This window comes from Sus scrofa, chromosome 6, assembly GCF_000003025.6.
Source record: "Sus scrofa isolate TJ Tabasco breed Duroc chromosome 6, Sscrofa11.1, whole genome shotgun sequence".
Lineage (NCBI taxonomy): Eukaryota > Metazoa > Chordata > Mammalia > Artiodactyla > Suidae > Sus > Sus scrofa.
In genome coordinates this window covers 43917726-44036187 of record NC_010448.4, presented here as the reverse complement: position 1 = coordinate 44036187, position 118462 = coordinate 43917726, and the positions used below count along the sequence as shown (strand labels likewise).

The 118462-nt window shown below is 44.9% G+C and overlaps 1 protein-coding gene across 5 annotated transcripts; it reads right to left on the bottom strand.

Moving 5' to 3' along the window:
* KIAA0355 (KIAA0355 ortholog) lies at nucleotides 5525-102484 on the bottom strand. Of its 5 annotated transcripts, XM_021094325.1 has the most exons (16): nucleotides 102382-102410; nucleotides 78859-78927; nucleotides 77853-77907; nucleotides 61730-63008; nucleotides 34451-34672; nucleotides 29481-29621; nucleotides 29197-29292; nucleotides 28913-29074; nucleotides 27823-27981; nucleotides 24494-24591; nucleotides 17033-17158; nucleotides 14952-15985; nucleotides 10503-10668; nucleotides 9452-9589; nucleotides 8965-9043; nucleotides 5525-8205 (listed from the first exon to the last, which is right to left on the bottom strand). In XM_021094325.1, the coding sequence occupies exons 4-16, from the start codon at nucleotides 62222-62224 to the stop codon at nucleotides 7897-7899; spliced, it is 3225 nt and encodes a 1074-aa protein (XP_020949984.1). In that variant the 5' UTR covers nucleotides 62225-63008; nucleotides 77853-77907; nucleotides 78859-78927; nucleotides 102382-102410; the 3' UTR covers nucleotides 5525-7896. The 5 variants fall into 5 exon arrangements, with proteins under 5 accessions (XP_020949984.1, XP_020949981.1, XP_020949980.1 ...); XM_021094322.1 differs by lacking the exon at nucleotides 78859-78927 and having other exon boundaries at nucleotides 102382-102433; XM_021094321.1 differs by lacking the exons at nucleotides 77853-77907; nucleotides 78859-78927 and having other exon boundaries at nucleotides 102382-102484.

Sequence of the window (118462 nt, the reverse complement as noted above, 5' to 3'; positions counted from 1 at the left end):
CTGGCCCATCTCCCAGCTCCACACAGTCACTGCCACCTCTGGCCTCTGCAAGTGCCTATTCTCTCTCTGCCCAGAATTATTTGAGTTTTTAAAGATAAAGAAGGAGGAGTTCCATGGTGGTTCAGTGGGTTAAGTATCCAGCATTGTCACTGCTGTGGCCTGGGTCACTGCTGTGGTGCAGGTTTGATCCTTGGCTCTGGAATTTCTGCATGCTGTGGGTGCGGCAATTAAAAAAAAAAAAAAAAAAAAGAGTTCCTGTCAAGGCACAGCGGAAACGAATCTGACTAGTATCCACTAGGATTCGGGTTTGATCCCTGGCCTTGCTCAGTGTGGTGTAGGTTGCAGATGCGGCTCAGATCCCCAGTTGCTGTGGCTGTGGTGTAGGCCGGCAGCTGTAGCTCCGATTTGACCCCTAGACCGGGAACTTCCATATGCCAAGGGTACGGCCCTAAAAATAAAAAAAATAAAATAATTTTTTATTCTTCTTCTTCTTTTTTTTTTTTAGGGCTGCACCCTTGGCATATGGAGGTTCCCAGGCTAGGGGTCTAATTGGAGCTACAGCTGCCGGCCTACACCACAGCTCACACAATGCCAGATCCTTCACACACTAAGTGAGGCCGGGAATCGAACCTGCAACCTCATGGTTCCTAGTTGGATTCATTTCCGCTGTGCCACAAAGAGAACTCCAAATACAATAATTTTAAAAAGAAGAAGGGAAAAAAAGAGGGGCCAAAGACTGAAGAAATGAATGGTTACAGGATTTTGCAGGGAACAGTCCTGTCCACATGGCCCTTATTTACCCAGAGCTTTGATCCTCTTCACCTCTGAGATTTAACTGGGTTTCCCAGACCTGGCACAATCATGACTTGTGCTAAACAGCATCTGTTCTTACTAGAGTTCCTGGGAAGCACTCCAACCAGAGTCTCCCATCCAAGCAAGTTACCTGTCTGCCCAGAACAGCATTCTCACACCCTCAATCCTGTGTTTCAGAACAAACTTCATCCAATAAGGAAGCCAGTCTGAGCAGCCACTGTCCCATCATCCACTTGCCCCATGAGTCCTCCCATGACTCTAGCCCAAGAGTAGCCACTATCTCCCTTTTTCTAGCAGGCTCTTTTTGGTTACCGCAGGGATGTCTCTTTGTCTGTTGTCTTTGTCCAAAACCAGTGCCTCCCAGTCTTGGCTTTCCTCCTCTGCTTCTATGATTGCATCAGAGATGAACACATGACCTAAGCCAGCCAAATGAAGTCCTTTCCTGGGACCTGATGCCAGCAGGAAAAACTCAGATCCTTTAAGCCACTGAGCGAGGCCAGGGATTGAACCCTGGTCCTCATGGATCCTAGTCGGGTTCGTTATCGCTGAGCCATGAAGGGAACCCCATGAGGGTTTCATCTTCTTTTTAACATTCAGTTAAAAAGTACACCTCCAGTGGTTTGACCTCTGTGATTCGCAGCAGATTCAGTTACTCCAGATTTTCCCCGATAATCCCAGATCGCCCCAATATTTTAAGTTTAACATTGTATTTTGAAACTCCAAAGTTACGTGGATTTTTTTTTTTTTTTTTGGTCTTTTGAGGGCCATACCCGTGGCACATGGAGGCTCCCAGGCTAGGGGGTCAAATCGGAGCTGCAGCTGCCAGCCTACACCACAGCCACAGCAACGTGAGATCCGAGCCGTGTCTGTGACCCACACCACAGCTCGCAGAAACGCTGGATCCTTGACCCCCCTGAGAGAGGCCATGGATCGAACCAGTGTCCTCATGGATGCTAGTCAGATTTGTTTCTGCGGAGCCAGGATGGGAACTCCTGGATTTTTTCATATTAGCAGAAAACTAGATTCCTCTCTGGAGGGCCACAACTCACAGTAGCTATGGAGAGAAAATGCAAGAAGGGGTAGCACAAAGAAGGACTGTTATTAATTGAAAGCCATTCATCATCCAACTACTAAGAAAGTAACCATTACTTTAACACCATTACTCCTGCCAAATGACTGTGTGTAGAGCCTTATGCTAAATTCTCTCCCTCACAACCCTCCTAGCAGCCCCGGGAGGGACATCCTCTTGTCCTCCCCATTTGACAGACAGGTTAAGAAATCCGAAAATAGCCACTTTGCTACTAAGTAGAGAATCACCTGAGGATTTTTCTTTTTAATGGCCGCATGGGGGTGTTCCTGGCCCAGGGATCGAATTTAAGCTGAGGCTGCGGCAATACTGGATCCTTTAACTCACAGCACCGGGGCTGGGGATCGAACCCACTCCGCAGCGACCCCAGCCACTGCAGTTGGATTTGGATTTTGGATTTGGGGGGGGGGGGTGTCGGTGAACCTGCGACACATGTAAATTCCCAGGCTAGGGGTCAAATCAGAGCTGCTGGCCTATGCCACAGCCATTGCCATTGCCACATCAGATCCAAGCTATATCTGTGACCGGGCAACACCTGATCCTTAACCACTGAGTGGGGGCCAGGATTGAACCCGAGTCCTCATGGATACTAGTCGGGTGTGTTACCGCCGAACCACAACAGGAACTCCCTTGAGCCTTGTTCTTAATCACAACCCTGTCCTGCCTGCCACTTTCTGACTCTTCAGCTTTAGGAAAAATGTGCAGCAAAGTGTGGGCAGTCCCTCCTTTCCCTCCCCACCATCCCAGCCCTGTTTTAACATCAATTGGGCCTTAATGATATTGCATCTGATGTTTGGGTAGAATTTTACAAGTGGAATTGGCCAAGAATGGCACCTCTAACAGGACAGCAGCAAGGGCAAAGGCAGAGGCAGGAGAATTCAACCACGGGATTAACACTGGCGTCCTTGACTAGATCTAAGGATCTATGTAGGGCAGTGGGGAGGAAGCCACCAGGAAAGGTGCACTGGTGGCAGTGTGATCGGACATTGGAGTATGGGGTGTGTGTGGGGTCTGTGGTTTGGAAAAATATTAAGGTAATTTTATATTCTGACAAAAGCTACACCTGTATTTCTACCACCATCACCATACTCAGCACCATATGCTATATCAAGCCCTGCGTGCAAACCGCACATTTTAGGGGTCATAATCCGAGGGAAGGGAAGCTTGGAGGCTTCAAGAGGCTGACAACCACAATCAAAAATAAATCTGGCTCAGAAAATTCAAGAGACTGCTCCAGTGGCAGGCACCTTCAAGTGCCTCATTAAGATGGCATCACCTGGGAGAGAGAAATGGATCGAAGGGTAAACTTAAGTCAGGGCTTAAATCGGGGCGGCTGGACAGGGGTTAGGCAGGACCTGGAGACTAAGGGATAACACCGGGACAAGGGCAAAGGAGGTTCAGGGACAGGGCGGCAGAAGTTCTGAGGCCCAAATTTGAAGGAGGTTATGTGTGGGGCGATACACGCTGACGGATTTTCGCGAGCTGTTCCAGGGAGGCGCACCCACAGAGGGTGCTGAGTCAGAGTTACCAGGAAAGCGCGAAGAATCGCGGTTCGCGAGAACTCCGCGGATCTTCCGGCGCTGTCCCCTGCTCTCCCGAGGGGCGGCGCGCACGTGTCTACGCAGGGAAGGCGGGATCCTAACAGGTAGTGGGGGGAAGGGGGTGCGCACGCGTGTGCGTGCGGGCTTGCACGTCCAAGGGCGCACGTATGCGCATGTCTCCGCGCCGGGAGGGGCGAGGGCAGCTGACCGGAGACTAGCAGACGCCTTTACCCGCACGTCTGGGATGGACGTGTGCGCGCATGTGCGCATAGTCCGGGTGGGGCGGTCTGCGCGTGCGCGGGCGAGGAGCACCGGGGACGAGGAAGCGAGCGCCCCCTGGAGGCTCGCAGCGCGTACTGCGTCGTAGTATTTGTCTGCTCAAACAAATGGGAGCCTGACAAGTCACATTGTTCACATACATGGCTTTTTGGCAGTCGAGGAGCTGGCCTTTGGAAGGGTATGTTTCTTCTTTGTCTCCAGATCAGGAAGTAGATCACAAGAGGGGTCACACAGTTCACAGAGGGCCATCCTTTCACAGCACCACGGTTGGGATGCAGTGTTTCAGCTAGTCCGAGAGCTGGAAACCCCACTGTCCCAGGATCCCCCAGGTGGAAAAGTAAGGTCAGCGGCTTAATAAGGACCTCCCCTGCCTGTGTGTTCTGCTTTATTTCTCAGCTAAGCCAAAGCCCCCAAGGACTCTCCTGAGGTTCAGGTGAACATCTGTCCTGCTTCCATCCCCACCCACCTGGCATGGAGCTGAGGCTATGGGACTTCTCTTCTGTCCCCACCACTGTGGTGAATCAGAAATTGGTGAAGAACCATCATGTACTAGTTTTTTTTATTTGTTTTTGTCTTTTTGCCATTTCTTGGGCCGCTCCCGCGGCACATGGAGGTTCCTAGGCTAGGGGTCGAATCGGGGCTGTAGCCGCCGGCCTACCCCAGAGCCACAGCAACATGGGATCCGAGCCGCGTCTGCAACCTACACCACAGCTCACGGCAACGCCGGATCGTTAACCCACTGAGCAAAGGCAGGGACCGAACCTGCAACCTCATGATTCCTAGTCGGATTCGTTAACCACTGCGCCACGACGGGAACTCCTTTTTTTTTTTTTTTTAAGGTACTAGTTTTAAATAGTTTGAATAAAATGTATTTTTCTGTCTAGAATGTTAGTTTTTATTTAAAAAATCTTTTTTTGGCCGCACCTGCAGCATGTGGAAGTTTCCAGGACAAGGACTGAACCAGTGCCACAGCAGTGACATTGCGGGATCCTTAACCAACTGTGCCACCTGGAAACTCCTCTGTGAGCATTTTAATATGAACTTCCAGCGTATTCCTTAGCATACTCATGCAACACGGCTTTACTAAGCAGCCTTGTCCTGAGGTGTACTAAGAAGGCTCTGGGACTTAGTCCTTATAGTCGGCTTCTGGGCATCTCAGCAGAAAGAAGCCTGCGTGGTACTTATACTGGTAGGTTATATATTAATGCCTCCTTACTCCATTTGCCTAAGTTCATGAAAAAAGTTTCAATCCAATGCTTCTTGCTGTAAATGAAAATATGGTGAAAAACTCCTGCAACCCACCCCGCCTTGTGGGTCCTATGTTACAATCTTTCCTTCTCCATAGTAGGACGGCATCACCTAGTGAGACTAGTCCTTCTTGTCCCTGAGACTGGGTCCCTGGCAGAGATGGGGGAAACCACATCCCTGGGTCTGCTCCTGGGAAGGGCTGGCTGGGCACAAGCACCCGGGCTTGGTGGGCTGTGCACACTGGCAGACCACAACCCAGGGAGAGAGCTTTCCTCCTTCCAGGCAGCCTCCTTCACCATGACATCAGCTCTGTCCACAGAGGCCTCCTCTCGTTGTGGCCTTAGGGAAGCCAACAGGAGAGGTACGGTAGTTGTCCTGCTTTCTGCCCACCCACCTCAGCTCATCCTAATACCCCCAGTGCCACTACCCTTGCAAGGGCTCAGACTCAGAACAGGCTGACCTGAAAACCAACTTGGATGCAGCTCTTCAAAGTAATGAATCAGACAGGGCTTCTGATATGGCATCTACTGTTGTTCATTTTAAACAGAGATACAAATAAGTATTAAATGTATATTTTTAATAAAGCCAATAGTTATTTTACTTATAGGAGCTTTAAAAGTAAGATACAAAATGTAGCGTTCCAGTTTGGAAGCGTTGTAACTAATCACACGATGTCCTGCTGATGCCCGAGCAAGGCAGCCACGCCCAGCTACGCAAAGGACACACACACTCACACACGCACACACATGCGCTTTGGCGAGACCCCTCTGCCGAGCGCAGCACCTGGAATTACCAGTGTTCAGAGCAAGGCGGTGCTGAGAACACAGCACCTACAAGGAGCCCACACAAACAGCTGCACACGGTCTCACAGCCCATGGAAATGCCATTATAAAATGTCTTTCCTTATCGAGAAAAACAGACTGGGAAGTGACGGCTAGCAATGTCGATGTCACCTGCGCTGGAGCATCAAGGACTGACCTCTGTCCGGGATGAGGTCTTTAGGGAGGCACTATTAAAACAAGAGTACTTCAGTATAACAGAACTCGAAATACGGCGTACTGTAGACACATTACTGAAGGAAATAGAAAAACCATCTTACAAGTAAAACAGCCACGGGCAACGTCAACAGAGATTAGTGCACACACTGTGACAGCTAACACAGACGAGAGCCACGCAGGGTTGGTGCAAAGCACGTGCCTGAAGAAGTCTATGTACAAAATAGTTCTCTGTAAACATGGTGAGGTGAATGTTCAGAACCCACGGTGAGAGGATCATGAATACAGGCAGCACTGGCGTCCCCACACAGCACAAAAGACAACGCCCGAGGCCTGGCGACAGCCTGGCAACACAGTACTAAAAACTCTGATGGCTGGGCTCAGACACCCGAGGGGGCCTCTAGAATTAGTGTGTATACATACATACATATACATATATATGTGTGTGTGTGTATATATATATACACACACACACACACACACACATATATATATTCTTTTTGGTATTTTAAATATAAATTTACTTATATCCATAGAAAAATGAGAACATAACTGTTATTACAATCTTTGCTGGAAAAGCTTACATGGAGTTAGAAAGAATAAACCATTTATTAGTACTTAACATATATTAAAATGGTTTAATGATTTAAGAAAATATAAAAAAAATATTAATACTGTCAAACTTTCATACCAGAAAATATTATGGATTTTTCTCAATTAGACTTTTTTCAAAGATGAAATATGAAAAATTTAAATAAGTTTTATATAAAGAACTTCTGTAACCTCAATTAATATACAGTGGGGATATGTCTAGTCTATATAGATATATTTATTATTTCTCAATTTAAGCACCATTCAATTCTTCTGGATCCATTCTGGCTGGAAAATATCCCTAAATCCACAGGATGTTATCTATTTAATAGCACATGTTAAACTGAAAATGAGGTGGTTTCTCGTTTTTGTTTTTAAAGAACAAACTTTTAAATTAATCCCTATCTACATCTTAATTGGTTTGTCTGGAGCCAGCTCACAAAGTTACTGCAATTTCAAGTGCAGGTGTCTCTTTGCAGCCCCTTACCACACCCTCATGCTTCAAGACTGTCGAAGCCTCTGGCCATGGGCGGAAGGATCTGAGGGTGGAAGGTATAGCTTTATCCTGCACACGGACAGCAGCCAGCTGGCTCATCTCCACACACCATCAGGATTATGCTCCAACATCAGTTTTATCATCCTGCTTTTGTAAATCCAGTAAAGGCTGCACCCCTTGGGTGCTGCTGGGGTGGTGAGGGGCTGTCCACCCACAGAAAACCCAGGTGACTGCATCTGATCACAAATAATCTATTCTTCGCTCAGTTTGTATAAGCTTAAATAAAAATAGTGTTGAACAAACCTCCAGCTGCTATATTTGTTATCTTAAAATATTCAATGCATTTTAGGCAGGAGATGTTTTAACTAAAAACCTATATGAAAAATATCTGTAAGATACAGTGATTGGTGTGGTCATCACTCAACATGTTAAGGAGGGGTCAGGGGAAGGTTTCTGAAGAATGGTCAGTTTTGCTCTCAGCCTTCAGGCCTGATGCCTTTCCCACACACAGTGGGACTACAAACTTGAGAGCTGTGTTTCTCAAAGTGTGGCCTGCGACCCACTTGCATCGGAATCACTGGAGGTGCTTATGAAGCTTGAAGATCCCCCAGCATCTTCCTGAGGAGGATCAGAAAACGCTGTCTTCAGCAGGCCCTCCAGGGATCTGATGCCTCTGCAGTTTTGAGAGGCCAGGCCTTAAAGGCTTGGAGCTGCCAAGCACCTCCATCCCAAGGATCCCTTGGACAGGGGTGCACTGGTCCTCTGGGGGGCTGGTGCCAGCTAGTCAGCCCTAAGGTGGGGACGTTGGCCTCAACAGCTCTGGGCAAGTGGGCCGGCCAGCCTGGGTTAGTACTGGGGCAAGTAGGCCGGCCTGCGCTCAGCCTTCCCGGGGAAGGCCTTGAAGCCCTTGGGTGCTGCCTTGTGTGCTGGTGGGGGCGGGGGCTGCGGCGGGGTCTGCACGTAGGTGAAGGAGGCGGCGCTGCAGTCGCTGGTGGCGGCCCACACTGGGGACTGCAGCATCTGCATGGTGTCGTTCCACTGGCTGCCAGGGCTGGCGACCCCATAGAGTGGTGCGCTTGGGCCAGGCAGGGTGCTTGGCAGCGGGGAAGGGTGTTGCCAGGGGGCTTTGGGTGGCCACGTTTTGGTTTTGTTATCCTGAGAGACAGAAGAGGGTTCTTAGTGGCATTTATGACAATGTACCATCTTTTCCCACCTCCTCGGGTCTCTGGTCCTTATTCCCACTGAGGAAACAGGGTGAGAGCCCCAGTCCTCTCCACAGTCTTGGAGCTGCTCCAGCCAATAGAATTTGCAGGGATGGAAATGTTCTCTAGCTGCCCTGCCCAGTGCAGCTGCCACTCGCTGTGTGTGGCTAGTGCAACTGAGGACCTCAAACTTTATTTCCACTTAATTAATTTCAAGTTAAGTAGCTACAAGTGGCAAATGGTTGTCCTATTGGACAGCACAGCCCCTGAGCTTCCTCTACATGTGGCTTTGAGTCAGCTGAGATGGCTAATCATTCAGACAAAATCATAGGAAAAAAGTTGTTCACTACAAAAAAACCCCTCATTGCTTTGAGGCCCTCTTTTTTTTCGTCTTTTTAGGGCCACACTCTCAGCATATGGAGGTTCCCAGGCTAGGGGTTGCATTGGAGCTGCAGCTGCTGGCCTAGGCCACAGCCACAGCAAGGCGGGATCTGAGCCATGTCTGTGACCTTCACCACAGCTCACGGCAACACCAGATCCTTAACCCACTGAGCGAGGCCAGGGATTGAACCTGTGTCCTCATTTATGCTAGTCAGGTTCATTACCACTGGGCCACAATAGGAACTCCCAGGCCCTCTTAAAAGTTAAGCTTTGGAACCTTGCTCATGGTCCGTAAAGCCAGCCCCCGAGGTCAGAGCAGGGCCTGCAATACCTGGTTCACATCCTCCACTGTGGTCAGAAGGGGCGGTGAGGGCAGCGTGCTGGTCTCCTGCTCTCCACTGCTGTGCTTCCTGAAAGAACAAGAGCTCAGGGCAGTGGCTGCCTGGGTTCCTGCCTAGCTTCCCTCCAGGGGACATGCTAGCCGCCTGCCTCAGTGTCTCCAGGCACTGATTCTAGGTGGGGAGGCCTTGGGTCTGCTGCGTGAAGGCAGCTAAGGCGGTCGCCATGGAACCCCAGGGTGAGGGTGGCGGGCATGAGGCGAGGAGCTGGTTGTTCCAGCTGTTCTCTGAGTCCACCAGCTCTGGCCTTTTGTTAATTTACTCAACAGACGCAGACTAGATGACAGTGGTGGAAGAGGCCTGCTGCCTGTCTCGTACACGCTTGACCGGGAGCGACGGGGCTCCTGAGCTTTCAGGGGAATAAGCTATGGATCACATTCATGTGCCCCTCTGTCCTTTGGTTAAAAAATGTCTTCATACCTTCTCTGCTTCACAGCAGCAACGAGGTCAGGCCCTGAAAACATGGAGAACAGGCTATCTCCGTTGGCGGAGGACGTCTCGTCACTTGAGCTGGCGGAGTCTCCCTGGGCACCCGACCAGCCGCTGTGCAGGCCATCCCTGAAAGCCAAAGAGAGGCGCTGGTCTCGGGCCCCCTGCCTGAACACTGGCTGGACAGCCCAAGGCCAGCCCCCACCCCCATGCTAACGCTAAAAGAGCTGTCTTTACCCTGCACTCGTCTCATGACCCAGCAGTGGTCTCCCGTCCCTCTCTTTCCTCTAAAAACTCCTCATAAGCCTGTGGTTTATATGTGAAATTCTTTTCTTTACTTCTTTATTTTTTAATGGCTGCACCCATGGTATATGGTTCCCGGGCCAGGGACTGATTCTGAGCAATCGTTGTGACCTATGCTGCAGCTGTGGCAACGCTGGATCCTTCAACCCACCACCTGGGCTGGAGATCGAACCCGAACCTCTGCAGCGACCCATGCGGCTGCAGTCAGATTCTCAACCCATGGAGCCACAGCAGGAAGTCCCTACATTCATTCTAGAGCTGTCTGGGTTTATTCGCTAGGGAGCAATAGGGGATATAAAAGAAGCACTCCCCAGCTTCCGTTATGATGAAAATGCACAGCGCTCTCAGTACACTGGGATCTGAAGTATATACCTTTGCTTCAATACGAAATGATCACATTTCCTAAGTCATACAGGTTTCATAGCCATGCTCATTTCAACATAAAGACCGCGTTCATCATGTGATTACTTTATAAACAGCCTCAAATAAGATCCTGTCTACTAGGGTAGAACAGTCTGTCTCAGAAGTCTTCAATTTATACCAGTGCTGTGTTCACAAGGACACAACATGCCACTCGGCACCCTACAGTCAGTTACAAAACTGACTCCCTGAAGATCTGACCGTGTGCCCCCTTCTCACATGGGGGCTTAGAAATGAACTGCCTGATGACAGTGCACAAAGGCCCCTTTGGGAACACCTGGGTCCCAAACTCAGCCTCCCTCCCACACTCAGCACTCACCCTTCTGCGAAGAACTCTGGGAAAGGCCAGGTCCGATGGGTATCATCCATGGGTGGCCAGTGGCCCCGGGGGTTGCCTGGGCGACGACCGTGTTGAACTTGTCGCTTCTGCTGCATTGCCTGGCTCACTCCTGCCACATAGCGTGCAAATTCAGGGTCTGAACCCACTGTGTTAAGACAAAGGTATAAGGAGGGTTTAGAGCCAGACTGGCTTCTTGTTTCTTTCCCTACTTTCTGAGGATGTGCTGGTGACACACACAATGAAAAGAGGTGAGTTCCCTGGTGGTCGAACAGTTAGGATCCACAGATTGTCACTGTGTGGCGTGGGTTTGATCCCTGGCCTGGGAACTTCTGTATGCTTCAGGTGTGGCCAGAAAGAAAGAAAGAAAGGAAGGAAGGAAAGGGTGTGCCAAGCTTGTGGCCCAGAGTGGGCCACGGGGTTTACTCAGCAGCTGTATGTGGTGAGATGGGGCTTTCGGCACAGGGTTCTGTACGCCACAGCCACACTTTTTTTTTTTTTTTTTTTTGCTTTTTAGGGCAATACCCGTGGCATTTGGAGGTTCCCAGGCTGGGGGGTGAATTGGAGCTATAGCTGCCAGCCTACACCACAGCCACAGCAATGTGGGATCCGAGCCATGTCTGCGACCTACACCACAGCTCACAGCAACGCAGGATCCTTAACTCAATAAGCAAGGCCAGGGAGCGAACCTGCATACTCATGGATCCTAGCTGGGTTTGTTAACTGCTGAAGGGAACTCCCCACTTGTCATATTCTTAACCTGCTGAGCCACAGTGGGAACTCCAAAACACAGCATTTTAAAGACCAGTTACTTTAAAATTTTCCAATGTCTGGTGCTACATACTTAATAACTTAGAAAACCAGATGATTTTCCAAGTGATAACCTGGAAGTTATGAAAGCATCAAGGTCAGCCATATAGAGAATACACGCTCTTCCCCCTGGGGCTCAGTTCTGATCCAGTATTTTCCTGGTTACCGATGGCAGACTTGCTCATTCAATTTGAAGATAGTAAGACTGTAATGAATAAGATGAAATTTAAGAATGCATTAAGGAGGAGTTCCCGGGTGGCTCAGTAGGTTAAGGATCTGGTGTTGTCATTGGTGTGGTGTGGGTTTGATCCCTGGCCTGGGAACTTCTACATGCCTCAGTCATGCCCCCCACCGCCCTGCTCCGTCGCCGCCCCAAAATGCATTACAAAGGGGATGGACACATGCTGGATAGAACGAAGTAAGGACAGGCAGGGCAGTACAAGTAGGAGAAAAAAACAACTCAGGAGGCATTTCGAGAAAGAGTGGAACAAAAAGAGTGGAAAGAAAATATCTACAGGTCACAAGCTGAATATGACCCAGCAGTTATGCTTTTCAGCTTTACGTTGGGGAAGATAACAGGGCTCAATCCCACTCTTGGCTTGTTCTCCCGGGCACTGCCTCCAGAGAGCTGCGCTGCGTGAGACTGAGCCGTTTGTGCACTGCACAAAGACGTCCACATGGGGGAGAGCACGGGCTGTGTGCCTGTCCAGAGGGGGCCCTCTGCGGGCCGGCCCTGCCTGAGAGGGTGCCTTCTGGAGTTCACCCGTCTGAAATGCCCTACCTTAATTTGCAAAAAGGGCTATGTACACCTTATGCCCTTGGGGTGACATCTGCAGAAAGCTACATTAAGGCCTCGAAGGTCAGAAAGCAATATCCAGAAAGAAACACTACATAAACTCCTACATAAAGGCTATTTGGGCCTTGATAGAGATCAAAGATGATAAAATTCTTCCAAACACCATTTATACTCTGGATTTAATTTCAGGACTGTCGGAAAGTGTAGAGACTGTTTACTAGCAATTGAGAAAATGTGCCGCGTCCACCTCAGCTGGTGTCGGCCAGGTGGGCTTGCTCTTCCACCGCCGGGTGAAACTGTTTGCCTTCCCCACATCACCAGGGGTCCCCACACCACGCCCCGCAAGGAGAGCAAGAACAAGGGAGCATGTATGAGGAATTCTGAGAAGACATACAAAACCACTTCTTTCCTTTAATAGTTAATGCTTGTTCATTTAGTAGAGAATTTCCTCTTCTGGTGGTTATTTATAGAAATATTTGCTATATTTATTTCCAATATTTCACAGCCCTTGTGAATGAAACATATTTCCCACTTATGTATATCATTTGCTAAATTAGAAGGAAAAAGGTAATCCATTTCTACCACCTATGAGGTTCCCTTACTAATTCTAGATTTTTTTTTTTATTGCTTTTTTAGGGCCACACCTGAGGCATATGGAAGTTCCCAGGCTAGGAGTCAAATTGGAGGTACAGTTGCCAGCCTACACCACAGCCACAGCAACGTGGGATCTGAGCTGCATCTGCTACCCACACCGCAGCTCACAATAATGCCAGATTCTTAACTCACTAAGCGAGGCCAGGGATTGAACCTACAACCTCAGGGTTCCTAGTCGGATTCATTTCCACTGCGCCATAACGGGAACTCCTTATTTTATTTTTTCCTTTGTTTTTGTCTTGTTGCACTTGCTGGTATGTTCAAGACAATGTTACATGCTATTGGTAGTAGCAACTGCCACACTGCCTGGGTCTTGATTTTAACTGGAATGACTTTGCTATTGGCTTTTGGTAGATAAGAATTTTTTTTTTTTTTTTTGAAATTCAAGACATTTCTTTCTGGAGTTCCCATTGTGGCTCAGTGGTTAACAAATCTGACTAGGAACCATGAGGTTTCGGGTTCGATCCCTGGCCTTGCTCAGTGGGTTAAGGATCTGGCGTTGCCATTGCTGTGAGCTGTGGTGTAGGTTGCAGATGAGGCTTGGATCCTGCGTTGCTGTGGCTCTGGTGTAGGCCGGCAGCTACCGCTCCAATTAGACCCCTAGCCTGGGAACCTCCATGTGCTGCGGGTGCGGCCCCAGAAAAGACAAAAAGACAAAAAAAAAAAAAAAAAAAAAAAAAAAAAAAGACATTTCTTTCTACTAGTGTTTTACTTTGAGGGGTTTACTTAAGAATTGCTGATGTCTTTTACCAACTGTCTTTATAACATCTATTGCTGTAGGACTTGTCCTCACTTATTGGTGAAATGACAGATTACTATACAGTAGCAGAGCTCCTTATGCCGAACTACCTTACACTACTGAAGTAATGAACGAGATCCAACTCCTTCTATACACTGCTGTTTTCTCGCATCTATCAACACTCATAAAAAGTTTTCATGGTAAAATCACATTGTCTTCATAATTCCCTTTCCAATCTCTTCTCCTAGAATATATCTGGGCAGGTTTTCCAAGTCTTGATGCAATTTTGGTAATGTATGCTTTATTAGAAAAGAATCCACATTTTCTCTCTTTTTTTAAAGGTTTTTTTTTTTTTTTCTTTCTTCCTTTTTCTTTTTAGGGTCGCACCTGTGGCATATAGCAGTTCCCAGGCTAGGGGTTGAATCAGAGCCATAGCTGCCAGCCTACACCACAGCCAGAGCAACGTGGGATCCTTAACCTACTTAGCAGGGCCAGGGATCAAACCGGCATCCTCACAGATACCATGTCAGGTTCTTAACGCACTGAGCCACACCAGGAACACCAAAGAATCCATTTTTCATTCAGTCTTCAAATATGCTGTCATCACATAATATGTGGTACTATCTAACTTTAAAATATTTAATCTTTCCTATACCTGTAGTTATGTCTTCTCTTTCCTAATCTTGTTTCTCTTTGCTCTCTTTTAATCAGGATCACGATACATTGGTTTCTCTATTTTATTGGTCTTCTAAAGACCCTTCTTTCAGACTTCTTTATTGAGACTTACAGTAGACATTGTAATGTCTACTATAGTTTTACATTTAATTAATTTCATCATTTAAAAAAACTGTAGTTGATTTAAAATATTATGTTAGTTTCAGGTGTACAACAACTCGTTCTTAATTGCCCCTCCTAGTTTATTTTTGTTTTGTTTCTACATTTTTCTAATTTCCTAAGATGACTCTGGTGTATTTTCATAGTCTGTAGGCCAGGAGAAGGTATATTCCTGAAGGCAGGAGGGTGACTTACCACTTTCACAGGTTCTAGAGTTTAGGCAAAAAAGAATCATAGAACAGGTTACGTAAGCAGGAAAATAGCAGCGTACAAAGGGCTTCCAACACTGGGAGGGCCTAGATTGGAGCCCTCTTGAACAATGGGACTTTGAGCCAGTCAGCTTCTCTCAGCCTCAATCCTATCCTCTGTAGAGTGAGAAAATTAGTTCCACTTACCTTCTCAGACTCACTCTCACTACTGTTTCCTTCCTCTGTGGAGCTGCCCCATACTTGCCAACAGAGAGTGAGAAAGGATCTCTAAAGGCGGATTAAGTCAAGGCCTCCCAGTGACTTACCCTGCTACAGCAGAGGGCCCTATGAGGTCCTCAGTGCGAATATTTATATTAAAACCCCAAGGTAGGGAGGTGGGGCTCACATACCTGCTGGATCAAAAGGCAGAATCTCTCCCAACATCCCAAAGACTCCGTCGCTTTGGTCACGGTTTGGCCAGGTGTTATTTCTAGGTCCCTGTGGCTTCTGCCCCAAAACTTCTGACATCACATTATCCATATAGCTGCTCACTAGACCCAAACTGTACAAGTCGGAACTGAGATCAGTTATGCCAGGCCACTGGCCAAGGGGAGACAGACCTGCTCCAACAGGCTGTGCTGGCTGCTGGGCTGAGCCGTGCACCCATTTTCCAGGGGCCCGAGACTGGGGTGGGGGCTGCTGCGGTCCCACGGGCTGGAGCAGGTGTTGATAGTACAGGACCTGGGGTTGTTGTTGCTTTGGGGACTGCTGCTGAGGTGCCAGGCCCGGCTGGGGTGTCAGAGGTGTGTGTGCCCCAGCCTGGGGTGGCCGTGATGGAGCGGGCACCGGCAGTGATGGCTGCTGTGGCTGCATGGCTCCTGCCTTCTGCTCAGTCACCATGGCTGTGGCAGCAGAGTTACGTCTTGTCACCAATGGGGAGCCCTGATGTGACTGGCCCATGTTAAAACCCGAGAGAAAATCTATCACTTCCTGCATTTCCTGATCGGTTGGTAAGTTCATACCCTTCTCGTCCTTGCCATCATCCCCTTGCAGGAAGCTGTCACGTCTCTCCATGAGAAAACCATTGGCCATTTGATTACCAGAATTATGAGCTGACTGTGAAGGGTCTGCAGTCCTAGGGAAATTACCAATGTTCAAGATGCTTTGTAACCTTGAATCAATATTACTGGGCATTTTGGCCTTCTCTTCTGAACACCCAGCTATGAAGATATTTTTGGAAGGAGTATTTGGAATGGAATAATTTGTGCTGCTGCTAGAGCTGGTACATGAAGCTTTCTTGGTGAACCGGGATGTCAGTTTGGAGAACGTCTTCTGCAGGCCACCTGAAGATTTGTTTCCATTTCCAGAAGGCAAGTCAGTCTGATTTCCAAAATCACAGATCTCCCTTTGAAGCTGGATTTGTATGCAGGGTAAAGCTTGTTCCCTATTTAAAAAGAAATGCATTAAAGAAAAAAAAAGACAAATATACAAATTATACAACTAAATGGATCTCCTTGGTATTTAAGAAAGACTTTAAGAATAAAAAGACCTCTCTGTTTGGTATCAGGTTCATTTATTTTTATAGATAAATAAAAAACACCCAAGAGTTTTAAAGAGTACATAATTTAAGCACTTACTATCTACATTTATTATTATTTTATTTTTACCATGTCTAACACCTAAATTACATTAGGATTCTGGCCTAAGGAGTTTGAATAAAACCTTCTGACTGTAGCACAGGAGAGTAGATCATGGCTAGAGTGGGAGAGGCAGTAGGCCACCTCTGCACCTGGACGATGGGACTGGGGGCCTGGCAGATACAGCAGAGGGTCAATGGACAAACCCACACAGCAGAGAGGGGTGAGCGGCCAGGCCTCAGGGATACTATGCAGCACTGTCATCCTTGGAAGTAATTTACAGACAGTGTCAAAAAGAGGTGGTTTTTACTTCCAAAGTTTTCCGAATACTTCTTTCCAGCACTGAAAGAAGGCCCTAGAGATAGAAAGGGCATGTCTGGGCCTCTGTGTGCTCATGAGGGATCTGTGGAGGGCCCATGGCTAGATAGTTATGGTCCCTACTAGTTCGAAAGTTAATTCACAAAGAAGTAATCTGACAGCTGTCAACTATTTTCAGATATAAATAAAGTTCATGCAAGGTATAAGTTCATTTTAAAAACATTTTCCTTCTTTTACTTCATAAGGAGAATGTGAGTTGGGTTAAAATCCTCTTGACAGACTTAACTCTGAAATGATAAAACAAACTGGGGGATCTGCATAAAGGGCAGAAAGCGATTCTTTGTATCATTCCTGTAATTTTTCTGTTAAGTGTGAAATTATTCCAAAATGAAAGACTGCCAAAAAAGCTCCCTTTCGTACCTTGTATATTCACGTACTATCAGTGACACGAGCTCATAGGACCCTGTGTTGGTCACACTGTCCCTAGGGGAGGAACTGAACATAAACTAATTCAAGCGACAGGCGGGGACACCAACCTCCCTGCCCTCCAGCGGGTGAGGTCCAGCACAGCTGTGTAGAGCACGTCCACCAGGCCCAGGGTCTTCTCGGGATCAAGGCTTCTCTGCAGCAGGGACATAGTAGCAGGGTCTTCTTTCAGGCACCTAGGCATGAACCGGGCCTTGTGAGTCTGGGCTGCACTTCTCTGCAAAGGGGTTTCGAGCAGGTCTTACAAAGAAGGCCTCAACTTTTACGTACTTTGGCACCAAAGAAAAATTCAGTAATTGTGGCTCTGCAAAACCCAGAAGAAGCAATAGCATCTGGGGTCTCCATGGATTTCTAACTGTCTGGAGTCTGCTTGGGAGGAAAGAAGTTCAGGGCAGAGGGTGCCTTCCAGGGGCCCTAGTGCCCTCTCACGGCCCAACACCAGCTTCCACCCTGACATTCCCCTCTACCCTGCTGAGACTCCGTGGCCTGGCATAGCACCTCCTTCTTTGCAAACTTTTCCCCTAACGCCCCACCCCTCCCTTCCTCTACAGCATTTCATACTGGTACCTGAGAAACCAAAGGTCAGTGGAAGGAAAAAAAAAAAAAAAAAATCTCAGCCTGCCAACCAGGACTCACTACAAATTTCAGGTAAGTAACAAACATGGTCTTTCTGTAAATTAAATTCTTCCCTTTCCAGGATGACTATTTCACACACACCCTGCCCCTGCAAAGCTCTGCTATGCCTACCATCTCCCCTTCTTTCCTCTCTCAACTCTTAACTGAGAAAACACAGACACAGATGAGATCTGTTTCAACTACCCTGACCACAAATCCCCCCCAGGTGGCCAGTGTCTGTGCACACAACCTGCCTGGCCCTGCTGTCAGAGCCAGAGTCATACCCTGCTCTTGCCATGGGCTGACCCTCCACCTGAGCACTGCATGCCACGTACCCTCTTGCTTTCCCAAGGATCTCACTCAAGTAATCATCCTATTCCCCCCGGGATATTCCCTCTGGCAAATAAAGCAGTCTCACCAAAGACCTCCTAACCCCACATTCGACTCCAGATACTACCCTACTTCTCTGCTCTTTTTTTTTTTTTTTTTTTTTTTATGTTTGCACCTACAACACAGCAAAATTCCTGAGCCAGAGATTGAATCTGAGCCAGCAGCTGCAAACTGTGCTGCAGATGTGGCAACGCCAGATCCTTTAATCCACTGCACCAGGTTGGGGATTGAACCTGTGCCCTCCATGGTGACCTGAGCTGCTGCAGTCGGATTCTTAGCCCACTGAGCCACAGGGGGAGCTCCTCCCCCACCTTTTTTTTTTTTTTTTTTTTGGCCATGCTGTGGCATGCAAAAGTTCCTGGGCCGGAGACTGAACTTGAGCCACAGCTGTAACCAGACACACAGCAGTGGCAGTGCTGGATCCTTAACATGCTGAGCCACAAGGGAACTCCTCTGTTCCCCATTTTAACAAAAACACAGTCTCCTCTTCCTTACCTCCTATTCTCCCCTCATCCCATTCTGACTGAGCATTCATCCCCATAACTCCACTAAAATAGCTTTTATTAGACAACTTAGACCATGCCAAAGTCATGGGTCAGTTACCCGTCCCCACTTTACTCAGTCTCTCAGCAGTATTGAGCAATATCTCTTTCCTTCTCGATTACAGCCTTCTGCAGTCTTGGTGACTCCAAATCTGCTCAATTTTCTTCCTACCTGGCTGGCAGCTCCTTCTTGGTGTCCTCCTGCTTCTCCTTCCCCTACCTCTGCATGGTGGTGCATTCCAGGCTTCGTCCTCTCTTCCTGGAGGACTTCCCGGGGCTTACAGACCCTGCCTGCGCTGAAGACTCTCAAACGTCTTCATCAGTGTAGACCTTCCTCCACTTTTCCACCCTCATCCCACTGCGTGCTTGACAGTCCTTACACACCTACCAGGCAGCTCAAAGACAGCCTGGTCAAGGAGTTCCCTTCGTGGCTCAGTGGCTAATGAACCCGACTAGGATCCGTGAGGATGCGGGTTCAATCCCTTGCCTTGTTCAGTGGGTTAAGGATCCAGCATTGCCGTGAGCTGCGGTGTAGGTCGCAGACGGCTCAGATCTGGCATTGCTATGTGGTGTAGGCTGGCAGCTGTAGCTCCAAATCAACCCCTAGCCTGGGAACTTCCACATGCTTCGGGTGCAGCCCTAAAAAGCAAAGAAAAAAAAAAAAAAAAAAGAGAGAGAGAGAGAGAGAGAGCCTGGTCAGCACAATTTTTGATCCCTCTCTTACTGCAAAACCCACTCCAATTCCTATGCCCTCCTCTGCAAGTAAACAACACGAGTCATCTCTAGCTCCCTAACTTTCTACATCCAATCTATCAGCAAATCCTGATAGCTCTTCCTCTAAAACAATCTGAATCCAGGCACCTCCACTACCTCTCTCATTACTGTTCTACTCTAAAACACCACCAGCACATGGGTCTCAGGACTGGCTCCATTCAGTCTCCCTTTTTTCACTCCTATCCCTCCAAGGCCCATCCTCCACATATCAGCAGAGTGAGCCTTCTGTAGCACAAATCAGAACACACCACTCCCCTGTCCAAAATTCTCCAGTGGCAAAAAAAAAAAAAAAAAAAAGAAAAGAAAGAAAGAAAGAAAAAGAAAAGCCAAAAAAAAGAGTTCCCTGGTGGCTCAGCAGGTTAAGGATCTGGCATTGTCACTGCTTGGGTATGGGTTCAATCCCTGGCCTGGGAACTTCCATATGCTGCAGGCATGGCCGAAAACAAAAATAAAATGCCTCAAGTGGCATCCTGTCGCGACTGAAATAAAACCCCTCACCACAGCCCTTAAAGGCTCTTTGTGGCCTGGCCCTCCTGTTCTCTGGTCACACCTCTCTGTGCCGTCACCTTATTCCAGCTTCGAGGCCTTCTCACACGTGCTGAATATGTTGGGCCCACCCACATCTCAGGACCTTAGCTCTCGTCACCTTTGCCCAGACTACTCCCCACTGAGCTGCTTCCTACCATTCGGGTCTCCACTGCCCATCCAGGGCACCTCCACCAAGAGGCCTTTTCTGAGAGGGGGAACCTGGCAGAGAGTTAAATGGTGAAACTGATACTTGTAAAGCCTTCCTAAGGAGGCAGCAAGCCCTCGCAACATGATTTTGGCTGGTGAAGAAAGAGAGCCATGAGAATGTGAGGTGGCCAACCTCAGAAACACTGGAAAAAGTGAGCAACAAGGCAAGCTCTGGAGGAAGTGGGAAGGACAGGGAGTGTGGGGTTGGTAGATGCAAACTATTACACTTAGCATGGATAAGCAGTGAGGTCCTACTGCATAACACAGGGAACTATAGCCAATCTCTTGGGGCAGAACATGATGGAAGACAGGATGGGAAAAACAATGTATATATATGTATGACTGGGTCACTATGCTGTACAGCAGAAATTGTCACAACACTATAAGTCAACTTACTCTAATAAAAAAAAAAGCTTGCTTATAAAAACCAACCAAACAAACAAACAAACAAAACATATGGGTAACCAGAACCTACTATATAGCACAGGGTAATCTACTCAATACTGGATGATAACCCATGTGGGAAAAGAATCTGAAAAAGAATGATTTACTTTGCTGTACACCTGAAACTAACACAATTTTCTAAGTCAACTATACTCAAATGAAATTTATTTAAAAACAAACAAACAAACAAGGTAAGCTCTGCCAGTGCCCAACCAGACCCTGGTCACCTGTGAGGGACTCCTGGCCAGCGGACCTGGCCGAGGTTCATGCACCCAATTCTCTCAACCTGGAATCAACGGTCACCTGGACACACTTGCTATATGTTCCCAACTCAACTTCTGTTTGTGATCTGGCTGGTTACAGGTTTGCCCACTAGGAGAGCATCTTCTGGTCATGCAGAAAGGAGTACTATAATTCCTGGCAATCATTTTTCTTTCTAAAAATCAACAAATCGGCATTTTTATTTTATTCATCAGTCTTGAGAGTTGATCAATAAAATCCCCTTAAGAGACTAAATCCCTTCTTTTGACAAATCGCCGGGACTGGTTTGAAAGCCTTTATCCTTTCTTAGATAAAAGCCAAGTCCCTCAGGGACACTGCAAGTCCCAGCTTCTCTTTCAGTCTCCACCACCACCTAGTGTATCTCCAGCCATGCGGCTTTACTCCGCAGGCCTTTGCATTTGCTGTTCCTTCTACCTGGAATGCTTTGGGGAAAGCACCTGCTCTCTGCATGGCTGGCTCCTCTCAAATGTCACATCGTCAAAGAGACCCTTCGTGACTGACCTCCTCATCCAAAATAGCCTCCTCCTGCCAGCTCTACCCCAGTTATTCTCTATCACATGATGTCATTCTACTCTCACTCCCCTCAGCCGCTTGCCAGTGTTTGAACTTAACTCATATAGCTTATCAGCTGTCCCCTCCCCGACCCCCATGCCATTGTGAAGCCAGCTCTGTTAGGGACAGGGACCCTGTCTGTCCTACTCATGGTTAAATTCCCAGAGCCTAGAACTGTGCCTGCCACATAGTAGGTACTCAGTAAATATTTGCTGAAAGAAAGAATGGGTAAACAGCTTAAATACGACAGGTAAAAAAAAAAAAAAAAAAAAATCTAGATAAAGTATTACTCTCTTTGGGGAAAAAAATAAAACATCTGGGAATTCCTTCATGGCTCAGTGGGTTAAGGATCTGGCATTATCACTGCTGTGGCTCTGGTTACAGCTGTGGCTGTGGCGCAGGTTCTGGTTACAGCTGTGGCTGTGGTGCAGGTTCAATCCCTGGTCCAGGAACTTCTGCATGCCATGAGTGTGGCCAAAAAAGAAACCAAAAAACAAAAAACATCTGGCAGCTAGTCACTTCATTTTATTAAAAGCAAAGCATATAATAAATTCTTGACTAGCTTTGCTAATAATTTCATTTTTTCCAAAATGGAGTAAAGCAATCATTTCTTTTTGAGTTCTTCTCAATAAGCACATATTTTGTAATGTGAAACATAAAACATGAAAACTTTGTATTTTTTATCAAAAGTAGCCAGCAGAGGGAGCCACTCCAAGTAATCACAGTCTATGAAGTCTTTTCAAGGAGGTGCAAGAAATGACAAAGGAAATCAATCACATAGGGAGAGTTTCGGAAGTCTGCAGTGTTAACCGTTTAGAACTAGCTGTTTATAGTCACTCAGTTATCCAAGAGTTCAAAATATCATCTTTAAAATGAGAATCCTGGTTAAGTTGAATACTTTTCAATAAGAACCTGAATTAGAAAACAAATGAAGAACTGAGGAACACGGAGTTCCCATTGTGGTTCAGTGGTAACAACCCCAGATAGTATCCATGAGGATGTGGGTTCAATCCTTGGCCTGGATCAGTGGGTTAAGGATCCGGTGTTGCCGTGAGCTGTGGTGTAGGTCACAGATGCGGCTCGGATCCCACGTTGCTGTGGCTGTGGTGTATAGACTGGCAGCTGTAGCTCTGATTGGACCCCTAGCCTGGGAACCTCCATATATCTCAGGAGCGGCCCTAAAAAAATAAAAAAATAAAAATAAAAACAGAATTCAGTAACACAAAAGTCTTACCAAAAAAAGAAAGCTTTTAATCTACTGTTTGATAGGAATGAAGATATGTATATAAATTAACATTGTACCACACCAATAATCCAAAAAATTTGTGGAGGAAACTCATAGAAGGGAGATCTTGGGACGTGAACTACTGACCTTTACTTGATATATCAACAAATTCTAACAGTTTTGGCAGACTCTCCATTGGACCATCACCTTTCAAAAAGAAGTGGTTTAAACACAATTTGAGGAGTTTCCTTGTGGTTCAGTGGATTAAGGACCTGGTGTTGTCACTGCGGTGGCTCAGATCACTGCTCTGGCATGGATTTGATCCCTGGCCCAAGAACTGCCATGTGCCTCAGGTGCGGCCAACCTCCCCCCACCAAAAAAACAAAAAACCCCTCCAGTCCCTCAAAATTGGAATGTATTACCTAGCTACCACTTTAGTTACTATCTCTATCTCTTCCTACTCAATGCTTTAAACCTTTTCTATATAGTTAAATATTCACTCTGTTCATAATTTTAACCACGAAAGTCTTCCAATAAATGCTTAATTTTTGCTGTTTACTCATAAAGCTGCGCTGCTGATCCTTCAGCTGAGTCTGTGTGCACATCACAAGCATAAATCCCTAGGGGTGGAACTGCTGAGGTCAGAGCCCTTATTTTAGGCTTCTGACAAATGAAACTGCCCTCCAGAAAGGCTGTGTGATTTATTCAACAGCGTCTGTGCCTGTTTTTGTACAGTCTGGCCCAAACCTAGTACTGTTATTCTATAACAATTTAACAACATGATGAGCAAAATGACATTTTTTTTTTCTTTTTAGGGCTGCGCCTGTGGCACATGGAAGTTCCCAGGCTAGGGGTCAATTCGGAGCTATAGCTGCCGGCCTATGCCACAGCTACAGCGACGCGGGATCTGAGCCACGTCTGTGATCTACACCACAGTTCACGGCAATGCTGGATTCCCGACCCACTGAGCGAGGCCAAGGATTGAACCCATATCTTCATGGATACTGGTCGGATTTGGTTCTGCTGTGCCCAAATGGGAACTCCTGTGTTGTTCTCCTACTTCGCCTGCCTTTTTTCATTAGGGGAGGTCACACGTGTTCTTCATCTCTTTGTTGACCATGTCTCTTCTGGTTTTCCTGTCATGTACCTTGCCCATTTCTTATTGATTTGTAAGAGCAGCTTTTTTTTTTTAATAAATAAGAAAAACACTAAGTTTATAAATATAATCAAATAATTAAAAACAGAAATGGCTCAGTCTGCCTCCAGATTCGAAATGACACTGGCTATGTGGTAATATGAGCTCCGGGTCAGGGTTGCTGTTGGACAAAAGGAAAGAAGGAATTCTATGTTCTGTGCTCAGCTTTAGAGAAATGCTGGGGACTTAGAGAAAATGATACAACCTGTCAAAAGCTGTAGACTTGGTAACAAAAGAAGATAATATGGGAGTTCCCACTGTGGCTCAGCAGGTTACGAACCTGACTAGTACTCATGAGGATGCAGGTTCGATCTCTGGCCCTGATCAGTGAGTTAAGGATCTGGCTTTGCCGTGAGCTGTAGTGTCGGTCGAAGATGTGGCTCAGATTCTGAGTTGCTAAGGCTGTGGTGTAGGACAGCAGCTGAAGCTCCAATTCAACCCCTAGCCCGGGAATTTCCATATGCTGCAGGTGCAGCCCTAAAAAGCATAAAAAGATAATATGACCCATGAGTATATAACATTTTAAATACATTATTGGTCAATAAGACTATTTCTTCAGACATCTTGGCTTCTCTTACTCTGTACTGACAATCATGACACATGGCACTGACATACCACCACCGACCATAAAACTGCAGAGGTAGTAAGACCTGCCATGGCACTAGTGTGGCGCTAGTCCAAAACAATACAATCCTTTCAAAGATGTGCAAACCTCAGTCAGAGCTTAGGCTTGTGTTAACATAAGACTTCACGTTACCATGTGGACGGGACTTGAACCACGATTCTGGAGCCTTCTAAACTGATCTGGGGGGCATAGGCTTCTTTATTTTCAATTTGTGCCGTGTCAACTACCACCTAAGAGAGAAACAAAAACAACAATTGGCTTTCAGAGAAGGAAAATGGATCATGAACAAATCCAATCCTCGAGCCTATCAATGCTGAGTGACTCTGGTTAAGAACTAGTCCCCCAGCAAGGTGGTTATACAGAGGCCGGTCGGGACCCCCATGGGGACAACAGCAAGTAAGAAAGATAACTGAAATCAGTAATACGTCAATGCACAGAAACCAAATTCAAGGTGCAGGAGGTACTGAACTTGGCACTCATTGTCAGTACTTCTTCCAAACTGGAAATAGGTTCATCAGGAATTGCTTTGTTCTCCTTATCTTAGTATCTCTATATATTTTTTTTGGCTGTGCCTGCAGCATGTGGAAGTTCCTGGGCCACACCACAGCAGTGACCCAAGCTGTGTAGTGGCAACATCGGATCTTTAACCCACTGAGCCACGAGGGAACTCCTTAGTATTTTTTTTTTAACTTTATGCACTTGAAAGAAGTTAAAATATCATTAAAAATCACCAGGAGTTCCTGTCAGTGGCTCAGTGGTTAACAAATCCGACTAGGAACCATGAGGTTGTGGGTTCGATCCCTGGCCTAGCTCAGTGGGTTAAGGATCCAGTGTTGCCGTGAGCTGTGGTGTAGGTCGCAGACGCGGCTAGGACTCAAGTTGCTGTGGCTGTGGTGCAGTCCGGTGGCTACCGCTCCCATTAGACTCTTAGCCTGGGAACCTCCATATGCTGTGGGTGCGGCCCTAGGAAAGACAAAAAAAAAAAAAAAAAAAAATCAAACCAATGCTGGAGTTTCCTGGTGGTGCAGTAGGTTAAGGATCTGGTGTTGTCAGTGCAGTGGCTCATGTGGCTGCTATGTCTCTGGTTTGATCCCTGGCCTGGGAACTTCTATATGCTGCAGGCACAGCCAAAAAAAAAAAAAAAAAAAAAAGAAAAGAAAGAAAAAAAAATCAAACCAATACTTTGGAAAAATCTATCTGTACTGAGTGAGATACAAGCCATAAGTGGATGAAGCTTTTCCTAAAGATTATTTTATCCTCAACCATCAATAAAAAGATAACGACTTCAGGAAAAATGAAGAAACAACCCTTTTCTCAATGATTTCTTAACTAGGGGAGTCTTTAATACTACACAGATGATATAAAAAGATCTGTAATTTAAATAAAAAGTTTGACAAAACGATGAATATATTTTAAATAACTAAATTTTTTTTTTTTTTTTTGCTATTTTAGGGCCGCACCTGCGGCATATGGAAGTTTTCAGGCTAGGGGATGAATTGGAGCTGCAGCTGCCAATCTACTCCACGGCTCACAGCAACGCTGGATCCTTAACCCACTGAGCAACGTCAGGGATTAAATCCACATCCTTATGGATCCTAATCAGGTTCGTAACCTGCTGAGCCACAATGGGAAGTCACTAAATAACTAAAAAAAAGTTTTAAGAAAATAATCATAAAACACTTTAGGAGTTCCTGCAGTGGCACAGTGGGTTAATGATCCATGTGGTCCCTGTGGCATTGCTGGTTTGATCCCTGGCCCAGCACAGAGGGTTGAGGATCCAGCGTTGCTACAGCCATGCCGTGGTCACAGATGTGGCTCAGATTCGATCCCTGGCCCAGGAACTTCCATATGCCACGTGTGCAGCTGAAAAAGAAAAACAAAAAAACAACTTTAAAAACCAAAATCTGCAACATTTCATCAGAGACAAAGCCGTGCAGAGCTGTTTATTACGACTGCAAATTCAGGCTCTAATGGAGCTGATTTCCCTGGCTGTAAAGAGAGTTCCCACAGCTGGTCCGAAATGTCCTTTGGAAAAGACTTCCTGTCCAAGTAATCGCCATTGTTGGGACAGGCAGGTGTTTCCTCTCTCCTCCCACCCTCAGAACAATCATCTAAAGGTTCTCCGTCAGTCACACACAAAGGTGCCCCGGGAACAAGGGGTAGGGAACTGGGAAGAGGTTTCTGCTCTCTGAATAACATGCGACTGTTTTAAAAAACGGATGTTTTCTCGAAACGGCCTTTGGGTCCTCCTGCTTCATTTTACCACTCCTTTCTGGAGAATATATTTGCCATGATTCTCCTGGTTTCAGCTAAAATGGTCTTCGGGAAGATGGATCAGTCTCCTCAAGGCAGTGGGTGCCTCCACATTTCAGGAGGGGGTCTCCAGTTTACCCTTTTTCTTAGGGGTTCCTATACTAAGGGACAGATCAAGGGTAAGTCACCACTGTGGCCAGGCCCCCACCTGGCCCTCTAGAAGGCAGCACCACCCTGAGCTGCATCACCTGAGCCCTTCCTCATACCAAACAAAAGGACAGCATCCTCCCAAAAGCTCCCTTTATGAATAAAGCAGGAATTAAAGAAGCAGTTCTTCAGTTTTCTTAATCTCTGATTAGCTTCCCATAATCTCAAAAATGCTACAACTTTTCAAAAAGCAGTCATTTAATCTCAAAAGTGGGATCAAGTACATAAGGTTACACAGATCAAAAAGCTAGATGTTGATTTCCTGACCCCACTCAACTTTGGCAAAAGTTATTCCTCTCACAAAAGGCAAAAAAAAAAAAAAAAAAAAAAAACCTACTTCTGAGTTGATATTGTTATTTTATTGCATAAAAGGAGATATACAGAGAGCTGGGCCACAAAGTGATTAGATGGGAGCATTACTTATATCATGATATCTGGTGATACCACGGCCTGACATCGGGAAAACGAGGAGCTCAAAGGACGAGAGTATTCTCCAGTAAGAGGAGCATCATGGGCAAAAGCCTGAGACAGGACGAAGCTTGGTGTGTCAGACAGTGAAGACATTCACTGTAGCTCCAGAGTAGTCAGGCCAGGTGAAGGGGCCCTATCAAATCATTATTTCTGTAATGGTTTCCTTAAAATTAGGAAAGTTTTGAGTTCCCTTTTGGCACAGTGGGTTAAGGATCTGGCATTGTCACTGCAGTGGCGCTGGTTTGATCCCTGGCTTGGGAACGTCCATGTGCCACCAGTGCGGCCAAAAAAAATCAGGAAAGCCTGAGACATCATTTTGCAACTGGGTTTCCTGCAAAAACATATTATTAATCTATTGAAGGGAAAAAAAAGACTTTAAATGCTTCCTTTATTTACCTTTTCTATCTGGTCCAAACTCTGTAGCAACTAAAGTATTTTTAAAATTATCCAACATTTTCACATATGTGCCCACACCACATCCTCACGTTCCTCTCTCCTCTCTCTCCCACCCACCACACGTGTTCACGCACCAGGCCAGCTTGACCAAACAGCAGCTGCACGGCCGTCTTGCAGGCGCCCCGCCATGTGGACGGGCACACCTGGTTCAGGACTTCAGTCACCGGAAAGTCCTCCCTGGGTGTGATTCCATTATAGCAGCCTGCCTCCTTGATCAGCTGTAACATCGTATGCTACAGATGGAAAAAAGAGAGTTCACACCTCAAAATAAAGCCATACAAGGGTCTGCAATTCGTCGACATGCACTTACAGTTATACGGTCCTCAAGAGAAAAGCATTGTATGCACTCCCACATCATGTCATTTTAATTTCTTAAGTAATTATTATCAGATACCTTCAAGGATTTTCTCAGCCCTGAAGAGTGAAGGACTAGCTGTGGATACATGTGCATTAACACACATAAGTAATATCTATACCAGCACAAGATACGACATTATTTAGCAATCTGCTGCTGCAAACTGGATGAGGAATTTTGAAATTCTGAACCCCTCTGAATAAGGAAACAAAATCCTCTGGTAAAAGCAAATACCACTGAAAATCTCATCTTTATTTTGGATGACCAAGTGGTCAGGTATGCAGGGTCTGAAAACAGATTGCACACGCTCAGACTCTATCTAGTCCACAGCTTTCTAGCCGTGTGACCTAGGACTCAGTTCCTCTCTCTGTCAAGTGGAGAAAAGGGCAGCACCCACCTCGTGGGGGAGCATTAACTGAGACACTGCATGGGAAGCATTCGATATAATGCCTGGCTCACATGATGCTCCACAAATGGTCATAATACAGAATTAGGACCACACTTCTCTTACTTAATCTATGAAAGCCCACTGAAAATACTAACCATACACAGATTTTATAGTGTACTTTCAAAACTCTTTATGTTAAATATTTTGAACAAAATTATAAACAAAATTAACTTGGCAAATGTCTCATTAAAAAAGTCACTCTAATCTGCTTTTAGACGCCAGTTTACTGAGGAAGGTCAACGCCTCCTGCCTTCACTTTAGTTTTGCTTTTTAATCCAGATTCTTTACAAGCTCTCAGGTTTCCTTAAAAACCCTATATTCAGGTTCACACCCAGGTTGTTGGAACCCCATGGAAAGCTACCGTCTTAAGTTTCAGATTGTCGGCGGCGGACTCGTTGAAGGAGACGCCCTTCAGGAAGCTGGATCCAATCTGCACGGGGACGGTGGGAAGCTCGCACTGCATGGGCTGCGGGGGGGTCTGCCTCCGCCCTGTCTGCTGCGCTTCTGCCTCACTGCAGCAGCCCTGGAAAAGGGTTGGGAAGAGGGCAGGTGACCCACAGCTCGTCTCTTTAGACACCTGGCTCACGCGCTATGGCATAACTGCCACACCCTAGCTCCCAGGAGCCACCAGAAAGAAAATCGTACCTGCAAACTGGCTTCAATCGCCTTTGGATTCAGGTGGAAACCAGCTTTCATCGCGTATTCACAGTGACCTAAGCTTTCTAGAGCTATTTTATATGCCTGCAAAGAAATTGTTTTCAAGAATCAAGATCATAGAGCAGATTATAAACTGACAAGGTGCAATGGAAATAGAAATTTACAATGTCTATAGTTATTCAGAGACATGAGCTCAACTACTATCTTATTATTCCTTCCAACTGGTTCAACATCAACCTCAGATACTAATGTGCCGATTCTGAAAAACTCACTTGCAAAGCGCTGTCAATTTTTAAGTTCAGTTCTTTTAGCTGGTGCTCAGGAATCGTGGCACTTTGAGAACAGAAGAGCTGTTGAACTTCAATTCCTGCCAGGCGGCCATCACAGCCTCTTTCTCTTAGTCTAGATGTTGCCTGCAACAGAAATAGTGACTGGTAGGTAAAAGAAGATGTTACAGATACTAGCAGAACTAAAAAAGAAAGAAACAAACAAAAAACCCCAGCTAAACTAAAGCAAGAGACTAACCATTATATATAAACCAGACATCCTGGATTGTTTGTACAACAAAGCGAGTGGCCAGAAATTCTGAAAGATTAAATCAAGCACTGAAGAGAAAGCAAACCTGACACAGCGCTACCTTATTTAAGAAACTCTGGGAAAAGTACTTAAATACATGTATATAAAACATTCACATTTTAAAATTTCTCTGCTTTAAAAAGACAGATACCCTAGAATATTGGCACTCAAGAGTTTCCAGAGTTAAAAAAATACATATATGGCTGGGTGATCCTATATATCAAAGTGAAAAACCTCACCAATAGAGACAGAATAGGAAAAAAAAACATACGTTGGAGCATTAAAGGAAAAACAGAGCTTTTGAGATCCGCACAGAGAAACAAAATACTTATCGTTTAGTCAATAAATGTGTGCTTACGAAGAACACCTAAGACAGAAAAACAAGAAGAAACTATGTCTTGTTGCGACGAAATGCAAGTTATATATACGGTCAGGACTAGAGAATATAGAAAAATAGATATTTCTTTTTTTTTTTTGTCTTTTTGTCTTTTTTTGTTGTTGTTTTTGTTGTTGTTGTTTGCTATTTCTTGGGCCGCTCCCGCGGCATATGGAGGTTCCCAGGCTAGGGGTTGAATCAAGAGCTGTAGCCATTGGCCTAAGCCAGAGCCACAGCAACGCGGGATCCGAGCCGCGTCTGCAACCTACACCACAGCTCACGGCAACGCCGGATCGTTAACCCACTGAGCAAGGGCAGGGACCGAACCCGAAACCTCATGGTTCCTAGTCGGATTTGTTAACCACTGTGCCACGACGGGAACTCCAAAAATAGATATTTCTTAGAAGGAAAGAGGGATTCAGGATGAACTGTCTTTGTTTTTTCCTTTTTTTCTTTTTTATGCACCTGTGGCATATGGAAGTTCCTGGGCTATGGGTCCAATAGCTGCAGTCTAACCACAGCCACCAGCAACATGGGATCTGAGCCGAATCTGCAACCAGTGCTGCAGCTTGCAGCAATGCCGGATCTTTAACCCACTGTACCACAGTGGGAACTCCATAAATAACATTTTTTAATTTACCAAAATTGCAGGACTAACAGGAAAGTAATTTGCAGCTATGATGCTATACATTTCCAAAGCTTCACAAATACCAACCATTTCCTGAACCCTATCATCTCACAGTTTAAAACCATTTGGCTCTCTTTCTAAGAATCCTCCATTTAGTTCAATACTTAGGCCACAAGGTCTTATGTTAGGTGTCACTGGATAGACAGTGGAGCATAAATCCTGGTCCCTATCATCTTGGAGCTGACAGCCTCATGAGCTAAAAGGCAAACACAGAGTTCCCATTGTGGCTCAGTGGTAACAAACCTGAAAAGTATCCATGAGGATGTGGGTTCGATCCTTGGCCTTGCTCAGTGGGTTAAAGATCTGGCATTGCTGTGAGCTGTGGTGTAGGTCGAAGACATGACTCAGATCTGCCATTGTAGGCCGACAGCTGCAGCTAGGATTCAACCCCTGGGCCTGGGAACTTCCATATGCTGCAGGTGCGGCCGTAAAAAGCAAAAAAAGAAAAGGCAAACAAATGAAACAGTTGAAAAGTTAAAAATGGAAAAAAATTACCCCAAGGGAAGTAGAGAACTGTAACAGAGAGCACCCAAAGCACTAAGAAATCATCATTTAGGCTGAGAGTTTAAGGAAGAGGAGGAGGCAGGCAATGGAAGTGCAGGGTTGGGGTGGAGGTAGGAAAAGCAAAGATGTTGACAAATGAATCAGAACCCACTGAGTGGAGGAGAGTGGCCACAGATGAGGCCGGTGAGGAGGCAGGAGCCTATGTGGGACGAGGCAGGGCATGGGGACAGGTCCACAGTTTACCCTAGAGGAAATGGAGGGATAAAGGATGGCAAGACAGGAAGGAGAGAAGCAAGTCCAACTACTGCAGTCAGGGGAGAGGAATGATTCCCTGAACCAGGGTAGTGACAGTGGACACAGAAAGAAAGGGACAGACTTGCAATATCTGGAGGTGGGACCTGCAGGGCTTTCTTATGGATTGGATGTAGACGTGACAAAAAGACTGGAGGATAAATTTCGGGTTTCTTACATGAGGGACCCAGTGTGGGATGGCACCACTCGCTAGCCCCGGGGACGATCTGGGGAGGGACGGGTCTATGTGGAAAAGCTAAGGGCTGAGCCACCTGAAGAAGTGAGGAGGGCAGCAGCTGAACACTGCGGCCTGAGCCCACAGGGGAAGTGGACTCGGCACACACATTTGATGTCCCCAGCACACAAGCAGTTTTTAAAGTTCCAAGACTAGGAGTTCCCTCATGGTGCAGTGGGTTAAGGATCCAGCATTGTCACTGCAGTGGCTCTGGTTACTGGTGTGGTGTGGGTTTGATCCCTGGCCCAGGAACTCCCGCATGCCATGGGTGGGGCCAAATAAATACATAAAGTTCCAAGACTAGACGGAGATGCCCAAGGGAAAAGGGCACCTAGGACTGAGCCTTGAGAAATGGACATTCATAAGTTGTACTGAAGAGAAGCCAGCAAAGTGGATGAAGAGGAGAGCCTAAGAGGTAAGAGGGTAAGAACCGCATCCTCCACAAGGAGAGAGGGTTTCCAGGACCCGCAATGCTGCGAGGTGCTGGCTCCTTGGACTTCTGCCAAATTTTTTGGCAACATGGAAAGCACCAGTGACCTTGACAAGAGAAGGCATGTTCTTGTGTAGGAGTGGAAGCCATATTTTAATGAGCTGAAGGATGCCATTTACATAAACTCTCATGTTATGCAAAATAATACATTATTTATGGATATATGCATAGAGAATAAAAATATATAAACATGCATAGGAATCACAAACTCCAAAATCGAAAAGAGGTTATCTCTGGAGAGAAAGGAATAAGATAGTAGAGAGGTACAAAAGGAATTCAACTGCATTTGTAATAATGTTTTTCTGTTAAAAATAAACAGGTATGAAGCACATGCAGCAAAAAGGGAAGATTCATTTGACAAAGCTAAAAGGAAGACAGAGGGTATGTATTACATTTCCTATATGCTTGTAATGTTTCATAATAATAATAATCTCCTTCAGAGTGAATCAAAGGTGCCCCGAGCAAGTCTTTCTAGAAGTGGGCTATGAAAAGAGCACAGAAGCAGGGCAGGGCAGGGCAGGGCGGATTTTTGTCTGTAAGCTCATCTATGTACTGGTGGGAGCACACTGAGGAGGAGGGAGAGGAAGCAGAGTCCTACCAGAAGCCCTGAGGGTGGGGGCAGGGTGGGGGCAGCGCAGACCCCGCACAGGAGGAGAGGGGACTTCCTGTGCTGAAAGGAAGAGCACAAGGTCTGAATGGGGGAGGGCTGTCGTTCTGGAGGATGTGAAGCAGGGCTGCTGCCAGTGGGGTCTCTTTCCACAGTGAGTGGGGAGAAGGGTCACAGGTGAGAAGCAAAGTAAGGAAGGCAGGAAGGGCCAGGCAGACAGCAGTGGGTGAAGGAAAAGGTCAAGGTGCGGAGGTCAAGGGAGGGCAGGAGGCCTCACTTGAGCTGGATTCTCAGCATGAATGACGCCGAGAGGGGGCGTGGAGAAGACCCTGAGTCACGTAGGAAGGGTATGAATGTGAGCTGTGTGATCGGGAGCCTGCGGCCCGGCAGTCAGGAAGGCAGCAGGACTGTAGATCTTCTTCATGAGAAGATAAAGGTGAGCCCCGCTGCGCAGCCACCTGCTGTGAAGTCAACAGGTCCCAATCCCGCACTCAACCCCCAATTAGCCTTTCAGGGCTGCGGTGATAAACACTGGAAAGAGATGGAAACAAACAAGCAAACAGGAAAAAGAAATTCAAAAGAAATAACAACAATGCGGTAGAACAGCGTAAAATTGAAATAAGAAAATGAGAAAAGGTATAATGTTAAAATATTGAAAAAACATGTTTAAAAATCTGATTAAAGAGAGTTCCCTGGAGAGGGGCAGTGGGTTATGGATCTGGCATTGTGGCTGCTGTGGCTGGGGTCACTGACATGGCACAAGCTCGAGTCCTGGCTTGGGAACATCTGTATGCCGTGGGCGCAGCCCCCCAAGAATTGATGAAAAGAGATTTCTAAGACAAAATGAAACAGTTTGCCAATTTAATTAAGGAATGCTTCAAACTAAACTTACTATAATAAATCAATATACTACTCCTTAACTATAATTCTTTTTTACTCTGTAAAATGGAACAGTAAATCCTAGTTAAAGTCTTGACTTGAAAGGCTTTTCTCCTCGCCCTTGGAAACAAAGGAGTATTAAAATGCCAACAATAAATGTGTCGTCACCAACCACACCTCCCTCTGGCTGCCTGGCTGACCATTTACCCTCCGCAGCCTGGCTCTCCAGACAGGCTCCAGCCTCTTCTCCCTGGCCCCTCTTCCTAGAAGCTTTGCTGTCCTCTCTACATTGGAGGCAGGGCCCTTCCCCCGGGCTCCTGCACACCTTCATTACAACCCCTCAACCCTGTTTTTGTAAGCCTTTTCTCCTAGGAGGCTGTGAGCAGAGGCTGTCACCCCAGTGCCTGGCTTGTGCCTGTCACAAAACAGACATTTGCAGAGACATTCACTGTTAAATGAATGAACAAGCTGATGATAGCAGTTTAAAATTCACACTTCTAAAAAAATCTGGCTCTTTTAAGAACCAAAGGGCAAAGGCCACTTGGAACCTCTCCTATTTGAACAAAGGGCATCAATCTCTCCCAAGTCAGGGTTACCTCGGCAGCTCCCCGCCAGGAACGCACAGCTTCCTCTAGTTCTGGTGTGTGGCCCATGCCAGATAAGCTGCTGCTGCCACCGCCGCCACTGCTGCTGTTCTTTTTTTCTGGCACGACAACCTCGGCAAAGCAAGTGTGAGCCACCGGCTGGACCTTCTGTAACGCCTGGGTTAAGAACTGGAAGTGGACCTGCACCACTGTCAAGAAACATCGCCCCAACACCTGTGAAAACAAGAGAGCCATGGATTTTTAGGTTGAGGGTTGCTACTACCTTAGTGTAATAAATTCTCAACAATCAGTCTGAATAGAGGGGGAGTTACTGTCATGGCTCAGTGGAAACAAATCTGACTAGCATCCATGAGGATGCAGGTTTGATCCCTGGCCTTGCTCAGTGGGTTGGGAATCACCATTCCTGTGAGCTGTGGTGTAGGTTGCAGATGCGGCATGGATCCTGCATGGCTGTGGCTGTGGTGTAGGCCGGCAGCTGTAGCTCCGCTTCAATGCCTAGCCTGGGAACTTCCATATGCTGCGGGTGTGGCCATAAAAAGACCAAAAAAAAAATAAAAGGTGTACTGTGCGGTATACCTGAAACTAACACAACACCGTAAATCAGCTACACTTCAATAAAAAAAATTTTTGAGTAGAGCTAACAAATTAACTGGAAATCTGAAATCGTGTGAAGTGAAAAAGTCACCAAGCATTAGAAGGATCTTTGTTCTCATGTTTGGATCTGAGTGGCTACAAGTCAAAAAAGGTTTCAACTGAATAGCAAGCCTCAAGGTTCCAGTGGGTCCTCCCCACTTCCACCTAGCCTCTCTGGCCTCCCCTAGTCTGTTCTCCACTTCCTTCATCTGGACTCTGGCCCACACCAACCCCGGGTGAGCCCTGTCTTTGAGCTCCTGTTGAACCAGTGCAACTCGCGATTCCAATTATGTCCACACAGCATTCAGAAGGCAGGGTAAAAGCCACATGATTAAAAATCTGGAAGGTCAATCTGACTATAAAAAGACATTGCATTGGAAATAGAATCCAAACATACAGGTTATTTTGGTAACAGTGTTATTAACACAGTTATTAACATAGCTATATGTTCTGTTTCCAACCTTACAAAACAAAGCTGACAGACCTGTCTTCTAGGAGTCAACAGACATACTGGATAAGCCTATTTGTCAGAACAGTAGAAACCTATTCACCTGATACCTATTAGCTGGCTGGTTGATACAATAGTCTATTAAAGTAGAAAATTCATTTAAAAAATTACTATATACCTAGTAACACTGTCAATATATGCTATTAACATGTAATGTAATAATAGATATACACTGAAAAATACCACTTACCATAAACATTTTAGGATACAAACACGCCTTTACCTGGCATTGGCTAAAGCTGTTCTCTGACATTGTTGTTTCCCTTTCACTTTCTTGTGTTAATTCCAGCTACAGGGTGTTCTCTATGCTTTCCTAGTTCTTTTATTTATTTATTTATTTTGGTCTTTTTGCCTTTTCTACGGCCGCTCTTGCGGCATATGGAGATTCCCAGGCCAGGGGCTGAATCAGAGCTTCAGCTGCCGGCCTACACCAGAGCCACAGCAACACCAGATCCGAGCCGCGTCTGCGACCTACACCACAGCTCAAGGCAATGCCAGATCTTTAACCCACTGAGCGAGGCCAGGGATCGAACCCGCAATCTCATGGTTCCTAGTCGGATTTGTTAACCACTGAGCCACGACAGGAACTCCTCCTAGTTCTTTTTTCTTTAAAGGAGAGGGAGAATTTGCCACTTGCAAAGTAACTTGAGCAGAGACCTTTCAGATTATTTATTTTCCCCTAATCTTTTACAGTTGTTGTGTCCATACCAAATCTGACAATAGTAACAAAACCTTTTTGTAACTCTTTTATCATGTTCCATAACATTCAAAAAATTTCAGTGGAAGGTGTTTCATATTTCATTGGCTTACACAGTGGATGACTTATTCACAAAAAATTATTTATTGAGTTTGTAATTTATCCAACGGGTAGGAGCACAGCTAAGAGCGCCCGCAGTGCACTGCCTTGGGGAGGTGGTAAAGGTTTCCCCAGCCTTTTATAAGGAACTAAAGTCGGACCCCAGTGCCCACACTCTGGCACAATCCAGTCCTTTGTAGCAGCCAAAAGTAAGACTCCACCTTGGACCTCACACCCCCCAGCACACACTGCAGATGCCACCCTTTTCCGCCCACACTGAGCAGAGCTCTTCTTCCTGGAGACAGAGAGTCAGGCAAGTTCCCAGCGGTGACATGCACTCTCTCATTTATTTTCCCCTGTGGAAATCACCAGGACAAAACTAAAACAAACAAACTCACACAAATCTCATAACAAAGCATCCTCTCTCTAGAGTGAACAATCAGAATTACATGCTGACCACCCCCCACCCCGCCCCCTACAAACCTCCTGAGTTTCCACTTACACCGTTGGCAAAGCTCCTCCCCATCAATGATCTGGGCCAGATGGGGCAGAGTGAGCCACAAAGAGGAAGCAACCTAGCAACCTAGAGACTTGTGACATGAATAGAAAAAACAGTATTTATTTAGCACTAGTACACAAGAACAGCCTGACATGATGAAACGCTAAGCATGTTACATCACCTGTCTAAACATTTCACATGGATTATCTCATTTAACCCTGGGAACAACCGTATGATGTCACTCTCATTTCACAAACAGTAACACTGCGGCACAGAAAGGTGATGAAACTTTGTCAAAGGGATACAAACGGAAGGTGGCCAAGTGGTCACCTGACTCAAGGGTCTACGCCCTTAGCCAGTGTGCCCCACTGCCTTCAAGAGGCTCTACACACCCAGAGACAGCTGTGGCCTGCAGCACTGAGACCAGGTGCATGGCAGAAACTCAACCTTCACTGGCTTAGGCCAGAATGGTGTGGTGTCCCGAGGCTCCGCGCAGTGCAGACCCAGGAGGAGTGAAGCGGGATCCCTAGGCACACAAACTCTTTCTCTTTCTCCTTGAGCCTCTTGGCAGGCTTGGCAAAGAGGGAGGATAAGGGAGAAGAGCTACCACACACCATTTGCTCTGGGCTCACATTCTTACAGCTTCTGTCAGATACAACTGAGTCATTCATTCCTTCAATAAATGTGTAATGTGTGAATGCCTGATACATACAAAGCACAAAAAAAATGCCTGATACTACAAATAAGAAGTGAGCAACTCACTGTCTCATGAGGGTTACCTTCTGCTGGTGGGGAACAAACCAGTGAGCAGACATGCAGAATCAGAGGCTACTGGAGAAGGAGCACTAAGGGGCAACGTGAGAAGGAAAAGGCTCTTTGAGCAAAAGACCAAGGGAACAGAGGGAGCAAAGCCTCCCCCTTCTAAAGGACAATTCTGGGAAAGGCCTCTGAAGGGTTCTGGACCTAGAACAGGGCATTCTCGGATGATGCTGGTGGGCAGTAGGCTGGGGGTTGGGAGGGTCCTCTCGTTGTTGAGAGACAGAACGGGAAGGGTGCTGCTGCTGCTGCAGGAATAAATGGGGGAGAGAAGGTGGACATCTGGAAGGTTTTTTTCCCACCACTTATTACGTGCTTGACCTTGGATGAGTCATTTAATCTAAACTTCTTCCCTATACACAAGACATGAGAACAAGATCTCAGCATCTCCCTCCTCCCACCCATGATGTACAGGGCACGAATGATGGTCCTGACAAAATATGTGCTGTAAATGACTCCTCAAAAGTCAATCTTGGAGTTCCCGTCGTGGCGCAGTGGTTAACGAATCCGACTAGGAACCATGAGGTTGCGGGTTCGATCCCTGCCCTTGCTCAGTGGGTTAACGATCCGGCGTTGCCATGAGCTGTGGTGTAGGTTGCAGACGCGGCTCGGATCTCACGTTGCTGTGGCTCTGGCGTAGGCCGGTGGCTACAGCTCCGATTCAACCCCTAGCCTGGGAACCTCCATATGCCACAGGTGCGGCCCTAAAAAGACCAAAAAAAAAAAAAAAAAATCAATGGAGCTTACATTTCCAGGCCCACCAACAGCTACCATTTATTGAGTGCTGGACCCATACTACACACTTTACATGAAGTGACTCTGGGGTGAGAGCAATTCATCCATTTTACAGATGACAACACTGAGGCCTAGAGAGAGAAAGACACTTGCTCCAACGTCAAGCAGGTAATAAGTGATGCGGTAGAGATCTGGTGCCAAGTCTGTTTGACTCCAGAAACTGTTCTAACCACCAGGCTGCTCTATCTTCACGTGACGAGATCCAGGACGTAGTCACAGTGGTGACCAAGGATACCGAGAAGGAGAGAGGAGCCCTGTGCAGGTACCCATACAGTCAGGCCTGGGGTGGGAACGGAGACCGAGAGGCATGGCTCAGTTGTCTCTGACAGCAGGAAAAGAGACTGGGACAAGAGCAGTGCGTGCAGCAGCCTGAGGCACTTCAGTGTGGCATGAGCCTCAAAGCTTAGGATCTGCACAGCAGAGAGCAGCTGCTGAGGACGGCTGCAGCCAGCAATGATAACCTGGGAGAGGGCACACGGGGCCCGGGAAAAGGAGCAGCTTCTCTTACATCTTGAGGAATTACAACCCCCCAAACATCTGTTCTGGCCTTAAGCACATCAATCTCATTTAAGAATTATGAAGAAAGCAATCAGATTTAATTCAATCATTTCTTTCTTTTACCCTTAGCATTTGTATTAAAAAAAAATCCATCACCCCGAGGCATCTCAAGTTGATGGAGTCTGGGGCAATATGAGGCTGTTATCAGACTTTTGCATTAAGAGAAATTTTCTGGGAGTTCCCATCATGGCTCAGTGGAAATGAATCTGACTGGTATCTATGAGGATGTGGGTTCGATCCCTGGCCTTGCTCAGTGGGTTAAGGATCCAGCATTGCCGTGAGTTGTGGTGTAGTCACAGACACGGTTCAGATCCCGAGTTGCTGTGGCTGTGGTGTAGGCCAGTGGCTATAGCTCTGATTCAACCCCTAGCCTGGGAACCACTTCTGCCTCCAAATGTCTACAAAGCATTCTGGATTATAACAGTGGTGAAGTGAAACCTTGTTTTCTGGGAATCCCTGGCTTTGCCCCAGTAGAAGAAAAGGGTACATGTTCATTTTCCCATTCCCCTGTAAATGTACACGCGCTCTTAAGGATGTTATGTTCATGGATATAACCAGGAAACCTTTTCTTCGCAGTGATTTTTTTTTAATATTTTACTAATCAAGACAGATTTTAGTTGAAGGTCATCCTATTTTGAGCCCCCAAATGCCACCCTTTCTACCACCATAGTCAACTTTACCTTCCTCAAATATTTTCAAAACTTTAGTTATTCCTCTTCTAGGGCCAGGGCTTGACTCAGCCCTTACTATACCTGCACGTGTTGAAATTATGTGGGGCCCAAGTCCAACCCATCTCCCACACACCTTGTGATTTTCACATCAATATACACAGGGTCTCACTAAATTCATCTTCTGCTCAACCTCACCGAACAATTCATCTTTCTCACATGCCTACAGATTGGAAAATAAGTCAAACTGTCACATATACCATGGCTGTTAAACACTGCCAGGGCTCTAGCATTTATTTCTGATCAGTTTAAAAGTCTAGAGTGAATGAAATGAAGTTGATCCAGATTGGCTTGTATCAGAAATTCCAAGGCCATTCAATCATTTCTTTCTTTTCAATACTTACTTATACCTTAAACATTACAGTTGGCTCCAAGTGTTCTCAATCTTGCTCTTTTGTTCTCATGACAATTCCAGAGTTATTACATAATGACCAGAATGTGACATAAAGACCTAAATATGTCTCCAGAGAAATGGAGAATTCAGTAGATCATGCCTGGGCTATGGAAAATGCATTATGGAGATTAAACTATAGTACAAAAATGTAAAAATCAAGCTCACTGAAACTAACATATATAGTCTGACCTAAAAGCTGATAACAGTGAGTGTTTAAATATTTAAAAATTGAAAAGCAACTAACAAAACAACAAAAATCTCTTTGCACTCAGTATGAACCTAGAGCACAAAGAAGAAAGAACTAGTGAAGGAAAGAAAGCGAACACATGCCCAAGGGTGGATGAGCCAACACCAAATGCTAATTATTCAGACAGGGTTGTATTCTGTCTCTGGATATGCTGCTTTACTGCTGGTAAAAATATCAACAGAAGTTCCTGTTGTTGCTCAGCGGTAACGAACCCGACTAGCACCCACGAGGACATGAGTTCAATCCCTGGCCTTGCTCAGTGGGTTAAGGATCCAGCGTTGCTGTGAGCTGTGGTGTAGGTCGCAGACATGGCTCAGATCCCATGTACCTGTGGTGTGCGCCAGCAGCTACAGCTCTGATTTGGCCCCTAGCCTGGGAACTTCCATATGCCGTGGGTGTGGCCCTCAAAAGACAATATATATCAACAGAGGCAGCTTCTGAACTCCTCCCTCACGGGCTAAGCACTGAGGTGTACACACAAAACCTTTTACCTCAGTAATACATGTTCACTGAAAATAAACTGGGGGAAAAAAGATCAGCTAAACAAAGAAATAATATCAAATATTACTAAACAAACTTAACCACTGATTACATGTTTCCTATACTGTCTAATATTTGTAGATTCTTTTTTTGCAAAAACTAGATCATGTTGTATATTGTTTTACAGCCTTTTTTCCAAAATAAAATATACCAAGAGTTTATTACCAAGTGACAAACACAGAAAGTTTTGCATTTCAGCTACATTGCTATACAGCTTAACATAACTAACAAGCATAATCATAAACAATCATCCAGGAGATGAAAAAGTGAAAGGCCACTGAGGGTAAGTCAGTTCACGTTAATTATGGTAGACAAAGGACCCTGTTCTTAATCTTCCCCATTCAAAATTCAAGTTTCCGGAGTTCCTGTTGTGGCTCAGGGGTAATGAACCCAACTAGTATCCATGAGGACGCAGGTTCGATCCCTGGCCTCACTCAGTGGGTTAAGGATCCAATGTTGCTGTGGCTGTGGCGTAGGCCAGCAGCTACAGCTCCAACTGGACCCCCAGCCTAGGAACCTCCATATGCCATAGGTTTGGCCCTAAAAAAGAAAAAAAAAGCAAGTTTTCTCATAAACAAGCAAATTAATATTGTGGGTTTACAACGGGCAGAGATAAAAATATATTTCAGTCACCCACATAGCATGTGGCCTAGAAACCTAGTAGAGTTCAATAAATTCTTTTTGTTGATTTGAGTGTATTTTTTATTAAAAGTTGTCACTTTGTTTTTGTTTTTGTTTCTTTTTCTTTTTTTGCTTTTTAGGGCCGCACCCACAGCATATGGGAGTTCCCAGGCTAGGGGTAGAATCAGAGCTATAGCTGCTGGCCTACACCACAGCAATGCAGGATCCAAGCCTCGTCTGCGGCCTGTACCACAGCTCATGGCAACACCGGATCCTTAACCCACTGAGCAGGGCAAGGGATCGAACTCGCGTTCTCATGGATCCTAGCTGGGTTTGTTAACCTCTGAGCCATGATGGGAACTCCCTAAAAGTTGCCATTTCAATCAAGAAGCAAATACTAGGAGTTCTTTGGTGGTCTAGTGGTTAGGATTTGGCACTTTCACTGCTACAGCCTGGATTCAATCCCTGGTCTGGGACCTGTGATCCCACATCAAGCTGCAGCATGGGCCAAAAAAAAAAAAAAAAAAAAAAAAAAAAAAGTAGAGGAAGGAAATACCAAACTATCTCAACTGATAAACTGATAAACTGATTAAAAAAAAAAAAAAGGCAAAAGGAACTCACCAGTGGAAATTCCGTCTCCCTGACTTTATCTTCATCACACATCACTTAGGGAGAGTCCCTCTGTGTCCTGGGTGATAGGGCACTAGCTGCCTTACAGGTGTTACCTCACAGAGATAGGGATCGCCAACCCCGTGTGATGGACAGGGGTACTTCCTGCCGCCTTGATTCACATGGGAGTCCAACCAGTGATCTCTGTGGCAAGTCTTGGCTGAGGTGGGGAAGGGGGTCTCTCCTCTGGGTAGTAATGAGGTGGTGGGCCCCTCCCCGCTCCTTGAAACACCTGCTTCCCTTGGCCTCCAGGACACTGCACCTGCTCCATTTTCTTCCTCACTCTCTGGCTGCTCCTTTGGTGTGCTCCTTGGTCACTGCCCCAGGGCTCACTCGTCCTTGGATTTCCCCCTTTGGTTCTCTAGCGACGTTCACTTCCTTGATGACCTTGTCCAGTCTGTAAGCTTAAATACCATCTACTGACTGATGGTTCCGAAATTCACATCGCCCTTCTAGATCTCGGCCCTGAACTCCAAATATGTTTATCCTTCTACCTTTTTTTTTTTTTCTTTTTTGGCTGCCCCAAAGCATATGGAGTTCCTGGGCCAGGGAGTAGATCTGAGCAGCAGTTGCAACCTATGTGGCAGCTGTGGCAACAATGGATCCGTTAACCCACTGTGCTCCACTGTGCCAGGCCAGGGATCGAACCTGTCTCCTGGAACCACCAATCCTGTCGGGCCACAGTAGGAACTCCATTTTCTATCTATTTGATATTGCTCCTTAGATGTCTAATAGCCACTGCAGACCAATTATTCTGGCATATTCTTCCCCCACTGCTCCCCATCTCAGTAAGTAGCACTACTACTTTCTCATGTTAGAAACGCTGGAGTCAACTTTGACCTCTCCCTCTCCCCTTCTCCCCCACCCCCTCCTTCTTTCCTCCTCTGCCACGCTCCCCACAGTGTATTCAAGATATAACTGCTGGAATATTAATCAGCCTTAAAAAGGAGGGAAATTCTGATACATGCTAGAACATGGATGAGCCTTAAAGACATTATGTCCAGTGAAATGACCAGTTACAGGAAGACAAATATTAGGATTCCATTTATATGAGGTACTGAGAAGAGTCAAATTCACAGAGATAGAAGGTGGAAGGGTGGTTTCCAGGGACTGGAGGGAAAAAGGAATGGGAATTACTTGTTCGGTGGGTGCAGGGTTTCAGTTTGGGAAGATGAAAAAGTTCTGGAGATGGACAGTAGTAATGGATGCACAAAAATGCCACTGGATTGTATACTTAAAAACTGTTAAGATGGCAAAATTTATGTTGTGCGTAATTTGCCTCAATCCAAAAAAAAAAAAAAAAGGACAGTTGCTTCTAATCACCTTTTCTATCCTTCCATTCCAAGCTATGATCATCTCTTGCCTGATTACTGTACTAGCCTCTTAATAGATCTTCCTGCTTCTTTTCTTTTTTTTTTGTTTTTGTTTTTGTCTTTTTGCCATTTCTTGAACCACTCCTGCGGCATATGGAGGTTCCCGGTCTAGGGGTCTAATCGGAGCTGTAGCCGCCAGCCTACACCAGAGCCACAGCAACGCAGGATCCGAGCCACGTCTGCGACCTACACCACAGCTCACGGCAACGCTGGATCGCTAACCCACTGAGCAAGGCCAGGGATCGAACCCGCAACCTCATGGTTCCTAGTCGGATTCGTTAACCACTGCGCCACAACGGGAACTCCCTTCCTGCTTCTTTTCAATTAGGATTAGTTTTATCTACACAAAACAACAAATGCAGGGGCTTAAATGAAAGCAATGTTCACTTCTTCCTAATGTAAAAATAAATCTAGAATTAGGCAGTCCAGAGCTGGGATGGAGGCTCTTGGGTATCACAAGAAATCCAGTTCCCATCTTTCTGCTCTTCATCCTCACACAAGGCTTACATACTTAAGTTACCTCATAGTTCTAAACGGTTAGTTGATCTTCAGCTATTCTGTCTGCATTCAAAATAGTAAAAAATTGGGGGGAGGAGTACCCTTTTTTTCTCTAAGGAAACTTCCTAGTACTCTCATCCAAAACCTCTAGTTCCATTTCCATGAACCAGAGAACTTATTCAAGTGACTATTCTGAGCTAGCCAGGGGAGGCTGCAAAGTATAGTCCTTGTTCCAGCCTTCCTTAGCTACAATATTCCTGGGGGGGGGGGGGGAAGCAAACAAACAACTCCCCAGAACTTTGCTGTTAAAGAAGGGGAGACTGGATATTGGGAGGCAACCAGCAGAGTCTCCTCTCTCTCCTAGAGGCTACTTTCCACACAGGACACCTTATAAAACCAATGTCGGATTATTTCACTCCCCTGCGCAAAGTCTTCCAATGGCTTGCCATTACAATCAGGAGAAAATCCAAACTCCTCATTCTGTCCTACAATACCCTACAGGATCTTGCCCCTGACTAGTCTCTGAACTTATTATTTCCTATCCCACATTTCTCTGCTCTTACTATTCCGGCCTTCTTTTTGCTCTTCAAAAAACTTTTTTTTTTTTTTTTCTTTTTAGGGCCACACCTGTGGCATATGGAAGTTCCCAGGCTAGGGGTCGAATCAGAGCTGCAGGTGCCAGCCTACACCACAGCCACAGCAACACCAGATCCAAGCTGAACCTGTGACCTACGCCACAACTTGTGGCAACTCCGGATCCTTACCCCACTGAGTGAGGCCAGGGATTGAACCCATATCCTCACTGAGAGGTTGGATTTTAACCTGCTGAGCCACAACAAGAACTCCTAGCTCCTCAAAAATGTCGAGCACAGCTCCTGTCTCATGTTTTGCACAAGCCAGTTCCCACTAGCTCCCGGTTTTTCAACATCATCACCACTGATGTTGGGGCCAGAGACTTCTCTGTTGTAGGGGACCGTCCTACGCAGTGTGGGATGTTAGCAGCATCCCAAGCCTCTACTCACCAGATACCAGCAGCACTGGCTGGGAGATGCAGCCACCACAACCCCTCAGATCATACTGTTTTGAATAAATTTTCAAATCCTGTTTTATTTATTTATTTTTTTGTCTTTTGGCTTTTGAGGGCCCTGCCAATGGCATGTGAAGGTTTCCAGGCTAGGGGTCTAGTTGGAACTGTTGCTGCCGGCCACAGCCACAGCCACACACCAGATCTGAGCCGCATCTGCAACCTACAGCACAGCTTATGGCAATGCCGGATCCTTAACCCACTGAGCAAGGCCAGGGATCGAACCCGCAACCTCATGGTTCCTAGTTGGATTCGTTAACCACTGAGCCATGACGGGAACTCCTCAAATCCTTACTGTTAAAAGGAATAAACAACAGAGAGAAACCCGGTCCTCCTAGGGTGACATCTAAGATGCTGATAGCTGCGACAGAGCTCAAATGAGGCAGCAGAGGGGAGCGTTTGAGTATCCAGGCATCTGTTTTGCTGCAGTACTAAAACATAACCTAAAAGGCCACACAAGAAAGAGATATATGAAGACCCTACTTTCCCCAAATAAATCTGAATTAAAAAATCAGAAATCTAAGAGCTTTGCGCTCCTGCAAACTTCTGCCTTTCATGATCTGGGGCCTAAGTGTGGTCACCCAATGTGCCATACTTCATGCATTAACATCATCCGGTCATGGGTGTTTATGCGTCGGGTCGGGGGATAGGATATTGGTCACAGGAAGAAAGAGAAACTGAGATACTAAAAGATGACAAAAAATTGTCCCTGAAATACACAGTGAGTCAGTGAATTTCGGATGCCCTAACATGCAAGTCCAGTATGATTCACTCTATTGTTCCTCTTCCTTCAAACCATTCTGGGTTCTCTAGTGTAAGAGTCAAGCTCTTCTAAATGAGTAAGATTCCTCTTGCTTTAGCCCTAGGATGAAAAAAGGCGGGGAGGGGAATGTCATTTTTGTGAGAAACAAAAATACTTCTAGACATTGCCGAGTGTGTCCTCTGGGGGAGGGCTCCCCAACCCCATTTGCAAATGAACCACTACCCTTTCTAGAGCAACATGCTGATGTTCTGACAGGCACTGCTCAAATGTCCCGTCCTCAGAGAGACCTTTCCTCTCCCTCTCCTAACTCATCCTTCTTTATTTCTCCTCACAGCACCTCTCACTACCTGACATTATGTGCCATTTATTTTTTTGTCTATTTCCCAAACTAGGAGTTGAGCTGGATGTGGACAGGGTTTTGGTTTCACTCTCTGTTGCCTTCTCATTGCCTGGAACAACTTAGACAATCCTTCCAAACAATCCTGGTTGAAAGAAGAAAAGAAAGCAGTTGCTATTCTCTTCTCCATATAACAGCACCAAACTAGGCCAAGAGCAGTATAGCGACTGTATAGCTGTGGGCGGGATATCATGATAATGGCATCTTACATGAAATCACTACCCCCAGAACTCTTCCTATTTTCCTTCCCTGCACAGCTCTTCTGCAGCCAGCCCACAGAGACCAATGACAACCTAGAGCTTACGCTGAGGGTGACATCACCAACAGGCACAGGGGAGATCACCACTCTTCTGGAGAAAGAAAGGCATAAACCATGCAAGTGTTTCCTTCACATGACACACTTGTCCATGAATGAAGAGTCAGGTGGTTATGCCTTGGAATTATATGCTATCCTTTCAAACTGAGAATTATTCTTTCTTTTCTTTTTTTTTCAGGGCTGCACCTGTGGCACATGGAAGTTCCTGGGCTAGGAGTTGAATTGGAGCTGCAGCTACCAGTCTATACCACAGCCACAGCAACACCAGATCTGAGCTGCACCTGCAACCTATGCTGCAGGTTGCGGCAATGCTGGATCCTTAACCCACTGAGCAAGGCCAGGGATGGAATCCACATCCTCATGGATACTACTCGGGTCCTTAACCTGCTGAGCCACAATAGGAACCTCTGAGAATTTATTCTTTCAAACTGAGAATTATAATTAGTGGTATGCTGTTCAGGGAATAAAGGGTATGTATAAGGGAATAAAAAGATGTATCTTCCGTATATGTTTGTGCTGCTATCTGCACAGATACATAAAACAATTGATAGTACTTCTATCTGGGACTGGGATGGAACTGGAAGAGAGAAGCATTTCAGAGAAGGGGACTTACATCATTCAGAAATGTTTGTATTTTTTACCATAAGCATGCATCATATATAAGAAAAACTAGCTTGATAAATTAATAATCAGTGGTATCACATCCAAAGCAATTCCATTAAAATTAGGACCAAAACAAAGATGCTCATTCTTTTTTTTTTTTTTTTGTCTTTTGTTGTTGTTGTTGTTGCTATTTCTTGGGCCGCTCCGCGGCATATGGAGGTTCCCAGGCTAGGGGTTGAATCGGAGCTGTAGCCACCGGCCTACGCCAGAGCCACAGCAACGCGGGATCCGAGCCGCGTCTGCAACCTACACCACAGCTCACGGCAACGCCGGATTGTTAACCCACTGAGCAAGGGCAGGGACCGAACCCGCAACCTCATGGTTCCTAGTCGGATTCGTTAACCACTGCGCCACGACGGGAACTCCAAAGATGCTCATTCTTAAAGCTTTTTTTTTTTTTTTTTTTTTTTTAAATCTTTTTAGGGCTCACTTGTGGCATAGGGAGGTTCCCAGGCTAGGTGTCAGATCGGAGCTGTAGCCTCTGGCCTACGCCACAGCCACAGCAACACAGGATCTGAGTCATGTCTGGGACCTATACCACAGCTCACAGCAATGCGGGATCCTTAACTCACTGAGCGACGTTAGGGACTGAACCTGCATCCTCATGGATGCTAGTCAGATTCATTTCTGCTGAGCCACAACGGGAACTCTAAAGCTGATGGTTTTATACATTAAAAACCTCTGGTCAATGCAACAAGATATATAACTACTGGAAGCAAGGAGACACATGTAGAAGACATGACCACATATACAAAAAACCCAAATCAATCAATTGAGTCATTAGCATTATTGAGTTTAGTCACATGGCAGGAGATAAGACAAAAATATAAACAGCAATGGTACTTCTATGTTATAGAAGAAAAAACTTTTAAATATTATCTTACTCATGATAGCAACTAAAATAAAAATTCCTTAAGAATTTAAAGACTATCCACAGCCACTAGAAAGGAAATTATGGAACTTTACTAAGAGACATAACAGAAGGCTTCACAGAAGACATAATAAACTGCTAAAATCCGGAAGACAAAACAATTTAGCAGGTGTATCCAGGGTCATAAACATGCTCCCCTTCACATCCTCTGCCCGCCGCAGCTGGCGTCTGCAGTGAGGCCTCCCCACACTGGAAGCAGCAGCCCCCAGGGAGCCACTCGCCCTGCACGCTCAGTCATGTGGCACGGGTGAGGGGGAACTCTGTCTGCACCTCAGCCCCAGGAGTAGGCACACAAGACAGGCCTGACCAGAAGGTGCGTGAGTTTAACCTTTCTGACCACAGGGTCCAAGGACAGGCGAGTGAGTGGTCCAAGCCAAACCAATGAGCCTGAGAGAAAGAGGTGCTCTTTCTGCTGGGTTGTTGGAGACTCTGGCATGGAGACAGTCGGGGTCTGTTCAGCAATGTGTGAGCCCCTGGATCCAGCCATGCCCAGAGAACGAACTTTCTTCAGTTTCATGGAGTCAATATATTGTTTTGTTGAGAGGCAGTACAGTGCTACAGCCAAGAATTTGTACTCTATAGGATCAGACTGCCTGGGTCTCAAGTCTGCATCTGCCAAGAGACTTTTTTTTTTTTTAATTATTATTTAAGATTTTAATTTTTTGCCATGAAACTTCTGACAAATTGTTAAACCTCTCCACACCTGTCTCATCATCAGTAAAATGAGAATATGAATAGCACCTAACTCACAAGGTTATTAACAGAATTCAGTGAGTTAAGGTCTCAGAACGGCACATGGCATAAGTAAGTACTATATAACTCTTAGCTTCTTTTTGTTTTGTTATTTAAGCTATTTTGAGTTTGGTTTCTGTTACTTGCAGCCATAGCATTTTTTAAAAAGCAATTCAGGGAGTTCCCGTCATGGCGCAATGGAAATGAATCTGACTAGGAACCATGAGGTTGCGGGTTCGGTCCCTGCCCTTGCTCAGTGGGTTAAGGATCCAGCATTGCCGTGAGCTGTGGTGTAGGTCGCAGATGCGGCTTGTATCTGGCGTTGCAGTGGCCCTGGCGTAGGCTGGGAGGAACAGCTCCGACTGGGCCCCTAGCCTGGGAACCTCCATATGCCACGGGTGTGGCCCTAAAAAGACAAAAACAAACAAAAAAAGCAATTCAAATCAGTCTCTTGCTCAAAACCCCCTTTTAAAAATCCTATCTCAGGAGTTCCTGCTGTAGTGCAGTGGGTTAAGAATCCAACCACAGTGGCTCAGGTTGCTGTGGAGGCACGGATTTGAGCCCCAACCCGGTGCAGTGAGTTAAAGGATTCGGCATGACTGCAGCTGCAGCGTAGGTCACAGCTGTGGTTGGATTCTATCCCTGGCCCGGCAACTTCCATATGCCGTGGGTGTACCATAAAAAAATTTAAAAATTAAAAGAGAAAATTCCATCTTGGAGTTCCCTGGTGGTGCAGCAGGTCAAGGATCCTGTGTTGTCACCACCATGGCTCAGGTCATCATTGTGGTGCAGGTTCGAACTTTGGCCCGGGGAACTTCTGAATGCCACAGGCGAGGCCAAAAAGAAAAATAAATAAATAGATAAATAAATAAATCCTATCTCATTTTGTATAAAATCTAAACTGTTACCAGGGCCTACAACATTCTCTCCCAGGTGAGGCAGGAGGTTCTGATCTGGAGGCTGGGTCCCCTTATCAGTGAGCTGGGTGGGGATGCTGACCAATCCAGAAGCAGGCTTGAGGCTATTTTCCACCTGCATCACTGAACTCCTCACTCCTCCTGTCACAGTCTGCTTATTTATCTGTCTTGCCCATCAGGCCTGGAGCACAACTGATAGTTCTCACTCATCTCTGCCAGCTAGCAGCCAGCTCATCTGTATTTTATCTTGGAGGGTGGATGGCAGCAGCTAGGTGAAGAAGAAAGCAGGCCAGGTGACTGGGGCCTCCTCCAGCAGCTAGCAGGGCCTCAGGAGGGGTCAGGAGTGAGCAAGGACTCACAGGGGTTCCTTTACTTTCCCGTGCCTGGACACTGCAGCATTAACCAGGTCAGAAAGCTTGTCTCATGGAGGGATGGGCACTGCAAACAAGTCCCTCCACATGAAGACAGCACTGGCCTGAGGCACTGGAGAGGTACAGGACATAAGCCCTGTACATGCTGGCCCTGATGGATTAGGCAAGGGGTCATCTTTACACAATCAGATTCCGGATCTGTAAAGATGATGAAGGCTGTCACAACAGGCTATTCTCCAATTCTGTGAAACCTCAGAAGCTGACCAGCAGTCGTGAGCATTTAGAACAGATTGTGATTCAGGAGAGCTAGTTCTTATGTAAAATTACAGTCCATGAACTGTTTTTATGTCTGTTCTTTCTAACTTGCCCATCTCACCTCATTTTTCTCTTACGTTCACTCAAGACTTTTTGCAACTATGAAATGTTAAATCATATTCTCCTGAAAGACAGCAACGTTGCTGTTTTAGTCACCAAAGTGATGAGCACAGCATTCCTTCCTTGACTCCTACCTGCTGCCGGGGTCCTGCCTTCAGAGGTGTCTTTTCTTTTTTTTTTTTTTTTTTTTCTTTTTTTTTTTTGCTATTTCTTGGGCCACGCCCGCGGCATATGGAGGTTCCCAGGCTAGGGGTCCAATCGGAGCTGTAGCCACCGGCCTACGCCAGAGCCACAGCAACGCGGGATCCGAGCCGCGTCTGCAACCTACACCACAGCTCACGGCAACGCCGGATCACTAACCCACTGAGCAAGGGCAGGGACTGAACCCGCAACCTCATGGTTCCTAGTCGGATTCGTTAACCACTGCGCCACGACGGGAACTCCAGAGGTGACTTTTCTGTTCTCATTTTCTTCCCTGATTCACTTTTACTTTCTTCATTTTTCAGAAAAGCACCTGCCTTTCTTCTCATTGCTATACCTTACTCAATAATACTCCCCGTGATACCTGTGATTTTTAAGAAATATATATTTTGGCCTTCTACCAAAGTTCCTGGCACATAGCTCCTACAAGCCTTGGAATTTTCTAAGTGATAAGAGAGATAAAGTATGTTTTGCTACTCATAACAAGCCTCTTTCAACAATATCTGAGTTTATGTTAATGAGGTGGCTTTTGGAAAGTCCCTAGGGATGGGATCAGTTGCCAGGGGAACCAAATTTGAAACTTTCAGCTTAACCACCCCCCTGGGGAGGGGAAGAGGCTGGAGAGAGCCTTGATCACCAACGGCCAACGAATTTAACCAGCCACACCTGTGTAATGAAGGCTTGGAAAGAGCCCAAAGGATGGGTTTCAGAAAGCTTCTGGGTTGGAGTTCCCATTGTGGCTCAGCAGAAATGAATCCGACTAGGTACCATGAGGTTACAGGTTCAATCCCTGGCCTCGCTCAGTGGGTTAAGGATTTGGCATTGCTGTGGCTGTGGTGTAGGCTGGCAGCTGTAGTTCCAGTTGGACCCCTAGCCTGGGAACCTCCACATGCTGTGGGTGTGGCCCTAGAAAGCAAAAAAAAAAAAAAAAAAAAAAAAAAAAGGAAGAAGAAAGCTTCTGGGTTACAGAACGTGGAGGTGCTGAGAGGGTGGCACGCCTGGAGAGGGCATGGACGCTCACGGCACTTCCCACATACCTTGCCTCATCTGGCTGTTCCTGAGTCATATCCTTCTATAATTTAGTAAGTAAAATGTTTTTCTGAGTTCTGTGTGCTGCTCTAGCAAATTTATCGAACCTGTGGAGGGGGAGGGGGTAAGGAGAACCTCTCATCCGTAGCTAGTATATAGTCAGAAACATGGGTAACACTGGACTTGTAACTGGTGTTGAAAAAGGAGGGGGGCAGTCTTGTGGGACTAAGCCCTTAACAGTGAGATGGATGCTACCTCCAGGTGAAGAGTGTCGGGAGTGATCCAGAATTGCTTCATGTGGGAAACCCTGTGCCGACAACTTATAACCAGAGTGCCAGAAGTGAACCACAGTGTTCTGTGAGTAGACAGAAAACAGAAGAGTTTTCCTAAATATTCGCTTTCTGTTAGAAGACCACTTCACGTGCACAAATCATTCCACGAAAGGGAATCATTTGTTGGGTGTCCCTGACACATTACTCCTATCGTGTGGTCCTAATTTTCTCTTTTTTAGACTTGGACAATGTCCAAACACAACAACAGAGTGTAACAAAATCCCTGTGTACCTACCAAAAAACTTCAATAACCAACAACATTTTGTCATGTATTTTTCATCCTTCCCCCCAACTCCACTTTTTCTTGCTGGAATGTTTTGAAGCAAACCCCAATCAACTAGGACCCAGTACATGTTCAAAGTTCCCAAATTATCTTTTAAAATGTCTCTTTTTTTTGTTTGACTCTCAACTCCAAAACGCTCATTTTTTCTGTGTGTTTGTGTCTTCTTAGGGCCACACCCATGGCATATGGAAGTTCCCAAGCTAGGGGTCGAATCGGAGCTGTAGCTGCCAGCCTATGCCAGAGCCACAGCAACGCTAGATCCAAGCCTTGTCTATGACATACACCGAAGCTCAAGGCAAAGCCTGATCTTTAATCCACTGAGCGAGGCCAGGGATGGAATGCAAGTCCTCATGGATACTAGTCATGTTTGCTAACTACTGAGCCACGACAGGACTCCCAAAAAGCTCATCTTACTTGGTTCTTTTACCTTTCAGCTCTCTTTTAATTTATACCTCTTAACATTCTACCTAACTTTTCTTCATGCTGCTAGAGTTGTTGAACAAATTGGATCAACTGCTTATGCCACATTCTGGATTATTTCCTCATGGTGCTTTATAACTTGTCCTACCATACTCCATATTTCTTGTAGATTGGGAATTTGTTCTAGAGGCTTGATCAGGTTATTTTAGGGTCTCCTCCACCCCAACCCCCACCCCAGGGTATGGAGGGAGAGGGATAAGTGCAAGAATACATGATGCGAGTGCTGTGTAGTTCCTTTTTTTTTGTTTTTTGGTTTTTTTTTTAGGGCCGCACCAGCAGCATATGGAGATTCCCAGGCTAGGGGTCTAATGAGAGCTACAGGGGCCGGCCTATACCACTGCCACAGCAACATCGGATGCAAGCCGCATCTTCGACCTGTACCACAGCTCATGGTAACGCCAGCTCCTTTACCCACTAAGCCAGGCCAGGGATCGAACCCACAACCTCATGGCTCCTGGTTGGATTCATTTCCACTGAGTCATGATGGGAACTCCCAGTGCTGTGTAGTTCTTATCAGGAGACATGATCATATAGTTGTCTCATATTCACTGATGCTGAGGCTGACAAATGGATTTGGGTAGGAAGACCTGATTCCTTTTTTCTGAAGTTCCCCAACAGCCTTTCACCAAATGATTTTATCCTCCATTACTGATCCCCATGTGAGTCAGTCAGTTCATTATGGTCTGCAAAACAGTGATTTTTTTTTTTTATAATCATATCCTCCTTTGTACACAGAAGAATACTGAGATTCTTCCAAATAAAAGAACCCTTCCTCATTCAGTAGGGCTATTTGGTTGCCCTGAAAAAAACCTGTACTGGAGAAGTAGGAAATGTGCTTAATTTCTCATTTTTCTCCTTTTATTATTAAAAATTGACAATTTTCAGAATGAGTTGGGTGCACAGCATTGCCTAACAAATCAAAGAGTCCAGTCTCTCCAGAGTGGCTGATGCCCTCTGGCCCCAGTGGCTTCCACCTACACAGAACAGGCTAGGCAGACAGTAAATCTTGTTATTATTTTGTCTTTTGTCTTTTTAGGGCTGCATTCACGGCACATGGAGGTTCCCAGGCTAGGGGTTCAATTGGAGCTACAGTTGCCAGCCTAAACAACAGCCACAGCAACTCGGGATCTGAGCCGTATCTGTGACCTACACCACAGCTCATAGCAACACCATATCCTTAACCCACTGAGTGAGGCCAGGAATCGAACCTGCATCCTCATGGATGCTAGTCTGGTTCATTAACCACTGAGCCACAACAGGAACTCCAATAAATCTTATTTATTGTTCCCAATGAAGTTTTGCAGAATCCAACTGCCTAATTAATTGTAGCTTCCTCTAAAAGTAAAATATGAAGACAATTTAGATAAAAAGATTCACCTCGAAAACAGAAAAGCCAAAAAGAGTGACTAGAAATTGACAACAGCCTGAAAGTTGGATTTATACAAGTTTTTTTATGAAGTGAACTTCAGTTTCTGATTAATAGCAGCAGTTTGGATCATCATCTCGCACATATAGTTAGGAAATATTTACTCCATAATCCATTATGGAAGATTAACTAGCCAAAACAAGAAGGAAGTAAATAACATTGGATTTTACCTTTAGGCAAAGAAAAAAAAAGTATGTAAATTTAATTCCATTAGGGTTAATGAAAATCACATTTTGAAACTAGCTTCTTATATTTTCCATTACTGTTGCGCTGTAGTATTTTTTGGCTTATATCTATCCAAAATAAATGTTAATATGCTTGAATTTAAGCCCTTCGAAGGCAGTCAGTGCTGACAAATTATTTCAGATTCACAGGTACATAGTACATCAAAGATGTTTGTCAGTGCACCAAACTGAAAGCCAAGGTTCAGTTACATAAAGACTTAATTTAAAGTATGTCTGCCTATTTACAAAGCGGTGATAGAGTGGCCCTCTGTATGAACAAGTCCCACATCTGCATGTGCAACCAACTGCAGATCAGAAATATTTGAGGGAAAAATATTCCAGAAAGTTCCAAAAAGCAAAACTTGAAGTTGGCACACAGGCAACTATTTACATAGCATTTTCATTGTATTTACAACTATTTACATAGCATTTACATTGTATTTACAACTATTTACATAGCATTTATACTGTATTAGGTATTATAAGTAACCCAGAGATGATTTAAAGTATACTGGAGGATGTGCGTGGGTTATATGCAAAGACTATGATATTTTACATAAAGGACTTGAGAACCTTCAGATTTTGGTACCCCCAGTGGACATTAAGGGACGACTGTACTTGAAGTCACTAAAAATGCTGGAAGATATAAAACACAGTCCCTTGAAAAACATACAACTCCTGAGAACCCTGTATCAACACTGAGGCTCCAAGTTGAAACCAGAGCCCCAGCGCAGTCAAGGGCCAAATGGCATCACTTTGTCTTTCTGTCCTCCTTTCGCCTTCCCTCCAGAGGCTGACCTCTTTACCTTTCTGACCTCACCCCTAGTGTCTCCCTTTTGCTCAATGTTTCAGCCACAACAGGCCCTCACTGCTCTTCAAACATTCAAGTTTGCTCCTGCCTCAGGAACTCTGCACTTGCTGTTCCCTCTGCCTGGAATCCCCTTTCCTGGTTATCATTGGGGCTCACTCCTTCACCTTCGGTTCTTTACTCAAATATCACATTCTGAGTGATGCCTTTTCTCTCTTCTTTTATTTATTTATTTATTTATTTATTTATTTATTTTTATTTTTATTTTTTAATTTTTTAAATTTTTTATTTTGTCTTTTTGCTATTTCTTGGGCCGCTCCCGCGGCATATGGAGGTTCCCAGGCTAGGGGTCGAATTGGAGCTGTAGCCACTGGCCTATGCCAGAGCCACAGCAACACAGGATCCGAGCCGCATCTGCAACCTACACCACAGCTCACGGCAACGCCGGATCGCTAACCCACTGAGCAAGGGCAGGGACTGAACCCGCAACCTCATGGTTCCTAGTCGGATTCGTCAACCACTGCGCCACGACGGGAACTCCTCTTCTTTTTTTTTTTAAAGCCACACCTGAGGCATATGGAACTTCCCAGGCTAGGGGTCGAATTGGAGCTGTAGCTGCCAGCCTACACAGTCACAGCAACACTGGGGATCCGAGCCGCATCTTTGACCTACACCACAGCTCACAGCAACACCAGATCTTTAACCCACTTAGCAGGGCCAGGGATTGAACCTGAGTCCTCATGGATACCAGTCGGGTTTGTTACTGCTGAGCCACAGTGGGAACTCCTCAGTGATGTCCTTTCTAACTGCCTTCTCTAATAAGATCACAGACCTCAACTATCTATGTAAAGGGAGGAATTTCTTCTTGTTCACAGCTGTGCCCTCTGTATCTGGAACAGTCCCTGGTACAAAGTGTCCAATAAGTATTTGTGGAATGAATGCACGAACCACAAGTCAATTTGTTTCTTTTATTTATATTTGCACTGAAAAAGTAATTTTGTTTAAGACAAGTGATAGACGTTTGTAAAAAGTTGACATGTGCAACTTTCTAACAAAAAAACCAAGTTATGGGGTTGTCTATACTTCTTTAATGTGAAGTACATGTTTTATTTGCAAATGATCTTCAGTTGGGATAAGAGGTTCCTAGGACAAAGGAGACTGAGGTAGATAAAGTCCAAGAGAACTCACAGCTACTCAACTCATGCAGGCTGGCATTTTACAGGAACACTGGAATCAACCAGTCATAAAAACCACCCAGTGGAGATGCCTCAAAGAGAGAGCTAGAGACCTGTGCAGTCTCAAAAATGCTCTGGGATGTCAAAGCTTTGTACAAAGAACAAATTCAACATGGGAAACCATATTTTTCCCAAGTTCACCTTTTGGCTGGATGGATAGTTTGAGACTTAGACAAAGGAAGCCCCATGAAGCACTTGATTAAGATCATATTTCTTATTTTAGACAACATTTCAGTTCATATACAGTGTAAAGTGTACACTGTCTATAAGTCTAGAGGTGGAAAAATCCTACCTAAACTGTCGACTGGCTTGTTCAAAGGTTCCTAGCTGCTGCAAGTATATTCCAAGATGTCCCCACCTCCTCCTGCACTTGCTCCCTATGTACCCCCACTCCAAGTGCAAGGCAAACAGAGCAGCGACTGTTAGCAGAAGAGGTCCCACAGGGCTTCTATGCTGAAAAGGTCCTGGCAGTTTCTACATCAGGCAAGGTCATACTGCAGTCACCCTGTAACACCGCAAGAGGAGACAACAGAGAAGAGAGGGAGGTGTCTACCTCAAGAACCAGGAAAGAAATGAGCAGAGCAAATGTTTCAGGAGTGGCAACTTTTTCCACCTAAAAGGGTTCCAGTGAGAAGAACAGTCTGCTGTACATTTCTCTCAGGTATTGGTTTTGTATATAATTGTGCTCTGTACTTCAGAGAAGGGCTAATGGCACCTTTCAAGCCAGGTGGAAGCAATAATAATAAGAGTGATGATGACAATTAACTGGGTACAGTGGTTCACACACATGAATCGCTTCTGATCCTCAAAAGAACTCTGGGAGGCGGGTGGTAATTCCATTTTATAGATGGCAAACTGAAGCGTAGAGATGTCAGATGATTTGCTCAAGGCCATACAGACAGTAAGAAGCAGAGTCATTTTCTAAACCCACATGTTCTGACTCCGTGCCCCATAATAAACAGTGTCACAAGCACTAGTTAACTAATGAAGCACCACAGTCACAATTTATTTCTCTTAACAGTGAGATTACGAGGGTGAAACCTGGGTAAGGGGCAGAGTTACTGATGAGTACAGACTGGACAGGACTCATGTATACCCTGCTTGCCCAAGAGCACACAGTCAGCAATTGCCGCTCCTAGATAGAGGCACCAGCATCAACGAGCATATCCCCAACCTGGCAGTACGTAAGGGAGCATTAGAAGCATGTTTTGACCATCTTCAGGGCTAGGGCAGTGGAATGGGTGCTCTGTCATAGATTAAAAGTGTCCAAGCCTTTGAATACTGAATTCAGGGCTTTCCTTAGTCCTGGGCTAAGTGCCTGAGCAAAGGTCCTTGCCTAGCCAGTCAAGTTCAGCAATGTTAGGCCAAGAGATTTCTTTCCCCAGGAATTTATTTATTTATTTATTTATTTATTTATTTATTTATTTATTTAGGGTTGCACCTGTGGCATAAGGAAGTTCTCAGGCTAGGGGTCAAATCAGAGCTACAGCTGCCGGCCTGCCCCACAGCCACAGCAACATGGGATCCCCGACCCACTGAGCAAGGCCAGGGATCAAACTCGCATCCTCATGGATACTAGTCGGATTCGATTCCGCTACGCCACGATGAGAACTCCCTTCCCAAGAATGAATGTTAAAGAGCCTCTCTGGGCCTTGTTGATAAAACCTTTAAAAGACCAACAGGAAAAAGACCCCAAATGCCTAGCCATTCCATCTGAGTTGATGACTATCTTGGGAGAGCAACCCTTTTTGGACCATGGCAGTAGTACATAAATTCCAGAAACAATAAATACTGCTTTGTGGAAAGACCAACATGTTAAGTCTGCAGGCCTACATTTGGTGGTCACATCTTGGGATTTACTTATAAGTCAGCAGTTTGAAATGTAGAATATGTGCATAGATTCTAAAACCCATCAACAGTACTTAATTTCCAATCTAGCCTCTGAAAGTCTGTTTAGCCCATTATGAACAAAAATCTGGTTGTATTCCAGCTATCCTAATCACATTTCACAGGGAAAGAGAGTCAAGCCAAAATTCCAGACCACGACAATAAGAAGTATTTCTCCTTCTCAGCTCAAGTGGTCCGTGCTGGTCCCAGGAAAGCAGAAGGGACAAGGTAGGTCCCCAACTCCTCAGGGCTGGTTCAGCCTTCTCCAGCTGTCCTCAATTGGGGAGCAAGGGCACGTGACCTGTGTGGTGGGAGAGCAAATGCCCTTGGAGGCCTAGCTCTGCCTCCTCCAGCACCTGGTGGCATGGCCTGAAGAAAAGCTCAATAATGTTCAGGTAAAAAGGCTTTGGCCTCATTTTTCAAACGACTCTTGCCTGAAATTCTAAATAAAGTTAAAAGTCCTGTGTCATTATACGGTGAGAGCTGTAACAGTCCGGGTCTAATACTGGTCAACACTTTCTGAGAGGTCAGAGTCCCTAACCGCTCTCTTGCCACATCTCTGCAAAGCAGAAACCAGGCACACTGGGGGCTGAACAACATGGTTCTTTATGTAACAAACAAAAGCCAAAGTTGTACATCTACACATACACGAATACGCAGCTGTGCATGTACACACAGTAGCCTGGAACAGCACACACCAACCAGTTAACAGTGGTCTTTTCTGGGAAAAGGAATGAGATGGGAGAGTAGAGCAGTTGCTTAAAGTTTCATTGCATGAATTTCTTTTGAGAAGTACATTTAAAAAAAAATATGCTCTAAGTACGATTTACATGCGTAATTTTGTGTGTGTGTGTCTTTTTAGGGCTCCACCCATGGCATATGGAGGTTCCCAGGTCGAATTGGAGCTGTAGCTGATGGCCTACACCACAGCTATAGCAACTCCGGATCCAAGCTGTGTCTGCAATCTACACCACAACTTATGGCAACTCCGGATCCTTAACCCACTGAGCAAGGCCAGGGATTGAACCTGTGTCCCCGTGGATGCGAGTCAGATTCGTTTCCACTGAGCCATGACAGGAACTCCTACATGTGTAATTTAAAAAATACTTTAAATTGTGACAAGCCATTTTAAAAACACTTCAAAATCATAATTTCTCTGAATATATAATATGATCATAGAAATTAAAATATACTTGTATAAGTTTAAAACAGGAGTTCCCGTTGTGGCGCAGTGGTTAAGAATCCAACTAGGAACCATGAGGTTGTGGGTTCGGTCCCTGCCTTTGCTCAGTGGGTTAACGATCCGGCGTTGCCGTGAGCTGTGGTGTAGGTTGCAGACGCGGCTCGGATCCCGCATTGCTGTGGCTCTGGCATAGGCCAGTGGCTACAGCTCCAATTCGACCCCTAGCCTGGGAACCTCCATATGCCACGGGAGTGGCCCAAAGAAATAGCAAAAAGACAAAAAAAACCCCCACAAAAAAACAAAAAAAAAAAAAACAGAATGACACAAGGAAGATATTAAATATTAACACAGCAGATTCAGCAAACTATAGCCCACAGGCCAAATACAGACGAACAGACAGGTCTACAAGGCAAAACTGGTTCTCAAATTCTGAAAAGGTTATTAAAAAAAAAAACAAAGTAGAGTTCCCTTGTGGCTCAGTGGGTTAAGGATCTGGCACTGTCACCGCTAGGCTCTGTTCACTGCAGTGGCACAGGTTCGATCCCTGGTCTGGGAACTTCCACATGCTGCTGGTGCAGCCAAAAAAAAAAAACAAACAAACAAACAAAAAAACAAAGAATATGTGACAGAGGCACTTGTGGCCCATGAAGCTGAAAATTTACTTACTATTTGCCCTCTATAGAAAAAGTCTGATGAAGCCTGATTTACACCAAGACTACTGTGTCTTATCAAAAATAGTTTCAACTGCCTCTTGGAAATGCCTTCAAAAATCAGGGTTTTTGTTTTTGTTTTTATTTTTTTTTTTAAGGGCTATACCTGCAGTGTATGGAAATGCCCAGGCTAGGGGTAGAATCAGAGCTACAGCTGCCAGCCTGCGCCACCGCCACAGGATCTGAACCGTGTCTGTGACCTATAATATAGCTCATGGCAACACTGGATCCTAAACCAGCTGAGCAAGGCCAGGGATGGAACCTGTGTCCTCATGGATACCAGCTGGGTTAGTAACCCGCTGAGCCACAATGGGAACTCCCCAAATCACTTTTAAACACAATAAAAATGAATCATAATACTTAACAGTCTAACATTTTTTTTTCTCCCTAAACCCACAACAATATAAGTTTAGCTTATTCAGCCACCTCAATCATCAGATTTGGCTCAGAAGGTTGGTGATTTCCTAAAATCAAACATAACCCAGGATGGGAAAGGAATTTTCTCCCTTTTAGCATCCAGAAACCCAACCTCTGATGTGCTGCTAAAATGGACAAGGACACACAGAAAAATCAAACTCAGAAGAACTCTCTGAGCAGCTAAAAATAATTTAAATAATCTAGCAGTGATGCTAATTTAACAGATGACAGATTATTAAATGATTTCCTAAATGAAGGAAGGGAAAGTGTCTTTATTCTGAATTAAATTTGTATTCCAATCTCACACCTCTAATCAAGAGCCCTGAAAAAGGAAGAACATTTCATTTTGAGTATCAAAGACCCTAAGAAATGCATTAACTAAGAATCAAATGCAACCAAATGTGAACAGCTGTAAATCTGGAAATATAGTTTATCCTGTAAACATGTGTAGAACATTCTACATTAAATCAATGGTCCTATATAATGACAATTGACCAAAAAAAAAAAAAAATCACATTTAGACTTCTCAGCCCCTACTATGTACTTTAACAATAGGTTATTTAGAAATTAAGTTTCAACTTAAAAATTTAAAGAGCATAAACTATAGGCTGATTTGTTTGTTTAATCATCTTTTATCCTACTTTATTTGAAATTAAAGTAGTTCTGAACCTGGCATGCAATTTTTTTTTTTCCCCCTACAAGGACAGAGTATCAGTAGAAAGAGGGCGAAGACCATCATTTCAGTGATTTGGGAAAGAACTAAGACAACATTCTCACTTGCCTCTGGAGTACATTTTCCTACCCAAGTATGACACACGGAAGATACTCTACCTCAATGTCCTGGAGACTGAATTCCTTCTGATCTGTGAAGTTTGCAGCCCCGGCACTCAGCTCCATCAGCATCTTGGCGATCTCCGGCTTTATAGCCGAGGTCAGCCGACTGGCTGCTTCCATGACGTGCTCCTGCACATCTTTGAGTTGCATGGCTGCCTTGGAGTAGTGAGAGTTCCTGAACACAGTGCTGAAGAGATCTGTGAGGAAAGTACTGGCACGGCAGAAGACGTTGAGGGCGTCCAGGTACTTGGAGATGCCCTGCTGGATGTCAGCGATGGGGGTGGAGTGGGGCATGGCATGGTGGCAGCTGCCTGCAGCAGTCAGACTGCCCAGGGAGGTGGTGGTGGCAGCAGATGCCAGAGGAGCACTCAATGCTCGGCCCAGCTCGGGCATCGGGTACTGCTGGTGCTGCTGCACCTTCTGCTTGGACCCGCCAAGCAGGAAGCGCCGCTTGTAGTCCATTTTACTGTCCTGGGCACTGCAGCAATACATGCGGGAAGGGGAACTGTCCTGGCGACCGTGAGAGGGTCAGTGTTCTGATTCCTTTCTTTCTCCCCTAAAACTGTAGCTAGGTATAAAAATAGTGGAGTTCTGCAAATAGAAGTTTTAAAAAAGGCATTTCCATGAGGCAGGTGACCATGTGATCCAACGCAGATGAGAAAAGGACAACAGGTTTATATCATTAATATTTTCAGTTTAGGCAGGACCTCTGACAAAAAATAAAAGTGTGTCCAAAATGCTATATAAGAACTGTTAGCATTCCACTCTCTTAATAAAAAGATATGCTTGCTGAGAAAAATGTTTACCTTTGCAAGAATACTTTGATACTTGTATTTACAATGGCAGAAAAATAACTTAACTTTAAAAAATGTAATATAATGTATCTTCAATATACCAGAAAAGTTAGAACCCCCAAACCCACAAGCTGATCAACAGCAATTTAAAAAGCAGTACAGAATTACTTCACACTAAGTCCTTAGGAAGGAAGATCAAATCTCTGCAGAATTTTGACAGAGCCTGCCTGCCAAATCCATTTACCATTCTTCCCTATGTGAAAGATTTCCAAATTTCCTTTAGTATTTTCTGAAAACAAGTTTTGTTTTCTTTTAAAAATGGCATTTGTTACTATACGTCTTCTCCTTCTTTCCTTTTGTTTGCTGAGGTAGCGGTTTCCTTGTAACATTAATAAGAGGTGCTTCCAGGCTGGGTTGGCCCTCAACTGTAAAGTCTGAAGCAAGAATGCACAGATATATTTGTAAGGCTTCTAAGTCATTTCCTGTAAGGGGGAAAAATAAGACAGAGTTAGGAAAGTTACAGGACAGTGAGTAATTCTGGAACATTAACTCCTGAAACGCCATTATCCACAAAGGTGGGCTCCAACTAAATAAGCGATACAAAAACCTTATAAAAGCAGGTCCAACAGTGAGAGTGGAACTATGATATGATGACTGCTAGAAAACTCCTCAAGTTTTTGTATAAAAATAATGCAAAAGAAAAGTCTGATTCCACACTAACCACTCCAAAGCTAAGGCTGACATCAAGCGGGGCCTGGACTCATATTCGTGTTTCGCATTCCCTTGTTTCCTCCTCAAAGAATTCACAAGCCTCTAAGAGGACGGGAAGAGTACCCAGATCAGGGGAGGGCTGTTGACAAGCAGAGCACTCACAAAACCTTAAGGGGGACTGGAAAGCGGAGTCATGAGTCCAGACTGAGAGAAACCAGGAAGACTGTTATGAAGAAAATGTTACTCTGAGGTAGGCAGGTTTTGACAGGTGCAAAAGGGATGGCTGGAGCTCACCACGTGAAAGGACCACCACAGCAAAGGCCCTGAAGCAGGATAGTTTATGTTCTATTCAGGATACCCAGCTGGGCTGAAGGGCAGCATACAGAAAGACAGAGTAAGTGGCTGGTCAGATTGCTGATAGGATTCTTCTATGTCAAATTGCCCTCCAGATGTTCGAAGGGTAGCCTGGCAGGGTGTGCTGGTTCTTATACCCTGGGGTGGCTTCTATAGAACCCCTGGCTCTGGATAGCTGCAAACAGCAAGGTCTGGACATCTCTGGTTGTCATTCCTACAACAGTGGAGTACTGTGATTCTTCCCACATAGGTAACATCAGGTTTACATTTGCCTGAACTATCTGTGTTCCCAAACATAACAAGAGTTCAAGTATCTTTTATTGTGTGTTACATGCAGGCTATATTAAACTTCAATCTATACAATGTCAGGAGTTCCCGTCGTGGCGCAGTGGTTAACGAATCCAACTAGGAACCATGAGGTTGCGGGCTCGATTCCTGCCCTTGCTCAGTGGGTTAACGATCCGGTGTTGCCGTGAGCTGTGGTGTAGGTTGCAGACACGGCTCGGATCCTGCGTTGCTGTGGCTCTGGCATAGGCTGGTGGCTGCAGCTCTGATTGGACCCCTAGCCTGGGAACCTCCATATGCCGTGGGAGCGGCCCAAGAAATGCCAAAAAGACAAAAAAAAAAAAAAAAAAAAATCTATACAATGTCTGTATATAGTTTGGTCTATTTATTGGTAGGCTTACTTTTTTTTGGTCTTTATGCCTTTTCTAGGGCCATTCCCATGGCTTATGGAGGTTCCTAGGCTAGGGGTCTAGTCAGAACTGTTGCTGCCGGCTTACGCCAGAGCCACAGCAACACAGGATCTGAGCTGCATCTGTGACCTACACCACAGCCCATGGCAACATCAGATCCTTAACCCACTGAGCAAGGCCAGGGATCGAACCCGCAACCTCATGGTTCCTAGTCGGATTCATTAACCACTGAGCCACGACGGGAACTCCTAGGCTTTCTTTCTTTCCATTTTCCTTTTTTTCGGTAGATAAAAATAAATACAAGTCATACCTTGTCACTCTTCACAGTCAACTACCATGCCTCCTTTAAGGTTCTACAATTGCATAAGGAACCCAGGAGGGTAAGCAGGTTACAAGAACAAGAGATGAGAAGAGTGTGGATACAAACACATACTCTGATAAAACTGCAGCAACCCTAACCCAGCTAGTATATAAATCCAACTCACTGGCCACAATTTGTAACTCTGGGTTCAAGAGAATCTTGACTCAAAAAAAACTCTAATAAGCTTCTTAAGAAATAAGATATTGGAGTTCCCGTTGTGGCGCAGTGGTTAACGAATCCGACTAGGAACCATGAGGTTGCGGGTTCGATCCCTGGCCTTGCTCAGTGGGTTAAGGATCCGGCGTTGCCATGAGCTGTGGTATGGGTCACAGACGTGGCTCGGATCCTGTGTTGCTGTGGCTCTGACGTAGGCCGGCAGCTATAGCTCCGATTCGACCCCTAGCCTGGGAACCTCCATGTGCCACGGGAGTGGCCGAAGAATTGGCAAAAAGACAAAACAAACAAACAAACAAAAAAAACAACAATAAAAAAGAAATTAAGATATCAAACAGCTATGTGTAAGAAATCTACCAAATCTTCCTTTCTCAAAGTCATTACAATAAGGCAATCACATCTAAAATGTTTCATTATAACCAATGTGACTGTACAAATTCCAGTGTAGCAAAGACGGCCTCGACAGGAGGGCTGCAGGATGGAAGGCTGCTCACAGAGACGCTGTGTGTCTGTAAAGGAAAACCATCACCTGCAGGTGGCCGCAGTGAGGGTCTTGAGCAGCCCTGAGAGGCAACTTTCTTTGTTCTGTGTTGCACACTAGTATCTCTGGTTCTGAAAGGCCACCCCCATTCCTTTACCAGATGATTCTAGAAGGTGAAGCAAGACTCATACACTTACATATTAAAAAAAAAAAGTCATAAACGTTAAACTTGTAATGCCTAAAAATATGCTACTTTACCAAATTCGTCTACAAATTCAGTGCAGTCTCTATCGAAATTTGAACTACCTTTATTTATAGAAAGAGACAAGCTGATCCTAAAATGCAAGTGGAGATGAAAGGGACCCAAGATGACCAAAGAAATAAAGTAATAAGGACAGTAGAGTACTGACATACATATAGTTTTAAATATATATATAACTATAAAGCTCATAGAAGAAAATGTAAATCTTTGTGATCACCTTAGACATGAAATTTTAAAGCACAAAAAAACAAAAGAAAAAAGAGATAAACTGGACTTCATCAAAATTAAAAACATTTGTGCATCAAAGGTCACTATCAAGGTGGAGGGACAACCCACAGTCTGGGCAGAAATACTGAAAATTCATATAGCTATTAAGGGTCTAGTATCTAGAATATAAAATTACTCTTAAAAGTCAACAACAAAATGACAAATAACCTATTAAAAGACAGGCAAATGATACAAACATTTCTCAAAAGATATACAACTGGCCAACAAGCAAATGAAATGAGGCCCAACATGGATAGTCACTAGGGAAATACAAATAAATCACAGTAAGTTACCATTTCACACATGCTAGCATGACTACAGGAAAAACAAACACAAAACAAAACAGAAAACAAGTGTGGGTGAGAATGTGGAGAAACTGGAACCCTCACAAATTGCTGGTGAGAATGTGAAATGATGATGCTACTGTGAAAGGCAGTTTGGCAGTTCCTCAAAATGTTAAACAAAGAGGTGCCACAGACCAAGCAATTTCTTCTTAAGTCTCTTAACTTCAGTTTTCAGAAGACTGAAAACAAAAGTTTATATAAAAACGTGCACATGAATGTCCATAGTATCATTATTCATAATAGCCCCAAAGTGGAACAACTCAGGACAATCAACTGATGAATAAACAAAACGGCATACCATAAAAAGAATATTATTCACCTATCAAAAAGAATGAAGTGTGGGGTACCCACTGTGGCTCAGCGGGTTAAGAATCAGACATAGTGTCCGTGAGGATGCAGGTTCAATCTTTGGCCTTCCTCCAGTGGATTAAGGATCTGGCATTGCTGTGGCTGTAGCAAAGCAGGCAGCTGCAGCTCCTATTTGACCCTTAGCTCAGGAACTTCCACATGCCACAGATGCAGTCATAAAAAGAAAAAAAAAAGAATGTAGTGGAGTTCCCTGGTGGCCCACTGGTTAAGGATCTGGCGTCACTGCTGTGAGTGCAAGTTCAATCCCTGGCCCAGGAACCTCCACATGCCGTGGGCACAGCCAAAAAAGAATGAAGTATTGATAAATACTACAGCATGCCTGGACCTTGAAAACACTGTGGTATATGAGAAAGAAGCCAAAAACAGAGGTCATATACTGTGAGATTCCACTGATATGAAATATCCAGATAAGGCAAATCCATAAAGACAAAAAAAAGTAGATTAGTGGTTGCCAGGAATTGAAGAGAGGAAGGGAATGGGAAGTGACAATTAATAGAGTTTCTTTTTGAGATAATGAAGATGTTCTGGAATTAGACAATAATAATAATTGTATAATTTTGTTATATACTAAAACCCACTGAATTTCACATCTTATTTTATCTTTTTAAGGCTGCACCTACAGCATATGGAAGTCCCAGGGTAGGGGCCAGATCAGAGCTGCTGTTGCCAATCTATGCCACAGCCACGCCAGATACAAGCCATGTCTTTGACCTACACCGAAGCTCACATCAATGCCAGATCCTTACCCTACTGAGTAGGGCCAGGGATCGAACCTGCATCCTCATGGATGCTAGTCGGGTTTGTTACCACTGCGCCACAATGGCAACTCCGAATTTCACAATTTAAAATGGTGAATTTTATGGTATGAGAATAATATATCAATTTAAAAAGAGAAAAGTGGGGAGTTCCCGTCGTGGCTCAGTGAAAATGAATCTGACTAGTATGAGGACGCAGGTACAATCCCTGGCCTCACTCAGTGGGTTAAGGATCCAGCATTGCTGTGAGCTGTGGTTTAGGTTGAGATGTGGCTCGGATCTGGTGTTGCTGTGGCGTAGGCCAGCGGCTACAGCCCTGATTCAACCCCTAGCCTGGAAACCTCCGTATGCTGAGGGTACAGCCCTAAAAAATAATTAAAAAATAAATAATAAATAAATAACAGAGAAATGGGGAAAAAGATATACTACTGGCCTCCAGAAATGCCTATTTAGAATAGATGTCTATTTACTAGCATCCATGAGGACGCAGGTTCGACTCCTGGCCTCGATCAGTGGGTTATGGATCTGGTGCTGCTGTGAGCTGTGGTGTGGGACACAGACGCAGCTCGGATCCTGTGTTGCTGTGGCTGTGGCGTAGGCCAGCAGCTACAGCTCCAATTTGACCCCTAGCCTGGGAACCTCCATATGCCACAGGTGAGGCTCTAAAAAGACAAAAACAAAACAAAAAAGAATAGATGTCTATTAAGAAGGTCTCATAAGCTGTATCTGATAAAATGATTTATTAGGTAGATGGTCAGCTCTATGGGTGGCTATCCACTAACCATAGTGGTGATTATCTAGGTGTTTACTTGGAGATAATATATCAAGCATTGTTACTATAATTTGTGCACTTCCCTATATATATATAAAAATATATATATATATGTTTTTTTTTGTTTTTGTTTTTTGTTTTTTAGGTCTTTTTGCCATTTCTTATGTCGCTCCCATGGCACATGGAGGTTCCCAAGCTAGGGGTCGAATCAGAGCTGTAGCCACCAGCCTACACCACAGCCACAGCAACTCGGGATCCGAGATGTGTCTGCAACCTACACAATAGCTCACAGCAACGCTGGATCCTTAACCCACTGAGCAAGGCCAGGGATCGAACCTGAAACCTCATGGTTCCTAGTCGGATTCGTTAACCACTGAGCCACGACGGGAACTCCTCTATGTGTTATTTTTCAATAGAAGTTTAAGGATAACAAAAGGTTAACTAGCACAGAAATCGGGGAAGTTTGAGTAAAGATACTTTCATTGCAAGTAGAACAGCATGAGAGGGGAAACCTAGAAGGGAGTATCCCAGAGACTACCAAATAGCTGGTTTCAGTCAAATCTCCTTTCTCCTTTACAACAAACCAGTGGGCCAAGAATACGTGTACCCCACTACTCTGAAATGTGCTTACATGACTAACTTGAGTCTAAGAAAAAATCTCAGAAGAAAAAGCCTTGGCAAACTTCAAGATTCAGATCTAATCCAAACTACAATTTCACTATTAAGAAGAGAACAGCAGAGTCATGAAAATAAAAACCTAAAAAGAAAGGGGAGGGAAGTGATGTCATAAAAATACGGCAGAGTAAGGACCTTCAAAAATTCTCTCCTCCATAAACCAGCTATAATGTAAAAAAATAAAAATCGGGGAGTTCCCGTTGTGGCACAGTGGTTAATGAAGCCGACTAGGAACCATGAGGTTGCGGGTTTGATCCTTGCCCTTGCTCAGTGGGTTAACGATCCGGCGTTGCCATGAGCTGTGGTGTAGGCTGCAGACGCAGCTCGGATCCCAAGTTGCTGTGGCTCTGGCGTAGGCTGGCGGCTACAACTCCGATTCGACCCCTAGCCTGGGAACCTCCATATGCTGTGGGAGCGGCCCAAAGAAATAGCAAAAAGACAAAAAAAAAAAAAAAAAAAAAAATCGAAATCGAAGATCCCGTCATGGTGCAGCAGAAATGAATCCGACTAGGAACTGTGAAGTTGCAGGTTCAGTCCCTGGCCTCACTCAGTGGTTTAAGGATCCAGCATTGCTGTGAGCCATGGTATAGGCTGCAGACGCAGCTCAGATCTGGCGTTGCTGAGGCTGTGGTGTAGGCCGGCAGCTATAGCTCCGATTAGACCCCTAGCCTGGGAACCTCCATATGCTGTGGGTGCAGACCTTAAAAAAGCAAAACAAACAAACAAAACCTAGTACACTTGCCATGATCTCTGTCATGTGAAACCGTATATGTGTGTATGAATGAGTAAATCTGAGGCGATTCATAGGGCTGTCCATGATATATTTTCAAGGAAAAGAAAGCAGGTTGCAAAAATGTAATACAAAAAACATCAAATTTAAAAAAATAAAAATAAAAAATAAAAATCATTAAAAAAAATTATCTCCTCTATAAAAAAAAATGATAAAAAAGCAAAAACTAGCCAAAATGGTCAGAATCAACTTTTTAAAAAAATGCTTGAAATTAATGGGCTTTGTACCAAACTGGGAAGCACTTACTCAGGAAAAATGGCTGAATCCCTGAGAATACAGTAGTTCCCCCTTATTAGGGGGGTATATTCCAAGACTCCAGTGGATACCTGAAAGCTAGGATAGTACCAAACCTTATATATACTAGATTTTTTTCCTGCACTAATGGGTAGGTAGCATATACAGCATGAATATGTGGGACAAAGGGATGATTCACGTGTCAGGTGGGATGGAGCAAGACAGCATGAGATTTCAACATGCAACTTAGAATGGCATGCAATTTAAAACTTATTTCTGGAATTTCCCATTTAATGTTTTCAGATATTGCTTAACAGCAGGTAACTAAAACTGCTGAGAGTGAATCTATGAATAAGGGGGGGACTACTGTAGTCAGCTCTGTAGCATTTTAACTTAAGTTTCATTCCTTGCTCTCTAACTCTATGGTAACCTTGAAAATAGCCACATTTGCAATAAAAACAAGAAGGCAGGCAATCATCGGAGGGAGCAGAACTGGGCTAAAACTCCTTCAGAGTTTCATTTCCAAGAAATTATCATTATCTGATCTATCTGGTAGTTCCCTGGAAGATCCCATTTGCAAAGGTCTCTATTTGATCTGACGTGGAACTACTTGGAGAGGGAAGAGAATCTGATTTCAAGTTAACATATTATATCATACAAATGTTCAGTTTCCAATTAAAAGTTACAAGTCATGCAAAGCAATAAAAGTATGGGCCGCACATAGGAAAATAAGACAAAAATCAGCTATTTTCAGTATGTTCGAAGAACTAAAGGAGGTCAGTTTACTTCAATTTTAAAAAGTGAAATCATTAAAAAGAACTGAAGAAAAATGTAAGACTAGAATCTCAGCAAATCCAGAATACTAATAAAAGAAATTATATTTCAAAAATAGAACCAAACAGAAATTCTGAAGTTGAAAATATAATAACTGGAGTTCCTGCTGTGGTGCAGTGGGTTAAGGATCCAGTGTTGCTGCAGCTGTGGGACAGGTTGCAGCTATGTCTTGGATTCGACCCCTGGCCTGAGAACTTCCATATGCCAAGGGTGTGGCCAAAAAAGAAAAAAAAGAAAGAAAAGAAAATGACCAAAAAAATGCCAAAAAATACACTAAGGGCTCAACAGTGGATTTGAACAGGAATCAGCAAACTGAAGATTAATCTATTGAGATAATCCAGTTCAAGGAATAGGAAGAAAAAAGAAAAGATTCTTAGAGATCTGAAGGATAGCATCAAGCATTCCAGCATCACATAATGGGATCCTCAGAAGGAGAGGAAAGACACAGGAAAAAAAAAAAAAATTGAAGAAATAAAGTCCCTAAATTTCTCATATTTGATGAAAAGCACATGAATCTACACATCCATGAAGCTCAACAAACTCCAAGTAGGATAAACACAAAGAAATCAAACTAGACGCACTATAATCAAACTGCCTAAAGCCAAAGCCAAAGAGAGAATCTCAAAACAAACAAGAGAAAAGAAACTTATCATGTACAGTTGATTCTTAATATTTACAGGTAGTATATAAAGTTGCCATGAACACTGAATTAGCAAATACTGAATCAGTACCCCTAGAAGACAGGCAGAGTTAGGATATGAGCCTCTGGTCAAAACATTTTCACAAACCAGTCAATATATAACATTATTTTATGAGTGTTTCGGGTTCAAGATACCTTATTTAATATATATATATATATTAAATTTTTATCTTTAGGGCCACAATGAAAATTCCCAGGCTAGGGGTTGAATTCGAGCTGCAGCTGCCAGCCTACACCATAGCCACAGCAACGTGGGATCTGGGCTGCATCTCCGACCTTCATCACAGCTCAAGGCAATGCCGGATCCTTAACCCATTGAGCAAGGCCAGGGATTGAACCTGCCTCCTCATGGATACTAGTAATGTTCATAACCCGCTGAGCAACAATGGGAACTCTTAATATATACACACACCACACATATATTTATGTGTGTGTATATGCATAAGTTGTTAAATCATTAACAATGAACTCACAACCAGTAGCACTTTACATAACTCATGCCTGAATGAAGCTCATCTAACACATGGATTTTCTGTTAGGTACATCACAGCCTTCTTGGGCTTAGGAAAACCAGACAGCACTTCAGCAATGTACTTAGGGCCATTTTAAACAGTGAATCTGCCAACAAAAAGCATTTAAAATTTCAAAAAACGTGGCACTAAGTAGACTATGAAAAGAATACTTGTTTATAGTCTGAGAGCTGAAACAAGAAGGCAGAGAATCACCTTGTTCGACCTCAGCTGGGGGTATGCATGTTGGGCAACTGAAAATTTTGCCACTCTGCACATGTCTACAACTAACCACAAGGGCTCCACAAGTACTGATTTGTATTGCAAATAAATTTTAGCCAGTAAGACTGCCTGCAAATGCAGAATCTGAGAATCATGAGGATCAACTATATATAACACTACTTAAAATACTTGAATTCCCAACACAATGGGGTACTCCTCTTCTTCAAAATATAATATACTGGAGTTCCCATTGTGGTGCAGCGGAAACTAATCCAACTAGGAACCATGAGGTTGTGGGTTCGATCCCTGGCCTCGCTCAGTGGGTTAAGGATCCAGCACTGCCATGAGCTATGGTGTGGGTCACAGACATGGCTCAGATCTGGCACTGCTGTGGCTCTGGCATAGGCCAGCGGCAACAGCCCAGATTCGACACCTGGCCTGGGAACTTCCATATGCCTTGGGTGCAGCTCTAAAAAGATAAAAGACAAAATATATATGTGTGTGTGTGTGTGTGTGTGTGTGTGTGTATAAAATATACAAAAACATCAACCTATGAAACAAATTATCATAGGGCTACTGACCATCTTAAAAGATAGACAGGTTCCTTTAAGTAGTGAACTCAGGGTATATTTAATATAACAATTCAACAATTTCATTATGCACAACCTTTCAGGATTTCATTACAACTTTTTTAAAGGCTTAAGCCAATATATTTAAGGTACAATCTATGACAATTTAGAAGTATATAATTTATAAAGAAAAATTTATGCCGTAAGAGAACAATTACGTCTAGTGAATTACTTAATCCTTTCTTCTCTTTCAAGAATGATTTATTTTATTTTATTTTTTTGTCTTTTGAGGGCAGCACTCTTGGCCTATGGAGGTTCCCAGGCCAGGGGTCCAATCAGAGCTGTTGCTGCCAGCCTACACCAGAGCCACAGTAATGCCAGATCTGAACCATGTCTGCAACCCACACCACAGCTCGTGGCAATGCTGGAATCCTTAACCCACTGAGCGAGGCCAGGGATCAAAACCGAGACCTCATGGTTCTTAGTCAGATTCATTTCTGCTGTGCCACGACGGGAACTCCAAGAATGATTTATTTTAAAAATAAAAAATAGGAGTTCCCATCGTGGCACAGCAGAAACGAATCTGACTAGGAACCATGAGGTTTTGAGTTCAATCCCTGGCCTAGCTCTATGGGTTACCATATGACTCAGGATTCCACTCCAATATATATATATATATATATATATATATATATATATATATATATATATATATAAGAGAAATGAAAAATATATACCCACACTAAAACCTGTGCATCAATGTTCATAGCAGAATTATTTATAATAGTAAAAAAAATAGAAACAGCATAAATGTCTATCATTTGATGAATGAATAAACAAAATGTGGTATAGTTATACAATGAAACTGTATATACATACACATTATATACACAGAAGAATGAAATACTGACATAATCTAAAACATGGATGGGAGTTCCCGTGGTGACACAGCGGAGACGATTCTGACTAGGAACCATGAGGTTGCGGGTTTGATTCCTGGCCTTACTCAGTGGGTTGGGGATCCAGCATTGCCATGAGCTGTGGTGTAGGTCACAGATGCAGCTTGGATCCTGTGTTGCTGTGGCTCTGGTGTACGCCAGCAGCAACAGCTCCGATTAGACCCCTGGCCTGGGAACCTCCATATGCCACAGGTGTGACCCTAAAAAGACAAAAGACCAAAAAAATAAAATGAAATAAAATAAAATAAAATAAAAAATAAAACATGGATGAACTTTGAAAATACTGTGCTAAGTGTGAAAGAAGCCAGACACAAGAAGCTACAAATTATATGATCCCATTGATAAGAAATGCCCAGAAGAGGCAAACAGAAACAGGAAGTAGATTTGTGGAATAGAGAGTCATTGCTAATGGGTACAGGGTGATGACAAGATTCTGAAGTTAGATAGTGGTGACTGCTGCATAACTCTGAATATACTAAAACATATATGGTATGTGAATTATATCTCGACAAAGCTGTTATTTTAAAAAATATTTCATCTCTCCTTGCCATTTTCTTTATGTAACTCGTTTAACTGCAAAAGGTACATAATAAAAAGTAAGTTTTACAAGGATACCTTTAACGCCAGACTTAGCTTCCTTTTCACACTTCAATTAGAAATCTGGATTTAAATGCTGTTATTTCAAATCTGGGAACGTGAGTGCCAGAAAGGCCCTTAAAGATCATCTAATTTAAGCCCTTCAATTTACAAATGAAGGGGAAAAAAAAAAATCCCAGGATACTAAGTATCTTGCACTAGACTGCACAGTGCCAGTATCTTGACTCTAAAACCATATATAAAAGTCTGTTCAGAACTAGCCAGGCTGAGAGATTACAGTAACAAATCTGCTACAGTAACAAATACTGAAAGGAATGGCCTAACCTGAGAAGATTTCTTTCTTTCTTTTCATCTTTTTAGGGCCGAAACCACAGCATATGGAAGTTCCCAGGCGTCAAATCAGAGCTGTAGCTGCTAGCCTATGTCACAACCACAGCAAGGCGGGATCCAAGGCGCCGCCTCTTCGACCTATACCACAGCTCATGGCAACGCCGGATTCTTAACCCTCTGGCAAGGTCAGGGATCGAACCTGTGTCCTCATGGATACTAGTCAGGTTCCTTACCACTGAGCCATTACAGTAACTCCAGAAGATTTATTTCTTGCTCTCGTAAAGTTCAATGAAGGTCTGGTAGCCTTTCAACCTGTAGGGACATCATTAGAACTTGTGTTTTCTAGAGTCACCTTAGCACAAAAAAAGAAACTCATACCTACTCTTCACTGCTTCCCACTGTAAGTGACACAATTATCTCCCATCACAGCCCTTTGGCCAAAATTAGTCACATATGCTAATGTAACTACAAGATAAACTGGGAGATGCATGAGGACATATGGACTATTAGGTAAGAAATACAGTTGACCATAGCTGTCCACCCAGCCCAGCTGTGGGTTGCATAGTTTATAACAGATGGTGAAAGCACTTCTAACTCCACACAGGAGAGGTTGTTTTGTAATTCAGAGTCCCTACAGTTGCTTTTCAGAGGCCAGATGACTCTCACTTATGCTGCTCTAGGACATGGTTCTTTGTATGTATGTAGAGTGGGGGAGTTGAAAGAGGTGGGGAGGGAAAGGTCACAGATTCCTTTGAAAAACTGATGAAAAAAATATTCTAGGAGTTCGCGTCTTGGCTCAGTGGTTAACGAATCCAACTAGGAACCGTAGGTTGCGGGTTTGATCCCTGGCCTTGCTCAGTGGGTTAAGGATCCAGCATTGCCGTAAGCTGTGGTGTAGGTCGAAGACGTGGCTCGGATCCCATGTTGTTGTGGCTGTGGTGTAGGCTGGCAGCTGTAGCTCTGATTAGACCCCTAACCTGGGAACCTCCATATGCCATGGGAGCAGCCTTAGAAAAGGCAAAAAGACAGGAAAAAAAAAAAAAAAAAAGAATTGAATTGCCCAAGACCAAAGGTGCACCTGTATTAGGATAAATCTGTCTATAGGTCATATCAGTGAACAAGTAGTCATAACACCCAGTGAACATGTTATTAAGAATGAAAACTTTTTTTGGCCACACCCAGGGCATGCAGAAGTTCCCAGGCCAGGGATCGAACCCACACCACAGCAACGACCTGAGCTGTGGCAGTGACAAGACTGGATTCTTAACCCACTGTGCCACAAGGGAATTTCCAAGAATGAAAACTTTTTAGGCAGTTTTTAAAAATGAGATACCATATTAACATTTAACCTTGTCACACTAGGGTGAAAAGGAAGTAACAGCCAATCACAGCTTAAGGACTTCCTTCTCTGACATTAGAATCAGAACAACCCTCTCAATGGAATGACTATTAAATGCTGATTCCTGGGGTACAATCCAAAACTAATGAATCAATCTTCAGAGTAGGAGCAGAGAACATGTGTTTTTATAAGATCCTCAGGTAACTCCAAATGTGTGCTACAATTTGAGAACCAAACTGGTCAGCTGAAAACCTCCTGAAAGTCACAAGGATGAGAACACTTGAGCAAGGACATCTGAAGATGCTAACCATACAAATATCACTTAAAGGCAACTAAAGTATTTCATCAATATTCTTATTTATTTAAGAATCCAGAAAGGGACCTCCACCTACAATGTGATAAATGACTCTATTTCTTAGAACAAAGGGGCTGGTTGGACAATTCAATGAAAACTTCTATTTGTATCATAATTGCTTCTAACAAGACCACTTAAGTCCAAAGTCAAGCCTTGGGTTCTTCTCCAGGCAGAATGAACAAACAAGCCCCTTAGGAAAATAATACTTGGTTTTTACTTATTCTAAATACATCTGGTGCCCCTGTGCTGATCTTTGTTGTAATCAAAACTAGACAGTGTTGAATTCAAGGAAATATCATGGAATTGAAACACCATTCAAGTTCTATTATTTTCAAATGGGATTCTGCCCAGAAACAATATGCAGAGAAGGTGGTGACATCCATCTAAGGAGGCAGCTTCATGGCAGTGACAATATCCTCTGACAAAATACTGTTGGAAGCTTGGTGATGGGTACACATGAAGCACCTCATATTGTTTTGATGCTTTTTTTTTTTTTTTTTTTTTTTTGGAGGGGGGCACTGAGTGCGGCAACTTAATGTGGGATCTCAGTTCCCAGACCAGGGACTGAAACCAGGCCACAGTGGTGAAAGCACTGAGTCCTAATCACTAGGACACCAGGGAACTCCCTTTGAAAATTGTTTTTCTTTTTTTGGCCAGAGGCTCATCATATTATTCACTCTACTGTTGCATATATGATTGAAAATTTCTGTAATAAAAGGTTTAAAATGTGCACACACATGTATATAAGCACCTGGATATGTCCTTTTAATTTTTTTAAATAAAATTCTTCTCAATGCTTGTCTTACTGTATTTTTTTAAAGCTTTCCCCCCATATGCATCTCCCTGAAGGGCTAAAATATGTTCTATCCATTTAAGGACATTTCTCTTCTGTATTTTCTTAAAAAGAATTTTCACTGGGAAAAATATTCACCATTTATGAATTCACTATTCATGCTACATGGAAACAAATATGCATTGTGAAAGACCTCAGAAGTTAGTTGTGGCCCAGACTGGTACTATTTAAGAACTATATTCATAAGTTTTAATACTGCCTAAGATTCTCAAACACATAGCAGAAAAGGATATTTGAACAGATGTCATCTATTCAATAATTCACAAAAGTTCTTAATAGATTAAAACTGAACTCAGACTTGGTATCATTTAAAATATCCCTCTCATCAACCAATGTCATCAGCAATTTGTATTTTAAATTACAAAGAACATGCTTGAAACTAGGCCAAAGTTAAGTATAAAAGGTTTTTTTTTATACCCATAACTGATAAGTTTTTTTTTTTGTTTTTTTTTTTTAATGGACATCCTGCAGTTCCATTGTAGCTCAGTGGGTTAAGGACCCAACTCTGAGCATGCTGGTTCAATCCCTGGCCTCACTCAGTGGGTTAAGGATCCAGTGTTGCCGCAAGCTCCAGTGAAGGTCACAGAGGCAACTTGGATCTGGTGTTGCTGTGGCTGTGGCACAGGTCACAGCTATAGCTCTGATTCAACCCCTGGCCCAGGAGCTTCCATATGCAGCAGGTGCAGCCGTAAAAGAAGGAAAAAAAAATGTGGACATCTTGAGAAAATTTGAAGAGCTTCCCTTTAGACAGTGCAGTGGAAAAGAGTGGCCCTGGGGACCAACTAACTGGGTAAGATCCTGGCTCTGCCACTTACCAGCTATGTGACTTTGGGCAAGTTCTTTAACCTCTCTGTGCCTCAGTTTCATCGTCTGTAAAATAGGGATAATAAAGCATGAAGAATAATGCCTGGCACATATTAAGCACTAAATGGTGATTTTTTTTTTTTTTTTTTTTTTTTTTTTTTTTTGTCTTTTAAGGACCACACCTGTGGTATGCGAAAGTTTCCAGGCTAAGGGTCAAATCGGAGCTGTAGCCACTAGCCTACGCCACAGCCACAGAAATGTCAGATCTGAGCCTTGTCTGCAACCCACACTACAGCTCATGACAACAGCAGATCCTTAACCCACCGAGTGAGGCCAGGGATCGAATTTGCATTGTCATAGATGCTAGACGTTAGATTTGTTTCCACTGAGCCATGATAGGAACTCCAAATTTGTTATTAATACGCAAAAGTAAGCGGCCTTACTATCTCGCTTGTCTGGAAAAAAGTTACTTAAAAACAAGAAAGGTCTTTTCAAGTAAGCCAATCCCTGAACTGAGTTGAAATCTATGTATTCTAGGGTGGTCAGTGCCCCATGTTTCAGTGATATGATAGTTATTTGTGAACACAGAGAACAACTTTAAATCCATTTCAGTCATTAAGCTACAGAGAAGGAGTGCAAAGCAGTCCTGTTGTCACAAATGGTATGGCACCAAGTAGCTTCATTCCAAGATGACAGGCACATGGACTTACCTCCCCATCATCCCCAAACCCCAAAGATATAACAGTAAAGATATTCACAAGGGAATCACAACATAACAGTAATGAGAAGAGCTGAGAGATATAATCTATTTAAGTGCTGGCCACGTTCTAGAACAGAGAGAGGAAGCAGAGGAAATTGTATTACCAGACAGATCAGAGTGGAGCTAGACACTTCTCAGAACCAGTAAAGCCAGAGATGAGTGGAGAAGCAGAGCCTCTTTTCCTGGAGGAGCTGCAGAGATGCCCAGCTCTGAGTCAGCAGGTACAGAAATCAGGAGTGGGAATTAGATTCATCTACCTGATCTCCTCCACACTTCTCACTCTTGGTCACTCAATCAGCCAACTCCTATGAAGATGAGAGGACTTTCTGAAAAATAGGAACCTCTCGTCAATAACCTAGATAATCAACCTGGTTCTTCACTGATAAGGATCACCAGATAGTGAAAGAAAACCAAGAGGACAAAAAGGAAAACTAAGATGAAAAGCAGATCAGACCCCAGAAGAAACATGTATTTTAGGTCCCAGAAAAACACCTGAAAAGAAATTCTAAATGGTATTCTCAGATACATTTGAGAAGATAATACATCCTTAAAATAAAAACAAGCAAATCATAAAGAAAGCAGAAATCAAAGCCTTGGAAATCAGAAATAAGACAAAAAATAAGGGAAGAAGTAAAATCGGAGTAGAGTAGCTGTAGGAGGGGACACACACACACACACACACACACACACACACACACACACACCAGTTGCTTATATTTTTTAAAATAAGCAATGAAAGAATAAAGCAAAAACCAATAAAAATGCTTACCTATGCAGTACAGAGAAGAACAGAGGCAAGGAAGGAAGGCCTACATCTCTCAATCTACCTTGCTTTAAATAGTTTTATCTTTAGAACCTTGGAAATATTTTATGTAATTATCTTTTTCTTTCTAAAAAGCACATACTTACTTCACTGAAAAGATCTAAATTCACATCCTAGTTGCAATTAATGCCTTTAATACTATTTCCTCCCACCAAATAGAATGAGAACTCCTTAGAGAAATGGCTGATTCTAGCTCTGGGGTCAGAAACAAACAAAAAAATCCCTGGAATTCTTTTTTTTTTTTTTTTTGGCTGCTCCTGTGGTATGCAGAGGAAGTTCCCAGGCCAGGGGCTGAACCTGCACTAGAGCCACAGCAGTGACAATACCAGATTCTTAACCTGATGAGCCAACAGGGAACTCCAACCCCAGGAACTCTTATCAGGCCAGAAATCAGGGAACCCATCTAATACTACTCAGCCCATATCAAAGGACCCAGACTTAAGCTAAAGAACAAGCTCTATTTATAGGCCAACAATAAGAGAATTTAAGCATCAAAAGAATAACTCTTCTGGAGCAAAATCCATTAAATATATAAATTAATGCGTTTGGACTTGGTGATGATTTCTTCCATATGACACCAAAAGCACAGGCAACAATAACAAAAAAGGACAAATTTCATTTCATCAAAATTAAAACTTTTGGCACAGCAAAGGAAACCATAAATAAGATGAAAAGCCAACACACAAGAGTGGGAGAAAATATTTGCAAATGAAGTGACGACAAGGGATTAATCTCCAAAATATACAAACAACTCACGCAGCTCAGTATCAAAAAAAAAAAACCCAATCAAAAAATGGGCAGAAGATCTAAATAGATATTTCTCCAGAGACCAACAGAAGGCCAAAAAACAGAAGAAAAGACGCTCAACATTGCTAACTATTAAAGAAACGCAGGAGTTCCCATCGTGGCACAGTGGTTAACGAATCTGACTAGGAACCATCAGGTTTTGGGTTTGATCCCTGGCCTTACTCAGTTGGTTAAGGATCCATAAACTTCCATATGCTCTGAGTGCAGCCCTAAAAAGCAAAAGAAAAAAGTCTATACATAAATAAATGCTGGAGAGGGTGCAGAGAAAAGGGAACCCTCTTATACTGTTGGTGGGAATGTAAATTGGTATAACCACTATGGAAAACAGTATGGAAGTTCCTCAGAAAACTAAAAATAGAACTACTATACGATCCAGCAATTGCACTCCTGGGTGTCTATCCAGAGAAAACCACGATTAAAAAAGATATATGCATCCCCATGTTCACTGCAGCCTTATTCACAATAGCAAAGACATGGAAGCAACCTAAATGTCCATCAACAGAGGAATGGATAAAGATATGGTACATATATGCAATGGAGTATTACTTAGCCATAAAAAAGAATGAAATAATTCCATGTGCAGCAACACGGACCCAGAGATTATCATACTAAGTGAAGTAAGTCAGAGAAAGACAAACATCATATAATATCGCTTACATGTGGAATCTAAAAAAAGGATACAGTGCTCGCTTCGGCAGCACATATACTAAAATTGGAACGATACAGAGAAGATTAGCATGGTCCCTGCACAAGGATGACATGCAAATTCGTGAAGCATTCCATATTTTTTCGCAAAGACACATGTACTCCAATGTTCATTGCAGCACTATTTACAATGGCCAAGACATGGAAACAACCTAAATGCCCATTGACAGAGGAGTGGATCCAGAGATGTGGTACATATACACAATGGAATATTACGGAGCCATTAAAAAGAGTGAAATACCAGCAATTTTTGCAACATGGATGGACCTAGAAATTATCATGCTAAGTGAAGTCGGCCATACAATAAGACATCAACATCAAATGCTTTCACTGACATGTGGAATCTGAAAAAAGGACAGAACAGATGCTGACTCACAGACACTGAAAAACTTAATGGTCTCCAGAGGAGACAGTTTGGGGGGTGGGGGGATGTGCCTGGGCTGTGGGATGGAAATCCTGTGAAATTGGATTGTTATGATCATTATACAACTACAGATGGGATAAATTCCTTTGAGTAATAAAAATAAAAATAAAAAAAGGATACAAATGAACTTATTTGCAGAATAGAAAGACTCATAGAAGTTCCCATCGTGGCGCAGCGGAAACGAATCCGACTAGGAACCAGGAGGTTGTGGGTTTGATCCCTGGCCTTGCTCAGTGGGTTAAGGATCCAGTGTTGCCGTGAGCTGTGGTGTAGGTCGCAGATGTGGCTCGGATCTGGCGTTGCGGTGGCTGTGGCGTAGGCTGGCAGCAACAGCTCTGATTAGACCCCTAGCCTGGGAACCTCCATGTGCCTCAGGTGTGGCCCCAAAAAGACAAAAGACAAAAAAACAAAGAAAGAAAGAAAGAAAGACTCATAGACTTTGAAAACAAATTTATGGTTACCAAAGGGGACAGATGGGGGCAGCATGGACTGGGGGTTTGGGATTGGCATATGCACACTGTGGTATATGAAATGACTGGTTAAAAGGGATTTGCTGTATAGCACAGGGAGCTTTGCCCAATATTCTTTGATAGTCTTTGTGGGAAGGGAATCTGAAAAAAAATGGGTGTGCGTATGTGTGACTAAGCCACTTTGTGGGCACAGTGGAAATTTTCACAACATTGTAAATTAACTATACTTCAATAAAACTTAAAAAAAATAAGCCAGATGCAATAGGAAAATAAAAATGTAAAACTTCTGTACATCATAGGACACAACTGATAAGAGTGAAATGACAACCTAAAGAAAGGGAGAAAACTGGAGTTCCCATTGTGGTTCAGCAGGTTACGAACCCGACCAGTACCCATGAGGATGCAGGTTCTATCCCTGGCCTCACTCAGTGGGTTAAGGATCCAGTGTTGCTGTGAAGCATGGTGTAGGTTACAGACGCAGCTCAGATCTGGTGTTGCTGTGGCTGTGGTGTAGGCTGGCAGCTGCAGCTCTGATTTGACCTCTCACCTGGGAACTTCCATATGCCACAGGTTCGGCCCTAAAAAGGAAAAAAAAAGAATGGCAGAAAGTATTTTTAAATCATATACCTGAAGAGGAATTAACATCCAGAATATATAAAGAACTCACATAGGAGTTCCTGCCACAGCACAATTGGTTAAGAATCTGACTGCAGTGACTGAGCTGGCTGTGGAGGTGAGGGTTCGATCCCCAGCCTGGCGCAATGGGTTAAAGGATCCTCTGTTGCCAAAAGCTGTGGCGTAGGTCATACCTGTGGCTTGGATTCAATCCCTGGCCCAGGAACTTCCATATGCCACAGATGCAGCCATAAAATAAAATAAAGAAAATTAAAATAAAAAGAACTCACAGGAGTTCCCGTAGTGGCTCAGTGGTTAACAAATCCGACTAGAAACCATGAGGTTGTGGGTTTGATCCATGGCCTTGCTCAGTGGGTTAACGATCCGGCGTTGCCGTGAGCTGTGGTGTAGGTTGCAGATGCGGCTCGGATCCTGCGTTGCTGTGGCTCTGGTGTAGGCTGGTGGCTACAGCTCCGCTTGGACCCCTAGCCTGGGAACCTCCATATGCCACGGGAGCAGCCCAAGAAATGGCAAAAAGACAAAAAAAAAAAACCCCAAAAAACTAAAAAGAACTCATATAACTCAAAAACATAAAACCAAACAATTCAATTGTCAAATGGGCAAAGGAGTTGAATAGACATTTATCCAAAGAGACAAATGGCCAGTAAGCACATAAGATAACGCTCAACATCACCGATCCTTAGGGAAATGCAAAGGAAAACCACAATGAGATACCATTTCATATATATTAGAATTACTATTATAAAAAAAAAACACAGAAAACAACATGTTGGCAAGAATGTGGAGAAATGGAACCCTGTTCATTTCTGGTGGAAATGTAAAATGACATAGTTGCTATGGAAAATAGCATGGCAATTCCTCAAAAAATCATATCATTAATTACCACATGATTCAGGAGTCAAATAACAAAATGTGGTATAACCATTTAATAGAATATTACTCAGCCTAAAAAGGAAGGAAATTCTGATACATGCTTCAGTATAGATAAACCTATGTTCATCCATGTGGCAAGCTACCTCTCCACTTGCCAGGCCACGGGTCTACAGAAACCTGGCAGAGGTTGCAACACATGTGGCCTTAAGACAGGTGCTGTGGGAAAGAAGGCAGAGACGTCGTCTCGACTTCCAAAAATCACAGTTGAACAACAGGATCATCAAGCACCCTGGTTCTCAAGCTCAGGCCTGATATGGGTGAGGAGCACTGACTATTTCTCTGGGGAGTCTGTTCTTTACCTTTTACCATCTGTTCATAGCATCTTTCACACACCACCCCTCTCCCACAACTTTCCCTCATTTCTCTAGTCAAACATGTTCATCTGCTCTTATTTATTTCTTTCTTTTTAGGGCTGTACCTGTGGCATATAGAAGTTCCCGGGTTAGGGGTCTAATAAGAACCGCAGCTGCTGGCCTACACCACAGCCACAGCGACACCAGATCCGAGCTGAGTCTGTGACCTACACCACAACTCGTGGCAATGCTGGATCCTTAACCCACTGAGGGAAGCCAGGGATCAAACCTGCATCCTCATGAATACTAGTCAGGTTCTTAACCCGCTGAGCCACAACAGGAACTCCCCATCTGTTCTTTTGCAGTATTAGTTTTGCACTTAATCCACATTGCCCAAACTAATGATCAAATATAGATGAACCCTTTGAAGATGATATACAAATGGTCAATAAGCACATGAACAGATGCTCCGCAACATTCACTATCAGGGAACTGCAAATCAAAACCATGATATACCACTTCGCTACCACCAGGATGACTATAATAAAAAAGACACACAATAACAGGTGTTGGCAAAGATGAAGAGAAACTGGAATTCCTGGGAATGTAAAAATGGTGCAGATACTTAGGAAAACAGTTTAGCAGCACCTCAAAGGTTAAACATAGAATCACCATACAACCAAGCAATCCCACAACTACGTATATACACAAGAAAAATGAAAAACATACGTCTACACAAAAACCTGCATATGAAAGTTTAAAGCAATACAAATATCTAACAACTCAGTGGTATAGCCATACAATGGAATACCATTCTTCAGGCATAAAAGGAATGAAGCACTGATACATACCACAATGCAGATGAGCCTTGAAAACATCATACTAAGTGAAAGAAGCCAGGCATAAAAGGTCACAGATTGTAGGATTCCATTAGCATGTAATATCCAGAAAGTAGATTAATGGCTGCCTAGGACCGGGGTGAATGGGAAGAATGAGAAATGACTGCTAATGGGTACAGGGTTTCTTTTTGGAGTGATGAAAATGTCCCGAAATTGCGGCGGTAGTTGCACAACTGTGGATACACTAAAAACCATTGAACTATATGCTTCAAATGAGTTATATTTTAATAAAACTGTTATTTAAAAAAAAAAATAAAGATGAGCCACTCCACAAACAATTCCCTCTTCAGAGAAAAAAATACAGAACATTCTCTGTCCTCCCCAGTCCACAACGATGTAAATCTAAATATCCACCCTTGATAATGTGGAGGCACTGCAGGAAATTAGAGAGATTAGTGAAGTTATTATCCATGGAGTTCAAAGCCCAACTATTTCCATAGGGTTTTTTTTTTTTTTTTTTTTGGGGGTTAGTTCAGAATGACACAGGCCATATTTAGAAATGCACTCCAGAAAAATGCTTTGAAGAATTTTATTCTCAACATTCACGAATTTAAAATATCCATCCAGACACGAGAAAATGCCTGAAAGATTCAGTTCTTAGTTCTCTCTCTACTTAGGACTACCTTTTTTGGCTCTCCTTATAAGTTACCACATTAAAAAGAGTGATAGTGGAGTTCTCACTGTGGCACAACGGGATTGGGGATATCTTGGGAACCCTGGAACGCATGTTCAATCCCTGGCCAGGCACAGTGGGTTAAGGATCCAGTGTTGCCACAGCTGTGGCTTAGGTTGCAGCTAAAGCTTGGACCTGATCCATGGCCAGGGAACTCCATATGCCTCCAGGTGGCCAAAAAAAGAAAAACAGGAAAAAAAAAAAAAAAGAAAAAGAACAATAGGAAAAAGTTCTCCTTGCTTTCCTCCTGCCCCTTAGTTGTCACTTTGAGCCACTCCCCTGACAGACCTGAAGTGCTGTGGTTCCTATGCCATGCCCTAAATTCTATTTCCAAGATCAACATATTCTCAGTGGGAGGATCCCCAAATCCATCTCTCTAACCCAGATCTTTCTCCCGTGCTCCAGACTCCAAAGAGTCAACCATCTATTGGATAGGTCCCCAAGTCAAACAAATGCTCAAAACCAACGTTCCTCAGTCTTTTCCATAGTCCTTCCCTGCCTTGGTGAACGGTATCACCATTTACCTACCTGAAGGAGCCAAAAACCTGGAGTAACCCTCTACTCCTCACTCTCCTTTATATCCAATTAATCACTTACGCATATCCTTTCTGCTTCCTTAACATCCCGCAAGTCTTTTCCCTTCTATCCTCACTGCCAATTCAAAGTTCAAACCATCTTTACATCCTGCTTGAATTACAAAGGACCCCTGAGTGATCTTCCAAATGCCTGGACTGCTCCCCTCTGGTTGCTGAGTGATCAACCATGCCACTCTCCTTCCCAACTTTCTCCCGCCATACCCCGCCCCATTTCTGCCTAGTTCTTGCTTGTGCCATCCTTCCTCTCACCATCTACACATTTAGCTCCCTCTGCCTGGAAAGTTCTCCTGGCTTCCTCTCACTCCTCCCGGATGTCTAACCTAGACGTCACCTCCTCTGCGAAGCCACCCTGACGAAGACTGAGGTAGGAGTGCCTCTGTATATAAACATAACATCCTGTTTGTAGCCAGTCTTAGCATTATCTTTACTGTATTGTAATGTACTGCATCACAACTGTCAGCTTCCCGGGTTTCCCTGTCACTTCCAAACGCCAAGATCACCAAGCTCACTGCAGATATTCGAGAGTGCTATGGAATTCCCATTATGGCTCAGCAGAAATGAATCTGACAAATATACATGAAGACACGGGTTTGATCCCTGGCCTTGCTCAGTGGGTTAAGGGTCCGGTGTTGCCATGAGTAGGCTGGCAGCCATAGCTCTGATTTGACCCCTACCCTGGGAACTCCCATATGCTGCAAGTGTGGCCCTTAAAAAGCAAAGAAAAAAAAAAAAAAAAAAAAAAGAGTGATAAGCACATTGTAAAACATTCAACAGATATTTGCTGAATGATTAGTTCATCCTCAGTATTTATTTAATGATTCTTTTTTTTTAAATGGCTGCACTTTCAACATACGGAAGTTCCCAGGCCAAGGACTGAATGTGAGCCACAGCTGCAACCTATACTACACCTGGGGCAACACCATATCTTTAACCCACTGTGCCACAGTGGGAACTCCTAATGGTTATTTCCATAGAGCATTCATGCTGTCAGTCTTGCTATCCAGAGGCAGTAGCTAAGTGCTAGGTAAAAGGTTCTGCTTAAAAATTTTTTTTAAAAGCTGACAAGGAATTACCGTCATGGCTCAGCAGAAATGAATCTGACAAGTATCCATGAGGACACAGGCTGGATCCCTAGCCTCGCTCAGTGGGTTAAGGCTCCAGCACTGTTGTGAGCTGTGGTGTAGGTCGCAGACACGGCTCAGATCTCGCATTGCTGTGGCTGTGGTGTAGGCCGGTGGCTACAGCTCCGATTCAACCCCTAGCCTGGGAACCTCTATATGCCAAGGGTGTGGCCCTAAAAAAAAAAAAAGAGAGACAAAATAATAATAAAAAGCTGACAACATACCATGCTCGAAAGTCCTCCTCAACAAAACTGAACATTCAGTGACTGCAATGTGTCAAGCATTATACCTTTAGAAACATAATCCCATTTAATGCTCACTAGAACTGTAAAAGAAAAACAGCTAATGTTAACTGAAGGGGTACTAAGTGCCAGGCACTGAGCTATACATTTTGTATTTGTTTGTTACCTAATTTAATGCTTCCAAGGGCTCTCTGAGGTAGGTGAGGCGTGTAAGGAGGCTGAGTGAGTTCTTCAAGTTCCGGGCACATGGCTGAGGTAGTAGTCACCAACAGAGCTTGGGGCCTGGGAGTTGGCCCCCAGGAGCAGAGCTATCCATCACTGTGTTACACCATCTCTGTCAACTACCTAGACCAGGACATTCTGTTTATCACCCTTAGGAGATGGTTTCAAGCCGCAGTCCTCTTCGAATTGGCAGGAAGTTGAGGTAGAGCAATGAAAAGAAAGGAATCTCTCTGTAGGCAAAGACAGCCATGTCCCTGCTGATGACCCAAATTCAGCTCTCCAGGGAAGACCCCTCTCTCCTGGGACTAGACTCATATCTCCTCAGGTCCTTTAAATTTTACCTAGTCATCCTTCCATTCTCTGCTCATCCTGCTATATTTACTGCGTCAGTTAAAAGCACTATGAACTGTGCACCTAAACCTAAGGTGTTGGCCCAGATGGTCCCTGTCCTGTTCCCTTTCCCTGCAGTCCCTTACATTCAATCCTGCCAGTCCTGCTCACCACAGTTCAAATTTCCATCCTGTTCACCTGGTCTACCACGACTGCTCCATGAGCGTTAGCTGTTGTTACTGCTACATCCTAAATGCTTCTCACTCTCTCCTTTACACCAGCACCGTTCAGCTTCCAAAGAACCAGCTTTCAGGAACAAGCATTGAAGGCTGAAAGAGAACACTTTCTATGAGGACCAGAAATCAAGCCTCCAGATGCTCAGGCTCCAGCTCTTTCAATCAAAGCACAACAGAGAGACAACAGCAAACTCTAAGTAGCAAACTAAAAATATGTAAGAATGTCAGATGCTGGAAGAGAAACTAACAAAAAGCTCCAATCTCCAAGGAACCAAACATTCTATTTTATTCCATTTCACAATATTAGTAAGTTAGCACTCAATCTTTTAACACAGCGGTTCTCAAAAAGTGGAAAAGATGAGCTACACACACACACACACACACACACACACACACACACACACACACACGCCCCCACCACCCAGGAGACATTTAGCAATGACTGGAAGCATTTTCTGTATGTCACAACTTGGAGTGTGTCAGTGGATAAGGCCAAAAATACTGCTAAATATCCTGCGACGCACAGGACCAGCCCTCTGTCCACCTGAAGTCAAAGAATTATCCACCCCAAAGGTCGACAGCACCACTATTGAGCAACTCGCAGCTAAACAAATTCCTTCCATGTTCCAGTACCTAATGTATAAAAAGGTACTTCTTTCTGGGAAGATGATACAAACTTCTCCTATAAGTTAAGCTACAACAGGTCCACTGGAGGTATCACTGGACAAGAGGCAGGTAAATGCTAAATACCTGACTTAGAAAACAAATGCCATGAGCTGGAAGGAGGGAAGCACAGAGGCTGAGGCCTCGTCCAAGATCTCAGAGAGTAGACAGGACTCCTCACTTCCCTCCAGGCCTGCCCATCAAAGCCCCCACGCAAATCCAGACTCCACCTCCCCAGAGGTCCCTTCAACCCACCCTCTGCTCCTGCCACACTGTCCATCCAGAAGAGCAGCTTCGCCACAGGGTCACTACATCCTACTGGTGCCACTGGAAAAACCCCTCACCTACTTCACCAAAGCTCTGCCCTCCAGCTGGGCAGCACCCAACTTCTGCCATTCCCGGGCCCAGGAGGACCTGCTGTCATCTCACCCCAATCACACTAGATCACAAAAGTGTGTTCCTACGATTTCTGCAGGAAGGGGGTAGTGCAAAGACAAAGGTGGAAAATGCTTTAAATGGCTGGGCCCTAAAGCCTTCTCCTCTGCCACCTAAAATCAGGGCTTAGCAGCAGCCAGCCAAGAGCTGCCTTACTTCCTGTAGTTGCTCCGTTAAAAAAAAAAAGGAAGTGGAGGGGAAGTTCACAGAGCAGAAACAAAAGTAATCACTGCCTAGCTTCCTGAACACAAATCACTGAGCAGGGAGGGTGCCATTAAAACATCCAAATGGAAAGGGAGAAAGGGAGAGCCACAGCCAGAGGAAAGGAAGCAGCACCTCTGGGTCCACCAAGCCTAGACTATTTGTGTGCCCGAGAGGATGTCCCTAAAGAAAAATACGTGGAAATCTGGACACTGGTATATATAGAAAGTTTCCAGGGAGTTAATATAATATTAATCCATGTTAAATTTAAAGACTCATGCAACAATTTCCGAAACATTAAAGTCCTAACAGTAAAAAAATGTCAAGGAAAAAACTTTAAGGAGGCCGTAATTCAACCATATTTTTCCTAGTCAAGATGTGGCTACTGAGAGTTCCCGGGTAGTTCAGTGGTTAGGATTCGGTGCTTTCATCTCTGTGGCCCAGGATCAATCCCTGGTGTGGGAACTGAGGTCCCACATTGAGCTGTTGCATGCTGTGGCTAAAAAGAACAACCAACCATAATAATAATAATAATAATAAAAACCAAAAAGTTACTAGGAGTTCCCTGGTTACCTAGTGATTAAGGATCCTGTGTTGTCCCTGCTGTGGCTCAGGCAACTGCTGTGGCACAGGTTTAACCCCTGGCTCAGGAACTTCCACATGCTGCAAGGGGGGTGCCAAAAAAAAGTTACAAAACAACTGATTGGTTAACAATATCTGGGGTTCCCTCGTGGCTCAGAGAGGGTTAAGTATCCGGCATTGTCACTGCAGTGGCTTGAGCAGCTGCTGTGGCACACATAGATCCTTGGCCCGGGAATTTCCACATGTAGTGTACACAACCAAAAAAAATTTTTTTTAAAAATCTGAACGCCATGCTTTGCTATACTGAACTATGAAAACTCAAATAGATAGGAAAAAACCCTACTAAACAAAATTCTAATCATAGAATTCTTTAAAAATCTAATCATAGTTAGACTCTATCATTAACCACAGTTAAAATAAAGATGCTTCCACGCCTGTGCCCACCAACACGGCTCTACTCTGTAAGTTGTGCCTGAATGCTCCAGGCACCCAGGATGCAGAGGTTACCCATGCTGGTGTCAAGGAGCTTCTGTACTAAGTGGGACTACAAACTGCCTCCACGGGGTAACGCCTGACTGCCCCTTGTACTGACACGTGCTCTAAAAACAATTTATCATCATAAAATATGACATTCCTCTAAACCAAAGCAAGGGAGTTCCCACTGTGGCACAACAGAATCGATAGTGTCTATGCAGCAGCAGGGACACAGGTTCGATCCCCTGCCCAGCTCAGTGGGTTAAGGATCTGGCACTGCTGCAGCTGTGGCAGAGGTCGCAGCTCTGACTCAGATTTGATCCCCGGCCCAGAAATATCCATATGCCATGGGGTGGCCAAAAAAGAAAAAAATAGGAGTTCCCACTGTGGCTCAGTGGTAATGAACCCAATTATCATCCATGGAATGTGGGTTCTATACTGGCCTCGCTCAGTGGGTTAAGGATCCACCGTGAGCTGCAGCAGAGGTCACAGGCACAGCTTGGATCTGGTGTTGCTGTGTCTGTGGTGTAGGCCGGCAGCTACAGCTCCAATTTGACCCCTAGCCTGGGAACTTCCGTATGCTGTGGGTGCAGCCCTAAAAAGATGAAAAAAAGGAGATAGAAAAAAAGAAAATAATTAAAAATTTTAAAAATAAAATAAAACCAGGAGTTCCTGCTGTGGCACAACGGGATGGGTGGCATCTCCAGAATGCTGGGTTACAGGTTCAATCCCTGGCCTGAAACAGTGAGTTAAGGATCTGGCATTGCTGCAGCTACAGCATAGGTTGCAACTGTGACTGGGATCTGATCTGTGGCCCAGGAACTCCATATGTCCAGGGCAGCCCCCCCAAAATTAAAAATAAAACAAAGCAAGTTGTTAGTGGTAGGTCTGAAGAGTTTTTATGTTTAGTAATCTACACACAACTGATAATTTCAGTTAAGCAGAAGAAAAAAATATTCTGGAAGTTCCCCTGTGGTGCAGCAGGTTAAGGATCAGGTGTTGCCGCAGCTGTGGCATGGGTTCAATCCCTGGTCTGGGAACTTCCACATGCCGTGGGGGCAACCAGAAAAAAAAAAAAAATTCTAACCACAAAGTCAACAGAGTTGAAATTTAGTTTCAAAATAACAAGGTTAAAAACAAAATAAGCCAAATGTGCTAAACAGTCATACAGATGAAAGACAGTTTTAATTATGTTTCAATTGAGGGCATTTTGGGAGGAAAAAGAAGAAAATGAAAGGCTAGTTTATTTTTTAATAGTCACTGCATAAATATGGAAAAAAGTAAGTTAAATGGATGATAATCACCATATATTTAATTCCATACCAAAAAAATGGTGCATATTTAATGAAAAAAATCAATTATTACTTGGTCATGCTGAGGACAGACCTGTTTGATTTTCTGGGAAATCAACTTGCTGTATTCTAAGACTTATGTGTAGTCTTTTTATGAAGTCAAAGACTCAAAATTTGCTGCCATTAAAACAAATTAAATATTAGAACTTTTGAAAGAATTTTATTAGAGGAACACTCTGAGCCAAAAAATCTTGGCTAAACAGAAATCTTCAAAAGAAGGGGGAAAAGGGTGGGCGAGGGCAAAGCCTTGCCAAGAAAAGATTTATCTATAAACAACTACCACACATCAACAAAGGGTGAACAAAGTGGCTTCTAAAAGTCTGAAAAAGTCTGCTTAGGTGAAACAAAGTTTTGATTTTGTTTTTGTTTTGGTCGTGCCCACAGTATGCCAAAGTTCCTGGGCCAGGGACTGAACCTGAACCACGGCAGTGACAACACCAAGTTGTTAATGACTAGGCCACCAGGGAACTTCAAAACAAAGTTTTTATGCATAAATTGAAATAGTTTTGGATCAGTAAAAATTTGCACATCAAAATGTGCCCAAGCACTACAAAAACATTCTTGACAACAAATTGTGCTGCTGATGGAAATTCAAGTATAAATCAAGGAGTGAGAATAATTTAAAGTAACTAATTACTAAAATTTTTGTTTTTGGTCTTCTTAGGGCTGCACCCACAGCATATGGAAGTTCCCAGGCTAGGGGTCCAATCAGAGCTGCAGCTGCCAGTCTACAGCCACAGCAATGCCAGATACAAGCTGCATCTGCAACCTGCACCAAAGCTCACAGCAATGCTGGATCCTCAATCCACTGAGTGAGGCCAGGGATCGAACCCATGTTCTCATGGATACTAATTGGGTTCATTACTACTGAGCCACAAAGGGAACGACTAAAAATTTTTATTTATTTATTTTTGTTGTCTTTTTGCCTTTTCTAGGGCCGTTCCCAAAGCATATGGAGATTCCCAGGCTAGGGGTCTAATCAGAGTTGTAGCTGCTGGCCTACGCCAGAGCCATAGTAACGTGGGATCTGAGCTACATCTGCAATCTACACCACAGCTCTCGGCAATGCCGGATCCTTAACCCACTGAGCAAGGGCAGGGATCGAACCCACAACCTCATGGTTCCTAGTCGGATTTGTTAACCACCAAGCCATGATGCGAACTCCTTAAATTTTTATTATAGTTGATTTACTATTAAAATAAGTCATTTTTAGGGCTTCCATCATGGTGCAGTGGAAACAAATCCAACTAGGAACCATGAGGTTGCAGGTTCGATCCCTGGCCTCGCTCAGTGGGTTAAGGATCCAGTGCTGCAGTGAGCTGCGGCATAGGTCGCAGATGTGGCTCGGATCTGGCGTAGGCTGGCAGCAACAGCTCTGATTAGACCCCTAGCCTGGGAACCTCCATATGTCTCAGGTGCGGCCCTAAAAAGACAAAAGACTAAATAAATAAATAAAGTCATTATTATTTATTCTGCTTTTTAGGGCCGTACCTGTGGCACATGGAAATTCCCAGGGTAAGGGTTGAATTGGAGCTACAGCTGCTAGCCTACACCACAGCCACAACAACACGGGAACCGAGCCACGTCCGCAACCTACACCACAGCTCACAGCAACACCAGATTCTTAACCTACTGAGCGAGGCCAGGGATCAAACCCGAGACCTCATGGATCCTAGTCAGGTTCTTTTAACCGATGAGTCATGAAGGGAACTCCAAAAAAGTATGTCATTTTTAAAAATCACAAAATGTTGAAGCAATTTTTCAAATCCAATTTGCCAGAATTTTTTTTTAATCTACACCTACTAAAAACCTGCAGTTTATTTTGGTCCCCGTGAACTACAGCATGAAAGGCCTTGATCTGCTCAGCTCTGACTCATTCTAGTTTCAGCTCAGTTATCCAAAAAGTTTCTAAACTTGTAAAAGCAAGTTGAACTAGTAAAAACTAATGTATCCATTAGAAAGTTATTTAAAGAAAACTTAAAATTCTAGGAGTTCCCGTCGTGGCGCAGTGATTAACAAATCCGACTAGGAATCATGAGGTTGCGGGTTCGATCCCTGCCTTTGCTCAGTGGGTTAATGATCCGGCGTTGCCGTGAGCTGTGGTGTAGGTTGCAGACACGGCTCGGATCTTGCGTTGCTGTGGCTCTGGCGTAGGCCGGCGGCTACAGCTCCAATTCGACCCCTAGCCTGGGAACCTCCATATGCCGCTGGAGCGGCCCAAGAAATGGCAAAAAGACAAAAAAAAAAAAAAAAAAAAAAAAAAAAAGAAAGAAAACTTAAAATTCTATAGTGCTGCTCATTCTTAACAACCTGCACTGTGGAACCTATCCAAAATTAACCTCAAATAGAGGAAAATGAGTATTTATCAAGAAGCTTACATATAAATGGGTAAATCAAACTTTAATGTGGAAATTATTTCTCTTACTACCCAGAGGAATTATATAAATTTTAGATAAATGCACTTCAGACTTAGGACCATTCTGAAAACTTTAGGTATCTACAAAAAAATTTTTTTTAAATTACTGTACAGTTGATTCACAACGATGAAAAAAAAATTTTTTTTCCTTTTTACATCTGCACCTGCAGCATATGGATGTTCCTGGGCTAGGGGTTGAATCAGAGCTGCAGCTGCTGGCCAATGCCACAGCAATGCCAGATCTGAGCTGCATCTGTGGCCTATGCTGCAGCTTGTGGCAATGCTAGATCCTTAGCCTACTGAGCGAGACCGAGGATCGAACACACATCCTCATGGAGACCCGCTGAGCCACAATGGGAACTCCCATAACCATGAAAAATGTTATCAATGGATATTATAGAAGCTCTCTCCTCCAGGCCGGGAACACTGACTCCAATCATGCACACCCGGCCAGCCTTCCCATCTCTCAAAGAGAACAGCAAATCAGAGTTACAGCTAGGGAGCCCATTCTTCTCCATAAACATTCCAGCAGGTCAAGCATTTAGTGATGAGGTCATCCAAGGAGCCTCCTCTCCATCCCAACCCCATCCCCCGCATCCCTTCCCGAGGCAGGGAAGAAAGCTCTAGAGAGCAGGCCAGGAATGACTTGGGTTCTTTTCTTTCTTGTCTTTTTACGGCTACAGGTGCAGCATATGGAAGCTCCCAGGCTACAGGTGGAATTGGAGCTACAGCTGCCAGCCTACACCACAGCTGCAGCAATGCCAGATCCAAGCCACGTCTGCAACCTACACCACAGCTCACGGCAAGGCTGGATCCTTAACCCACTGGGCAAGGCCAGGGACTGAACCGGCATCCTCATGATACCGGTTCAGGTTCATTATAGCTAAACCATGATGGGAACTCCATCATGTTCTTACCTTATAGGTAAGATGCTCCAACACTAAGAGAAACAGCTACTTCAGGGAAACAGCTACTGTCTAAGTGCAGCAGCTATGGATATGGATTTGAGAGACAGACTGACCTAGATAAGAAATCCTGCTCTCTCAGTAGTTATCAGCTGAATGAATGGCACTTACTAATTCTTTGACCTTAGGTGAGTTACTTGAACGCTTGCGCCTCAGTTTCTTCAGCGCTGTGGTGAGGATTAAATCCATAAGGGATGGCACGTGGCACATCCCGAGTCTCACTCAGTAAATGGCAGCTACTGCTCTGAAAGAGGCAGGTATTTCATGTCTTTTGAAATTCTTCATTCGGGCCTATTAGTAAAAATACGGACTCTACCCCACCCCCAACACCTCGCAGTTACAACTCTCAAAAATCTTACCTTCTTGCAGCTCTGGCCCCAGCGCCTCAAGTCCTGGCAACAAACTGAAAGGAGTGCTGCCTGTGTTCTCCAAAGCGGAAGAGGTCACGGCCCCTCCCATTTTCCTGCCCACCGCTCCCTCCTCTTTCAGCCCCAAACCAGCAGAACATGGACACTGCTAAGGAAGGGATCACCTCACACTACGAAGTACACTACAAAGTGACTTAAGCCAAGAATGTGATGCATTCCCTCCTAGCCTGAGACCCAGAGAAAAGGCAGGTCCTTGTGAGCTTGTGAGAGGGCCCACTTTCACCTCTCCCTGCCTAGGTTACCAGCCTGCAGCACTCAAGTCTGGGAGCTAAGCCCGCTGTCCTCTGCCTCTGTTCTCAGGCACACACGTCTACCTCTGGGACCCGGAAACTCAGGTATTCCCAGGTTCCCCAGTCACGACCACCATCTCGCTAGCACCTAATCCCCAAATCATTCCCAATAAGAAAATTGGAATTTTTTGTCAATTAATATCTAGCTCTAATTTCACATTCAAAAACTCACACGGTGATTCTTTGCAACTACCAATTTGAAAAAGCACATTATCTGACAGTGGCCTAAACATAAGGAATACAGTCAAAATGGTTTAAAACAACAACAAAAAAAAACCCATCTAGGAACGAATCCTAGAAACAGACTCAGTAAATGTAGAGGCCTGCATCCAGGATGCCCAGGCAATGCTGATTACAAGCACCAACCTGGAAGTTATCCACATGCCCCGCATTAAGGGGTTCATTTAAAAAATCACATAGGAGCATCTCACAACCATATGAAAGATCAAGGTTAAGCTACCACATTCCATCAAGCCTAAGCTGTCATCATTATAAATCCTATCATTATTTTATATATGCTAAGAAAAACTGCCATCTAATGATGACCTGCCAACGCAGGACATACCCCAGTTTCAGGCTCCCTCAAGGCTCTTTCCTGTCTCATTCCTCTGCCGTCTGGGACACACATCACCTTTGCAACATGCCTCTTTGTGCGCTTTTCTCTCCTTTTACTTTTTCAAGAAGTTACTCGTTTCAATGAAACCATCTTATTGCCCTTTCAGTTCGCAAGGAGCCTTTTCTGAGCTCCTCTAGCCTCCACTGCCATTGCCCATCACTGGCTCTGTGTGTCTTCCCTTTGCAGATGAACTGTAAGGACACAGAGGCTGGCCGCGTCTTTACATTCACTGCGGTGCACAACACAGGCCCATGACGGCATCACCATCAATACAACCCACACCTGTCAGGAACTGTTCTAAGGACTTCACAAATATTAACTCCTTTAAGATTTGCTATAACCACAGGAGGTCGGCCCTGTTTCGTCCCTTATCTTCAGACAGGGTAAACCGAGGTAAAGAGAAGTTATAGGACTTAGAGGTTAGGGAACAGTTAAGTTAGAGGCAGGACGTGAACCCAGGCAGTCTGGATAGAATCCTTGCTCTTAACCTCTACCCTGCATTTGTTCATAGCAGACTTTTTTTCCCCTGTTTCGGCCACACCGGTGGCATATGGAAGTTCCTGGGTCAAATCCGAGCCACAACGGGAACCTATGCCACAGCTGCGGTAATGCCGCATCCTTAATCCACTACACCTAACTGGGGATCGAACCCATGCCTCAGCAGCGACCTGAGCTACTGCAGCACCAATGCTGGATCCTTAACCCACTGTACCACAGCAGGGATGCCCAGACATTTTAATTTTTAATTGAAAATATAATACATATATACAGTGGAAAAAATTCGTATCATACAAAAGAATATGCACGAAAAAGCTAGGTCTAACAACCTAGATTTCCAGGACCTCATCCCAAAGGCAATCACTGTTTCTTTTCTATCATTCCAGCATTATATTTCTACACTTAGAAACCTATTTCAGGAGTTTCCATCGTGGCTCAGCGGAAACAAATCTGACTAGCATCCATGAGGACACAGGTTTGATCCCTGGCCTCACTCAGTGGGTTAAGGATCCAGCATTGCCATAAGCTGTGGTGTACGTTGCAGATGTGGCTCAGATCTGGTGTTACTGTGGCTGTGGTGTAGGCCGGCAGCTATAGCTCTGATATGACCCCTAGCCTGGGAACCTCCATATGCTGAGGGTGCCTAAAAAGATGAAAGAAAGAAAGAAACCTATTTCGTGTATATGCCTCTCTCTCTCTTTTTTTACACAAATGGACACATACACACATTGTCCTGAATTTGCCTTTTTCACTGAATGAATTTCTCTGAGCTCGATGCATATCTGCACCTGCCCCGGTTTTATTCAATTCTAAAACATATATTTTCACACTTTAACACAAGATGATTTCATGAAGTCAGAGAATCTTGGTGGGCTTGGACGTCATCAGGAAACAAGAGTCACAAAAGGCTTTTACATGTACAAAAGATATCAAAGTTTAGTCAGCCTTATGCCAATGTGCAAAATGAATCAGAGGCAGAGACCTAGCAGGTGACATTGACATGTCACTTCTCCTGAAATAGTAAATATCTACATCAGAGGGTTGTTATGAGGACCGAACAAGGTAACATACACACAGCACTTCGCTCCAAACCTGGCTAGCACAGTGGGTCTAAGGGATGGACAGCACCTGACACATTGTTAGTGCCCAGTAAGTTAGAGACTGTTATTAATGATTTCTGCAAAAGCTGGCCCCACTAACTGCTCAATCTCATTTTTCTATTCCCTATTCATATCTATCCACCCTTCACCCTAAATCTCCTGCCACACACATACCTCAGCTTTGTTCACCTCCACACCTTTGTAGCCACCATGGCCCTGCCTAAAAGTCCTCTCCCCTTCCTGTGATGCTGGACTCACTCTTCCCCACAGCACTCAGCTCGAGCACAGCCTTCACCGGGGAGACTTCCCTGACAACTGCAGCTAGTCTCTGAACAAGCAGTTTGGGAAGAGCCTGTCTGTCCTAACTGCCCACCTTCTGGGCCTCAGCTCTGTCAGTGCACCCAGGAGCAAGCACGTTCAGGGGGACTGACTCAGGCTATCTAAGCTCAAAAATGGCTGATGTAGTAACCAGAAGGCCAGTTACTAAGCTTATAAGTACTGGGGAGAGCTAATACCTACTGAGCACTTACCAGGGGCCAGGCAGCAAAGAGGAAGATGCTACCATTATCCCCATTCTACAGATGGGGAAACAGAGACGTTAGCCAGCACCCAAGACCAGGATCTGATCCAGCAGTCAGGAAGCACACCACTCTCAACTCCCATTTTCCTGGCAGGAAATCTCCTTGTGAAGCCATGTTCTCATCAAAAGATATTAAGACCACGAAGGCAAAGCAAAGGGAAAATTCTTCCCACTAGAGGCATCAACAGAGATGCACCCATCTGTCTGGTAGTACAAAGGCTCCATAGGGGACTGAACACAGTTCCTCTGGCTTGGTCCTCCAGACAGTGCTACAGACATATCACCAATTCCTCTTTTGGACCCACCACCCCAATTTCTACAGACATCATCCCAACTTTCTCCTTCTAGAATCAGACTTTCTTCTGAGGATAAAAAAAATGAAGTTTAAGCATTTGGCTACAAACACATTCCAATCATGCCTTCCAGAGGTTATAGCTGGGTCATTTTGGTTGAACTTAAAAGTTTTCCCTCAAATTCTCAAAACTACATTTACAAAATGTCTCTTGGCTTATATCTTTTCTATAGGTAGCTGATTTAACATTTATTCGGATTCCATTCTCAGATGATCATTGAAGTGATTCAGTCAACAAATACCTAATTGTTCCCAGAACACTGTGTTCCTGGAGATAGCAGCAGTGAAGAACAGGTAAGATCTCTAAAACCTGGTGGTGCTTATTATGTGTCTCCTGCTTCTAGGCACATACAGTACTTGATGGCAATTGCTTATGTGGTTATCTTCCCTAGGCTGTGTGTTGAAGCTTAGTATTCCAATCTTCCAGCACAGTAACTGGCCTATACTGTAACTGCTCCATAAATGTGAGGTAGCTAAATTCCTCATCCAGGGTGGAAGCATATTATGTCTCAAGTTCCTGAAGGCAAAGGTACAAGTTTAAATCAAATTGCAGGGATAGAAAGCAAACAGCAAATACAACCCAAATCAAGAAGGAAGAAGAGAAGTGATACCTCAGCAGGTAAGAACTTTAGAGTCATGGAGGAAAGGCCACTTTGGGAAGCAATGAGGGGCTCCATCACCTGGAGAAAGTAGGGCCTCAGGAACATGTCCAGGGATCAGTTAAAAGGAGAGAAAGAAATGACTTGCAGCCAAGTCTGGGTTGGAGTCACTGAGTGGAAACAGGGTTGGGGGTGAGATGGATCTCTACCTAGAAGTCACATAATGGATGAATGGAAAGGAGCATGAACGGGAAAAGAGGAAGCGGTATTAGGAGCAGCATTGGAAGATGCTCCCAGGCAGAGGTGGAAGAAGAAAAGCAGCAAAGACAAGTGAAAAGGCACAATCTTTCTTTCTTTTTTTTTTTCTTTTTTTTGGCCAGGCCCAAAGCATGTGAAAATTCCCAGACCAAGGATGGAACCCAAACCACAGCAGAAACCTGAGCCACTGTAAGTGACACTAGGTCCTTAACCCACACAAGAAAACTACAGCACAATTATAAAGTTAACACAATGACCACAATCATGGTCAAAACGTCAATGACCACAAAAAGTCAAATGGGCCAACAAAGAAATTTGCAACAATAAGAAAGTGTGGCTCACCATGCCAAATATTTATGGTCAAGGTCAAGGGAAATGAGCAAGCAGCGGCTACTGCATCTATCAAATAGGGGACCCTCAGGAGGACCTTTTCAGTGTAGATAAAGACATGTGAAGTACAACCCCCGACAAACACAGTCAGGCTCTCGGTGAACTTACAGAGTAAATGGCATCCTGCTTTTTCTGTTACTCCAAAAAAGCAATTCCTTATTCAAAGCGACATTCTCTGTCCACCTTAGAAGGTCATCATTTTCCACTCAGTACAAAGTCACAGGAGTGAAAAGGAGAGAGTGGACACCCAACTCATGTGATGCCCCAATCCACTAGTTCTCAGATACAATAATTTTCCTACAAACTTGTTAGACCCACTTGATAAAAACCTTCTGATGTATTAGGCTTCGCATTTTCAAGGAAATAAATATTTAGTAAAATTTTCAGCAGAATCATGTGCAACTTGTTGAAAAATTTTTATAGAGGATGCTTAAAACATGCCGTCTTCCAAAAATCCAGAGATAATTTTAGATTGAAAATCTAGGCTTGCCAAGGGAATCTGAGAACTTTTCTATCTTGGTCTCCAATGCTAACCTACGTATTCGTGTGCAAAAATAGAGGAAGATTAGAATCTCAAATGCCAGACTGAAAAGTTGCCACAACAAACCTGAACTCTTCATATGGAGTATGTTATCTTGTCAGCAAGAAAGCAAATGAAACAGCAATAACTAAACTTTTTTACTTTAAAAAACAAAAAGCAAATCTTAGAAATGAAATACTTCTGGACTTGTAAAGGAAAATGATTTCAAAAAAAAAAAATACTGAGTGGAATTTTAAAACAGCATACATAAAAGCTAAGTATCAAATGTGTAAGCAGTCCCTCACAAACAGATACTTAGAACTTCAGGTCTAAAATGTGATACAATGGCAGTTATAGCTTGTTCAATCAAAATTAGGAAAACTAACCCATGTGGAAAATATTTCACATCTTAAACCCAAAGCAAATTTTAATTAAGTAGTTAAAACAAATAAAACCATGAAATGAGAAGCAAATATGGACGGATGTTACAAATAATTGGGCTGGAGAATAATTTTTGAAACTGCAACAAAAGAAAAAATAATACTACATATTTTTTAAATGAATGTTACCTCTGACCTCATTTGTACATTTATCCTAAAACAACAATCAGGCAAATCCTTTTGGCAGAACTGTCTACCTTGTGACGAACTGGAAACAATCTACATGTTCATCAGTAGGGCTTGGTTGAACTGAAATACGATGGTATACTATGAAGTCCATAAAAGCGATAATATATCTCTGTATATACTGATACACCAAAATGTTACTGTCACTGAGTGGTAGGTTGGAGGATGACTGTCACTTTAAAAAGTGTTGTACTTTTTATGCTGTCTTGAATGTGAAGGAGAATGCTTTTATAATGGGGGTGAGGGGCGGAAACAAGCTATTTTCAAAGTGGGTGTCCCCCCAAAGCTGAGTACTTATCTGGCAAAATTTGTACGGTGTATAAACAAAATTCTTATCATGCCAACCAGGCATGCTTCTTTCCTCGCACCGCGCAGAGCAGGAAGACACACCCCTGACCCTGCGCTCGCCCCCAGGGTGTGGGTCCTTCAACCTCAGCCCCGGCCCTCCCAGGGTCCCCGCCGAACCGCCCGCGGCCCGACTGCGCCAGCGGGCTCACAAGGGCCGGAAAAATCGTGTTCCTCGGGGCCCGGCCTGGACCAGCGCGGCGGGGAAGGTGAGCGCAGCTGGCCGACAGCCGCGGGCGGCGTGAGGGCCGCGTCCCCAGGCAGTCCCGGCGGACCCCGGGACTCACAGGCCGCCGTCTCTCCTTGGACTGCTCGGCGGGCTTCCGGGAGTGGGTCCGGCGCTGGCCGGACCTCCCTGGCCCTGGTGGCCCGAGGGAGCGCCCCCCTGCCCCGCGTCCGCTGGCTCCCCGCCGCGCCCCCGATCCCAGGCACGACCCGGGAGGGCCCTCCAGGCTTCCGTCCGCCCGGCCAGCGCCCCCAGAGCCCGGCGTCCTCCACATCGGACGGGCAAGGGGCGGGAGCCGACAGCCCTGCGGCCCCGAGCGGAGTGGCGCCCCGAGAGCTCGTCCAGTCGCCAGCCCCACCTGCGGCCCACCGCCTACCCGCCCTCCGCCCCCAACCCCGAGCCCGCCCGCCCGCCTGCCTGCACCAGGCAGCGCCCGCTCGCGCCCGCTCCTCACCTGCGACGCGCCCCGGCCCCTAGCGCACCGCCCGGACCGGCTGTGTACACCGGAAGTGACGTCTCTGTGCCGGCCCCGCCCCCGCCCCAGGCGGACGCCGAATGGCTGTGCACTGAGCGGCTGGCAGCCGACTCTCCCCCACCCACTGCGCGAGCGGGGCGGGGGCGGCCCTGCACCTTCTACCCTAGGGACCGAAGACCTCCAAGTGGGACAGCCAGGGTGGGGGTTGAGGACGCGCGGCCAGAGCCTGCAGGGCCACCCTCGTCCTCCAGTACGGCTTGGCCTCTGGGCGGAAGGGATCAGCTGCGTTCTCACAGATTTATTGTCGAAACTGATTACTGAAAAATTGAGCGCTTGCTAGATGCCAGGTCTCGACAGGCACTGTAGGAACCAGATAATGCCCTCACCCTCATACGTTTATCCTCTAGGGGTGGAAACACAATAAAATTGTTATAGCTACGCTTGATGATATAGTGCCAATTGCGACAAGTGGTAGGAGGGGAAAGTGAAAGAGGGAGGGAGAGAGTCCCCTGACCTAGTGAACGAGGGTGTTCAGGGAATGCTTCCCTCAGGAAAAGAGCAGAAGAGAGCAGGTCCTAAAAGGGAGAAGAAGAAGAAGAAGGGAAAAAAAAAAAAAAAAAAAAAAAAACTAACTTGGACTTTCCTTTGTGGCTCAGGGGGTTAAGAATCTGACTAATATCCATGGGGACGTGGGATCAATCCCTGGCCTCCCTCTGTGGGTAAGGATCCAGCATTGTGTTGAGCTTCGATGTAGGTTGCAGCCGCCAATTGGATCTGGCAGTTGGGGGGGCTGTGGCATAGGCCTGCAACTGCAGCTCTGATTCAACCCCTAGCCTGGGAACTTCCACATGCCTCGAATGTGGCCCCAAAAAGACAAAAACAAACAAACAAACAAACAAAAAACCAAAACGAACAACTTGAAGAAGCAGGGAGTGAAGGGACATTATGGCAAAATAACATCAAGTGTCTTTAGTGGCTTTGTGTTCAAGAAACTAAGGTGGTGAGAAAGTCTTAACTGAGAGCAAGGGATGATTTTACCAAAGCTGTGGGTTTACTTGGGCTGCAATGTGGGCAAGGACTAGAAAGAAGATGGAAATTCGTATGCCTTTGTTCAATAGCAACAATATTCATAAAAATCAAAAGGGTGAAGCAACTCGTGCTCACTGATGTATGAACAGATAAACAAAATGTGGTCTATCCATACAATGGACTATTATTCAGCCTTAAAAAGAAGGGAATTCTGGAGTTCCCATTGTGGCTCAGCAGGTCAAGAACCGAACTAACATTCATGAGGATGTGCGTTCGATCCCTGGCCCCACTCAGTGGGTTAAAGGATCTGGCGTTGGTATGAGCTATAGTGTAGGCTGCAGACACAGCTTGGCTCCAATGAGGCTTGGCTGTGGCTGGCAGCTACAGCTCCAATTTGACCCCTAACCTGGGGAACTTCTATGTGCCACAGGTGAGGTCCTAAAAAGAAAAAGGGGGGGGAGGAAGGGAATTCTGACACATGCTATAGATGGATGAAGGGTGAAGTGTGGAGGTTATGCTGAGTGAAGTAGGCCAGTAACAAAAGGATGAATATTCCCTAATTCCACTGATATAAGGTACGGAGAGTAGTCAAGTTCCCAGGGACAGAAAGTAGATGGTAATTGCCAGGGGCCTCAAGGACCAGACTATGGGAAGTTTGTAATTAATGGGTACTAAAGTTTCAGGTTGGGAAGATGAAAAATTCCTGGAGATGGATATGGTGTTGGTTGCACATCAGGGGGAATGTAGTTAATGTCACAAAACTATACATTTAAAAACGGTTAAAATGGGGAGTCCCCACTGTGGTGCGGTGGGTTAATGATCCAGCTTGTCTCTGAGGAGGTGCTGGTAGGCTAAGGATCCGGTGATGCCTGCAGGTGTGGCATAGGTCAAAGCTCCAGTTCAGATTTGATCCCTGGCCCAGGAACTTCCATAGGCCTAGCGTGCAGCCAAAAAAGAAAAAAAAAATGGTTAAAATGGTAAATTTTATGTATACTTTACATTATCTATAGACAGATGTAGAGATTAGTTAGGAGGCCATTTCAGCTGTCCAAGCAAAGGTGATCCTGATTTAGACCAGGACCTCCAAACTTTTTTGTTCTTGAACATTTATCAGAAAAAAAGTTTGAATATCGTCCAGATTCATTTTACCTATAAATTATATGTATGCACTACACTATATATGTAGGCACTACAATTATGTCTATATGATTCACAGTATGAAACATACATAAAGAGAGTTTTCTTTTATTTTACTTTATTTTGTCTTTTTAGGGCCACACCCGAGGCATATGGAGGTTCCCAGGCTAGGGGTCTAATCAGAGCTGTAGCCACTGGCCTACACCAGAGCCACAGCAACACAGGATCCGAGCCGCGCCTGCAGCCTACACCACAGCTCACGGCAACGCTGGATCCTCAACCCACTGAGCAAGGCCAGGGATCAAACCCGCAACCTCATTGTTCTAGTCGGATTCGTTAACCACTGAGCCACGACGGGAACTCCCCAGGCTAGGGGTTTAATTGGAGCCATAGTTGCTGGCCTACTCCACAGCCATAGCAACACCAGATCCTAGCTGCGTCTACCACCTACACCACAGCTCACAGCAACGCCGGATCTCCAACCCACTGAGTGAGGCCAGGGATCGAACCCACCTCCTCATGGATACAAGTCAGATTTGTTTCCACTGCACCGCGACATGAACTTGAGGTGGTTGGTTTTTTAAGATAGAAGAGATTTAAGTATATTTCAGTGGCAGAAAGGATGATCCGGTTGCAAGAGGCTGAATATACAAGTGGAAGGTGATGTGGCTCAGCTCGTGAGGTTCTGAAAGGGCTGGAGGAGGTCTGAAATGCTTAGCAACAGATATACCGCAGGCTGCAGTAAAGAGTGAGGGGAGCTTAGCCACAGAGGCATGAGAAGAGTGAAAAATACCTGAAAGCAGGGAGGAGAATATGGTAGAATTTCCAGATCGTCTTGAGGATCTACTTCAGAAAGTTGATAGACACGTCTTTCCTATTAAGCAACTTGCTGCAGCAGCTTTCAGCTAAAAGTGAAGAAGATGGAGCAAGGATTCACCTGCAGGTTGAATAACAGAGAGAGGGGTGAGTGTTACTGATATAATGGGCTGTGGAACCCAAGCTGCTGGAGAAGAGATGTGACATGGAAGAGGACAGCTGGGTTGGAGGAAGTGTCCCTAGGTACTGGTGTCATCTTACCTATGTAGGCTGGAAAATGGACCAGAGATGATGGTGCTCGGCTTCTGAGCGGGCCAACTGTGGCTCCTGCAGTCTCAGGACAAGCCTATCTCTTCTCTCTTTTTGTCTGCGCCCTCAGCATATGGAAATTCCCAGGCTGGGGATCAAACCCTTGCCACAGCAATGACTCGAGCCACAGCAGTAACAATGCCAAGTCCTTAACCCACTGAGCCACCAGGGCACTCCAAGCCCATCTCTTATTCCGAGGTTCTCTTAGTTCCTTCTACAGGCCCCCAAAGCCTCCAGTAGCCATGCCTAGAGGGACCTGGTAAACACAGGATGGGGCTTTATTTATTTATTTATTTATTGCTTTCTTTCTTTTTTTTTTAAGGGCCGCATCTGCGGCATATGGAGGTTCCCAGGCTAGGGGTTGATTCAGAGCTACAGCAGCCAGCCTGCCTCACAGCCACAGTAACACCACATTCAAGCCGAGTCTGTGACCTACACCACAGCTCAGGGCAACGCCAGATCTTTGACCCACTGACTGAAGCCAGGGATTGAACCTGCATCCTCGTGGATACTAGTCAGATTAGTTTCCGCTGCGCCACAATGGGAACTCCCTGGATGGCTTTAAAGAGGCCCCCTGGCAGGCTCCTACCCACTTGCCCAACCACCATTGCTCACTTCACTCCAGACCTCATGGTCCCAGAATGATGTGCTTGGCACCATCTGAGCCCCTTCTACAGATTTCAATCCAGGGCCAGAAGTTTCCCGAGTCCCATTCAGCCATGCATGTAGTTCTTATTGGAACTCAATATGGACACTACCAAACTTGGGGCCCTGTTGGTGGCCTCTCTGGTGCCCTGAGCGCCAGGCTGTCTTGGATCCTTCAAGCGTCCCTGAGGATAATTTATATTGTGGATATATCAAGTTTGGTGGGTTTTTTTTTTTTTTTTTTTGTCTTTTTGCCATTTCTAGGGCCGCTTCCCGCGGCATATGGAGGTTCCCAGGCTAGGGGTTGAATCGGAGCTGTAGCCACTGGCCTACGCCAGAGCCACAGCAACGCAGATCCGAGCCGTGTCTGCAACTTACACCACAGCTCACGGCAACGCCGGATCTTAACCCACTGAGCAAGGCCAGGGATCGAACCTGAAACCCCATGGTTCCTAGTCGGATTCGTTAACCACTGTGCTATGACAGGAACTCCTATCAAGTCTGTTTTGTGATGGCATCTCTAACTATCATGCCCACCTCCTAGAGGTCTGAACTGTTTATTTTTATCATCCAACACACATACATATGGAGAAGAGAAAAAACACCCAAGTCTCCATTACACAGGTTTGAGACATTTGTTAACTTCATGTCATCTCTCTCTCTCTTTTTTTTTGTGGGGGCAGGGGGCTGCATCCATGGCATGTGGACGTTCCTGGGCTCAAACCCATGCCACAGCAGTTACCTGAGCCACAGCTGGTGACAATGTCCAATCCCCAACCCACTGTGCCACCAGGAAACTCCCATGTCATCTCTTTAATGCAAGCTCCCTTGCTCCAGAGGGCCTAGAAAAGGGGATGGAAGGCCCAGGCCAGGAAACAGGGTCTCTCCCTAAATTCACCCGACCTCCTGTGTACTGGTTAGAGGCAGAGGTGGAGCCAGATCCCATGGAAGGGATGAGAGCCCAGAGGTTGTTTCCTGGGAGAAGTGAGCAGAGCAGGATTTCAGGAGCTCCTCCTGTCATCAAAGAGCCCTGTGTTAGTGAAATGGGCCAGAGATGCACTTTGACTTTGGCCTCAGATGCCTCTGCTTGCTGAGGGGAAAAAAAAAAAAAGCAGCAAATGTTTTTTTGCTATGTCTAGATTTGTGAGGGCTCCACATTCCTCACATCAGAAGAGCTGCAGTATGGGGGCGTCCCACATGGAGGGGCTCATAAGGGATTAGAGAACTGATTTTCTTTTTCTTTCTTTCTTTTAGGGCCGCACCCGCAGCAATGGAAGTTCCCAGGCTAGGGGTCGAATCAGAGCTGTCGCTGCCGGCTTACACCACAGCCACAGCCACACCAGGTCCAAGCTGTGTCTGTGACCTACATCGAAGCACGCCACATCTACACCAGATCCTTAACCCACTGAGGGGGACCAGAGATCAAACCCTCATCCTCATGGATATGAGTTGGGGTCATTGCTCCTGAGCCACAACAGGAACTCTGAGAACTGATTTTCTAAAGCAGCCAAAGTTATTACTGTTGGCTTGTGCACTCTTTATGGGGTAAAAGCCAGGGCTCCCGGGCTGGGCTTTTCCATGTTAGTTTTAGCAGCTGAAAGAAGAGCCTCCCGGGAAGAGGTTTTCACAGCCAAGTGTTCTTGGTGGCTGGGCAGGGTGCGGGGTAGGCAGGGGCAATGGGGTTGAGTTTGGGGAGTAACTTTTCTCCTTCACCTTATGGGTTTCCCTTGGGCAGAATGTGAAAGCTGCAAGACGTGCTGGGAGCCCCGGGAAGGGTAGCTGCATTCCAGAATCCACAGGACTGGGGAGCCTGTCTGGCGAGCGCTGGCCAGACATTCTGGGCACAGAGCAACTGGCTGGCTGCTGGGTATGGAGAGAGGCTGGGGCGGCTGGGGCGAGGCCACTTCTGTCTATCTGGAGGCGTGGCCCAGGCAAGAAAGCGGGTGAGGGTGGTGTGGGTCATGTGCCCAAGGGGAAACTTCTCCCGCAGTCTCCAGATTGCCTCCTGGAGGAAGTGGCTGGGCACCCCTCCCTTTCCCGTGCAACAGCTTGAGCATCCTGTTGGCCTTGCTCCACTCCGCCCTCCACTGGCTGGAAATGACTGTGCTGTGGCCAGGAAACCCTTGGCCATCTCAGCCCCCGGCTTCTGTCTCATCCCTACCTCTAAGATCCCCAGTTCGGTTCCCCGTGATCGATTTGAGGGTATGGGGCTGGCCAGGGGCCTGATGGATGGGCTGGATCCCAGGGGTCCAGGCCCCTTCCCTTGCCACCAGGACAGGCTGCCTTGTACCACCAGGCAGGAGGAGCTGCTGGGCAACCTCCCTGAGGGCTCTCCAGGGCTGGGTGAAGTAGGTGTCTGGATATATGCGGGGTAGGGGAGAAGGAGCTGCTGGGTGAACTAGGAACCACCCTGGAGGCTAAGCCCACCACACTGTTATCAGCTGCGAGGGCCTGCACAGTGGAGAGGGTTATTTTCCAGACCTCACAAACTGCCGGGGGTCCAAGGACTTACCATCAGAAAAGGAATGAAAGGTGTGCTGGGGAGGGAACCAGGCAAGGTTCTGGCGCTGGCGGAGCCAGAAGGGCTGCACAGCTTTGAGGTCAAGTTACGCTGAAAGCCAGGGCCAGCTCCAGTCCATTCCACAGCCAACAGAGCCAAGGCCCAGCTCTGCTCAGGTTCCAGTATGGGGACCTCGTGAAGGGCACCACCCTAGCTCAGAAGATCTGTGATCGGGTTTTTTGTTTTTGCTTTTCAGGGCCAAACCCATGGCATATGGAAGATCCCAGGCTAGGGATTGAATTGGAGCTACTGTTGCCAACCTGTACCACAGCCACAGCAAGGCCAGATCCGAGCCATATCTGCGACCTACACCACAGCTCACAGCAACACTGGATCTTTGACTCACTGAGTGAGGCCTGGGATCGAACTTGCATCCTCGTGGATACTAGTCGGGTTCATTTCCATTGCGCCATAACGGGAACTCCTACGCTGTTGTCTTGGTCCACCAAGACGTGTCTCCCAAGATCGGCAGGAGGGTAGTTTGCAGAGTCAATTCTCTGGCCTTGTAAAGAGTTTGGGCTTGAACATGTGGAGTTCTGAAGAATTAAATTTATGAGCATCCCTCAGATTTGTAAACATATAGGGCAGGGGGGAAGGGGGCTCCAAGATTGAGAGGCACGAGTCCCTCAGATGGGGGACTGGAGAAACCAGTTCTGGAGAAACCAGAACTCTATCCCCTATCCTGAGTGTGGGTGGACTCTTCTTTTGGTTATCAAAATCTAATAACCCCAGTTCCTTGTCACTGAAACAAGAGGGGATTTATTAGCCCAACAAAAAGAGCACTGTGGCCACTAGAATGGCTGTCCTTGGCAGCAGTCCTGCTGCCTGGGAGTGACTGACAGACTGCCACACTGCAGCCTGCCTGCTCGCCCTGGGCACAGCTGGAAGGACCTCAGGGGCTGGGTCGTTTCTTCAACACGTATCACCAGAGCCCTCCAGCCCGACCACTCTGAACTTGCGTGGGCCTCCAATCAGATTTTCTGCTTGTGGTTGCCCCTAGTTACAGGTCATTGGAACATCTCGTTGAGTCTTCAATTTCTAGCAAGCAGAGACAGTAAAGCTGCCACTGGCTGAGTTTCTGGTGTCAGTGGTGACTTGTCCAACCTCGAGCACTGGTCACAGAGCCTGGGATGCTCAATTCATCCCAAGAGATCTGGGAGGCTCAGTTCATGTTTGATGTAGGTGCTGGAGGGTAAGACCACTCATAACAGACTCTCATCCTCAGACAGCTGCTGCCTCACATGTGAAATCTAGGGGACCAGGTGTGCCAGCCAGGTCAGAGAGCAGGGTGTGTGAGTGGTAAACAGTGAAAAGGGTACCCCCTGCTCCCTCAATGCACGGGGAGAGACAGGCTCAGGGCCCAGGCCCCTGGCCAGCTCACCATGTGACATTGTTGTGTCTAACCTTACCCCTAACCCACAGAACTGCCAAATAGTCATCCTTTCCATTTAGGGGCAAAATTGGGCAGGGCCAAATTATGTTTTAAAGCCAAGTTACTAGAAACATTTGGGGAAAGGCTGAGTTTATAAATTAAAATTTGGCTCTTCACCTAGAGTGATTTCACTATCATGAAACATTGCTGTTAAAGGGCAAAGTAATGGAGTTCCCACTGTGGCTCAGCAGTAGCAAATCCAACTGGTATCCATGAGGACACAGGTTCGATCCCTGGCCTCGCTCAGTAGGTTAAGGATCCAGCGTGGCCACAAGCTGCAGTGTGTAGGACACAGTTGCAGCTCAGATCTGGTGTTGCTGTGGCTGTGGTGTAAGCTGGTAGCTACAGCTTCGATTCGACCCCTATCCTGGGAACTTCCATGTGCCCTTAAAAGCCAAAAAAAAAAAAAAAAAACAAAACACAAAAAAGTGCAAAGTAACAAACCATGCTCACCCAGCACAAGTGTGGGCAGCACCATCCAGCTGAGATTACAATGATGCTCTCAAAGGGAGCTGATGAAACTAAAAGCCGCCTTTCTTTGACTTATAAGCCAACACTTGTAAGAATCACCGAGGAGGGAGTTCCCTCATGGCTCAGCAGGTTAAGGACCTGGCTGTCACAACTGTGGCTCTGGTTACAGCTGTGATATGGGTTTGATCCCCGGCCGGGGAATTTCTGCATGACATGTGCAAGGCCAAAAAAAAAAAAAAAAAAAAAAAAAATCACCAAGGATATTGAGCTTATTGAAAGGGAGCCAGGTCAGCTTAAAAATATATGGAGAAGGAGTTCCCGTTGTGGCTCAGTGGTTAATGAACCCGACTAGTAACCATGAGATTGCAGGTTTGATCCCTGGCCTCACTCAGTGGGTTAAGGATCTGGCATTGCCATGAACTATGATGTGGGTTGTAGACACGGCTTGGATCCCGAGTTGCTGTGGCTGTGGCGTAGGCTGGTGGCTACAGCTCGGATTCGACCCCTAGCCTGGGGACCTCCATATGCCACGGGTGCGGCCCTCAAAATACAAGCCCTGCAAATAAAACTTTACCTCATATAAAGCCTATCAGATCAGTAAGAAGAAATGAGATTACTTCTAAAAAAATCCTGTGAGCTCATCAAATGAGCAATTTGAGCTGTTTCTGCTTCTGCACAGTCACAGGCAAATCCAAGAGAACCATGAGTCCAGAAGCAGTCACAAGCTTGGTCCCCTCCCAGGACAGACTCTGGTTATGGGGCTCTTTAAGTTGTTTGAAAGCATGACCTCATGGACCGCCTCCTCCAGGAAGCCTTTCTGAAGCCCCCAATTCTATCCTTCCTCAGTCATAGCATTTATCTCACAAAACTAAGTTTGCCCCCATCTGGACTGTGAGCTAGGATGATATTCACCTCCTATGCAACTGTATCTCCACACTTGGCCCCGCATATAGCAAAGAAGCAGGCATTCATGAACTAACTTGCCCGCGGACTCAACAGTTTCTAAGCACCCACCATGGACCAGGCACAAGGGATGGTGTGGGGAATAAGACGAAAGTGATCCTTCTCCAAACAAAAGTGACAAAGATAAACATAACATAAACGAGTAGAGGGAGGAGACATTGCAGTGAAGAAAAATGAGCGACAGATGACGACTGCAAGGAGATCTGAACACGTTCTGGAAGGTCCTGGAAGGCATCCCTGAAAAGGTAACACTTAAACTGACATCTGAAGAATGAGAAGCAATTAATGGGGGACGAGACATCCGGGTAAAAGGAACAGCAAGGGCCTTTGGAATTGGCTTATTTTGGAATTTGGCACTGAGGGAAGCTAAGGGTATTCCCTAGGGATTAGATCACATAAGGCAGGCTGGGAAGGATGGAACTTTTTTTGCTTTTTAGGGCCGCACATGTGGCATGTGGAAGTTCCCAGGCTAGGGGTCGAATTGGAGCTACAGCCGCCAGTCTATTGCCAGAGCCACAGCAACTTGGGATCTGAGCTGCATCTGTGACCACAGCTTGCAGCAATACCAGATCCTTAATCCACTAAGCAAGGCCAGGGGCTGAACCCACATCCTTATGGATACTAGTTGGGTTCGTAACCTGCTGAGCCACAGTGGCAATTGCCTGGAAATTATACTTTTTAAAAAAGGATAGTTTTCAGAGTCCCAGTCATGGCTCAGCGGAAACGAATCTGACTAGCATCCATGAGGACGCAGGTTCGATCCCTGGCTTCACTCAGTGGGTTAAGGATCCAGTGTTGCCATGAGCTGTGGTATAAGTCACAGGCGTGGCTTGGATCCTATGTTGCTGTGGCTGTTGTGTAAGCTCCAGCTGCAGTTCCATTTTGACCCCTAGCCTGGGAACCTCCATATGCTGCGGGTGCTGCCCTCAAAAGGAAAAAAAAAAAAAAAAAGATAGTTTTCTCTTTTTCCCAATCTTTACCCCTTTATTTCTTTTTCATACCTTATTGCACTAGCTAGTATAGCTAATATATGATACCAAACTTAAATGATGGTAAGTGACACCAGTTACAAGAGGCATGTTCAATGTTTCACAATTATGTGTAATACTGGTGTACTTTTTAAATAAATATTCTTGTTAGATTAGGCAGGTCCCATCTAGTCCCAATTCCCTGAGTTTTTAAATTCTCCTCTTTCCTTTTTTTTTTTTTTTTGTCTTTTTGCCTTTTCTAGGGCCGCTCCCACGGCATATGGAGGTTCCCAGGCTAGGGGTCCAATCGGAGCTGTAGCCACCAGCCTGCACCAAAGCCACAGCAACACAGCACCCAAGCCGCATCTGCGACCTATGCCACAGCTCACAGCAACGCCGGATCCTTAACCCACTGAGCAAGGCCAGGGATCGAACCCGCAACCTCATGGTTCGTAATCGGATTTGTTAACCACTGAGCCACGACAGGAGCTCCAACTCCTCCTCTTTCTTTTTGAAGGGCTGACGACTGTGTGCACTTCCAGTTTGTTCACGAAGGGATATGGAGAGGATCAAATGTGAAAAGATGTCAGTCTTGCTCCAGAAGGTGCCTTGGGGCTCATGCCAGCAATTGTTGGGATATTGCCAGCCTTTCCACCAACCGTCTCTGTGGGGTCATCATTGCCAGGTCATCTGTAGCTGGCTGTCATAGACATTACTTGTGCTCACTAATGCTTGGTTATAATACTTCCCTGTTAAGTGAGAACAAGCTAAGTTCAAGTTGAGATAATGCAAAAATGAGCATGTCCTGACAGCTCCTTTCTATTCCTAGGAAAAGCAAAAGCAGCTATCTTCTGACTGCTAGGGATAGACACAGGGACAGTGGCCTATCTCCGTTCAGTGGAAGTCTGAAGACTGTAGGATTTCCAGATTTAAACCAAGCAGCAGCTGGGGGGAAAAAAAACCTGGCCTAGACGCTAGGTATGTTTTGAGCATAAATCATGACCTGGGATGTTGAAAGCTGCAGAACAAACCCGGTGACAGTCTGGAAATGAGACACAAAGAGGCATCTGACCCAGGGACACATCCAGGGAGAGGCTGTAGTAAGTATGGACAGGCTTGGCAATTCTTTCTTTTTCTTTTTAGGGCCACATCTGTGGCATATGAAGGTTCCTAGGCTAGGGGTTGAATTGGTGCTGCAGCTGCTGGCCTATACCACAGCCACAGCAATACCAGATCCAAGCCACATCCGAGACCTATACCACAGCTCACCACAACTCTGGTTCCTTAACCCACTGAGCAAGGCCAGGGACCCGACATGCATCCTCATGGATACTAGTCAGGTTCTTAACCTGCTGAGCCACAACAAGAACTCTGCAATTCTTGTTTTGTCAGGAAGATAAACCTGGTCGCAGGATACGTGCAGCTCCAAAGCCTATTCCTTCTGGGAGCCGAGCCAGATCTCCAAGCCTCCTGGAGCAGGAGCAGCACTGGACGTGAACTCCCTGCTGCTAGACACCGGCCAGCCACAGAACCAGAGGTGTGCAGCTGCCCTGCTAGCTCACAGCCCTGTAACTTGTTTTTAGATCTGTGACTCTGAGACCTGGACCAGGACTGAGCCCTGGGGGAGAGAGAGGCCCTGCTGAGGGTCAGCCCTTGTGAGCAGCATGGGTCTGGCTGTTTGACGCCATGATCGCACCCATTTCAGACCACATTTGCAGTGACACAGTTTCCAGTAGGACACAATCTTTGGAGGCCTCCATGTTAGAGGCCTTCTCTAAGACATGTGATACGATCTGGCAGTCGGACTTGTATTCCCCAAAGTTCATTCTGGCTGCTGCAGAGACAATGAATTGGAAGAGTGTGGTATGAATGGAGGGTGAGCAATGAAGAGGTTTTTCTGATAGTACAGGCAAGAGCTGAGGGTGCTTCACAGAGCAGAGGCAAACAGATTTCTGGTTCAAGCGGGTCAACCTAATACAAATGTTTACCTTCTTTTCCTTTAAGACTGTATTAAAATATCAACCAATGACTAAAATGACATTTGTAACATAAATAGGGTTGGGCAAGAGGGAATCTGTGAAGTATTTTTCTTTGCTTTTTTTTTAGGGTCCTACCTGCGGCATATGGACATTCCCAGGCTAGGGGTCTAATTGGAGCTGCAGCTGCCAGCCTACACCACAGCCACAGCAACACAGGCTCTGAGCTGCATCTTTGACCTACACCACAGCTCATGGCAATGCTGGATCCTTAACCCACTGAGCAGGGCCAGGGATTGAACCTGTGTCCTCATGGATGCTGGGCGGATTCGTTACTGCTGAGACAGGAAGAGAATTCCTGTGAAGTATTTTTCAACACATTTCTGGACAGATTAGAGCAGAAGGAAGAAGTATGGTGACACAGGGCAGAACAGAGGGTGCTGCCACCTGGACCATACCCTGGGATGTTTGGGATGTTTTGCACAGGAGAAACTCTGAAACTCTGAAATGCTTCGGACTCTGCAGCGTCAGGTACGACAGAGGGCACGAGTGAGAAGGGGGCTTGCAAACAGGAAAACCCATCTAAGGTCTGTCTGTACAGCAAGCAGGGAACGATCTTGTTTCTCACTGTTGAGACTGACCTGGAATTAGGCAACACACACCTAGGAAAAACAAACAAGTAAAAGGAAGATTCCTCTCTGCTGGTATCTGTGAGATCTGGAAGTATTGGCACCTCGGAACAAAGCCCTCTGGAATTCAGAGACCGCAGTAAGGATCACACCCTGGAGTATTTGCCAAAAGACAAATCTTGGCCACAGGCAGAGCTCCAGGGCAATTCTTCTGTTTCCTTCTGATGAGACATAACCACGAATTCTGAGATCATTGAATAGTCTGTTACAGGAAGTCTATTACCAAGATTAACCATCAGCATTAGGAAAGAAAATGAGAAGGAAAAAAACCCCAAAAAAACCCCAAGAAACACAGATATTGTTCAGCTTTTACACTGAAGTAAGAGGGAGATCTAGTGAAAACAGGGTGGGTAGCATCAAAGAATTTATCTAAGAAGTAAAACGAGGGATGACACCTTAAATGTCGATGGACTGAATGCTCCAATCAAAAGACACAGAGTGGCAGATTGGATAAAAAAGCAAAAATCTTCAATCTGCTGTCTACAAGATACTCACCTTATGGAGTTCCTGTCATGGCGCAGTGGTTAACGAAGCCGACTAGGAACCATTAGGTTGCAGGATTGATCCCTGGCCTTGCTCAGTGGGTTAAGGATCTGGTGTTGCCGTGAGCTGTGGTGTAGGGCACAGATGTGGATCAGATCCCAAGTTGCTGCAGCTGTAGCGTAGGCCGGCCGCTACAGCTCCAGTTCAACCCCTAGCCTGGGAACCTCCATATGCCGCGGGTGTGACCCTAAAAAAAAAAAAAGAGGTAGAACGAGAAAGACCTAAATGAGAGATACAAATCTTTAAGTCTAAAGGGTCTACAAACACTTGGATAAAACAAAAAAGACCCACGCCTAGAGAATTCCTTAAAATTTCTTAACACAGAGGAAAATGCAAAGTTTCCAAAGAGGAAGAAACACATCATCTATAATGAAAAAGAATCAAATTGGCACCAGCCTTAGCACCACTGCATGTGAGTAGAGTTAGCAATTGAGCTAAGAATAATTTTTATATTTTTAAAGGGTTGTTAAATTTAAAAAGGAGGACAATGTGACAGAGACCTTATTATCTGGCCCTGTAAACTGTTTAAGAAAAAAAGTTCCTTAAGGAAGAATCCTAGGGAGTTCCCTGGTGGTTTAGCAGGTTAAGGATCTGGCATTGTCACTGCTGTGGTGCAGGTTTGATTTCTGGCCTGGGAAGTGCTGCCTGCTATGGGTGTGGCCAAAAGAAATAAGAAAAAAAAAAAGAAAGGCAGTTCTGGTAAGCAAGACAATAGAAAACATGATCCAGGAAACTGTGACTCTAACCCAGGAGCGCAATGAAGTGAAGTACCAGATCCTGAAAGCAACATGCTTTTAGCAGGAGGGCGGAAGATTACAAGATAATAGTCTCTGAGAAAAAAGGAGACTTCGTAAACTAAGTCAAACAGTATGGTTACAGGCTCGGGAACCAACTTTCTTATATGTTAAAGGCAACAAATACAAGTGAAAAAGGAGAACCTTCAGAAACTTTAGGAAAATTGAAAACCTGTATCAAAAATAATGGTCCAAAGGAAAAAAAAATAGTCTAAATGAGATGTGAAAACTGGTGAGCTCAAGAATGGAATAGATTCCAAGTAATAGAAAACATGACAGCAAGAAAGTGAGAGCGAGAGGGAGAAAACACATGTGCAAGAGCCAGTCAGAAAGTATACGGCAAAATAACCATAAACAAAGCCAAAACCAAGATGGAGCTCCCGCCGTGGCGCAGTGGTTAACGAATCCGACTAGGAACCATGAGGTTGCGGGTTCAGTCCCTGGCCTTGCTCAGTGGGTTAAGGATCCGGTGTTGCCGCGAGCCGTGGTGTAGGTCGCAGATGCGGCTCGGATCCCACGTTGCTGTGGCTGTGGTGTAGGCCAGTGACTGCAGCTGCGATTCGACCCCTAGCCTGGGAACCTCCATATGCCATGGGAAGCGGCCCTAGAAAAGGGAAAAAGACAAAAAACAAACAAACAAACACAAAACCCAAAACCAAAGACAATCACACAAACTTCAGGATAGTGTGTGAAGCAGAAATGGAATAGGGGAGTGATAATACACAGATGCAGGTTGTTGGTAACACTCTAGTTTTTGGGTTAAATGACCGGTTGTTACTCATATTATGGGGTACATATCCTTTTGTATATATTCAATGTGAAAAAGGAAAAAGGTAAGGAAAAATAACTTAAAAATCAGAGAAGAAAGATAAGGCTGAATCATGAAGCAAATTAAAATGTAGATGATTTCTTTTCTTTTTTTTTTCTTTTTTTTTTTTTCTTTTTAGGGCCACATCCGTGGCATGTGGAAGTTCCACGGCTATGGGTTGAATCAGCTACAGCTGCTGCCCTAGGCATCAGCTACGTCAACACTGGATCTGAGCTGCATCTTCGACCTACACCACAGCTTGCAGCAATGTTGGAGCCTTAACCCCCTGAGTGAGACCAGGGATTGACCCCACATCCTCATGGATGCTAGTTGGGTCCTTAACCCACTGAGCCACAATGGGAACTCCCAGAAAAGAGGAGTTTATACAGGCTCTTCCTACTGATATATCATCAAACAGTGGGACATGGGTATCGTACACACACACACACACACACACACACACACACACACACACACACACACGAACTGGACAGGGACACTCCGACAGAATGCAGATCAAGTGTTAACAGTATTTGCCTTTAAAAAAGAGAAGTGGGAGTGCTCATCGTGGCTCAGAGGAAACGAATCTGACTAGCATCCAAGAGGATATATGTTCGATCCCTGGCCTTGCTATGTGGGTTAAGGATTCAGCGTTGCTGTGAGCTGCAGTGCAGGTGCCAGACATGGCTCAGATCTCGTGTTGCTGTGGCTGTGGTGTAGGCCGGTGGCTGTAGCTCTGATTTGACCCCTAGCCTGGGAATTTCCATAGGAACTGCCCGTGCAGCCCTAAAAAGACAAAACAAAAACAAAAAACAAAAAGTAGAGAAATAGACTACTTGTATACTATGTTTCATTTGTCGTAACTATGTATAGGTATTATGTAATTAGAAAAACACACTTCTGGAGTTCCCATCGTGGCG

Excerpts from the sequence above, each read along its gene's own strand:
- KIAA0355 (XM_021094321.1), bottom strand. The coding sequence starts at position 62,224 with ATGTATTGCTGCAGTGCCCAGGACAGTAAAATGGACTACAAGCGGCGC. Across the intron at positions 24,592-27,822 it reads TGTTTGGTCAAGCTGGCCTG|GTGGTAGTTGACACGGCACA; the intron begins GTGCGTGAACAC and ends TTTCTCTCTTAG. Across the intron at positions 15,986-17,032 it reads ACCCGCTGGAGGGCAGGGAG|GGAACAAGCTTTACCCTGCA; the intron begins GTTGGTGTCCCC and ends CTTTTTAAATAG.